This window comes from Pristis pectinata, chromosome 9, assembly GCF_009764475.1.
Source record: "Pristis pectinata isolate sPriPec2 chromosome 9, sPriPec2.1.pri, whole genome shotgun sequence".
In the NCBI taxonomy this organism is placed as follows: Eukaryota; Metazoa; Chordata; class Chondrichthyes; order Rhinopristiformes; family Pristidae; genus Pristis; species Pristis pectinata.
In genome coordinates this window covers 8,834,925-8,979,103 of record NC_067413.1, presented here as the reverse complement: position 1 = coordinate 8,979,103, position 144,179 = coordinate 8,834,925, and the positions used below count along the sequence as shown (strand labels likewise).

At 44.0% G+C, this 144,179-nt stretch overlaps 1 protein-coding gene across 1 annotated transcript; it reads right to left on the bottom strand.

Annotated features, from left to right (window-relative positions):
- Nucleotides 1–24,942: 24,942 nt before the first annotated feature.
- Nucleotides 24,943–89,052, bottom strand: LOC127574124 (cadherin-7-like). The gene is made up of 11 exons (XM_052022836.1): nt 88,784–89,052; nt 79,814–80,108; nt 77,389–77,508; nt 71,256–71,423; nt 62,634–62,821; nt 55,594–55,838; nt 46,418–46,554; nt 38,742–38,863; nt 34,172–34,289; nt 31,557–31,808; nt 24,943–25,430 (listed from the first exon to the last, which is right to left on the bottom strand). The coding sequence occupies exons 1-11, from the start codon at nt 88,982–88,984 to the stop codon at nt 24,943–24,945; spliced, it is 2,334 nt and encodes a 777-aa protein (XP_051878796.1). The 5' UTR covers nt 88,985–89,052.
- Between the last annotated feature and the right edge of the window lie 55,127 nt (nt 89,053–144,179).

Sequence of the window (144,179 nt, the reverse complement as noted above, 5' to 3'; positions counted from 1 at the left end):
TTCATCTGAAAACTGTAACTTCATCACTAACATCAGAATTCAGATAAGGGAATTAAAAATGCATCTTCTGGTCACAATCTAAAATTAGTTAATTGACTTGTCAATTGACTAGTTAGAGACAATATAAAATAGGCAGGGGTTAGCGATTAGTTAATGGGTTGCAAATGAACACAGGAGAATGCAATGATAAATTTATCTACCACTGCTGTGTGAGAAGCTAAATTAAGATGGAAAGAACGTATTTGAATTTTGAACACATCCATTGTCTGCCTTTGAAAAAAGATGGAAATAGTTTTGGTCTTACTGATATAAGACACACAAAGCATTGTGTGTCTTCACAGTAACTCAAAAAAGAGTCATTGCCATGGGCAATATTTTAGTCCATCATGAATACATTTCTCCTCAAAAGGAACATTTGTCAGGTGACATCAGTCTAGAAATTACTGGTGATTTTACTGAAGTAATATGACTTTCTTTTGCCTTTATCTTACTGAATTTAATCATGTGCTTTGATTCCATCTTACAGCAAAATAGAACCAATAGTAACTACTCTAAGATAAGATATCTTTATTAGTCAAATGTACATTGAAACACACAGTGAAATGCATCTTTTGTGAAGGGAGTTCTGGGGGCAGCCCGCAAGTGTCGCTATGCTTCCGTCGCCAACATAGCATGCCCACAACTTCCGAACCCGTACACCTTTGGAATGTGAGAGGAATGCGGGAGTACCCGGAGGAAACCCACACAGACACGGGGAGAACTTACAGACTCCATACAGACAGCAGCCAGAATTGAACCCGGGTTGCTGGCGCTGTAATAGCATTACGCTAACCGCTACACTACCGTGACTGCCTATATTGGATTGGCCAGTTAAGTTGGCCTGTCACCCATGCCTTTCACCAAGGTATTGTAGAGATTCTTCATAGGCATTGATTGGCTTGTGGTCGAGTCAAACTTGTTGTTTATTGATGCAAGTGTCAGATATATCCAGGCATCCACTGGCTGTTCAGCCAAGCACTTGAAACTCCATCAGAATCAAGGAATTTGGCAGTAGGACACCACAGGAAGGATGTGGTGGCATTGGAGTGTGTGCAGACAAGATTGACCAGGGTGTTACTGCGGCTGGAGAATTATTGTCCAACCTGTACTTGTTTCTTTTGGAACAAAGGAAGCTGAGGGGAGATTTAATTGAATTATGAGAAATAGTGCGAAATGAAGGATCCGTTCCCTTTAGCATGGAGCTCAGTAACCAGGGAGCAAAGATTAAAGGTTATTGGGTGGAAGGGAGTGAGGCAAGCATGAATTTACCCAATCAATGGAAAGGACCTGGGCCTCACTGCCTGAAGGTGTGGTGGGGCGAGATACCTTCACCACTTTGAGAAGTACCAGGACGAGGCGCCATGATCTGGAGGGATGTGAAATTAACCTAAAATCCATTGTTATACAGCATAGGCATAATGGGCTGAATGGCCTCATTTTCTGCCATTAATTTCTAGAATGGGCCAAAAGCAGGCAAATGGGAGTAGCTTAGGCTGACACCTTGGGACATAGGGATTTTTTTCCCTACTGTGTTATTCCATGACTTTAACTGGGAGCAGATGGAGACCTGGGCTGTTTGTATTGGTATTGGTATTGGTATTGGTTTATTATTGTCACTTGTACCGAGGTACAGTGAAAAACTTATCTTGCATACCAATTGTACAGGTCAATTCGTTACACAGTGCAGTCACATTGGGTTAGTACAGAGTGCATTGATGTAGTACAGGTAAAAACAATAACAGTACAGAGTAAAGTGTCACAGCTGCAGAGAAAGTGCAGTGCAATAAGGTGCAAGGCCACAACAAGGTAGATTGTGAGGTCATAGTCCATCTCATCATATAAGGGAACCGTTCACTAGTCTTATCACAGTGGGATAGAAGCTGTCTTTAAGTCTGGTGGTACATGCCTTCAGGCTTCTGTATCTTCTATCCAATGGAAGAGAAGAGAAGAGAGAATGACCCGGGTGGGTAGGGTCTTTGATTATGCTGGCTGCTTCACCAAGACAGTGAGAGGTAAAGACAAAGTCCAAGGAGGAGAGGCTGGTGTCCGTAATGCGCTGGGCTGTGTCCACAACTCTCTGCAGTTTCTTGCGGTCCTGGGCAGAGCAGTTGCCATACCAAGCTGTGATGCATCCAGATAGGATGCTTTCTATGGTGCATCTGTAAAAGTTGGTGAGAATCAAAGGGAACAAACTAAATTTTGTTAGCCTCCTGAGGAAGTAGAGGCGCTGGTGAGCTTTCTTGGCTGTGGCTTCCACGTGATTTGACCAGGACAAAAGAGCTAGTGAGAAATGTGTGCCCAGCAACTGAATTACATTGGGTATTGTTTTGTGAAATAACCAATACATAGGCATTGTATTACAAGGGGAAATCAGGGACTGTGACTCTGTGACTCATTTAAGACAATGATGGGGCAAAAATTGTTTTCTCTCAGTGGGTGTGAATCTTTGGATTCTTTTTCTCAAAGGACTATCAGAAAGTTGTTTTTGAATATTTTAATGACTGAGGTAGGCAGGTTCTTGACTCACAAGGGGGCAGGTTACCCAAGGTAGGTAGGAATGGGGAGTTGAGGTCACAATCAATAAGCCAAGATGTCAATGAATGGGCAGGGCAGGATCAAGGGCTAAGTGGCATATTCCTGCTCCTAATTTGTAGTGCCAATGTCCTGTTGTTTGTACATAATGTCCATGTTAGAAAGCTTGTGATCTCAAGGACTACAAACTGAATTAGGGCAACAGAGTTAAGTTAATGTCTGTGGTGAGTTGCAGACAAACCAAGGTTTCATTTGAGGGCCAGATGCTGCAGAATTCAGAGTTCACAGATATTATAGAGTCATAAAGTCAGACAGCATGGAAACAGGCCCTTTGGCCCAACTGGTCCACACCGACTAAAATACCCATCCAAGCTAGTCCCATTTGACTGCATTTGGCCCATATCCCACCAAACCCCCTCTCACCATCTACCTGTCCAATTTTCTTTAAACGTTGTTATTGTACCTGCCTCAAACACTTCCTCCAGCAGCTCATTCCATATATGTAGCATCCACTGTGTACAAGTTCCCACCAAATCTCTCCCCTCTCACCTTAAAGCTCTGCCCACTAGTTCTTGACTCCGCAACCCTGGAAAAAAGACTGAGTGCATTCACCCTATCTCTGCCCCTCATGGTTTTATACACCTCGATAAGATCACCACCTCAGTCTCTTATGCTCTAAGGAAAAAAGTTCTAGCCTGTCCAACCTCTCCCTGTAACTCAGTTCCTCAGGTCCTGCAACATCCTTGTAAGTCTTTTTTGAACTCTTTCCAGTTTAATAACACCTTTTTTTTTAGCAGGGCGACCAAAACTGAATGCAATACTCTAAGTGTGGCCTCACCAACATCTTGTACAACTGCAATGTAACATCCTAACTTCTATACTCAGTGTCCTTACTGATAAAGGCCAGTGTGTGAAAAGTCTTCTTCACCACCCTGTCTACCTGTGACTCCACTTTCAGGGAATCATCTGCCTGAACTCCAAGATTCCTCTGTTCTGCAACACTTCCCAGAACCTTACTTCTCACTGTGAAAGTCCTGCCTTGATATGACTTTCCAAAATGCAACACTTTGCACTTATCTGAATTAAACTTCATTTGCCATTCCTCAGCCCTACTTACTCAGCTGATCAAGATCCCTCTGTAATTTTGATAACCTTCTTCATTGTCCACTATACCACCTATTTTAGTGTCATCTGCAAACTTACTAACCATGCCTTGTACATTCTCATCCAAATCATTGATATAGATGACAAACAACAATGGGCCCAGCACTGAGCCCTGAGGGTGAGCTGTTACTTTTAAACAGTGACCCCAATTCTAGACATTCCCGCAAGTGATCTCGTCCTCTCCACATCCACCTTGTTAATATCTCTCAGGATCTTATATGTTTCAATCAGGTCACCTCTCACTGTTCTAAACTCCAATAAGTACAAGCCAGGCCTGTCATAAGACAACCTGCTCATTCCATGAGCTAGGCTTTTAACATTTCCCTGAATACCTTCCAACATATCAACATATTAACAGGAGCCACGAGGTAATGATGCAGCTCTACAAAACTCTGGTTAGACCACACTTAGAGTACTGTGTCCAGTTCTGGTCGCCTCATTATAAGAAGGATGTGGAAGCGTTGGAAAGGGTGCAGAGGAGATTTATCAGGATGCTGCCTGGTTTGGAGAGTATGCATTATGAGGAGAGACTAAGGGATCTAGGGCTTTACTCTTTGGAGAGAAGGAAGATGAGGGGAGACATGATAGAGGTGTACAAAATATTACGGGGAATAGATAGAGTAGACAGCCAGTGCCTCTTTCCCAGGGCACCAATGCTCAATACAAGAGGGCATGGCTTTAAATTAATGGGTGGGAAGTTCAAGGGAGATATCAGAGGAAAGTTTTTTACCCAGAAAGTGGTTGGGGCATGGAATGCGCTGCCTGGGGTGGTGGTGGAGGCAGGTCCATTGGTCAAATTCAAGAGATTGCTAGATAAGCATCTGGAGGAATTTAAAATAGAAGGATATGGGGGAGGTAGAGGTTAGATAGTCTTAGGTGAAGTTTAAAGCTCGGTACAACATTGTGGACCAAAGAGCCTGTATTGTGCTGTACTGTTCTATGATTCTATGATTGTATCCTTCTTGAAATGAAAAGAGCTCAAACTGTTCACAGTCCTCCAGATGTGGTCTCACTAATGCTCTGTAGAAGTGAAGCATGACCTGCCTATGTCTGTGTTCAGTTTCCATAGCAATAAACAATGGCATTGTGTTAGATTTGATCAATATTTGCTGTAGCTGCATGCTAGCCTTTTGTTAAGTTCATTCAGAACCCTCTGCATCTCAGAATTCTGCAATCTCTCCCCATTTAGATAAAATGAACTGGTGAATGCACTCAATCTTTTTCCCAGGGTTGGGGAATCAAGAAACAGAGGTTTAGGGTGAGATGGGAAAGATTTAATAGGAACCTGGGCAACTTTTTTTACACAAAGGCTGGTATTTATGTGGAATGAGCTGCCAGAGGAAGTGGTTGAGGCAGGTATAATAACAACTTTTAAAAGACAGTCGGACGTGTACATGGATATGAAAGGGTTAGAGGGATATGGGTCAAACGCAGGCAAATGGGACTAGCTTAGATGGGAATCTTGGTCGGTATGGACTAGTTGGGCCGAAGGGCCTGTTTCCGTGCTGTATAACTCCATGACTCTATGTATCTTTATTTTTTTCTGCTAAATGGACAATTCTGTATTTTCCTGTGTGATACTCCATTTATGTACAGAGGCATCTTGTGGTCTAAGTCCATAGCTCACTGAAAGTGGCCATACAAGTAGATAGGCAGGCAAAGAAGAGGTACGGCATGCTTGCCTTCATTGGTTGGGGTGATGAGTATTAGAGTCAGGAAGTCATGTTGCAGCTGTATAAAACTTTGATTAGACTACTCCATATTGTGTACAATTCTGGTCGCCCCATTACAGGAAGGATGTGGAGGCTTTGGAAAGGGTGCACAGGAGGTTTACCAGAATGCTGCCTGGATTATCAGATAGGAGCTGTAAGGAGAGGTTGGACAAACTTGTGTTGTTTTTTCTGGAATGACAGAGGCTGAGGGGAGACCTGATAGAAGTTTATAAAATTATGAGAGGCATAGATAGGGTAGACCGTCAGAATCTTTCCCCCAGGGTAGAAATGTCAAGTAATAGAGAACATGCATTTGAGGTGAGAGGGGGAAAGTTTAAAGGCGATGTGCGGGCAAGTTTTTTTTACACAGAGAGTGGTCAGTGCCTGGAATGGGCTGCCAGGGTAGTGGTGTTTAAGAGGTTGTTAGATAGACACATGAATATGCAGTCTGTAAGTCTCTGTCTACTAGCTTGATCTTTGCCTATTCATTTAATACACCTCTATCCCTCTGTGACTTCTTCAGAAATTACTTTCTTAATAATCATTGTGACGTCAGCAAATTTGGCAACCGTGCCTTCTGTGCCTTTATCCGAGTCATATATCTTTTGTTAAACCTTTACACAATAGCTGGGAGCCAGTTGAAGGATTGTATGCCATTCTTAGGAGCAAAACTTAAGAAGCTGAAAGCTGCGGAGAGGGTGCAGAGGAGATTTCCTGGAATAATTCCAGGTGGGGCAGATTACAGGTATTCATGGAGCTAGAGCTGTATCCTTAGAGCAGAGAGATGAAAAACTAATTTGACAGAAGTGTTTAAAATCGTGAAAGGTTTAGATAAAGAGAGGCCACAGATTTAATCTGATTGATAAACATTCAGAAGGGAAAATAAAATCATCTGTAACCAGTGGTTAGGACTTAAGACTCACTGACTGACAGGGAAGGAAACTCAGATTCGAGAGGCAATAAGTCCCGAAATGTCAACTGTCCATTTCCCTCCACAGATGCTGCCTGGCCCGCTGAGTTCCTCCAGCAGTTTGTTTGTTGCTCCATATTCAATTTTCTGCAGTCTCTGGAGTCTCAAATTCAATAGAAATCTTCAAATGAAACTGGTTTCTTAAAACAAGGGGGGAAACAAAACGTATGAATCTGGACATGGATTTGGGGAGGGGAACTAACTGATTGTCCTGCATAGATTTCATGGGCCAAATGGCGTTTTTCTGTGTTTTTCTGTTCCATGATCGTATGAGGGAATGAAAGTTAGGCTGTAACCTAATGAATGTGCAGAATCATGGAATTGTCATAAAACAGGAGGAGGATATTTGGCCCATCAACTCTATTCCAGCTCATAGCAGAATACTGTGATCATCAATGCTGCTTATTCCCCACAATCCTACAAAATATTGTCCCTCAGATCCTATCCAATCTACAAGATATTGTCCCTCAGATCCTATCCAATTTACAAGATATTCTCCTTCAGATCCTCCTCAATTTGTAAAATACTCTTCCTCAAATCCCACCCAATTTACAAGATATTCTCCCTCAAATGCAATTTCCTTCAGAACACCCTGTTTGATTCTGTTTCCACCACTTCTGAAGGTCGAACTTTCCAGCCCAAAGTTTGGCCACACTTTCCCCTTGTACCTTTAGTCAAAAGTTTTAAATCTGAGCCCCGTAACCCTCAAACTACTGCAATAGTTCATTGTGCATGCATCAAAAACTGAATTGCTCTGCAAGACCTGGCATGGACTTGATGGACCAAAAGGTCTCCATCTGTGCCACAGATTTGTAATTTCATGAATGCAACCATCCTACAGAAATCACTAGCAATCTCCTGGAATGAGTGGCTTGTCTGGTAAGGAAAGTTTGAGCAGGATGGGTCAATACTCCCTGGAGGTTAAGGAGAACAAGAATTAATATGTGCATGATTCTGAAGGAGTTTGAGAGGCCAGATACTGTGAGGTCTTTTGCCCTCTTGCAGAGTAAGAGGCCGGGACTTGAGGGACTAAGTTACGGAGGGAGATTGAGCAGGTTGCGACTTTATTCATTGGAGTGTAGGAGAATGGGGGGTGATCTTATAGAGGTGTATAAAATCACAAGGGGGCATAGATAGGGTGCATGCACACAGTTCTTTATCCCCAGGGTTGGAAATCAAGAAACTAGAAATCAAGAACTAGAAGACACAGGTTTAGGGTGAGAGGGGAGAGATTTCATAAAAGCCTGAGGGGCAACTTTTTCACTCAGAGGGTGGTTAGTATACGAAATGAGCTGCCAGAGGAAGCGGTTGAGGCAGGTACATCAACAACATTTAAAAGGTACTTGGACAGGTACATGGAAAGGAAAGGTTTAGAGGGATATGGGCCAAATGCAAGCAAATAGGACTAGGTTAGATGGGAATCTTGGTCGGCATGGACCAGTTAGGCTGAAGGGCCTGTTTCTACGCTGTATTACTCTTTGACTCTATGACTTAAGATTGAGGAAGATGAGGAAGAACTTCATCTGTCCGGGCCTTGCAAATTTTTGGAATTCTCCACCCACGAGAGCAGTGGAAACTCAGTCATTGAATATATTTAAGGCAGGGATAGATGTTTGGACTGCAGATGTGTTATAGACATTGAGCAGGAAAATGGAGCTGAGGCCAAGATCAGATCAACCAAGGTCTTAATGAATTGTGGAGGGGTTAATTGGCAATTCCTGGTCCAATGTTGCATTGCAGTGAACAGGTAGAACAACACTCAGTGAAGTGTTAGAAAGTTGTCCTTAATCTGTGAAGATTGAAAAACAAAGGAGATAGACGATAAGAATATGTCCCAAATGCAAGGAGTTCTGCTTAGATCCCATCTGGACATTGCTATTAAATCTGGGACTGTTATCTCAAGAATGATATTGGGGAGCAGTACATGTTCATTGTTTTGGGAGTCAGATATGGGAGAAACGAGACCTGTCCAACGAGGCCTATAGTGTGTAATTAGGCTCTCAGTGTCGGCCTGGGAGAGAACGTTCACATTGATTTGTTTAACCTTCCAGTGAATTTGGAAGACTTTGCAGAGTCAGGCACTTTATTCTGAGTTCTGGCTTGAGTCAGGATTGCCAAATGGACAGAGGAAACAATTCCAAGAATGTTCTCAAAATCTCCTTGAAGAAATGCATTCTGCATTCTACTGACTCCTGGGAATCTCTGGCTCATGATTGCTCCAAGTGTAGAAGGAGAATTCAGAACCTTGAGTTCATGCATTGCGAACATATGGTAACCCTGAATAATTGGTGGAAAGAGTTTATCCACCTCTCAAACTACCCAGCCATCCAACCCTCCTGCCCATCTGTGGAAGATCTCCAGTTCCCACACTGGCCTGATCAGCTATCTCAGGGACTTCAAAACTGAAATGAAAGCAAGACATCCTCAGTCCCCAGAGACTGCTGAAGAAGATTCACTTGAATGATACTGAGGTTAAGTTTCTTAATTTGCAATAAATTTTATAGAATTGGAAATCAAAAAAAAACCTGCAAATCCAAAATAAAATCAGAAAATGCTGGAAATATCCAGTAGGTCAGGCAGCATCCATGGAAAGAGTTTGAAGACCCTTCATCAGGTCAGGAAAGATGAGAAATCAGGGCAGGCACAATAGTGTAGCGATTAGCGTAATATTATCACAGCGCCAGCGACCTGTGTTCGATTCCGGCCACTGTCTGTAAAGAATTTGTACGTTCTCCCCTTGTCTGCGTGGGTTTCCTCCGAGTGCTCCGATTTCCTCCCACGTTCCAAAGGCGTATGGGTTAGGAAGTTGTGGGCATGCTATGTTGGTACTAGAATCGTGGCAACACTTGCGGGCTGCCCCCAGAACACTCTATGCAAAAGATGCATTTCACTGCGTGTTTCGATGTACATATGACTAATAAAGATATCTTATCTTAAAATAAGTTAACTTTAAGCTGCAGAGAGGGTGTGGGAGGAATGTTCTGGATAAAGGGAAATGAGATGAGGAGAAACTGCTTTTCAGAGAAAGGAGTAAATCTGTGGAATTCTCTGCCCAGGGAAGCAGTAGAGGCTACCTCATTAAATATATTTAAGACACAGTTGGATAGATTTTTGCATAGTAAGGGAATTAAGGATTATTGGGAAAAGGCAGGTAGGTGGATCTGAGTCCACGGCCAGATCAGCCATGATCTTAGTGAATGGCGGAGCAGGCTCGACGGGCCAAATGGGCCTATTTCTTATGATCTTATGTTCTTATCTCCGATAAGGTGAGACCAGCTAACCCCACTTGCCTGTGTTTGGCCCAGGGCGGCATCTGTGGAGGGAGAAGACGAAGTTAACATTACAGATGCATACTGTTACATCTGGCTAGTTCTGACACAGCCGGGAAAAATGAGGTATCCGAAATTACAAACAATCTGCTGGAGGAACTCAACAGGTCAAGCAGCATCTGTGGAAGGAAAGGAATTGTTGATGTTTCGGGTCAAAACCCTACATCAGGACCCACTGAGTTCCTCCAGCAGATTGTTTGTTGCGCCAGATTCCAGCATCAGTGGTCTCTTGTGTCTCCAGCTATCTGGAATTGTTGGGTTTAACATTGAGTCCCGAAGTCCACAAAGTCACGTTTCTTACATTTCCATTGGGCCTCATTGGAACAGTGCAGGTTGCCAAAAACTGAGAGGTCAGAGTGAGAACTGAAGGAGAGACAAGAGACTGCAGATGCTGTCAACCAAATTCCTGGGGGAGCATCTTTGGAGGGAAATGGACAGAGGACATTTCAGGTCAAGACCCTTCATCTGAGGATTAAAGTGACAGGCAACAGGGTCAACGCTGCAGACTGAATGGAAGTGTCCTACAAAGTGGCCATCTGTTTGGTCACTGAGTATGTTGAAAGTTAAGGTTGAATCATTTTGCTACTCAAAGAATGTGGGTATCAGATGCAAAATATTCAATATATTAGCCTTGATCTTATTGAAGAATAATATGAAAGCGATTCATGGCATCCTCCTGCTCCTATCTCCCATACTTGTGTTCTTCACGTGAAGGATAGTGAGTTCTTCGAGGTCAATCGAAAACTGTGATTGGCAGGGTTTGGTTGGGGAAAGATGAGAAATCAGGGCAGGCACAATAGTGTAGCGATTAGCGTAATGTTATCACAGCGCCAGCGACCTGGGTTCGATTCCGGCCACTGTCTGTAAAGAATTTGTACATTCTCCCCATGCCTGCATGGGTTTCCTCCGAGTGCTCCGATCTCCTCCCACGTTCCAAATGGAGTTAAGATGCACATCGGCACAGTCTAATTGAATGAGGAGCCAGTCTTGTGATTTTGCATCTGTTCCAAAGGTTAACTTGAGAACCATCGGATCACTAACCCTCGTAAAATCTCCAACAAATCATTAGAAATAAAGGGAAGAAAGGATATGAGTGTTAATCCCATTTTAATTGCTTTAAATGTAAATGGGATTATGTATCATTGGTGATCCCTCTTTGCAGTCACTTTAGGAATTCAGTTGGTTTCTGGTATCACAGCTGAAATGCAGGGCTCTGGACTGTTTGAGAAAGTAAAAATGACCATTTTCATCTGCATTTATGACTTACTAACAATCTCTTGGTCATGGACAGTTTTAAACTCATCATTTCAAAGAATGCAATTTGTTTAAGGGAATGGGAGGGAGAAGCAAATCCAATGATAACACATCCGCCGTAATAATCCTTTGGTATTTTTCATGTCACTAAAGATCCTCCAAGGCAGCATAAATTTACATGGGGTAAGGAAGGTATTAAAGTATTAAGAGCATAGATTCCAATTAAGTGCACACAGAGCAGAGCAGCTTAGAAAATGTACAACGAGGAAGAAATTCAGAGGGTCAAAGCAGCTTCTTTGTAAATCTCCAATCATAATTGGGGATTATGTGTCTTGGTCATATTCAGTCAGCTGCATTCTTGGTTCTGACTCAGAGTTGGGGGGTTCAACTCCCAGCAGAGGAACTTGCGCACAAAATATCTATGTTAAAGTTCAAGTGAAGGTGGTATTGTCTTCTGTAATTAATGTCTGCCCTCTCGGGTGACTGTAAAGGCAATGAAGAGAAGGAGTCCTCTGGTGCAAAAAAAGCAGGCTGCTGGAGGAACATCTACAGAGGGAAATGGACAGTCAGTGCCAACTCAAGACCCTTCATCTGGATTGAAAGAGTAGAAGGGAGATAGCTGGTATGAAGAGGTGAGAGGGAGGTGTGGGGCCAGAGCTGGCAAGTGATGGGTTTAAGGTGAGAGGGGATAGATTTAATAGGAACCTGAGGGGCAACTTTATCACAGAGAGGGTGGTCAGTATTTGGAATGAGCTGCTAGAGGAAGTGGTTGAGGCAGTTAGCGTAACGCTATTACAGCAACAGAGACCCCGGTTCAATTCCGGCCACTGTCTGTAAGCAGTTTGTACGTTCTCCCCGTGTCTGTGTGGGTTTCCTCCGGGTGCTCCAGTTTCCTCCCACATTCCAAAGACGTATGGGTCAGGAAGTTGTAGGTGTGCTATGTTGGCACCAGAAGAGTGGTGACACTTGTGGGCTGCCCCCAGAGCACTCTACTCAAAAGATGCATTTCACTGTGTGTTTCGATGTACATGTGACCAATAAAGGTATCTTATCTTATCTTATCTTATCTTAACAACATTTAAAAGGTACTTGGACAGGTACATGGATGGGAAAGGTTTAGAGGAACATAGGCCAAACATGGGCAAATGGGACAAGCTTAGATGGGAATCTTAGTTGGCATGGACCAGTTGGGCTGAAGGGTCTGTTTCCATGCAAAATGACTCTATGACACTGTAACTCTATGACTCCAGGGGATTCGAACAACATACACTTTACATTCAGTGGTGTTGCCGTTATCAAGTTCTGCATCAAAATCCTGGAGGGTCATCATCGACCAGAAGCCTAACCGTACCAGCCACCGATACTATGGCAACAAGATTAGGTTCAACACTGTATCCTTTAATGACTGTATCTTGTTTCTTCAAATATGTTAGAAGCAAAAGGTTAATGCAATTGTGTGAGTCCCCTAGAATCAGAAATCTAATAATTCATAATGGGAGCAGGGGAATGGCAGGACGATTAAACAAATACTTAGAGTACTGTGTCCAGTTCTGGTCGCCTCATTATAGGAAGGATGTGGAAGCGTTGGAAAAGGTGCAGAGGAGATTTACCAGGATGCTGCCTGGTTTAGAGAGTATGCATTATGAGGAGAGACTAAGGGAGCTAGGGTTTTACTCTTTCGAGAGAAGGAGGCTGAGAGGAGACATGATAGAGGTGTACAAAATATTAAGAGGATTAGATAGAATGGACAGCCAGCGCCTCTTTCCCTGGGCACCAATGCTCAATACAAGAGGGCATGGCTTTAAAGTAATGAGTAGGAAGTTCAAGGGAGATATCAGAGGAAGGTTTTTTTTTGACCCAGAGAGTGGTTGGGGCATGGAATGCGCTGCCTGGGGTGGTGGTGGAGGCAGGTACATTGGTCAAATTCAAGAGATTACTAAATAAGCATACGGAGGAATTTAAAATAGGGGGATATGTGGGAGGAAGTGGTTAGATAGTCTTAGACGAGGTTTAAAGGTTGGCACAACATTGTGGGCCGAAGGGCCTGATTTGTGCTGTACTGTTCTATGTTCTATGTTCAGTTTTCACAGAGAAGAACACAAATAACTTCACAAAAGTGATAAAGAACCAAGAATCTAATGAAGGTGAGGTAAAGGAAATTAGCATTATTGAGAAAATAAGAATTAAGCCAGTCATTTACTGGCCTTGATCGTCTGCATCCCAGAGCAATAAAGTAGGCCTCCGTGGAAATAATGGATGCATTTATACTCAAGTTCTAGAATTTTACAGATCATGAAGTTCCCAGAAATTGAAGAGTGGCAAGAAAAATACAGGCAACTACAGATTTATTCGCCTAAAATCAATAAAAGGGAAAAACCAGAGGCTACTATGAAGCACACCTTCAAAATATCAGTGGGATGACTCAAAGTCAACATGGACTTGTGGAAAGGAAATCACTTTTGACAAACCTACTGGAATCTTTTGAGGATGTAACTGGTAGAATAGATAAGAGAAACCCAGCGATGTGCCCTTGTATTTTCAGAGACCCTTTGATAAAATCCTGCATAAAGGAGATAAAAGAGACTGCAGATGCTGGAACCAGGAACAACAAACAAACTGCTGGAGGAACTCAGCGGGTCAGGCACCATCAGTGAAGTGAAATGGTCAGTCAATGTTTCGGATCGAGACCTTTCATCTGAACTGAAAGATAGAGGGGAGGTAGCTGGTATTAAGAGGTGAGGGGAAGGGGAGGAGCAAGAGCTGGTGGATTGGTGGAGCCAGGTGAGGAGGGGTGATAGGCAAATGGACGAGGGAAGGGTGGAGATAGCGACAGAGGCTGGGAGGTGATAGGTGGAGGCGACAGAGGGCTGCAGATGATGGAATCGAACAGGAAAGGAAGGTAGAGTGTGGAACTAAAGAAAGGAGGTGGGGAGGGCAGATGGGAACTGTGGGGGTTGGTGGGGGGACCCAGTGGAAAGTGTGTGTGGCTGATGGGCAGACAGAGTGGGTAGAGGAGGGGAAAGAAGCAGAGTGATGGGGAGTTGGGGGAAGGTGGTGTGTGTGTAGGAGGAGAGCGAAAATGGACAGAAGGGGAGCAGTTAACCTGAAATAGTAGAATTCAATGTTCACGCCATTGGGTTGTAGATCACCCAGGCAGAATACGGTGTGCTGTTCCTCTAGTTTGCATTTGGTGGTGGACTGTTTCAAGTTCAAGTTATACATTATTGTCATCCACCCATATGCTATAAAAACACACAGAGGAACGAAATGTCGTTTCCCCCAGACTCTCACAACAGAGGACATACATAGAACAGGGGACATACAATAAACGCAGACAAAAGAATTGTGCAAGTACAAGTAGTGTAAAAAACGGTATATACAGAATACAAATTTAGTGCAGGGCTAGTTCAAAACAGAGTTGGACGAAAAAAATCCAGAACTCAGTGTGTTGCACTAATTGTATAAACATGTTCGGCAGCAGCCAAAGTTCTTATACACCGTTGTGCAAACCAGGGCTTTTGACGCAGCTTTTGTCTGAAACTGCCTCCAGGATATTCAGGAGCCTGACAGCCTGGGGAAAAAAGACTGTTGTACAGTCTAGTAGTTCTGGCCCGGATGCTCCGGTACTGCTTGCCAGATGGCAGTGGGACAAATAGGTTGTGAGAGGGATGAGAAGGCTGTGACATGGATCAATAAATCACTGCTCAGTTATTCAGCAAGTGGACCAAGTTATTGGAGACAAACTATTTTATTTTATACTCATACATAAATAGATATATAAATATGAAAAAGAAATTTATATTTCAAATTTAAAACAGAAAAAAGTTTCATACACAACCAAGTATGTTATTGATATTCAGAAGCTAACAAAATCTAAAGCATAAACACAAATGTTCTAAAACATATAAGAAATATGTTAAATAATGGAATATGTTTTTAAGATTCCCTGGTGATGAAAATTGCCGATTGTTCTAGTAACAATTTACATCGCCTCACTTTTACTGTTGGTTCTAAGGATGGGGTAATGGCCTGGGGTATAAATGCCTTCCTCTCCACCCCAAGGATCCAAACCTCACCCTGCTGAATGCATACAGAACATTCTGTTTTCATTATTGATTATAGATATTTGGTTATAGCTTTAATTAATTTAAAAATCAAATTGTCTAAGAATGGGATTGAAACATCTTGGCCTGGTTGATAACCATTCAGAATCGACATTCAAATTATGTTCATCTTTCATCAGATTTATAGGTCGAGTATGAACAACAGATTTCGTTGCGCTGTCTGTATATTCTAAACAAACACCAAACTAGATAGTTAATTATAAAGCATTTGAATTTATCCATAAATCATCAAACTCTTGATCAAAATAAACCTTTTCACCTTTTCCCTACTATTTTCTCCTTTCAACTCCTCCCCTCTGAGGGTTTAGTCACGTGTTCTTGTACTTCTTTGCCAAGGCAGAGAAGTCTGCAGACCTAACGCAGGCAAATGGAATTAGTAGAGGTGGGCATAATGGCCAGCATGGATGTGGTGGGCTGAAGGGCCTGTTTCTGTGCCGTACAACTCTATGACTCTAAGAATAAGTCCCATATTTAAACAGTGTCTTGCTGAATGTTCTAAATCCCACAAAGAGCTAGCAAGTCAGACCACGATGAACACCATCAAGAACACCAAGTCAGACCATCATGGACACGATGGACCGAACAGCCTCCTGCTCTGCTGTAAGTAGTTATGACCCCATGATTATATGGTTAATATCTATTGACAACTTAAAGACATATTGAGAAGGAGCACCAAAGATGTATAAAGGCAAACAATGTTTCTGTTTCAGGCAAAATGGAGAAATAGTAAAATGGATTACAATCTTCTGATCTAGTGGGTTGAAGGACCTGTTTACGTGCTGTGTAGCTCTATTCCATGAAAGTGGCCTCACAGGTAGACAGGGTGGTGAAGAAGGCTTTTGGCATGCTGGCCTTCATCAGTCAGGACATTGAATATAGAAGTTGGGATGCTATGTTATACTTGTACAAGATGTTGGTGAGGTCACATTTGGAGTACTGTGTTCAGTTTTAGAACATAGAACATAGAACAGTACAGCACAGAACAGGCCCTTCAGCCCACAATGTTGTGCCGACATAGCTAATCCCTTCTACCTACAGAATGCCCATATCCCTCTATTTTCCTCTCATTCATGTGCCCATCCAAGCCCCTCTTAAGAGCCCCCAATGAATTTGCCTCCACCACCCTATCAGGCAACACATTCCAGGCATCCACCATTCTCTGGACTGTTCTGAACCTCTCACCTTAAATGCATGCTCTCTGGTATTGGATCGCTCAATAATGGGAAAAAGATATTACTTGTCCACCCTATCTTTGCCCCTCATAATTTTATACACTTTCAACAGATCACCCCTCAGCCTCCACTGCTCCAGAGAAAAGAGGACAAGTTTGTCTGGCCTCCCCTGATAACACATGCCCTCTGATCCAGGCAGCATCCTAGTAAACCTCCTCTGCACCCTCCCTGAAGTCTTGACATCCTTCCTGTAGTGAGGTGACCAGAATTGCACACAATACTCTAAATGCGGCCTAACCAGAGTTTTATAGAGATGTATCATAACCCTGCTATAGGAAAGATGCCATTAAGCTGGAAAGAGTGCAGAGGAGATTTACTAGGAGATTTACTCGAGGGACTGAGTTATGGAGAGAGGTTGAGCAAGTTGGGACTTTATTCATTGAAGCGTAGGAGAATGAGGGGTGATCTTATAGAGGTGTATAAAATCACGAGTGGCATAGATAGGGTGAATGCCCCCAGTCCTCTTCCCCAGAGTAGGGGAATCAAGAACAAGAGAGCATAGGTTTAAGGTGAGAGGGGAGAGATCTAATAGGAACCCAAGGGGCAATTTTTTCACCTAGAAGGTGGTCAGTATATGGAATGAGCTGCCAGAGGAAGTGGTTGAGGCAGGTATATTAACTTTTAAAAGCTACTTGGAGGGGTACATGGATAGGAAAGGTTTAGAGGGATATGGGTCAAATGAAACTAGCTTAGATGGGAATCTTGGTCAGCATGGAACAGTGGGCCGAAGGGCCTGTTTCCGTTCTCCATGACTCTATGATTACAATCCAACTGTCATCTGCTGATGGGGAGTAAGTTATTTAAATAATAGCACTTATCAGGGCTGCACACAGAAAATAAATCTATAGTCTGCAAATACCTTCTTGTAATGTCGGGGTTAAATTCATAGAAATGATTCTCAGTATAAACAGGTGCCTGATAAATCTCAAAATGGGACGCAAAATGTGGTTCTAGATAATGTTATAATCGGATAAGCTGTGTACAATCTGGCAGAAGAAGATCTTTTCTGGCTTATCCCCAAACACCGCATATAGCAAGTTCTGACTGTATGCAAAATGCCTCCTTGAAACTGTGCAAAGACAGAAATAGCTGCACAGTTTTCTTTCTATTCATCTATTAGTTCCATTTCTGCAGATATTGGAGCGATTGTTGAAAATATTTCCACTGACAGCATTTATAAATGTCGGTTTAGGGATTTCTTGCCCAGTGGCTCTCTCAATGAATATAACTGCTCTAAAGCGACAGCTTAATAAAATCTTAAATGGAATGTGCAAGTTCACAGTGATTCACAGCAACCCTGCTTTGCGATATGGATAAAGAGAAGAAGATTCAACACTATTTTTATACTTAGGTGGTTTTCATCGGCTGGTGGGGAGTAATTTATTTAAACAATAACACCTACCAGGGTGACACACAGAAAAAAAACCCATAGTTTGCAAATACCTTTTTGTAATATCTGTATCCAGATGTTGAACAAGCTATTCAAACTGAGAGGGTAATCCACTTTCTAAAATGGGTTAATTCCATTAAAACAGAATCAGGGAGAATGTCGTGGCAGTGCACCAAACATTTCACTGTTCATATCACTAATCTCCTCCTTCCCAAGCTAACCAGAGATAAAGAGTTGCATTTATATAGCGCCTTTCACAACCTCAGGTTGTTCTGAAGTGCTCTATTGCCACTCCTTTTGAAGGGTTACCACTGATATATTGAAGGAAACAAGGAACAGAGGCATCTGCCTATCCCTCATCTGGATCCACCTATCACCTGCCAGCTCTTGCTCCACCCCTTCCATCCACATTTTTTTTATATATTGGCTACCTCTCCTCAATCTTCCAGTCCAGATGAAGGACCTTGACCCAAACTGTCGAATGTAGATGCTGCCTGACCTGCTGCGTTCCTCCAGCGTTTTGTGTGTTGCTCCAGATTCCAGTGTCTGCAGTCTCTTGTGTCTCCATTAGGCTCTACGTGTCTGCTATATCATTTAATAAGATCACAGCTGATAGAGTCATAGAGTCATACAGCATGGAAACAGGCCATTTGGCCCATTTGCTGATTCTTTCCTTCATTGTCACATTCTTGCACTCAGCTCATATCACTTGATTCCCTTTATATCTATTCATTTCTGCTTTGAATATACCCACTGACTGATCCTCCGCAGCCCTCTTGGGTATTTGCTATTCCCTAGGTGAAGAAATGTCACTTCATCTCTGTCCTGAATGGCGAGACCGTTGTTCTAGACACCCCCAAGTTAACGAAAAGGTTCACCCCACAGTTCCCTGTTGGAGACCGCAAGAATTTTTTGCACTTCAATGCAATCACCTCTCATTCTTCTAAACTCTGAGAGTACGAGGGAAGCTATCCACACTCCCCGCACCCCCCCACCCCCATCCACCTCCTCCACGCCCAACCCCAATTCCTGTTCTACCATTCTGTGGGATCAGGGCTGATCTGCAAATTGACTCCATATACCTAAAAAAGTATCTATCGCAAGACCAAAGTTCACAGCATCAATTTCCATTTACAGAAGTGTCTTTTTTCCCAGGGAAAGGGAATCAAAAATTAGAGGGCATACATTTAAAGTGAGAAGGGAAAGATTAAAAAACGATCTGAGGGGCAACTTCTTCACACAGAGGGTGGTACCTATATGGAATGAACTGCCAGTGGAAGTGATTGAGACAGGTACATTAACAACATTTAAAAGACACCTGGACAGGTACACGGATAGGAAAGGTTTCAAGTGATATGGGTCAAACACAGACAAATGGGCATCTTGGTTAGCATGGGCCAGTTGGGCCGAAGGGCCTGTTTCCGTGCTCTAGGACTCTAAGTAAGTTCCAAATTTCTACCATCCTGTATGTGCGGAAATATTTCCTGATTTCAGTCCTGAAATCAAACCAGGGAATGCTGGAAATATTCAGCAGGTCAGGCAGCATCTGTGGAGAGAGGATTAGAATCAATATTACCTCAGATTACCATCAACCTGGAACGTTGGCCTAGATTCTCTCTCCACAGATGCTGCCTGACTTGTTGAGTGTTTCCAGCACCCCCTGATTTGATTTCAGGTTTCCAGCACCTGCAGTTTTTTTTTGCTTTTGTTTCATTAAACTCTGAGCTCCAGTATTATACTCCCTTGCAGAATAGTTTCTCTCTCAGTTCCCCAAGAATTCAGGCTTTGACAGACAATTTAAAAATAAATGCAATTTTGAGGCCAATATTTCCATGCTTAATGAGTGAGAAGTGAAGTGAATGGACATGTTATCACAATGCTGAGTTCAAAGTTTTACATCATCCAACTTTGATGCAATGAATGTTTTGCCTTTAGCAAACAGAATACTTCTCAGAGTGGATGGCGGGGGAGACTGCATGATGGGAGTGGGGAAATGGGTTCCTGTGCAATGAGTTTGGTCTGGTGACGTCTATACTGAGCTATCAGTGCAGAGCCTTTCACCTGTACCCCCATCTAGTTAACCCTGCATCAATATAGTCAGCAACTGTAATAGAATAGAAATTGACCATCTAACCAATCAAAAGGCTAGTATGAAGATAGAGGAAGAAATTAGGAAAGCTAATAGAATGTTAGCATCAATTGCCAGGGAAATTGAATGCAAAGGTAAGAAGGTTATGCTTATTATATAAAGGACTGGTCAGATCAGTTCTGCGGACAACACTGCGTCTTAAGGAATGCATTGGAAACAATTCAGAGATGTTTACTGGACTAATACTAGAAACAGATGGGTTGGCCTGTGAGAACGATTAGGTAGGCAAGACCTAGCTGTAGGAGCAAGAAGAGTGAGGGGAAACTTGAGTGAAACATAAGATCCTGAGGGGTTTTGACAATGTGGATCCATATTTCCCAACAATCTAGAAGAAGTCCTTTTGCCCATCCAATCTGTGCTAGCTCACAGAGCAATCCAATTGACCCACTACATTCCTCTGTAAGGTTCCTCTCCCAGGTCCATATCCGCAGCACTGAGGTCCTCAACCATCAACCATCTCCTTTGGATAGGCCATGTCATTTCTATGCCCAACTTGTCTCCTTGCACTTTCTCGGTAACTGCAACACAATGTTCTGCATTCTATTTTCTTTTTTACTACCTCGATGTAATTATGCATGGAACATTTTGCCTGGATAGCATGCAAAACAAATGCTTTTCCCTGTGTCTTGGTACATGTGACAATAATAAACCAATCTAATCCAATCCATACTCTGAAAACAAACAAATAAAAAATAGAAAATGCAGGAAACACTCTTTCTTTCAGATTTCCAACACCTGCAGTTTCTTTGTTTTGATTCCCAAAACAGACACTCGAAGTCACAGAGTCACAGAGCACAGAAACAGGCCCTTTGGCCCACCAAGTCCATGCTAACCTACCTGCCCATCTACATCAATCCCATTTGCCCACATTAGGACAGAATCCTTCTCTGCCTTGCCTATGTCAAATGCTTATCAAATTGTTTCTTAAATGGAATAGTTGTAGCTGATTCCATCACCTCCTCCGAGCTTTGTCATGGGAAAAGCTTACCAAGCGGACAGAAGGAAAGGTTTAAGGCTGTGCTCAAATCCTCCTTTTAAAAAAAACGCAGTGTTCCCACTGATACTTGGGAATCTCTGTCCACACGACCACTCCAAGTTGAGGAGGAGCATTCGGAGTGGTAATGAGAATCTAAAGGTCCCGTGTTGGTAGCATATGCGTCAGCGGTGGAAGGAGCACGCCACCTCACAAACCACCCTCTCACCCCATCGGCCCCCTTGTGCCCCATCTCTGGAGGGGGCTGCAGTTCTCGCACTGGCCTCGCCAGTCACCTCAGAACCCAGAGAACCCCGAGTGGAAACAACAAGCAATCTGCTGGAGGAACTCAGCGGGTCGAGCAGCATCTGTGGAAGGAAAGGAACTGTCGACATTTCGGGTCGAAACCCTGCATCAGGACTGAGTGGAGAGTGGAGATGGCTGGTATATAAAGGAGAAGGGGAGTGGTGAGACAGCGGCCCGAGGTGATTGGTGGACTGAGGAGGGGTGAAAGATGACAGACAGGTAGGACAAAATGGCAGGTGGATGATAAACAGAGGCAGACAAATGGAGAGAAAAAGAAAAGGGAGGCAGATGGAGCAAGGTGGAGGGAGGGGAGGTGAAGATTGGGGACGGCTGCTGGAGGGAGATAAGCAGGAACACGAAGGGCTCCCAGTGCTGGATTCTGATAACCAAAGGAGGTGAGAATTGGAACCATTAGGGGAGAGGTGCATGACAGGTGGAACTAGAACGAGATAAGGGAGGGGGTGGAGGTGGGGGGGTGGAGGTGAAACTATGATGAACTGTGTGTGCTGTGGATGGATGGAACTTGGAGTGGGTGGGGGATGGAGATGGATGACAGGGGGCCAGAGGAAGATTGGAAGGGCGAGCAGGGGGTATGTCTACTTCCATATTTCCTTACAACATAGAAAGAGGCCATTCAACCCATTAAATCTTTGCAGCTCACAGGGCAATCCCATTCCCCTACTAACATCCACTATAACCCATTCCCCCCCCACATTGGAAGCAACTCTCCTGTCTCATTCTACCTCTCACCTGCACACTTGGAGTAATTAACCAATTAACCAACCAACCCAATGCCTTTGGCAAGTGGGAGGAAACCAGAGCCACCAGGAGGAAACCCACGCTGGAGAACACGCAAACTCCGCGCAGACAGCACCGGAGGTCTCTGGAGCTATGAGGGAGGTGCCCTTACCAACTGCCCCACTGTGCCACTCGCAGGATGGGGTCGGGATGTTGGACTCTAGGGTGAGGCTGAGGCGAAAATAATGGGAGAATTTGTGGAAACGCTGGACCAAGGCAGGAGGGAGGAAAACGAGGCAGTGAGAGTGGGCCGGAAGTTGACTGAATAAAATAAAGGGAAACAAAAACAGAAGTTGCTGGAAATACGCAGCAGGTCAGGCAGCAGCTGTGGGGAGAGAAACAGAGTCAACGTTTCAGGCCGAAGGCACTTTATCAGCACTGGGAAAGAGACAAGACCTTGTTAAACAGCAGGGAGGGTGGAGGGGTGGGGCGGGGGTGGGGGGAATGTCTCTCATGAGGTGACTGTGGAGATAAGGTGTAAACAAGGTTACACTGAAGCGGTGGAGGCTGAGGGGAGACCCGATAGAAGTTTATAAGATTAAGAGAGGCATAGATAGAGTAGACAGTTGGTATCTTCACACCTCCCCTCCCCCCAACACCCCGGGTCACAATTCTAATACTAGAGGGCATGCACTGAAGGTGAGAGGTGGTAAGTTCAAAGGAGATGTGCGGGGCAAGTTTTTTTATATATACACAGAGTGGTGGGTGCCTGGAATATGCTGCCGGGTGTGGTGGTGGAGGCAGATACGACAGAGACGTTTATGTTGAATATGCAGAGAATGGAGGGATATGGATCATGTGCAGGTAGAACGGACCAGGTGTCATTAGCTTAATTAGTTTGGCACAACGTTGTGGGCTGAAGGGCCTGTTCCTGTGCTGTACTGTTCTATGTTCTAAAGTTATCTGGTCCATGAGTGAATGGGGCCAGTCAAAGAGTTAGAACATAGATCAAAGAAACGAGACAAAAGAATGTAGGAGAATGCAGAGTAGGAAGACGTGACCGGCAGATCAGGCTGGGATTGTCCTCCACTTCCAGAGAGAGAGAAAAAAGGAAAATATAATTCAAGCGATCTGAGCCAATATCACAGATGCACGGATGCAGAAAGTGGCTTGTATTTTGTGCTGCTTATCGCCAAGAATTCTGTAATAAGCAGTGAGAGTTTGTTTCCATTGGTTGGATAGACTGTAACAAGAGAGCAATAAATTAAAACAGTAACCAAAAAAAAGACCATTTTGATCATTAGAGCTATGGGATGAACAAGCTTTCCCTGTTAACCCTGAGGGCTGTTTATAAAGTGAGCTTGTTCCATATCAGTGTTATTTCCTGCCTAGACATTGATAGGTCACATAAGCATCCCTAATAGGGTCCTAATCACTATTAAATTGCTACTGTCACAATGGCGCAGTCAGGAGTGCTCTTCTGAGATTGGTTTGGTGCTGAGCAAGTTTTGCTTTAGACCGTGCAACGGAGACTTGGTAATGCATGAGACAGGTGCTGCGTGACTGAAATGGAAAGTATCCTGTCCTGCTGAATAAGCAAAAAACTTCTCCAGAAAAGCTTCAAGAAAACATAACAAAAGCAGGGTGATTAAGAAACTCTATGGCTTAGTTAGTAAGACTCCTGCCTCGCAATCAGAAGGTTAAGGATTCAAATCCCACTCCAGGGAATGCAGAACAGAAAGTGTAGGCTGGGACTGTGGAGTAGTGTTATTATGTTGGGGTTGTTGCCTTTCAGAAGGATTGCTAAAGCAAAACCAGTCTGCTCTTTCAGGTGGATCTCATGATGCTATTTTAAAGCAGAGAAGGGTAATTCTGCCTGGTCTCCTGGTTAATATTGATCCCACAGCTAGAATAATAAAAATGATTAACTGGTTATTTTCACATTGCTGTTTCCAGGAGCTTGCTGTATGTGCAAATTGGCCATTATAGTTCCTACATTACAACAGTGGCTTACAACTCAAAGATATCTTGCTGACTGTAAAGTGCTTCAGGACATCTGTAGTGAAGGGCGCTATAAAAGTGCAGGGCTGCCTTTCTTAGAATTTGAAATACACTGTTATTGACCCACTGGGTGCACAAACCTACCGCACTTCCATCAGAATTCACACTGAAATATTTTGTTGTGAATGGGTTAGTGTCTTTGTTAGAACAGTTTGGAAGATCTGGGTAACAATTTGTGGCAAGACCACATATTAAGTGTTGCATCTTCTGGAATGTCGGTCATCTACACAACTCAAGATCCTCTCAATGTGTGCTCTTCATCACCCTCCGATGTCACACACAACAATGTTCTCAAGGATGGTACAGCTTTCACTGGTGAAAAGAAGACCTTCCTCGTGAACTTCTAGGTGGGCAGCATCTCTGTTTAGTGTTGTGTTTGAAAGAAACTGCACTGAGAGTGTCAGCCTAGTTCATGTATTCATGACTTAAAAGAGAACCCACAATCTTCTGAGAAAAGTCGGGAATGCCCTCAGACAGCCACATGAAGCTGACTTCTAACCCTTGAGCTTAAAGAAATGGAACGTCTTTGAGAAATGTTGTAATTCAAATCCTATTGGTGCTCAAGACTTTATGTCAACAAATTCCATCTTGGTCAGAATATTAAACAAATCACTTCATTTTGTCTTTAGTCTGCGATGTCCCAAGTCTATATCGGGTGAGAACTGACATGGAAGGGACTTTACCAGAGTCACGTTCTCCACAGATTCCCACTGAAGCCCACTTGTTATCCCAGCTGACAGTGATGAATTTTCCATTGCTTTCTGGATTCATGCCAAGAATTTCAGGTTCAAAACATCCAAGGTGAAGTAAATTTCTGATAGCAGAAGGGTTTAGAATGATTTCTTTTTGTCCTTAGAGTGAATGCCCGGGTGTGGAGCATGGCCGAGAATTCCAACAGGCACTGTAGGTGAGTGAGATGACGTTGGGAGAACAAGGATGAGCTGAGATATTTCTGATCCATCTCCCACCTCATGAAGCTAGCTCACAATTCCCGTACAATTCTGCCAGCTTACTGAAGCGGGGTCCCCAGTCTTGGAGGTAATCGTAAGGTGGGTCTGAACCAGAGGCTATTGAGGACATGGAACTTAGGGATCCGGCAAGGGAGCCAGTCCCCTCAAATGCATACGTCTGCAGGGAATCATACGGGAGAGCAGAGGGATCTGCGTCAGCTTCCTTCAGCCTGTCTCTGATAAATTCTCGGAAGACAGCAGTGTCTGGCCCTAACCCGAGTGAACGCCTGCACACTGACCGAACTTCCGGTGTTATGTCTTCACGGAGCTTGGCCGCTCGCCTGACATGAGACCCTCTCAGAGTGGCCATGTTGAAAGCTTGAGTGTCCTCCTCGCCACCTCCTTCATCGTCGTACCTGATGATGTTCTCGCGGATATCGTCACCTTCGTCAGCCGACTGAGGCTCCTTCTTGTGTTGTCTGAGCGTTAGAAGGAGGAGAACAATTGCTAGGGAGGAAACCAAAAGAAAGTTACATCACAGGTAGACAGGGTGGTGAAGATTACTTCATCAGTCAGGACAACGAGTACAGGAGTGAGGATGTTATGTTGCAGTTGTATGAGATGTTGGTGAGGCCGCATTTAGAGTAATGTGTTCAGTTTTGGTCACCCTGCTGTAGGAAAGATGCCATTAAGTTGGAAAGAGTGCAGAGGAGATTTATGAGGATGTTGCCAGGGACTGAGTTATGGAGAGACGTTGAGCAGGTTGGGACTTTATTCATTGGAGCTGAGGAGAATGAGGTGTGAGAGGTGTATAAGACCATGAGGGGCACAGATAGGGTGAATCAATGCTGTCTTTTTCCCCAGGGTTGGGGAATCAAGAACTAGAGAGCATAAGTTTAAAGAGAGAAGGGAGAGATTTAATAGGAACCTGAAGGGCAATTTTTTTCACCCTGAGGGTGGTCCGTATATGGAACGAGCTGCCAGAGGAAGTGGTTGAGGCAGGTACATTAACAACATAGAACATAAAACATTACAGCACAGTACAGGCCCTTCAGCTCATGATGTTGTGCCAACTTTTTAACCTGCTCTAAGATCAATCTATCTATTCCCTCCCACATTCTCCTCCATTTTTCTATACTCCATGTGCATCTGTAAGAGTCTCTTAAATGTCCCTAATATATTTGCCTCTACCAGCACCCCTGGCAGTATGATCCACGCACCCACCAGTCTTTGTGTAAAAACCTTACCTCTGATATATCCCCCCCAGTCAGCTTAAAATTATGCCCCCTCGTGTTAGCCATTTTTGACCTGGGAAAAAGTCGCTGGCTGCCCTTTAGAAGGTACATGGATAGGAAAGGTTTAGAGGGATATGGGCCAAAAGAAACTAGCCTAGATGGGAACTTTTTCAGCCAAAGGTTGGTCCGTTTGTGGACTGAGATGCCAGAGGAAGTGGTTGAAGCATTTAAAAGACACTTGGACAGGTACATGGATAGAAAAGGTTTAAAGTTATCTGGGCCAAATGGAATTAACTTAGATGGGCATCTTGGTTGTCATGATCAGTCATGACTCTAAAAGACTGAGGTGGCTGGTCACAGTCTGATGATAACTTGATGCAAGATACAGGAGCCCACATTATAGATAGACTTTAACCACTCTGAACATGTCACACAGCATCTTGCAATAAACAAGGTGCTGGAGGAACTCAGCGGGTCAGGCAGCATCTGTGGAGGGAAGTAGACGGTCGATGCTTTGGGTCAAGACCCTTCATCTGGACTGACAGAGTAGAAGGGAGATAACAAGTATAAAGAGGCGAGGGGGGAGGGAGAGGTAAGCAATCGGTGGATCCAGGTGAGGAGGGGTGATAGGCAGATGGAGGAGGGAAGAGTGGAGATAGCGACAGAGGCTGGGAGGTGACAGGTGGAGGCGACAAAGGGCCGCAGATGATGGAATCTGATAGGTGGAGCATGGAACCAAATAAGGGAGGTGGGGAGGGCAGGTGGGAACAGTGGGGGGAGGGACCCCAGTGGGAGGAGTGGTGATTTGCAAATAACAAATTGCAATCTATTTTTCTTTACACATGCCTAATCAATCTGTTAATTCACTGGGAGAGAAACTGGCCTTTCATTGCAAGCAGTATTGTCTACTGCTTGCACTCATCTCCTCTCCACGGACTTCGACAATCAAGTGTGTGCACAGCTGTTGTAAGACTATTAAACGGTTCCCTTATATGAAGAGATGGACTCTTGACCTCACAATCTACCTTGTGACCTTGCACCTTATTGTCTACCTGCACCACACTTCCTCTGTAGTTGTGACACTTTACTCTGTGTTCTGTTATTGTTTTTACCCTGTCTCACCTCAATGCCCTGTGTAAGGAATTGATCTGCAGCTTTTAGATTCTACGACTGTGACCATTTACTCTTCCCAACCTTCAGCAGCTGTACCCGAGGACTTGGGCTGAAGTTGGCACTAGAAGGGTAATGTTGTCACCCGGTGTAAGTACCACACAGCGTGCCTTTAATGGTCCCTGCCTATAATTTACAGCCATTGTTCATGTGGGTGGACCTGGCCCCAAATTAATCACCATGGTTAATTACGTATATCTGAGGCCTTTTATTGTATTCATTCAAGCGACGTGGACTTCACAGGCTGAGCCAGTATTTAATTGCCCATCCCTAGTTTCCCTCGGAGACACAAGAGTCTATAGATGCTGGGATCTGGAGTAACACACAAAGCGCTGGAGGAACTCAGCAGCTCAGGCAGATCTCGACTGGTCAGGTCAGGCACTCGTTCCCCATGAGAAGGTGGTGGTGAGCTGCCTTCTTGAACCACTGCAGTCCTTGAGGTGTGAACATACCCACAATGATGTTAGTGAGAGAGCTCCAGGATCTTGACCCAGTGACAGTGAAGGAACTGCGATATACCTTGGAGGGCAACTTCCAGGTGGAGGCTGCTCTCTTCTCCCCCCTGCCATCGGTCAGAAGATTCAAAACCCTGAAAGCATGTACCACCAGGCTTAAGGACAGCATCTATGACTCTGTCATAAGACTATTGACAGACGTCTCGTACGATAAGATGGACTCTTGACCTCACAATCTACCTCGTCATGGCCTTGCACCTTATTGTCTGCCTGCACTTTCTCTGTAACTAACACGGTATTGTCCATTCTCTTATTGCTTTTCCCTTGTACTATCTTGATGTACTGATGTGTTGAAATGATCTGCATGGATGGCTTGCAAGACAAAGCTTTCCACTGTACTTTGGTACATGTGACAATAATAGACCAATTTCCCTTCTGCTCCTTCTTTCAGTCACTCTGGGAACATTTCCTAATTGCTGGAAGTAACTGGATTAAATATAGCTTGGGGAAAAGGTGTGAGACCCGGGGAAAGCACTGTTTCTTTACTTACAGTGCCTTATGGTGATGTGTGCTATGCCACAAAGTTCATTGCTAAGGAAAAGGATTGGGCAGAATCGACCTGCAGTGTTCCAAGTATTACACCTGAACAATCAGAAGTTTGTAGCATGGAATGAGGTCATTTGTATTGGTGCCAACCCAAAACCAGGCTATTTACATTACTTTTATTAGCCAGTTCTCAGTCCACAGGTGCTCACTCTATGGCTCTTCAAGATCTCAGCCAAATGGTCAAATGTAATGAGGGTTTCTACCTCCACTGCACTTTGAAGCAGTGAGTCCCACACCACACCACTCTCCGGGTGAAAGCTGTTTCGTTCTCAAACCCCAGCGCCAATTAGCTGATTGCCCCCGAGCTACTAACTCCTCTGCCATGAATAAACAAGTGCTTCCTGTTCACGATACAGCACAGAAACAGGTTCTTCAGCAACCTCCTACAAGTCCCTGCCAACCATCAAGCATCCTTACCCCAATTTTTTATTCTCTCCGTATTCCCATCAGTTCCCCCCAGATTCTGCATTAACCTTCCAACCCGCATGTCTTTGGGATGTTGGAGGAGGTCAAAGTGCCTGGAAGAAACCCACATGGTCACAGGGAGAACGTGCAAACTCCACATGGACAGTGCCGGAGGTCAGGATTGAACCCCCATCACTGGAACGGTGAGGCTTCATTCCTTGTCCAAGCCTTGCATAATTTTGTACCTCAGTTACGTCTCCCCTACCTCCTTACAATCTGTTTTTGCACCACCTTCAGCATCGTGAAATGCCCCAACGAGTGTTATCGCACAAAATTTGACACCAAAGGAGAGATTTAGTCAGGCGACTGAAAGTTTGGTAAATTAGGTAGATTTTTAGAGGCATGTTAAAGAAAATGCTTTCGATTACGTGGGAAGAAATGGCAGGAAAATAGGGCAATCAACCCAGCCAGTCCATGAGTACAAGAACATAAGGAAATAGGAGCCAGAGTAGGCCACTCAATCCTGCCCTGTCATTCAATATTATTCAGGCTGATCTGTCCCAGGCCTCATCTCCTCCTGTGTCAGTTCCCCCTAGCCCTTAATCTTTCCAAAAATATGTATTTACTGTTCCCAATGATCTGGTCTCCACAGCCTTGACAATCACCAACTTTTATTGATGCACCATAGAAAGCATCCTATCTGGATGCATCACAGTATGGCAGTATGGCAACTGCTCTGCCCGGGACCACAAGAAACTGCAGAGAGTAGTGGACACAGCCCAGCGCATCATGGAAACCAGTCTTCCCTCCATGGACTCTGTCTATACCTCCTGCTGCCTTGGTGAAGCGGCCAGGATAGTCAAACACCCCACCCACCCGGGTCATTCTCTCTTCTCCCCTCTCCCATCAGGTAAAAGATACAGGAGCCTGAGGGCACAAACCACCAGGCTCAAGGACAGCTTCTATCCCACTGTGATAAGACTATTGAACAGTTCCCTTATAGAACATAGAACACTACAACACAGTACAGGCCCTTCGGCCCACAATGTTGTGCCAACATTTTATCCTGGTCTAACATCTATCTTATCCTTCCCTTCCACATAGCCCCTTATTTTTATATCATTCATGTGTCTATCTAAGAGTGTCTTAAATGTCCTAATGTATCTACCCCCATAACCTCTGCCGGCAGTGCGTTCCACACACCCACTGTGTAAAAATTTTACTCTGTGTAAAAATCTTACCCCTGACATCCCCCTTATACCTTCCTCCAATCACCTTAAAATTATGCCCCTCATGTTAGCCATTGTTGCCCTGGAAAAAGTCTCTGACTGTCCACTCGATCTATGCCTCTTATCATCTTGTACACCTCTATCAAGTCACTTCTCATCCTCCTTCTCTCCAAAGAGAAAAGCCCGAGCTCACTCAACCTATCCTCATAAGACGTGCTTTCTAATCCAGGCAACATCCTGGTAAATCTCCTCTGCACCCTCTCAAAAGCTTCCACATCCTTTCTATAATGAGGCGATCAGAACTGAACACAATACTCCAAGTGTGGTCTAACCAGAGTTCTACAGAGCTGCAACATCACCTTGTGGTTCTTGAACTCAATCCCCTGACTAATGAAGGCCAACACTCCATACGCCTTCTTAGCAACCCTATCGACCTGCATGGTAAAGTTGAGGGATCTATGGACGTGGACCCCAAGATCCCTCTATTCCTCCTCTATACAATGTTCCTTCATTATACGATGAGATGGACTCTTGACCTCACAATCTACTTTGTTATGCCCTTGCACCTTATTGTCTACCTGCACTACACTTCCTCTGTAGCTGTGACACTTTACTCTGTGTTCTGTTATTGTTTTTACCCTGTACTACGTCAATGCACTGTGTAATGAATTGATCTGTACGAATGGTATGCAAGACAAGTTTTGGTTTTGGTATTGGTTTATTATTGTCACTTGTACCAAGGTACAGTGAAAAACCTGTCTTGCAAACCGATCGTACAGGTCAATTCGTTACACAGTGCAGTTACATTGAGTTGGTACAGAGTGCATTGATGTTGTACAGGTAAAAACAATAACAGTACAGAGAAAAGTGTCACAGCTGCAGAGAAAGTGCAGTGCAATAAGGTACAAGGTCACAACAAGGTAGATCATGAGGTCATAGTCCATCTCATTGTATAAGGGAACCATTCATAGTCTTATCACAGTGGGGTAGAAGCTGTCCTTGAGTCTGGTGGTATGTGCCCTCAGGCTCCTGTATTTTCTACCCGATGGGAGAGGAGAGAAGAGTGAATATCCTGGGTGGGTGAGGTCTTTGATCATGCTGACTGCTTCACCATGGCAACGAGAGGTAAACCAATACCCTCTGGGGTAGAGAATTACAGAGGTTCACCACCCTCCACGAAAAGCTCCTACGTACCCGTTTTAAATGACTGCCCTAATCTGACATTAGTTGTCATTTATTCATTCAAATCTATCAGTGTAACACTCCCTTCTCTCTCATTGCCCAGCCTCCACTGAACTGTGGACTTACTATTGGCCTCAATCACTCCCTGCAGAGCGAGTTCCACATTCTCACCACTCTCTGGATAACGAGGGAATTCATGATTCAGCCATTGGTCTGCGGAAGACATGACTGCTGTTGGCCAGGCGAAACAAAATGAAGAGCACACAAGTCCTGATGTGAAGTCCACCCCTTTTCCTCTCCACCTCCTTGGCTGACACACAGTACAGGTAAGAAGGCAGTAAACTTCCTCACCTAATATCATCAGAATGCAGACTATCACAGCGACGAGGGCTCCGGTGCTAAGGCCAGCAGGTAGCAGGAAGGCCTCAGTGTTGCATAGTTGGCCAACGCCATTGTTACTGCATTTACAAACGAGGACAGTGAGGGTGTTTGTGCTGCTCAGAGGAGGTGTCCCGTTATCCTCAATCAGGATGGGCAGCAAGTAAACGGCCTGTTCTCGTCGATTAAATCCAGCCGTCCGCGTCAGAATGGCAGCAGTGTTATCTGACAGGTCAAGACAAAAATCAAAATCTTTGTTAAGCAAAGTAGTGAAATAAGATTAAACTGGTATGTTGGTTTATTATTGTCACATGTACCGATACAGTGAAAAAACTGCTTTGCATGCCATCCATACAGATCGTTTCATTACATCAGTTCATTGAGGTAGTACAAGGGAAAACAATAGCAGAATGCAGAATAAAGTGTTACAGTTACAGAGAAAGTACAGTGCAAGTAGACAATAAGGTGCAAGGTTATAACAAGGTAGATCATGAGGTCAAGAGTGAATCTTTATCATACAAAAAGTCTGTTCAATATTCTTATAACAGCGGGACAGAAGCTGTCCTTGAGCCTGGTGGTACATGCTTCCAGGCTTTGGTATCTTCTGCCCGATAGGAGGGTGAAGAAGAGAGAATGTCCGGGGTGGGTGGGGTCTTTGGTTACGTTGGCTGCTTTACTGAGGCAGCGAGAAGTGTAGACAGAGTTCGGTTTCCATGCCATGCTGGGCTGTGTCCACAACTCTCTGCAGTTTCTGCGGTCATGGGCAGAGTAGTTGCCATATCAAGCTGTGATGCATCCAAATCAGATGCTTTCTATGGTGCATCTATAAAAATTGGTGAGGGTCGATGGGGACATGCTGAATTTCTTTTGCCTCCTGAGGAAGTAGAGATGCTGGTGAGCTTTCTCGGCTGTGGCGTCTATGTGGTTGGACCAGGACAGACTTCTTGTGATGTTTACATCTCGGAACTTAACCATTTTCACCTCAGCACCACTGAAGTAAACAGGAGTGTGTGCACCACCCCACTTCCAGAAGTCAATGACAGCTGGTATCTTTTTCTCAGGGTAGAAGTTTTAAATATTAGAGGGCATGCATTGTGAGAGGGGGAAAGTTCAAAGGAGATGTGCAGGGCAGTTTTGTTTTAAATACATACAGAGAGTAGTGGGTGCCTGAAAGGCACTACCAATGGTGGTGGTGGTGATGCTGAGGGCAGATATGATAGAGGCATTTAAGAAGCTCTTAGGTAGGCACAAGGATATGCAGAGAATGGACGTGTAGGCAGAAGGGATGAGATATCTTTAGCTTAATTAGTTCAGCACAACATCATGGGCTGAAGGGCCTGTTCCTGTGACCTGAGGTATTGAGTTATAGGGAGAGATTGGACAGGCTAGGACTTTATTCCTTGGAGTGTAGGAGATCGAGAGAGTGACCCTAGAGGTGTATAAAATAGTCATTTACCCCACAGAAAGGAAATCAAAAACTAGAGGGCATAGGTTTAAGGTGAGGGGGAAAGATTTAAAAGGGAGCTGAGGGGCAACTTCTTCATGCAGAAGGTGCTGCATATATGGAACGAGCTGCCAGAGAAAGTGGTTGAGGCAGGTACAATAATATTTAAAATGCATTTGGACAGGTACATGGATAGGAAATGTTTAGAGGGATATGGGCCAAATGGGACTAGCTTCAGTGGGCACCTTGGTCAGCATGGATAAGTTGGGCCGAAAGGCCTGTGTCCGTGCTGTATGACTCTGACTCTCGTGAACTCGCGCTGTAGCTGAGAAAGGAGCAAATGTGAGGGGAAAAGACAGGGAGAGATGGCGAGAGGGCAAAAATTTGGACAAAGTAAAAAGAAAAAATACAGAAGGTGGTAAAAGGCCAAAGGAAAGAAAGTAAAGAGAAAGCAAAGGAAAAAGAAGAAAGAACAAATAGATTAAGATGAGTATTTATCAATCGAGTCCATCTGATTAATTGTAAGTGAGCAGTGGATTCTTCAGGGCAATGATGCATCACACACCTTGAGCAAATTAAACTGTACGAGGTGGCCAAAACAACAGAAGATGCTGGAAGTACTCAGGTCAGTCCGCTTCAGTGGGAAGAGAAACAGAGTCAACATTTTGGGTCGAAGACCCTTTATTCAAATAATGACTGGCCCGACCTGCTGAGCAGTTCCAGTTTTAGATTTCCAGCATCTGCAGGTTTTATGATTTTCATGTGCTAAATAGATTATTGAGTGAATCTGCCACATGTAAAAAGAAAGTCACAAGACTGTTATAGCAAGAAGGGAGCTCAGAGGTTCTTTGGAGCACTCTGACAAGTTACAATGTTCTGGGGGCAGAAACAGTTCATTTCCTCCAATAAAAGCAAAGATCAGACCCAATCACAGTTTCTGTAGTAAAATGGCATTGCTCGTTACTGAATGCCGGAGTTGTTATGCTTGTCACAGTTATTCTCCATCACACAGCAGAGTGCATGTCAATAACATGCAGGAGCCCAGGTGGCTTCCAAAGTTCAATCTCATGCTCAGCAGGGAGTAGCACAGAAAGCCTGGGATGTCAGCCGACCCCGTCATGACAGCAACTCTACGGGAACCTACCTTGATTATCCCTGACAGTGAAATTGGGATTATTGACATCATCTGTAGCCAGAGTGAAGCGGAAATGCTGCCCGTCCAATGGATCGTCCTTGTCCACCGCACTGATGGTCTGAATGAGCTGAAGAGGGAAAGATTCAACTATCAGCCTGGAATGGAACTCAAGAGGTCTCACCTCCCCCTTGACTTCATGTCACTTTATTGGCAGTAAGGAGTTTGGAACATGTTGGTGACACTTGGCTCTGGGAAGGAATTGACCTTTAAATGGTCTCTTTTGAAGTGACTTGGAGTCATAGAACATAGAACATAGAACACTACAGCACAGTACAGGCCCTTTGGCCCATAATGTTGTGCCGACATTTTATCCTGCTCTAGGATCTACCTAACCCTTCCCTCCCACATAGCCGCCTATTTTTCTATCATTCATGTGTCTATCTAAGTGTTTCTTAAATGTCCCTAATGTATCTGCCCCCACAACCTCTGCAGGAAGTGCGTTCCATGCACCCACCACTCTCTGTGTAAAAAACTTACTCCTGACATCCCCCTTATACCTTCCTCCAATCACCTTAAAATTATGTCCCCTCGTGTTAGCCATTGTCGCCCTGGGAAAAAGTCTCTGACTGTCCACTCGATCTATGTCTCTTATCATCTTGTGCACCTCTATCAAGTCCCCTCTCATCCTCCTTCTCTCCAAAGAGAAAAACCCTAGCTCGCTCAACCTATCCTCATAAGACATGCTCTCCAATCCAGGCAACATCCTGGTAAATCTCCTCTGCACCCTCTCGAAAGCTTCCACATCCTTTCCACAATGAGGAAACCAGAACTGAACACAATACTCCAAGTGTGGTCTCACCAGAGTTCTATAGAGCTGCAATATCACCTCGCAGCTCTTGAACTCAATACCCCGACAAATGAAGGCCAGCACTCCATACGCCTTCTTAACAACCCTATCGACCAGCGCTGCAACCTTGAGGGATCTATGAACTTGGACCCCAAGATCCCTCTGTTCCTCCATTGTGTGCAGTTCAGGTCACCTCATTATAGGAAGGATGTGGAGGCTTTGGAGAGGGTGCAGAAGAGGTTCACCTGGATTACAAGGTATCAGGAGAGGTTGGACAAGCTTGGATTGTTTTCTCTGGACCGTCAGAGGCCAAGGGGAGACCTGACAGAAATTTATAAAATCATGAGAGGCGTAGATAGAATCTTTTTCCCAGGGTGGAAATGTTGAATACTAGAGAACATGCCTTTAAAGGTGAGATGGAGGGAAGTTTAAAGGAGATGTGCAGGGCAAGTTTTTATTTTAAAGACACAGAGAGTGATAGGTGCCTGGAACATGCTGCCAGGGGTAGTGGTGGAAGCAGGCACGATAGTGGCATTTAAGAGGCATTTAGACAGACACATGAACATGCAGGGAATGGAGGGATATGGATCACGTGCAGGCAGAAGTGCAGTTTAAATTGCATCATGGTCAGCACAGACAACATGGGCTGAAGGGCCTGTACCTGTGCTGTACTGTTCTATGCTCACTGTTCAGATGAGGGGTGGTGTTAGACTGCACACCCTGAACTCAGTTTGCAGCTCTGGTTGACAAGAAAGGTTATGGGGGACTGGCAGATGTTTGGAAGTCATTGGTTCGTGCCCTGAAAAAAAAATCACAGGATTGTGGAGACTGTGGGGAGATTTAATCTCAGTGTACAGTATCAAATTATCACTGGCCTGGGCAAGGTCAACAGCAAGGACACATTCCCCTGAGCACAGGGAAAGGCAGGGGCCATTAGTTGAAGGATTAGGGTAGGAGTGGGGACGGAGGGGGGTGTCACTTCCTGAGTGGTGGAGCCCACTGCCTTGAAGGGATGGTGGAGGCAGAAAACCCACAGCTGAGGAACAGGAGCTGGGAAGCTGAAGCCCATTGTTTAGCCAGCATGGATATGGTGGGCCAAATGGCCTTCTGCTCTAATTTCTTCGTGACTTGGTTTTTGGTTCTGCGACTGCACTGGAAACATAGAATCTCACAGTACTGGAGAGTGGCTACTTGGTCCCCAGTGTCTGTTCCAGCCTTCTGGGATAATTCCCATTCCCACTCCCTCATTCTGTCCCATGAACCTTCAAAGGCATCTTATCTTGAAGTAGATATACAGTTCCCTTCTGTGCAATGGCTACTGAATTTTAGCCCAATGCATGTTAAATCATAGCATCATGTTGCATACAAAGAACCTTATTTCACTGCTGAATGTTCCACTGAATTTTTGGACCACTTATTTTCACAAAGAGTTGAAAGTGTAGATTCTAGAATGCTCCAGAGATAGACAGGATGGAGAAGCCTTGCAGACGCAACCGTCTTTTCACACTAAATAGTGGAAGCTTGCTTAATTCCTGCTGCTCACTTTTAGTTTTTGAGCTTATTTATTGCCCAACATCACTTGTAGGATTCTCTTCAGCAATTTAGAATGATACATGATAACTAGTGATGGAATTTTGAAGCTTTAACCAATAAAAAAAGTGCCCAGGGGACTTAGTTGGACAAGCATTTATAAAAAAAAACACCGATAAAACTGCTTGCCAGTTTTTAACATCGACCTTGCAACGTTTTATAATTCCCTCCATTTTGCTTTAAGATTGGCACACATGGCTTTTAAATTGCCCAGCTAGACAACAGATAGTTCCCACTTGTCAGTGTGATTGGTGGTCAATGGAATGAGAAAGGCCAGGAGAGGAAAGGGCAGTCAGGAAAGCGGCGAGAAAATGAAAGCGTTTGTGGCTTTTGGGAAAGAAAAATAAGAACTCGAGAAACAGAAACAGGCCATTTTCAGCCCCTCTTCTCTGTTCAGCCTTTCAACGACAGACCTTTAACTCCAGCACCACTTTCTGGCACCAGCCCCATATCTCTTGACTCATTTAGTAGCTAAAAATCCATCGGCCCCCCTGAAGGTTGTCACAGAAGGTACTGAAGTTAAACCTTGAACTATTCTGTGATTGGAGTTGTTACTGATTTCCAATTACTTGATCTTTAAAGAGACTAAAAATGAAGCAGCCCTTAATTCTGGCTCCTCTAGGTGCTTGCAAGACCATAAGATATAGGAGCAGAATTCGACCCATTGAGTCTGCTCTGCCATTTGATCAAGGCTGATATTTTTCCCCCCGCCAACTTCATTCTCCCACCTTGTTCCCCATAACCCTTAACCCTTTTACCCAATCAAGAACCCATCAATCTCGGCCTTAAATACACCCAGTGACATGGCCTCCACAGCCCTCTGTGGCAGCGAGTTCCACAGATTCACCACCATCTGGCTGAAGAAATTCCTCCTCATCTCAGTTTTAAAGGGACGTCCCTTTATCCCTTTATTCTGAGGCTGTGCCCTCGGATCCTGGATTCTCCGACTAATGGAAACACCCTCTCCACGTCCTCTCTATCCAGGTCTTTCAGTATTCTCCAGCTGCAAACAATCCAAGTCTGTAACTCTCCATCTGCAGTGTCCCCTTCCCCTGCCAACTCGGTTTAAGCCGGCTCAGTGCTCGTCCTCTCCCCACAGTCCTGCACATCGTTTTCTGTCAAGTGCTTATCCAGTGTTCTTTTCAACTTGGTTGAATCTGTCTCCAGTACTGCTTCAGCAATGTTACAGAGTCGTACCACACGGAAACAGGCCTTCAGCCTATCACACCTCTGGCGACCATCTACACTCGTTTCATTTCTCCCCCTTGGATCTCCATCAAGAAGACCCCACCCTCCACCCAGATCCTCCTGCTATCTACCTATACTAGGCTATTAACCTACTGGCCGGCACATCTCTGGAAACCAGAGCACTCAGAGGAAGCACAAACGGTCACAGGGAGAACATGCAAACTCCACACAGACAGCACCCGGTCAGGATCGAACCCAGGTCTCTGGAGTTGTAAGGCAGCAGCACTCACCACCGCACTATTGTGTTGCCTCTAAATACCTGCATTTTGGACTCACTCCATAAGTGCAGTTAATTAAGTAATTAAATATTGTGGATTAAAAAAAAATCAACAATGAGGACCCTGAAACGAGCAGATCATAAAAAAATCTTTCCTTGATATCTTTTGTCCTGATCCCTATGTGACTCCTGACCCAAAGTGACATCATTCACTCTCCTCTCAAGCGGACAGTAAAATTTCCCCCAAATCAAGGACTATCTGAATAAAATAGAGGGCTATGGGTAAGCCTAGTAACTTCCAGGGTAGGGACATGTTCGGCACAGCTTTGTGGGTCGAAGGGCCTGAATTGTGCTGTAGTTTTTCTATGTTTCTATAAGACCATACAACAAAAGAGCAGAAGTCAGCCATTCGGCCCATCAAGTCTGCTCCGCCATTCTATCACGAGCTGATCCATTCTCCCATTTAGCCCCATTCCTCTGCCTCCTCACCAATAACCTTTGATGCCCTGGCTACTCAGATACCTATCAATCTCTGCCTTGACAATTAAGGACAGGCTGTGTCGCTGATATCCCCTGAGCGAATACAAAAAGTCCTCAGTCTGATACTTGTGTCTGCCACGAGGCAAGTGAGAAGAGTTAGCATCAGGCACAGCCTCATGTTCCTGGGGAATTCCTACCTGCCCATGCTTTGCATTTTCACACACAAACGTCTCATAGGGAATTGGAAACATCGGAGGGTGGTCATTCTTATCCAGGACTCCAATGTGTACCAAGATGGAGGTAACCTTCTCCGAATCACCTGGTTAAAAGAAGGGATAATGGAAAAGGTGTTTACGAATATTTGTATCTCTTTTTATCAACGTTTTTAACCATTTAATTTGACAACATTGTTCAATGTCTGCCATTTGCTGATGTTGCTTAAAGGAACAATTATTGATTGATATTAATTTATAAAAGCTTTCCCATTTGGTTCAGAGAGCTGACATTCAGTCATACAGCATGAAGACAGGCTTTTCAAGCTGATCATCAGCATCTATTTACATTAATCCTACGCTGATCCTATTTAATTCTCCCCACATCAACTCCCCCACAAATTCTCCCACTAGGGTCAATTAACTTACCAACCGCTGTCTTTGGGATGTGAGAGGAAACCGAAGCATCCAGGGGAAACCAATGCAGTCTCAGGGAGAACGACTTTTTTTTCCCAGGTAGCGAGGGCCGTGACTTGGAGCGAGAAGTGAGATTCACAGTCTCTAGTGCCCAGCTAAAGTAGTGACAATGGATCCAGGGTCAGTGGTGTGTTCTTCCTGCCAGATGTGGGAGATCTGGGAGACCTCAAGTCTCCCTGATAGCTGCATCTGTGGGAGGTGCATCCAGCTGCAGCTCCTTACAGACCGCGTTAGGGAACTGGAGCTGCAGCTGGATGACCTTCGAGAGAATGAGGAGGTGATAGGTAAAAGCTACGGGGAGGTAGCCACACCTAAGTTGCAGGAGGCAGGGAGCTGGGTGACTGTCAGGAGAGGGGAAGGGAATAGGCAGTTAGTGCAGAGTACCCCTGTGGCCGTTCCCCTGAATAACAGGGATACTGTTGGGTGGGACGACCTACCAGGGGAAAGCTGCAGTGGTCAGGTCTCTGGCGCTGAGTCTGGCTCTGTGGTCCAGAAGGGAAGGGGGGAGAAGAGGAGAGCGGTAGTGATAGGTGACTCTATAGTTAGGGGAGCAGACAGGAGATTCTGTGGATGTGAAAGAGACTCCCGGATGGTATGTTGCCTCCCAGGTGCCAGGGTCAGGGACATCTCAGATCGTTCCACAGCATTCTAAAGGAGGAGGGTGAGCAGCCAGAGGTCGTGGTACACATTGGTACCAATGATGCAGGTAGGAAAAAGGATGAGGTCCTGAATAGTGAATATAAGGAACTAGGTAAGAAGCTGAAAAGCAGGACCTCAAGGGTAGTAATCTCCGGATTGCTGCCTGTGCCACGTGCCAGTGAGGGTAAGAATAGGTTGATTTGGTGGATGAATGTGTGGCTGAAAAATTGGTGCAGAGGGCAGGGTTTCAGATTTGTGGATCACTGGGATCTCTTCTGGGGAAGGTATGACCTGTACGAAAGGGATAGGTTACATCTGAACTGGAGGGGGACCAATGTCTTTGCATTCAGGTTTGCTAGAACTGTTGGGGAGGGTTTAAACTAGTTTTGCAAGGGGGATGGGAACCCGAGTGAGAGGTCAGAGGATGGGGCAGTGGGTGTACAGGTTGATGCAGTGTGTAGAGAGACTGTGGGGAAGGATAGGCATTTGATTGGGCAATATTGCAGTCAGTTGGATGGGTTGAAATGTGTCTATTTTAATGCAAGAAGTATCAGGAACAAGGGTGATGAATTTAGAGCATGGGTCAGTACAAGGAACTACAATGTTGTGGCCATTACAGAGACTTGACTGTCACAAGGGCAGGAATGGCTGCTGGTTGTTCTGGGGTTTAGATGTTTCAAAGGGGACAGGGAGGGAGGTAAGCGGTGGGGGAGTGGCTTTGCTAATCAGGGATAGTATCACAGCTGTAGAAAGGGAAGACATCTTTGAGGGATCATCTACTGAGTCAGTGTGGGTGGAGGTCAGAAACAGGAAGGGAGAAATCACTCTATTGGAAGTACTCTCTAGACCCCCAACAGCAACAGAGACGCTGAGGAACAGATCGGGAGGCAGATTTTGGAAAGTTGCAAAAATAGCAGGGTTGTTGTCATGGGTGATTTCAACTTCCCTAATATTGATTGGCACCTCCTTAGTGCAAAAGGTTTGGATGGGGCAGAATTTGTTAGGTATATCTAGGAAGGATTCCTGACACAATACGTAGACAAGCTGACTAGAGGAGAGGCCATTCTGGATCTGGTACCAGGCAATGAACCTGGTCAGGTGTCAGATCTCTCGGTGGGTGAGCATTTCGGAGACAGTGACCACAACTCCCTGACCTTTACCCTTGCCTTGGAGAGGGATAGGAGCAGACAGTATGGGAAAGTATTTAATTGGGGGTGGGAGGGATAATGCTGCTATTTGGCAGGAACTTGAGGATGTAAATTGGGAGCAGATGTCCTCAGGGAAATGCACAATGGAAATGTGGAGGTTGTTCAGAGATCTCTTGCAGGGGGTTCTGGATAGGTTTGTCCCATGGAGGCAGGAAAAGGATGGAAGGGTGAAGGAACCAATGGTTGACAAGAGATGTGGAATATCTAGTGAAGAGGAAGAAAGAAGCTTGTTTAAGGTTCAGGAAGCAAGAATCAGACTAGGTTCTAGAGAGTTACAAGGTCGCAAAGAAGGATCTTAAGAATGGACTTAGGAGAGCTAGAAGGGGGCATGAGAAGGCCTTGGCAAGTAGGATTAAGGAAAACCTCAAGGTGTTCTACTCATATTGAAGAACAGGAGGATGACTAGAGTGAAGGTAGGACCGATTAGGGACAGAGGAGGAAACATGTGCCTGGAGTCGGAGGAGGTAGGGGAGGTCCTTAATGTATACTTTGCTTCAGTTGTCATGTTCCCCTGTGAGAGAGACATTGACGTTTGTAAGGCCATTGTAAAACAGGCTGATAAGCGAGAACATGTCGATGTTAAGAAGAAGGATGTGCTGGAAGTTTTGAAAAACATTAGGATAGATAAGTCATTGGGGAGAGACGGGATATATCCCAGGATACTACAGGAAGCAAGGGAAGAGATTTCTGAGCCCTTTGCGATGATCTTTGAGTCCTCACTGACCACAGGAGTAGTACCAGATGATTGGGAGGGTGGCAAATGTTATTCCTTTGTTAAAAAAAAGGAGTAGGGATAACCCTGGGAATTATGGACAAGTGGGTCTTATGCCAGTAGTGGGCAAATTATTGGGAAAGATTTTTAGGGACAGCATTTATGAGCATTTGGAGAAGCATAGTCTGATTGAGGATAGTCAGCATGGCTTTGTGAGGGGCAGGTCATGTCTCACGAGCCTGATTGAATTCTTTGAGGATGTGACAAACACGTTGATAAGGGTAGAGCAGTGGATGTGGTGTATATGGACTTTAGTAAGGAATTTGATAAGGTTCCCCATGATAGGCTCATTCAGAAGGTCAGGAGCCATGGGATCCAGGGTAACTTGGCTGTGTGGATTCAGAATTGGCTTGCCCATAGAAGACAGAGGGTTGTTGTAGATGGAGCATATTCTGCCTGGAGGTTGGTGACCAGTGGTGTTACACAGGGATCTGTTCTGGGACCCCTGCTCTTTGTGATTTTTAGAAATGACTTCGATGAGGATGTGGAAGGGTGGGTTAGTAAGTTTGCAGATGACACAAAGGTTGGTGGTGTTGTGTATAGTGTAGAAGGTTGTCGAGGGTTACAACGGGACATTGATAGGATGCAAAGCTGGGCTGAGAAGTGACAGATGGAGTTTAACCCAGAAAAGTGTGAAGTGATTCACTTTGGAAGGTCGAATTTGAAAGCAGAATACAAAGTTAATGGCAGGATTTTTAGCAGTGTGGAGGAACAGAGGGATCTTGGGGTTCACGTCCACAGATCCCTCAAAGTTGTTGCATAAGTTGGTAGGGTTGTTAAGAAGGTGTATGGTGTGTTAGCCTTCATTAGTCGGGGTATTGAGGTCAAGACCTATGAGGTAATGTTGAAGTTCTATAAAACCCTGGTTAGACCACACTTAGAGTGTTGTGTTCAGTTCTGGTCACCTCACTATCGGAAGGATGTGGAAGCTTTAGAAAGGGTGCAGAGAAGATTTACCAGGATGCTGCCTGGATTGGAGAGCATGTCTTATGAGGATAGGTTGAGCGAGCTGGGGCTTTTCTGTTTGGAGAGAAGGAGGATGAGAGTTGACTTGATAGAGGTGTACAAGATGATAAGAGGCATAGATCGAGTGGACAACCACAGACTTTTTCCCAGGGCGGAAATGGCTAACATGAGGAGGCATAATTTTAAGGTGATTGGAGAAAAGTACAGGGGGGATATCAGGTGTAAATTTTTTTTTATACAGAGAGTGGTGGGTGCGTGGAACACACTGCCAGGGATGCTGGTAGAGGCAGATACATTAAGAAACTCTTAGATAGGCATATGGATGATAGTAAAATGGAGGAGTATGTTGGAGGGAATGGTTAGATTGATCTTAGAGTAGGCTAAAAGGTCGGCAAAACATCGTGGGCTGAAGGTACTGTATTGCAATGTTCTATGTTCTATGCAGTGTCAGAGATCAGGACTGAACCCCGGTCAGTGAAGTTCTGAGGCAATAGTACTACTCGATGAACCACTGTGTCAGCCTGAATGAGTTGATGTGTTGGCTTGTTTTTTCTCTTTAAATATAAGTGCACAACATAGATTGAAGCGCAATCCAGTTATAACAACCTACTTTGTATATCAATTAACACATGATATGTGGACATCTCAGGTAAGACAGCTCTTATCCTCCCGTAGCTGTCCCTGGGAAGCTAGAAGTGAGCTGCCTTCTTGAACCTCTGTACTGCTTGTGCTGTTGCTGCTTCCACAGTACTACCAGATAAGGGATTCTTGGATTTAGACTCAGAGCAGGGAGATACACCCCAAAACTGTTACCCTTCAAAGTATTTGCATGATCTTTGCACGACAGGGTCTCATTAGCTAAATAGAGGTAAACTACTGCTGGTAGTTTCTGAGTTGTGCTCTCGAGGACACAGTCTATAAATTGGAAGTGAAGTCACAAGATATTTGTATTATAAAATGCAGAGAAACTACGAAATGGAACAAGCAATCAAACTCATCAGCTTGGTTGAAATTTTGGAACTCTTCCGCAAGTGGTATTGTTTTATTGTCACATGTACCAAGATACAGTGAAAAACTGTTTTCTTGCCATCCGTGCAGATCTTGCCACACACAAGTACATTGAGGTAGTAAAAAGAAAAGAGAATGCAGAATATAATGTTGCAGCCACAGAGAAAGCCCAATGCAGGTAGACAGATAAAGTGCAAGGGTCACAATGAGGTAGATTGGTAGATCAAGGATTCATCATTAGTGTACAAGAGATCCGTCCAAGAGACTGACAACAGCAGGACAGAACCTGTCCTTGAGCCTGGTGGTACGTGATTTCAAGTTTTTGTGTCTTCTGCCCGACAGGAGGGGGAAGAAGAGAATGGCCGGGGTGGGAGGAGTCCTCAATTATGTCAGCTGTTTTTCCAAGGCAGCAGGAAGTGTAGACGGAGTCAGTGGAGGGGAGGCTGGTTTGCAGTTTGCAGAGCTGCAAGTTCTTTGGAGTGAACGTCACCAATAGCCTGTCCTGGTCCGACCACGGAGATGTCATGCCAAGAAAGCTCACCAGCATCTCTACTTCCTCAGGAGGCTAAAGAAATTTGGCACGTCCCCTTTGACACTCACCAATTTTTATCGATGCACCATAGAAAGCATCCTATGTTGAGGCATCACGGCTTGGTATGGCAACTGCTCTGCCTGGGACTGCAAGAAACTACAGAGTTATGGACACAGCCCAGCACATCACGAAAACCAGCCTCCCCTCCATGGACTCTGTCTATACTTCTTGCTGCCTTGGTAAAGCAGCCAGTATAATCAAAGACCCCACCTACCCAGGTCATTCTCTCTTCTCTCCTCTCCCATCAGGCAGAAGATACAGGAGCCTGAGGGCACATGCTACTAGGCTCAAAGACAGCATCTATCCCACAGTGATAAGACTATTGAACGGTTTCCTCATACGATGTGATGGACACTTGACCTCACAATCTACCTCGTTATGACCTTGCATCTTATTGTCTACCTGCAATGCACTTCCCTGTAGCTGTGACACTTTACTCTGTATTCTGTTATTGTTATTGTTTTTACCCTGTACTACCTCAATGCTCTGTGTAATGAACTGATCTGTACGATCGGTATGCAAGACAAGTTTTTCCACTGTACCTCGGTACAAATGACAATAACAAACCAATCCCAATACCAGTTGGACTGGGCTAAGTCTTAGAATTGAGATTTAAAAGATATGATGACTGCAATAAATGTCTTGAGAGGATTTGCTGGGTACAGCTTGCAAAGAGTCAGCACGTTCCAGCACCATTGATGATATGGCAATTGTTAATTTTAAATCTAACGACAATAGATTTTTTTTATTAACCAGAGCTATTAAGGAATAAGGAATATTGAGTTAGGTCACAGATTGGACATAATCTTGAATGATGGAACAAGTTGGAGGGCCTGAATTGTGTTCTCTTCTTCAGAAAGGCAGGACGATGGGAGGATCAGATCTTCCTCTCTCATCTACGACTCTTCCTCGTCAATCCTTCACTGTGCCAGCTCTTGCCTTGTTGAATTGTGTGGGGTCAACCTTCTTACCTGCACTCTTTTTCCAAGTGGTTTATGGGTTTAATGAAAAGGTTCAGGACCTCGAAGGATTGGTTTGTATCTGGCATGGAAGAAGACACATCCAATCTGAGTCAATGGGATTAGAATAGATAGGTACAATGGTCAGCAGGGACATGGTGGGTTAAAGGACCCACTGTGCTGTACAACTCTACGACTCGATGACTAATGAAGATGCTGAGAAGTCTTTTACCATCCAACATCAACTAGACTACTTGTACCTGCTCCAGAAGCTAGTGAAACTAACTGCTCTCTCACAAAGAGATAGACTCCTATGTGATGGAGATAGCCCAAATAATAGAATTAGTTAGCTGAAAGGATTAACATTGTATAACCGTTGCCTTCTGCTATGTGCCAAGTGTTGAAGATATTCAAGTTTTGGGTGTTAAAGAGGGGTTAATGGTTCAATTCATTGGACATAGTATACTATAGGCTGCTGCAAGTAAGTTTTTCATTGCACTTGTGCATACATGTACTTGTGCAGATGACAATAAACTCGACTTTGACTTTGGCATGGTAGCATTGTGATTGTATTACTGGGCTGATAATCCAGAACTGTCAAATAACATACTGAGAAATCTCAGTGCAACTGGAAGGATGTTTAAGTGATGGAGGAATAAGCATCTTTGTTATTTAAAAGCAACTCTTCCCTCATAGACTTAGAGTGCAAGACCTGCACCAGAAATGTTATAAAAGAAATTTAATAAGTGACCAAAAAAATAATTATTTGGTGAAATTCAGCCTGATGTGAGAAGTTGCTCAAGACTGCTGTTGAGAATATCAAAGGCCACATGATTAAGAATGGATTTCGAAAATGGAAACAAAACTGCATATACTGGAAATCCAAAATAAAAATAGATATTGCTGTAAACACTCAGCAGCTCAGGCAGCATCAGTGGAGAGAGAACACAAGTCAACATCCAAGTTTGATGATTACTGCAATTCTCCCTGACCTGCTGAGTGTCCGCAGCATTTTCTGGAGTTGTTCAGTGTGGACTTACTTGCTTCCGAAGCCAAGACTGATAAATTGTACCAAGGGATGTCCTCTCGGTCAAGGGATTGAGAAGTTGTTATGGCCCCGCTGTTTTCGTCAATGATGAAGGCGCCACCCATATTGGACTGTCGATCGATGGAATACCTGCACAAAGAAGCAAACCACTTGGTTTTAAAACCTTTGGACATTGTAATGTGAATCCAAAGAGGTGCTACCTACCCTACAAATAAATACACAGACTGTCCAAAATAAATTTGCTGAGCAGCCCCCCAATCCACACAGTTCATCAGATCTCTTCCCTAGGATGAAGTGAACAGCAGGAAAAGCTCCTTTCCAAATGACGCGATCTCCAGACTGTCTGAGCTGAATCATATTTGGCATTCATTCACAAAAGCTTTCAAGCACAAGTTTGGCAAGATTTAAGTGTCCTTTCCCCTACTTACAGTGTACAATTATACTTCCTTCACAGGGCATATGATGTGGTACAATGCACTCTGAATCTCTCAATTCACCAAATGCAAAATGAGAGATTTACATTTAGGTCGGGCTGTTCATCACTTCAATGTGTTCCAGCTTCACAACCAATGATATACATCCAGGATATAATTATTGCTATGATGCTATCCATCTTCTTCACCACCCCATCTACCGTGGCACTTTCAAGGAACTATGTGCTTGTACCCTTTGGTCTCTCTGTTCAACAACACTCCCCAGTGCCCTGCCTTTCACTGTACAAGGTTAATGGCAAGATTCTAAGCAGTGTGGAGGAACAGAGGGATCTTAGGGTCTAAGTCCATAGATCCCTCAAAGTTGCTGCACAAATTGATAGGGTGGTTAAGAAGGCATCTGGTGTGCTGGCCTTCAATAGTCGGAAGATTGAGTTCAAGAGCCACAATGTAATGTTGCAGCTCTGGTTAGACCACACTTGGAGTATTGTGTTCAGTTCTGGTCACCTCATTATAGGAAGGATGTGGAAGCTTTAGAGAGGGTGCAGAGGAGATTTACCAGGATGCTGCCTGGATTAGAGAACATGTCTTATGAGGATAGGTTGAGTGAGCGAGGGCTTTTCTCTTTGGAGCAATGCAGGATGAAAGGCGGCTTGATAGAGGTGTATAAGATTATAAGGGGAATAGATAGAGTGGACAGCCAGCACCTTTTCCCCAGGGTGGCAATGGCCAATACCAGAGGACATCCATTTAAGGTCAGAGGAGGAACGTTCAGGGGAGACGTCAGAGGTAGGTTCTTTGCACAGAGAGTGGTGGGTGCCTGGAACGCACTGCCGGGGGTGGTGGTAGAGGCTGATACAATAGGGACATCTAAAAAGCTCTTAGACAGGCACATGGAAGTAAGGAAAATGAAGGGTTACCGGCTGTGCAGGAGGGAGGGTTAGATTGATCATGGAGGAGGCGTTCACATAGTTTGGCACAACATGGTGGGCCGAAGGGCCTGTACAATGCTGTACTGTTCTATGACAGCTACATTCTCAGCCAAATCATTAACACACATGAAGGTCACAGGCCTTCAATATGAGAAACAAAACTTCTCTTCCACAACCTCAGAGACCTTGATCTCCTTCCAAAATCCACAATTGATTGAATATCTTGAGGAAGCAACAAGAGACAATGAGGACAATGAGTCAGAAACAGGCCCTTCAGCACAACTTGTCCATGCCAACTGTGATGCCCATCTATGCTAATTCTATTTGCCTTCATTGGGCCCAAATCCCTCTCTAATCTCTGTACCGGTCCAAATGCCTTTTAAACACTGTCATTGTCCCCACCTCCACTACCTCCTCTGGCAGCTCATTTCAGACACTGACCACCTTCTGGGTGAAAAAATTGCCCCTCAGGTTCTTTCACTTCAGGAAGGTGAGGGTTGGGGGGGGGGCGGGTGGATGTAGTGCACATGCTTCTGTCTATATCAATGGTGCTGAGGTTGAGAGGGTTGAGAGCAAGTTCCTAGGAGTGAACATCACCAGTAGCCTGTCCTGGTCGAACCACGTAGATACCACGGCCAAGAAAGCTCACCAGCGCCTCTACTTCCTCAGGAGGCTAAAGAAATTTGACATGTCCCCTTTAAACCTCACCAATTTTTAATCCCTGCATCATAGAAAGCACCTTATCCAGATGCATCACGGCTTGGTATGGCAACTGCTCTGCCCGTATCACAAGAAACTGCAGAAAGTTGTGGAGCAACACACACGAAGTGCTGGAGGAACTCAGCAGGTCAGGTAGCATCTATGGAAGGAAATAAACAGTCGACGTTTCAGGCCGAGACCCTTCATCAGGACCAGAAAGGAAGAGGGCAGAAGCCAGAATAAGAAGGTCAGAGGCTGGGCACAGGCTGGCAGCTGATAGGTGAGTCCAGGTGAGAGGGGGGAAGGTATGTGGTGGGGGAGGGTGGGTATAAGAAGCTGAGAGGTGATAGGTAGAAGAGGCAAAGGGCTGAAGTAAAATCCGGTAGGAGAGGGCAGTGGACCATGGAATAAAGGGAAGGAGGTGGGGAATGGATGGGCAGGTCATGAGGATGGGGGAAAGGGAAAGAGATGAGATGAGGGGGCCACAGGTATGAGGGAAGACAAAGGAGGGGGAGGAGGGAGGAAAAAAGGGGGGAAGAAGAGGGGAGGGGTTACTGGAAGTTCGAGAAATCAATGTTAAGGCCATCAGGTTGTGGACACAGCTCAGCACATCATGAAAACAACCTCCGCTCCATGAATTCTGTCTATACTTCTCACTGCCTCGGTAGGCAGCCAACATAATCAAAGACCCCACCTGGTCAAATCACGTAGACACCATGGCCAAGAAAGGTCATCAGCACCTCTGCTTCCTCAGGAGGCTAAAGAAATTTGGTATGTCCCCTTTGACACTCACCAACTTTTATTGATGCACCATAGAAAGCATCCTATCTGGATGCATCATGGCTTGGTACGGCAACTGCTCTGCCCAGGACCACAAGAAACTGCAGAGAGTTGTGGACACAGCCCAGCGCATCACAGAAACCAGCCTCCCCTCCTTGGACTCTGTCTTTACTTCTCGCTGCTTTGGTGAAGCAGCCAGCGTAATCAAAGAACCCACCCATCCAGGTCATTCTCTCTTCTCTCTTCTTCCATCAGGTAGAAGATACAGAAGTCTGAGGGCACGTACCACCAGACTTAAGGACAGCTTCTATTCCACTGTGATAAGACTATTGAACTGCTCCCTTATACGATGAGATGGATTCTGACCTCACGATCTACCTTGTTGTGACCTTGCATCTTATTGCACTGCACTTTCTCTGTAGCTGTGACACTGTACTGTTATTGTTTTTATCTGTACTACCTCAATGCACTCTGTACTAACTCAGTGTAACTGCACTGTGTAATGAATCGACCAGTACAATTGGTATGCAAGACAAGTTTTTCACTGTACCTTGGTACAAGTGACAATAATAAACCAATACCAATACCAATACCAACCCAGACATTCACCCCTCTCCCATTGGGTTGAAGATACAAAAGCCTGAAAGCATGTACCACCAGGCTCAAGGACAGCTTCTATCCCGCTGTAAAGATTATTGAATGGTTTCCTAGTATGATAAAATGGACTCTTGACCTCACAATCTACCTCATTATGGCCTTGCACCTTATTGTCTACCTGCACTGCACTCTCTCTGTTACACTTTATTGTGCATTCTGTTATTGTTTTACCTTGTACTACCTCAATGCACTGTGTAATGAATAGATCTGTATGAACAGTATGCAAGACACGTTTTTCACTGTATCTCAGTACATGTAACAATAATAAACCAATTTATTAACTCTCTCCTTTCTCACTTTAAACCCATGCCCTCTGGATCTTGATTCCCTAACCCTGGGGAAAAAAGGTCTGTGTGCATTCATTCCTTGTCAATGTGTTTGATATAATCAGCAAGGACTTTAGCAAGGCTTTTGACAAGTTCCCACATGGGATGCTGTTCAAAAAACTAAAAGCTCCAGGAGAATGGCACATTGGAGTGGATAAGTGACCTTGGAGAGTGGGTCCAGACAAAGATGCCCACCACCTTATCACTGACATCACCTTTCTTTTCTCCTCTCAACTTAACACACATTGGTGCTTCCTCGCTTTTACCATTTCCGATGAAGGGTCGTTGAACTGAAACATTAACCCCATTTTTCTCTCCACAGTTGCTGCCTAACCTAGTGAGCAATTCTGAGGTTATGCTGGAACTATATACAATAGTTAGACCAGTGAATGCATTTAAGCAATACTTGGATGTGAAATTGAAGATCGATGATCTGGAGGGCTACAGGCCAAGTGGAATTTAGCTTGGTGGCTCGTTTTTGACTAGCATGGAAACAATGGGTCAAATGGCCTCATGACATAAATTTTCTGCGATTCTATCAATTGAAATAAAATACACCAGCTGAGATCCAAACAGTAGTTTATACAAGTTCAGAAATTGTTTTGAAAAAACACGATGGTACCACCCTGAAAGCTTGGAGTCAAGGTTCCTTCAACAGCAAATTCCCCCTATTTTCCCTTTAAGAAAATCATATGCACATCCTCGTTATGGATACCATGTACAGTGAGGCAATGAAGACACCAGTCATTGGTTACATCACACTCAGCTGTGAGTCCACGTGGGCATCCCCCAGGTTCTCTGGGTGTCCTTCCACATTCCAAAGATATGCTGCTTGGTAGGTTAATTGGCGTGGGTGAGAGGAGATCGAGATCAGGGTGGTGTTCATGGGCATTTGGGAGAGAGAATAGGTTACGGGGAATAGGATTGATCTGAAACCCATCATAGACCCGATGGACTGAATGGCCTCCTATGTTGCAGGAAAATGGGAAATATGAAAATATGAATCTATACAATCATTTGCAAATAAGGGTCATAATAAGAGTCACACCAGCACAGGGACAGACCCATTTCCATGCTGACTATCAAGCACGGCAAGGCAGGCACGGTAATGTAATGGTTAACGTAATGCTTTACAGCGCCAGCGACCCGCGTTCAATTCCGGCCACTATCTGTAAGGAGTTTGTACGTTCTCCCCACGACTGCGCGGGTTTCCTCCGGGTGCTCCGGTTTCCTCCCACATTCCAAAGACGTACGGGTTAGGAAGTTGTGGGCATGCTCTGTTGGCACCGGAAGTGTGACGACACTTGCAAGCTGCCCCCAGAACACTCTCCACAAAAGATGCATTTCACTGTGTATTTCGATGTACATGTGACTAATAAAGATATCTTATCTTAAGAACCTTTCTATACTAATCCCATTTACCATCATTTGGTCCATATCACTGACATATGACGTAAAATTTGTTGTTTTACAGCAGCACTACAGTGCAAAGACAAAAATCTATATATTAGGAAAATAAGTAAACAGTGCAAAAAGAAGGAATAATGAGGTAGTTTACATGGGATCATGGATTGTTCAGGAATCTGATGGCTGAGGGGAAGAAGCTATTCCTGACTCATTGAGTGTGGATCTTCAGGCTCCTGTACCTCCTCCCTGATGGTAGTAACGAGAGGGGGGCATGTCCCGGATGGCGAGGGTTCTTAATGATAGATGCCGCCTTCTTGAGGTATCACCTCTTGAAAATGTCCTCGATGGTGGGGAGGGTTGTGCCCGTGATGGAGCTGGCTGAGTCTGCAACCCTCTGCAGCCTCTTGCAATCCTGTACATTGGAGCCTCCATACCAGGCTGTGATGCAACCAGCCACCATGTATTTATGGAAATTTGGAGGAATCTTTGGTGACATATGAATCTCCTCAAACTCCTAATGGAGTAGAGCGACTGGTGTGCCTTCTTCATGACTGCATCAATGGGTTGTGCCCAGGATAGATCCTCAGATATTGATGCACAACAACTTGAAGCCATAGCCTTTGAAATTCTGGAGAGTCAAGTGCTCATAAAAATAGTTCCAAAATGTTGAGGATATTTCTGCCTCCACAACTCTCAGGAAGTGTATTCCAGGATGATTAATGTTTTGTCTTCCATCACCAAAGCAACAGATGCAGGGAGCATTATCACCTTGCAATTTCCCTGCCCATTACAGATAGCCTTGACTTAGACAAGTATCACCTTTTCTTCATGTTCACTGGGTCAAATTCCTGGAACTCTTTGTCAAAATACAATAATGGGAGCACCTTTGGCATACAGATCCAACAGTTCAAGATGTTTTACCTGGAGCGAAGGAGGTTGAGGGGTGGCATGATAAAATCCTACCTCGAGAACATTATGAGAAGCACACACAGGCTAGATGGCTTGTGTCTGTTTCCCATGGTCGGGGTGTCTAAAACTAGAGGGCATAGGTTTAATGTGTGAGGGAAGAGTTTAATAAGGAGATCGAAGGGCAAATTTTTCACACAAAGAGTAACTGGAATGAGTTGTCAGAGGTGGTGGAGACAGGAACAGTAGCAACATTTAAGAGGCACCTTGACAGATACTTATAGAATTAATGCAGGCAAGTGGGATTAGTACAGATTGGCATGATTGTGGGTTGAAGAGCCTGTTTCTATGCTTTACAACTCTATGACCAAAATAGGACCAACTGCTGCCTTGTGAAGGATAAAGAGAAAAGCAACAGAAGCCTATTCAGCCTTGAAGGCATCGTTTCAGAACCAGTGGTTGACCATTGAAGGCAGAGACAGGAAGGAATTTCTTCTCCCAGGGGGTGGTGAATATTTGGAACTCACTGACCCAGAGAGCTGTGGAAGCTGAGTCGTTGAACAGGATCAAAGCTGAAGTGAACCGATTTTTGGATCACAGAAGAGTCAAGAGTTATGGGGGATATGAAGGGAAGTGGAGCAAAGGCCCAAGTCAGATCAGCCGTCGAATGGCAGAGCAGAATCAAGGGGCTAGATGGCAGATTCTTGCTCCTGCTTCTTGTGTGAGGGATGTCCATTTCTTGAGGTCACTGCCTTGATGTACTTGTGTATGGAATGATCTGTCTGGATGGCATGCAAACAAAACTTTCAGAATCAGGTTTATTATCACTGACACATGACGTGAAATTTGTTGTTTTGCGACAGCAGTACAGTGCAAAGTCATAAAAATCGATAAATTACAAAATAAGTAAATAGTGCAACAAAAGAATAATGAGGTGGTGTTCATGGACCATTCATAAATGTGATGGCAGAGGGGAAGAAGTTGTTCCTGAATTGTCGAGTGTGGGTCTTCAGGCTCCTGTACCTCCCCCCTGATGGTAGTAATGAGAAGAGGGCATGTCCCAGATGGTGAGGGTCCTTAGTGATGGATGCTGCCTATTGAGGCACCGCCTCTTGAAGATGTCCTCGATGGTGGGGAGGGTTGTGCCCATGATGGAGCTGGCTGAGTCTACAACCCTCTGTAGCCTCTTGAAATCCTGCACATTGGAGCCTCCATACCAGGTGGTGATGCAACCAGTCAGTATGCTTTCCTCTGTACATCTGCAGAAATTTGTAAAAGTCTTTGGTGACGTACCAAATCTCCTCAACCTCTTAACGATGTAGAGCTGCTGGCGTGCCTTCTTCATGATTGCATCAATGTGGTAAGCTTTTCACTGTATCTCAGTACACGCGACAATAATAGAACAATTAATCTTCGGTTTGCTATGCTAGTGAGATTACAATGCATCCCTTTTCAATTATTGGAAAATGAAATAAACTTGCTTAAACCAAATTAAATTATATACCACACCTTGCTCAAGTGTACGGACTTAGTTTCTTCAAATTATCAACCACCTCAGCTCTTAAAGCTTTATGCTGAGATGACCTCACATCTGAAAGAGGAACAATGCTGTCCTTTTGTTACTGAACAAGTCACCAGTACTGCAGCAATGCACCTTAACCTTCCACAGTAGAACATAAAAGCCTTACGCATTAAATTTCTGACCAAATGAACCCTGAACTTATCCTGATGCAAATGACTCATTTGACCAAGTTGATAGGAAATTGAACTGCCCATGTTTAACCCTGTAAACCTTTCCCCTGAGCACCGGTACTTTGTTATTAATAAAACATCTCCTCATTTTTTTTATTATTCACTTGCTTGTGCAGGTCACTGGTAATGTGCCTCTCAGTCACTCATCTCCCTGTTGATGCTGAAGTTAATTGCTCCGAACCGCAGTCTATTGAGTTTTCGCCAGTGCTTCAGTAAACATTCAACCCTCGTAACAGTGCTGGAAACAAATTCTCTGGTCATTATCACTTTGGCTTTTGTGGGATCTTGCTGTGCACAAATTGGCTACCATGTTTCCTTCACCACTATAATGACTACAACATAATGCATTGTCTACACAGTTATTTGCAACCTCATGAGAATGGTAGTGTAGCGGTTAGCGTAACACTATTGCAGCGCCAGTGACCCCAGTTCAATTCCGGCCACTGTCTGTAAGGAGTTTGTACGTTCTCCCCGTGTGACTGCATGGGTTTCCTCCGGGTGCTCTGGTTTCCTCCCACATTCCAAAGACGTACAGGTTAGGAAGTTGTGGGCATGCTATGTTGGCGCCGGAAGCGTGGCGACACTTGCGGGCTGCCCCCCAGAACACGCTACACAAAAGATGCATCTCACTGTGTGTTTCGATGTACATGTGACTAATAAAGATATCTTATCTTATCTAAATACTAGAGAACATGAATTTAAGGTGAGAGGGGAAATGTTTAAAGGGAATGAACAGTGGAGCTAAACGTGACTTTGGGGTGTGCTGATTCATCGCTACAGAACACACTTGAGTGAAGGAGAAAACAACTAATATTTCTGTCTTGCTGCAGTATTGACAACAGGAGACTGCTGGTTTGGAGAGATGGGTTTGACACATTACTTCTGAATATGCCCACAGAAGCGGCAGATTATGTCAGCAAGTCTGAAGTCGGGGCAGAAACATCAGTGCAATCACGTCAATAATGAACCAGCGATGAGACACTTCAAGTCAATCACTTCCAGTGAAATTTTTGTAAGTTCATTAAGCATAACATGAAAGCATAATGAAAACTAGTAATGGCCGCTTGTTTTAACTGTTCATCTGTTTCTCCCGACCATTTTTATTGTTTTGAATTTCTTTATACTGTTTAAAGAAACGAAATAGCAAGGCTTAAGTGTGCAATTTCCTCTCTGTTGTCAGAGAGACAGCAGGGGCTCTTGTAATCAGGACCGAGTGGAGAGTTTCCACACTGCTTAATAGAATTGGCAATCAGCTGCATAGTTTTAAGCATCACCTACCTGATTGAATTGTTTGCAGCGTCGGGGTCCCTGGCGGTCACCTCTCCTACAAAGGCTCCAGGCTCCCGGTTCTCTTGAACCCTGAAAGTGTAGGTGGGAGAGAGAAAGAGCGGTGCCTCATTGACATCGAGCACATTGACCTTCACGTTGGTCACGTCTTTAAACAGTCCCAGCTGAGGGTCAGCGTACTTGTTGATTGCCTCTACCCTGAGGCTAAACCACCTTTTGCTCTCGTAGTCCAGAGCCTGAAGGAAAGGATAGACAGAGCTCTGTTACCCTCTGATCATTCCAGATTCCAAAAACGTCTGGTTATTGATCAGCTGCACACTTCAAGACAGATCACTTGCCAACCACCTGATTTATCGCATGTTTGTTTCTATAAGTAGCTCCAGTGTTCAGTTTTAATTAACTCTCTGGCTGTGAACAACACTCTCATACATCACCTGGCTTCTGGAATAACTCGGTGGTAGGTGAGGGTGGTGAGGAGTTAGTCACCTGAGAGTAGGGCCTCAAAAATAAGGGAAAGGTGACAGGTGGGGTTTATCATCTGCAAAGAATTCCATAATTCCTGAAGGTTACTTCTAAGGTGAACCCTAAGTCAAAATCACATTTATTGGTGTAATGTAAAACTTACTTGCAGCAGCATCACAGGCACATGGCATTAGAGACACAACATTCACAAGAAAAACATAAATTAAACATAAATTTTACAAAATTATACAAGAACACAATTAGAACAAAAAAGAAGTCCATTGTAGTGCAAAGTGGTCATAATGTTGCTGCACATGTAGTGATTAGGGTTGTGCAGGTTGGTTCAAGAACCAAATGGTTGAAGGGAAGTAGCTGTTCTTGAAGCTGGTGGTGTGGGACTTCAGGCTTCTGTACCTCCTGCCCGATGGTAGCTGCGAGAAGCTGGCATGACCCAGATGGTCATGCTTGTGAGATCAAAAGTCCTAGATGGACTCTTGATCTCACAATCTGCCTCGTTATGACCTTGCACCTTATTGTCTACCTGCACTTCACTTTCTCTGTAGCTGTGACACTTTACTCTGCATTCTGTATTGGTTTACCTTGTACTAGCTCAATGAACTGTGTAATGAATTGATCTGTATGAACGGTATGCAAGACAAGTTTTTCACTGTACCTCGGTACAAGTGACAATAATAAACCAATTCCAATTCCAGTAGTGGTGATCTTTGATGATAGATGTTGCCTTCCAGAGGTAGCGCCTCATGTAAATACTTTCAGTGGTGGGGAGAGACGTGCTTGTGATGTACTGGACTGAGTCCACTACTCTCTGCAGCTTCTTACGTTCCTGCGCATTCGAGCTGCCATACCAGACCATGATGCAACCAGTCAGGATACTTTCAACAGCACATCTGTAGAAGTTTGTTAGAGTGTTTGGTGACAAGCCGAACCTCCTTAACCTCCTAAGAAAGTAAAGACGCTGGCACGCCTTCCCTGTGATTGTATCCATGTGCTGGGCCCAGGACAGGTCACAAACTCTTGGCCATTGTGGTGACTGTAGGATAAATAAACTTAACCTTCATTTAATTTTTTCATTTTTCAGGATGTGGGCCACACCGATCAGATCAGCATTAATGCCCATCCCTAAATGCCCTTCATAACACAGAACACAAGAAAATAGGGGCAGGGGTAGGTTACCGGGCCTTTCATACCTGCTTTGTCATTCAATATGACCACGGCTGATCTGCCCTCAGCCTCATCTCCTCTTCTGTTCTTGTTCTCCACAGCCCTCGATTTCCTAGTCTTTCAAAAATTCCAGCATTAAGGAAAGTTGCTATGCTGGCATCTGGAGGTTTAGACTAGTGATTGGGGGATGTGAGCTCAAATCCCACTACGGCAACTAGGAAAGTTAAATTCAGTGAATTAAATAAATCTTATATGATAAATCTGGTAGTGGGAATGTTTCTTTTACTTCTTTGAAAGCCTGAAAGTTACTGGCACACCTAGCATTTATTGTCATTTCCTTAATTGTTTTTGAATCTAGGAGGTAGTTTTGAACCAACTATGTTAACCATGCATCTACTGGCTATAAAATTCCCATCTGCCGGGAACTAAGTATTCCAGGGTTATCAGCATCCCGTCTGCTCCACTCAGAGAAGAATACTTGTCATCCTTACTTGGTCTGACCGGCACGTAGCTCCAGACTCTTTCCGAACTACTACACTGATGCCAGCCCTTGTTATGCATTTAAGGTGAGACGGGGTAGGTTCAGAACAGACGTGAGGGATACGTTTTTTACTGAGAGAGTGGTGGATGCCTGGAATGCATTGCCTGATAGGGTGCTGGAGGCAAATTCATTGGGGGCTTTTAAGAGGGACTTGGATGGGCACATGAATGAGAGGAAAATAGAGGGATATGGGCATGCTGTAGGTAGGAGGGAATAGCTATGTCAGCACAACATTGTGGGCCGAAGGGCCTGATCTGTGCTGTATGTTCTACGTTCTAATAGCATTAGCCCACCCCTTTTTCCTTTCTTTTCTTGTCTTTGCCGAATTTGGATTCTCCTTAAATATGTAGTTCCCACCTTTGGCGACCCTTTAATTTAAATTCCATGGACTCTGTCTTTACCTCTCGCTGCCTTGGTGAAGCAGCCAGCATAGTTAAAGACCCCACCCACCCGGGTCATTCTCTCTTCTCTCCTCTCCCATCAGGCAGAAGATACAGGAGCCTGAGGGCACGTACCACCAGGCTCAAGGACAGCTTCTATCCCACTGTGATAAGACTATTGAACGGTTCCCTTATACGATGAGATGGACTCTTGACCTCACAACCTACCTTGTTTGATCTTGCACCTTATTGTCTACCTGCACTGCACTTCCCTGTGGCTGTGACGCTTCACTCTGTACTGTGTTATTATTTTTGCCCTGTACTACCTCAATGCACTGTGTAATGAATTGATCTGTACGAACGGTATGCAAGACAAGTTTTTCACTGTACCTCGGTACAAGTGACAATAGTAAACCAATACCAATACCAATAAAACAAAACCAATACTTTCAGCATGTTTCTGTAATGGGAATTAGATCACACTCATTCACATATTTCGTTGTATTAATTCATTCACCATGTTGCAAATGCATTGTGCCTTTTGATATGTTACATACAAATTTTAACATTTTTCCCAGCAAACCTCTTGGTTTAGGGGATAACATGGAAGGCAAAATAAATAGACATTGCAAACACAGGTAGGCAGCAAATAAGGTCAGAGGAGACAAAACTGTTGAATGGGAAAAGTAGTGTAGATGGGTAGAAAGGTCAGCACAGACGTGATGGGCAGAAGGGCCCTTTTCTGTGTTGTACGACTCTATGACTCCAACTTTAAAGGTCCTGGAACGGTTCCAGTACATTGATGGGAAACAAATGTGATCCCACTGCTTAAGAAAAGGAGAGGAAAGGCAGGGAAATACTGACATTGATAACTAGGAAAAAGCTGGAATTTATAATAAAGTACATGACATAAACACGTACCACCAGACTCAAGGACAGCTTCTATCCCATTGTTATCAGACGCTTGAATGGACCATTCATCCGCGAAAGCTGAACTCTTGATCTCCCAGTCTACTTCGTTGTGGCCCTTGCACTTTATTTGTCTCCCTACACTGCACTTTCTCTGCAGCTGCAACATTGTATTCTGTATTGTGCATTCTAGTTTCTTTTTACTATGTCGATGTACTAAGGTACTACTTATTCTGCATTCTGTCATTTTACTCTACATCCTGTTATCCTGTTACTGTTTTCTCTTGTACTACCTCAATACACAGTTGTAATGAAATGATCTATATGGGTGGCATGCAAAACAAAGTCTTTCACTGTACAATAATAAACCAATTTACCAATTGGCACACGAACACGACTTTGTATATTGGTACATGTGACAATAATAAACCAATATCAATCAACATCAATATCAATAAATCCTAGTAAATAACAATATACGATGATGCTGGAGGAACTCAGCAGGCCAGGCAGCATCCGTGGCAGCATCCAGGACTTCACAAAACATTGACCACCTGCTTTTCTCCACAAATGCTGCCTGGCCTGCTGAGTTCCTCCAGCATCGTCATGTTTTTCATCTAGATTCCAGCATCTGCAGTCCTTTGTTTCTCTAAATAACAATATAATTGGATAGAGTCAGTGCAGATTCATGGAAGGGAAAACATATTTAATTAATCAACTGGAATTCTTTGAAAATGTGTCAAGTAGAGTGGATGAAGGAGAAACAACAGATGTGGTGTATTTGGATTTTGAGAAGGGTTTTGATAAATTCCCACATGGAAGACTGGTGAGCGGTGTGCATGTGAAATTTGAGAGGTAATGTGCCAATGTGGATTGAGGGATGGTTAACAGATGGAAGCCAAGGTTGGAGATGAGCTGATCCTTCTCAAGTTGGCAGGGTGTGCCTGGCAGTGTTCCATAAGAATCGATGCTTGTGCCCTGACAATATGCAATCTATATCAATATCGCTGAGGGGACCAAATGTTTTTAAGGTTTGCGGATGACATGAAACTAAGTGAGAATGTGAGTAGTGTTGCAGAGGTTTTGAGGGGATACATAAAAAAGTTGTGTGTGGGCAACAACATAGAGTCATGGAATTATACAGCACGGAAACAGGCCTTTCGGCCCAACTTGTCCGTGCTGACCAAGATGTTTATCCAAGCCAGTCTCATTTGCCTGCGTTTGTCCCACATCCCTCTAAACCTTTTCTATCCATGGACCTGTCTAAATGTCTTTTAAACACTGTAATTGTGCCCATCTCTACAGCTTCCACTGGCACCTTGTTCCATATACCCACCTCCCTCTGTGTGAAAAGGTTTTCCCTCAGGTCCCTTTTAATTCCTTCACCTCTCACCATAAATCTAGGTCCTCAAGTTGTAAACTCCCCTACCCAGGGAACAAAAGTATGACTATCTACTCTATCTCTGCTCCCCCTAATTTTATAAACTTCCATAAGGTCACCCCTCAGCCTCCTTCGTTCCAGGGAAAACAGTCCCAGCCTCTCCTTATAACTCAAGCCACCCAGTCCAGGCAATATTCCTGTGAATCTTCTCTGCACCCTCTCTAGCTTAATCAGGTCCTTCCCATAGCAGGGTGACCAGAATTACGCACAATATTCCAAGTGCTGCCTACCCAACAATTTGTATGGCTGTAACGTAACGTCCTGTTCTTATACTCCATGCCTTGGCTGATGAAGGCAAGCATACCACATGCCCTCTTCGCCACTCTGTCTGTCTGCGTCACCACTTTCAGGGAACTTTGTACTTGTATCCCAAGACCTCGCTGTTCAATAACACTCCCCAGGGCCCTGCCACTAATGTGCATGGTTTACCTTCCCAAAATATATCACTTTGCACTTGCCTGAATTAAGTTCCATCTACCATTCCCTTGCCCACTTTCCCCATTGATCTGGATCTTGTTCTAACCTCAGGCAGCCTTCTTGACTGTCCACTATACCAGTCCTACTCTCATTTCTCATATAAAGAAGGACAGATAGCAAATGCTGACCCAGCTAATTATGTCCACGTCCTTTGAACAAATCTTGAAACTATTTCCAAAGTGAGGAAGGGAACCTGCAGCTGATGGTGTTCCCAGTCATCCTCTACCCTTGTCCTATTTGGTGGTGGAATCATGGGCTTGGGAAGAGGTTTTGAAGAAGCCTTGGAGGATTATAGAAGTATATTGTGCATATCAAAATGCACAATGTATTCACAACAAGGTGAATGAATTAATGCAACAAATATAGGTAAATGGGTGTAAAATGCACTTACTTAAGGTAACCATGTCTCACCAAGAAAGTGACTGTGGATACAGGAGAGGGGTTGGAAATGGAAGCATAGAATAATATAGCACGGAAACAGGCCTTTCAGCCCAACTGGTCCATGCCGACCAAGATGTCCCATCTAAACTAGTCCCTAACAGAGTCCTAGCCTGGCCAACCTCTCCCTATAACTCAGGCCCTCGAGGCTTGGCAACTTTCTCATAAACCATGGATCAAATTCTCAATGGAACATTTGACCATTGAGCACATAAATTGGTTTCCTTGACCAGCTGATGAATAATCAAACTCCAAGATTCAAGATAATGTAGTTCAGGGAGCAAGAGTTCCCTTGTTACTTCTATACACATTGAGTTGTGACCCAGAAAGCATTGACTGAATTGAAGGAGATTTAATAGATATTTTCAAAAGGGAATTTGATAAGTTCTTGATAAGGAAACCACTTACTGCGCAATGAGAAAAGAGAAGGATATGGGATTAATTGATTAGTCCCTGAAAAAGCAGATAGAGGAAGGTGTCAACTTTTGCACAGTGGAAGACCATGATTATCATACTACACTAGGATCGTGCAAATAACTCAAGCTTCAAAAGAACATATAAAGAACTGGGGTAGGTCTCAGGCTGATCAAATAATCTGGAGAATGGACTGGGATTTTTCTCGTACAGAACAGAATACATTACAGAATACATTATTTTATTCTTTGAGAGAGCTGGAAACTTTAATGCAAGCTCAGACCCATTCCTCTCTGTTGGAAATATGATCACATTTTATCTTAAGGCTTATATTTATTTATTTTACACTGCATAGGTTAAAATGCCTAACACTTTGTGTGGAGATGAGCAGGGAAATTGATGTTGTGGAAGCTTGGAAGAGGTGGATGGATTTAATCGGCACATGACTAATTCAACAGTGTGGTACTGATACAGTGAAGTGAGTTCAAATCCCACCAAAACAATCGGGAAATTTTAATTAATGAATTTGAAACAGTTTTAAGAAAAAATAGTTTTAATAATGGTGACTATGAAACCATTGGACTTTTGTGATAGAACCCTTTCTCACAAAAAGAAATCGGCCATCTTTACCAAATCTAGTCTATATGTAACTTCAAACCCAACAAATGTAGTTGCCTCTGAACTGCTAGACTTTCAGCTTCTAAGGATGGATAATAACTGTTTGCAATATGAGCAATCTGTATATGAATTCCAAACCAAAATCATGTAGTAAGCATGTAAGCCAAACCTTCTTCAGAATGATGACACCTTCCTGGGTCTCTCCATCTGTAAATATGCCAAATGAATCTGAACCGTCACTGCCTTTTACAGTGAAGACCATTTCTGCATTTCGTCCAGTGTCGGCATCAGTAGCCATCACTTTCCCGACGGTGGTGTTGATATCGGCCGATTCCGGCACCGTAAGGTGGTACAACTCTGGAAAGGAGAGAGTAACATCAATGCTATCAGTGTCAGAGGTCCATCTACGGCAATGCACGGCAGAAGGAAGTTATCGAAGTCAGAAGTGAATGCACGTAGATTGTGTCAAAACATGTCCTTAAGTGTCTGTTAATAGGCAAAAAACAAATGTGGGCTAATTGTAGTTACAATCTGTTCTGGGGAACTAACGTTAATACAGATTGGATTAGAGATTAGATTAGATTAAGTTTTTTGTCATATACACAAGGGTGCAATGAAATTCTTTGCTTGAGTGAAACCCACAGAGTAAACAGTGCACATATAATAAATACAACAATAAATACAGCAAAGGGCACAAAACAACAGAATGGTGCAAAGATAGTAGTGCAATCTGAAGAAGTGCAAAAAGAAATGCTAGAGTAGAGAGGAAGGAGAGAAAGCATTTCCAGGGACAATCAGAATCGTGTTGCTGGAGGAACTCAGCCAGTCAAGCAGCATCTGTGAGAGGAAAGGAATTGTCAACATTTCAGGTCGAGGTCTTGACGCAGGGTCTCAACCTGAAACATTGACCATCCCTTTGCCTTCATCGATGCTGCTTGACCCACTGAGTTCCTCCAGCAGTTCATCCTTTGTTCCAGGTTCCAGCATCTGCAGTCTTTGTGTTTCCACAACCAGAATCTTTCTCTGTTGGCCAATAGTGAGGAGAGTTTCTACTCTGCGTCTGCACACTGGTGAGATGACATTTCAAATTTCTGCTGAAATTCATTTCCAATGTCACAAATGCAAAATCTTGCAATCAGATGATGGGATGGAAATCAAAAAACTCCATTTGCTCGGAATCTTGGTAATTAGTTTATTATTGTCATATCTACCGAAATGAGATGAGATGAGATATCTTTATTAGTCTCATGTACATCGAAACACACAGTGAAATGCATTTTTTGTGTAGAGTGTCCTGGGGGCAGCCCGCAAGTATTGCCACACTTCCGGCACCAATATAACATGCCCACAATTTCCTAACCCCTACGTCTTTTGAATGTGGGAGGAAACCGGAGCACCCAGAGGAAACCCACGCAGACACAGGGAAAACGTACAGACTCCTTACAGACAGCAACCTGAATTGAACCCGGGTCGCTGGCGCTGTAATAGCGTTACACTAACCGCTACACTACAGCTTTGTATTCATGCCATCCAGACAGATCATTCTTTACATAAGTATATCAAGGTAGTACATCAGGAAAAAAAACTGAATGCAAAATACAGTGTTACAGTTACAGAGAAAGTGCAGTGCAAGTAGACAAATAAAGTTCAAGGTCCACGATGAGGTAGATTGAGAAATCAAGTGTACATCTTTAAGAGGTCCATTCAAGAGTCTGATAACAGCGGGGTAGAAGCTGTCCTTGAGCCTGGTGGTAAAAGAAACAGCTGGGCATATTCAACAGGTCCTACAGCATTAGGGCAGGCACAGTAGTGTAGCGATTAGCACAATGCTATTACAGCACCGGCGACCCGGGTTCAATTCCAGCCACTGTCTGTAAAGAGTCTGTACGTTCTCCCCGTGTCTGCGTGGGTTTCCTCCAGGTGCTCTGGTTTCCTCCCACAATCCAAAGACGTACAGATTAGGAAGTTGTGGGCATGTTATGTTGGCGCCAGAAGCATGACGAAACTTGCGGGTTGCCCCCAGAGCAGTCAATGCAAAAGATGCATTTCACCGTGTGTTTCGATGTACATGTGACTAATAAAGATATCTTATCTTATCTCTTATCTACGGGGACACTAGCAACATTAACACTTCAGGATGAAGACCTTTCATCAGAATTCAGATGGAGTGGTTTAAACTCCTTGGAACCAATGTATTCCTCTGAGAGTGGAAACCAGATGCAGGTTAATTAATCCAGCTGAATTTGGATTTATCACAGAAGTAGGTACTGTTAGTAAGAGTGGTTTAAAATCAGTGAAATTTGTGAGACAATGCTGAACCGCTTAATGATTTCACTGGCAGACACTCCGTTTCTAAGGATGTTGAATAGTTTTTTTAAAGTGAATTAGTATCTTAGAAAGAAAAGACATAAGAGACTGCAATGTTGGACTCTGGAAGAAAACACAGAACGCTGGAAGAACTCTGCGGGTCAAGCAGCATCTGCGGAGGCAAAAGATGTAAGCCGATGTCTTAGATCGAGACCCTGCCTCTCAAGTATCGACTCTCACCTTTTGCCTCCACAAATGCTGCTTGGCCCCCCTGAGTTCTTCCACTGTCCTGTTTTCTTTCCCCAAGAAAATTAGATGCGATTTGAGGAACCTTCCTCAACCAATGCAATCAATGGAATTGCAACATGTCGCCTCGTGAGGGTGTGGCCAATTTGTGGGCAGGTGCTGATCCAGAGGATTCCAGTGGGTTAGCTCTGTCTTGTGAGGGAAGTAGAATCTCAGCGGGTCACCAATAAATCCATTCAAGTAATTGTGTGGTGAGAATGTAGAGTTCAATAAACCACCAGTGATTAAAGTGAACATGACTGAAGCATTTACAGAGAGAATGGATAAACACATGAGGGAGAAAGGAAGAATAAGCGGAGGTACTGGAGTGAGATGATGGAGGGAGGGAAGATGATTGTGTGGGGCATCAGTATTGGTGCAGACTTGTTAGACCAAAGGACTACTTTCTGAGTTCAATATTAGATATCTTTACTGGTTACATGTGCATCGAAACACACAGTGAAATGCACCTTTTTGTGTAGAGTGTTCTGGGGGCAGCGCGCGAGTGTCGCCACGCCTCCGGTGCCAATATAGCGTGCCCACAACTTCCTAACCTGTACGTCTTTGGAATGTGGGAGGAAACCGGAGCACCCGGAGGAAACCCACGCAGACACGGGGAGAACGTACAAACTCCTTACAGACAGCATCCGGAATTGAACCTGGGTCGCTGGTGCTGTAATAGCGTTACGCTAACCGCTACACTACCGTGCCTATGTCACCATCTTCTAACAATGCAAAAGGGTCCAATAGGGACCATATGTTTTGAGTTGTTAATATCTTAAGGTTAAGGTTCTTGGGCTTGAAATAGTCTCACTCTTTTTGTGTCCTGTGCTTTTCATAGCCTTAGAAGCCCAAGGTATCCTCTGGACAACAACAAACTTTCAAAGTGGTGTCACTGTTGTAAATGTAGGAAGGACAATTTCTGCAAAGCAAGCTCCCATAAACAACAATGTTATAATATGCAGATAATTTGCTTTGCTGATGCTGATTGCGGGGTAAATATTGGTCAGGAAACTGGGGAGAACTGCCTTGTTGCTTTTTCCAACACAGTTTTATTTGATTTTTAACACTACAGAGATGAGACAATGTCTTGGTTCACTATCTCATGTCAGAGATGGCACCACTGACCATGTAGCACACTTGAACTAAGGTGTTAATCTAGGTTTTCTTGTGCCATTCCTGAACGAGGACTTGAATCCACAACCACCAGAGTCAGGAGTTCTGGTCTCTGAATGTGAGTGGTATAATTTCCTCTCAGTAATAGATGCATGCTTGGCATCTTATTGATGTGGAAAAAGTCCTCACAGTCAATTGAGTGATTACATACTTAGATGTGCAATGCACTGAACATTTAGCAGATTGATACATGTTTATATTCTCTTTAACTGATGGGTTTTTAGTGTTTTTTGTGGATTGACACTGTTCCTCTCAACCCATCACAGTATCTACTTGACATAATATCTTCACTTGCTGTGGAGTGCCATCTGCTGCAAACTCAGGGGAAAATATAATAGTGAGTTCAGACAGTGGTAACAAGCTGTCACTGGCTGAGTTTTGGATGAAGCCAAGTCATTTGCATTGCACTGGAAGTGAATTGGCCCTCAGGGCAGACATTTTGAGACTGAAACTCCAATTATCCAGATTGTGTTGGGAACCAGTATGCCTGCCACCTACAGTCTGGGGAGTCACTGGTAATGAAAAAAATTGAATGCAACAGAGGGAAATATAAACCATGGGAGAGGCTCAGAAAATCTCAAGCAGATAAAAGCAGTATTGTGTCCAGATTTGGTCATCCCTGTTTTAGGAAGGATGTGATTAAACCGGAAAGAGTACAAAAAACATTTACAAGGACGTTGCCAGGACTCGAGGGACTGAGCTCTAGGGAGAGGTTGGGCAGACTGGGCCTTTACTCCTTGGAGCGTAGGAGACTGAGGGGTGATCTCAGAGAGGTATATAAAATCATGAGGGCCATAGAGAGGGTGAATGGACTTTTTTTTCCAGGGTTAGGGAGTTGAAAACTAGAGGACATAGTTTTCAGGTTAGAGGTGAAAATTTTAATAAGAACCCGAGGGGCAACTTTTTTTACACAGCTGGTAGTAGATCTATGGAACCAGCTGCCAGAGGAAGTGGGTGAGGCAGGTACATGAGATGCATTTAAGAAATATGGACAGGTACATGTTTGACAAGAGTTTAGAGGGATATGGGCCAAGTGTTGCGAAATGCGATTAGCTTGAATGTACACCTTGGTCAGCATGGACACAGATGGGCCGAAGGGCCTTTTTCCATGCTGTGCAACTCTATGACTTAACAAAGGCTAGCGATGGCTACCTATTGCTGAACGAGTGCAATGTTTGATAGCAAATTTCAGAAGGTAATGCAATAATATGATGTTCCTAATTGCATGCATATTTGATTAAAGAGAGACTTGCATTTATATAGTGCCTTTCTGGATGTAGAACAGTGTCTCAGAGCCAATTAAATGCTTTGTAAGGTGTCATCACTATTGTAATGAAAGAAAATCAGCAGCCAATTTACACCCAGGGACCTCCCACATACAGGAGTATGAAAGTGACCAGAAAATGTGTGTTTGTCATACTGGTTGCAGAGTAAGCATCAACTAGGATGCATATGTACACTGCACATTTATTTGTAAAGAATCATGAAAAATATTAAAAAAGAGTGTTTGCACAAATGCAAAATACTGCAGCTGCTGTAAATGTGACACAGAAGCAAAAGAAATGTTAGAAGTACTCAGCAGGTCTGTCAGCTTCTGCAGAGGGAGAAACAGATTTAATGTTTCAGAATGATGAACTTTCATCAGAACTGGGAAAAGTTGGAGATGAAATGAGTTTAAGGGTTCAAGGAAAAGGGAAAGAGAAAGAGGTCCATGATGGGGATTGACCAAGTGACGAAAGGGTGATGGTGCCAGTGAACGAGTGCAAGAATGGAAAAAATAAAGAAACAAATGATGGGCTTAAAGGAGGTGGAAATGGATGAGCAGAATCATTATCTAAAACTGTTGAACTCAAATTGTTGAGTATGGAAGGCTGTTGGGTGCCCAGTAGGAAGATGGGGTGATGTTCCTGAAGCCTATGTTAGAACAATGTATGATTCTGATGGTAGAGAGGAGAATATTGGAGAATTAAAGTGACAGATCATCAGGGCCACACTTGTAGACTGAGAGGGGTGTTTCATAAAATGGCCACCCAATCTGTACTTGACTTTTGACTTGCGGTGGAGACAACATTGAGAGCAGATAATGCTGTACAGGGAACTGATAGGAAAGCAAGTAATTCATCTGGATCGTAGATTTAGCTATGTGCATTAAACAATAAGGAAAAGTTCTCCAGTGAATAAAACATAAATTAAAGTATGAGTAATTGTGTGCTGTCTGGTCGCTTGGAGTGTTGTGTGCAGCTCTGGTCCCCACGCTACAGGAAGTACTGTCCACAAACCTAACCCTACCTTAGCATCAGAACACTATGGACCACCTCTGCACCACCATGGACTTGTCTCTGATTGTAGTTTTTTTTTGTCCTAATGTCTTGCTTTGCACAGTTTTTTCGTCACTGTCTTGTATGATTAATGTATAATTTATGTTCTGTGTGTTGTCTGTAGCTACATGCCTGTGATGCAAGTTTTTCACTGGACCTGTACCTCACCGCACTTGTGCCCATGACAGTAAACTTGACTTGACTTGACATGATCAGGCTAGAGAGGGTGCAGAAAACATTCACAAGGATGTTATCTGGATTGGAGGCTTGAGTTATCAGGAGAGATAAGATAGATGAGGTCTGTTTTCCCTGGAGCGAAAGAGGCTGAGAGATGACATGATAAAGGTATATAACATTATAAGAGGCATAGATAGGGTAGATAGCCAGTGTCTGTTTCCCATGGTAGAAGTGTCTAAAACTAGAAGGCATAGGTTTAAGATGAGAGGGAGGAGAGTTTAAAGGGTTATTTTTTCATACACAGAGTAGTTGGTATCTGGAATGAGCTGCCAGAGGAGGTAGTGGAGGCAGGAACAGTAAAGACATTTGGAATTGGGATTGGTATTGGCTTATTGTTGTCACATGTACCGAGGTACAGTGAAAAACTTGTCTTACATACCGTTCGTACAGATCAATTCATTACATGGTGCATTGAGGTCGTACAAGGTAAAGCAATACATTTAAGAGACATCTTGACAGGTATTTGAATAAGTAGAGCACAGAGGGATATGGAATTAATGCAGGCAAGTGGGATTAGTACGGACAGACATGCTGGTCAGCAGAGATGTGGTGGGCTGAAGGGCCTGTTTCCATGTTGTACAACTCTATGACTATAAAGGAGAATATGTATAAAAAAACTAAATGAGACCAGGTGGGAATAATGAAACTTTCCTGCTCACATTACGAATGTTGCATTACATAAGCAATTTGTCCATAATTTAGAATGTGTGATAACCACAAATTTACAAAATGTTTTTTTAAGAATTTCTAGGATGCTTCCCTTCAGTAACAGACCAACACATCAAACAATTATGGATGGTAGCATACCCCAAGTTACTAGACTGACGGCCTTGTTTCTGGAACATTGATCCATCGACATGAGTTTAAATCCCACCATCACAACTGAGGAATTTAAATTCAAGATATTAAATAAATATGACTTTAAAGAAAAGTATGTTCTCTGTAACTAGTGGATTGCTGTAAAAACTTCTGCTTCATTAATGTTTTTTTGGAGAAAGAAATCTGCCATTCTTACCCTGCCTGCTCTGTTTCCAACATATGGCAGTGCCTAGGTCAACGGGGATACCATGAATAACACATGTACCAATGTACAGTGCAAAACATTGTTTTGTATGCCATCTGTACAGATCACTCCTTTATAGTGCATTGAGGTAGTACAAGGGAAAAGCAATAACAGAATGTGGAATATAGAGTTACAGTTTCAGAGAAAGTGCAGTGCATTGCAAGCAGACAATAAGGTGCAAGGTGAAGACAAGGTCAAGAGTCCATCTTATCATACTAGGAGACCATTCATTAGTCTTATAATGGCAGGAAAGATGCTGTCGAACCTGGTAGTAAATGCTTTCAGGCTTTTGTATCTTCTGCCTGATGGGAAGGGGGAGAAGAGAGAATGTCCAGGGTGGGTAGGGTCTTTAATTTTGGTGGCTGCTTTACTGAGGCAGCAAGAAGTGTAGACAGAGTCCACGGAGGGGAGGCTGGTTTCCGTGATGTGCTGAGCTGTGTCCACAACTCTCTGTAGTTTCTTACAGTCCTGGGCAGAGCAGTTGCCCTACCAAGACATGATGCATCCATGGTGCATTGATAAAAATTGGTAAGAGTGAAAGGGGACGTGCCAAATTTCTTTAGCCTCCTGAGGAAGTAGAGGCGCTGGTGAACTTTCTTGGCCATGCTTATGATAACACCATGATCCAAGCATCTGTTGGGAGGATACCTCCACTTTGAGTCCTGGCTAATTCAACACATCATGACAAAACAAACCAGGAATCTCCAGCACTGGGATTTCTTGATCCATGAGGAACATTTACTTTATCGCACACCTACAAAGGGCTCAGCATTAATTGAGCAACATAACAGAACCAAGAAATGGAAGCTTAGCACCTTTCAAAGAATCCCAAAGCACTTTATAGCCAATTAAGTAATTTATGAAGGCTTGTCACTGCTCTAATGGAGGAAATGTGACAATCAAATCGTACACAGCAAGGTCCCACAACAGCAATATGTTAATGATCAGGGTATATTTCTTGACGGAAGGGTAAAGACTGCTTACAACACCAGGGGCAGTGCTCCTGCTCTTCTTTGAAACAATGGTGTGGGATCTTTTCCATTCATCTGAGAGGGGAGACCGACCCTTAGTCTAACATCTCGTTGGAAGAATGGGACCTCCAACTGTACCACATTCCCAAAATCCCACAATAAAATATAGCCTAAATTTTTCTGTAGGATCAGAAAGTCGGGAATGAAAGGGCTCAACTATGGTCTCCAGATACTGAAACAGTTACCTCTATCTTTATTACGTCGACAGATTTTCACTCCAGGTGGTCTTTGAAAACAAATTTTGCTCTATGTTTGCAAGAAGAGTTCTGGTTATAAATTTATGTTAATGGCGACAGGAAGACATAATGCCGTGTCTTCAATATTTATAACTCGTATGATACTGAGAGATCCCATTGAACTGGGAGCATACTTACTGTGTTGGAATTTTGGTCCATTGTCATTAACATCAGACAAGGTGATGGTCACGGTTGTTGTCCCCGAGAGACCTCCTTTCAGTCCAGCCATATCCTTCGCCTCAACAATAACCAGGTAATGTTCTTTGACCTCCCTGTCCATATTCGGTAAAGCTACCCGAATAATTCCTGTGGAAAACATTTCCCTCTTGATTAAAAAGGAAACAGACCTCCTTGTACAACACATCAGATAACCAAAAACAACAGCACAATTTACAATTGGTTTTATTATCTCCTGCAAGCCATGGTTGCAATTCTAGGGGATTTTCTCATGGGATAAAGTGTGAGAGTTGCAAAATGATCATTTCTGCTGGTGTAAGTAATTTAACGTTCTTTCAATTCCGTGAAATGACATTTCAGCTGGCTAAATCAAGGCAGACCTATTTTGTTGAATGCTTCTATCTAGGACACTTAAGCGTGGAAAGAAAATGTGTGTCAACTCCAACTGAACGACAATCAAACTCTTATTAATTTCTGAGTTAGAGGGTGGGGTGTATCCATTTGCACTTGTGGGACTTGATGGTGTTGGGTCACATTCATGAAATCAGCGTTCCGTAATCACCTGCCTGTCTCTTGTGCACTTGAGTTGAGTACGTGAGTGAGTGAATGCAATTGTCTAGGAGTTCCTTCAGTGATACAAACCTGATGGGGTGGTAGAGGCATAGTATCACAGAGCACAAGAATTATCCAGACGAGCACTTCAATCACCAAGGCATAGAAGGCCACAGAACAAATGCTGATGAATGGTATTACAATAGATAGGTACTTGATGATCGAAGGGTCTGTTTCGGTGCTGTATGATTCTGTATGACTGGTAACACCTCCCTCCTGTTTGCACAAGGTCAGATGGCTCTGGGGCAATGCACAAAAAGCTGGAAGAACTCAGCGGGTCAGGCAGCATCTGTGGAGGGAAATGGATTATCGACGTTTTGGGTCGAGACCCTTCACCTGAACTGAAAGAGCAGAGGGGAGGTAGCCAGTATGGAGGAGGAAGGGGTGGAGCAAGAGCTGGCAGGCGATAGGTGGATCAGGTGAGGAGGGGGGTGATAGGCAGATGGGGGAGGGGAGAGTTGGAATAGCAGACGAAGCTGGCACTATTCCCACTGTGTGTTGCTCCAGATTCTAGTGCCAACAGTCTCTTGTCTCTCCAGATGACTCTGGGATTTAATCCAGTCTTACTTCCTCACTCTCCATTATGGGACATGAAGTGATAAAGTCATACAACACCAAAACGGGCCCTTTGCTATGTGAAAAGTGTAACACTCAGCTCCACTTTAAAACTTCCTCTCACCTTGAAACTATGCACTTTCGTTTTTGATACCCCTGAACGATTTTGACCATCGACCCTATCTAGTAATCTAGTGAATCTTTGCTGCAGTCCCTCTGTGGCAAGGATATTCTGGGAAATATGAAGAGTTGAAACATCTTTAGGGCAGTTTTGCATTCAGGGATGTCTGTTACTGATGGGCAACTGTGAGAGGGCAAACAGATTCAGGCATGTTACAGCAACAAGAACAGCCCACTGTGACAAGACTTCCTCAAGCCTGAGTTACAAGGAGAGGTTGCGTAGACGAGGACTTTATTCCCTGGAATGTAGGAGATTGAGGGGTGACCTGATAGAGGGACATAAGATCATGAGGGACATAGGGTGAAAGCACGTAGTCTTTTTCCCAGGGAGGAGGTGCTAAAAAAACAAGAGGGCAAAGGTTTAAGATCAGAGGCGAGGGATTTAAAAGGGACGTCAGGGGCAGTTTCTTCACACAAAGGGTGGTGCGTATTTGGAATGAGCTGCCAGAAATAGTGGTTGAGGCGAGCACATCAGCAACATTTAAAAGCCATCTGGATAAGTACATGGATAGGAGAGGTTTAGCGGGCTATCGGCCAAATGCGGGCAAATGGGACTAGCTCGCTGGGCAACAATGTCAGCATGGATGAGTTGGGCTGAAGACCCTGTTTCCATGCTGTATGACTTACAGCATGGAAGCAGGCCCTTCGGCCCAACTCATCCATGCCGACCAAGATTCCCATCTAAGCAAGTCCCATTTGCTTGAATTTTGCCCATATCCCTCTAAACCTCTCTTATCTATGTACCTGTCCAAGTACCTTTTTAATGTTGTTAGTGTACCTGCCTCAATCACTTCCTCTGGCAGCTCACTCCGTATACTGATCATTGTCTGGGTGAAAAAGTTGCCCCTCAGGTCCCTATTAAATCTCTCCCCTCTCACCTTAAACCCATGCCCTCTCGGCTTGCTTCCCCAACTCTGGGAAAAAGACTGAGTGCATTCACTTTACCTTTGCCTCTTGTGATTGTCCTTTATATAAGTCCTTTTGGCTGCAAGTTTGCTTTGCCCCTCCACCAGTGATATACACGTTGATAGGGCAGGATACACCAACCATTTGGGCAGAAGAAAAGTCATTTGTGTTAAAGAGCAAACCTTCCTCAAATTCAGCGAACAAACCCTTTCCAGATAAACTGACAACCAGTGGGCATCAAATGAAAAGTGTAAAGTACCTTGGACTGGAGGCTGTACAGATTGCTCAGGGGTGGATTACAGCAGGTTAAAACAAAGAAAAAAAAACCCATGGAGTTTATCACTTTTGAAGGAAAATTAACATTCTAAATTAGCTGAAGAAATTCGTGTCTTTGGAATGTTTGCAGATGCTGCTGTCATTAGTATTCACCACCTTTCTTCCAATTGCACTGTAACAATTCATATTCCCCTGCTGTGATTCCGACTGCAAGTTTGGAAATGGTAAGAAACTATTTAAAGAAAATCACTTTTTTTCTTTTCTTTAGGGAATGCTGCGGAGAAAAGAAAGACTTGTATTTATATCACTTCGAAGAGCCTTAACTGCACTGGCTAGACTGCACCTGGAGTATTATGTGTAGTTCTGGTCACCACAGTGTAGGAAGGACGTGGTTGCGTTGGAGAGAGTGCAGAGGAGATTTACCAGGACGTTGCCTGGATGGAGGACTTTACTTCTGGGGAGGGAATGGATCAGCTGGGCTTGTGTTCCCTGAGGAGGCTGAGGGGTGACCTGGTTTAAAATTATGAGGCATAGATAAGATAGATATTCAGAATGATTTTCCCACAGTAGCGCATAGGCTTAAGAAAGGAGCTTTAAAGAGGGTCTGAGGAAACTATAAAAGGCATAGATAAAGCAGATAGAGTCTTTTTGTATTAAAACAAGAGAAGGTAGGTTTAGGGTGAGAAGAAGGAGTTTTAAGGGGGATTTGAGGGAAACGTTTTTTTTTACACAGAGAGTGGTTGATATCTGGAACTTGCTGCCAGGAGAGGTGGAGGAGTCAAATACAATGACTATGTTAAAGAGACATTTCGACAGGCAGTTAAATAGGCAAGGCACAGAAGGATGCTGTCATGATGTGGGCAAATGGGATTAGTGTGGAAGCACGAAAACATCGGAATGGACACGATGGGCTGAAGGGCCAGTTTCTGTGCTGTATGTCTCCATTACTGTACGACTATAACAACTGCAAGGATAGATTTGGAGTCACCACTGTGATGTACAATCCCACAGATTGCAATAGTCAGATAATATTGAGTGATTACTGAAAGTTGGTGAGGAAAACAGGGAGAGCTCCCCAATTACATATTCTTTGAGACAGTGTCATGAAGCTTGTAACATCCTACTGAACAAATGGAGCCTTTGTTGGTCGTCCCACCTGACAGTGTAGCACCCTCTCGGTGTGGCATTCAGTCTTCAATTCTCATTAGCAGGGAGCAACAAGCGATTTCCACAAAATTCTGAAACGACCACCCCTCTGTGCAGTGTAGTGAAAATGTCCCAGTGTGATGGAACTCCCTCCATTTGTCTGGATGTCTATAGTTCCAACAACACTCAAGAGGCTCAACACACTCCAGGACATAGCAGCCTGCTTGATCGGCACTTCATCCGCCACTCTGAACATCGGAATGTGGAGGCTTTGGAAAGGGGGTGGAAGAGGTTTACCAGGATGCCACCTGGATTAGAGGGTATGAGCTATAAGGAGAGATTTCAACAAACTTGTGTTGTTCACTCTGGAGTGTCAGAAGCTGAAGGGAGACCTGATAAAAGCTTATAAAATTATGAGAGGGTCGACAGTCAGAATCTTTTTCCTAGGGTAGAATGTCAAGTACTAGAGGATGTGCATTTAAGGTGAGAGGGGGAAAGTTAAAAGGAAATGTGCAGGGCAAGTTTTTTACACAGAGAGTGGTGGTGCCTGAAACGGGCTACTGGGGTAGGACAGTGGAAGCAGATATGACAGTGCATTTAACAGGCTGTTAGGTAGACACATGAATATGCAGGGAATGAATAGATATGGATTATGTACAAGCAGAAGAGACTTTGTTTAATTTGGCATCATGTTCGGTGCAGATAATGTGGGCCGAAGGGCCTGTTCCTGTGTTCTGTGTTCTGTGTTTTTCTCCAAATCACAAACCATACTGTTCCCTCATCACTGAACCCCCTCTTGGAGCCAGGACATGTAGACACATTAATATATGAATTTAGAGCATCCAGCCATACCCATGAACCCATGAATTAGAAGCAGGGGGTAGCCCAAGTGTTTCTTGGACCATAACCACTTGTATGTCTCTTGTGCAATTGGGTTGAGGAAATGAGTGATTGGAAGCAATTGGTTAGGAGTTTCCTACAGTGACACAAGCACCTCATAGAGCGGTAGGGAAGAGAAATGGGCCCTGCAGCCCATCATGTCCATGCCAACCTTTCTGTCCATCTACACTAATCCCATTTGCCCATATTAGGACTGTTTCCTTGTCTATCTAAGTGCATGGTTAAATGTCTCTTATACATAGTAGTTCTATCTGCCTCCACCACCTCCTCTGGCAGTGAGTTCCAGATATCAACTAATGCCTTCATTAGTCGGGGTATTGAGTTCAAGAGCCACGACGTAATGTTGCAGCTCTATAGAACTCTGGTTAGGCCACACTTGGAGTATTGTGTTCATTTCTGGTCGCCTCATTATAGGAAAGATGTGGAAGCTTTAGAGAGGGTGCAGAGGAGATTTACCAGGATGCTGCCTGGATTGGAGAGCATGTCTTATGAGGATAGGTTGAGTGGGTTAGGATTTTTCTCTTTGGAGAGAAGGAGGATGAGAGGTGATTTGATAGAGGTGTACAAGATGATAAGAGGCATAGATGGAGTGGACAGTCAGAGACTTTTTCCCAGGGCAAAAATAGCTAACACAAGGTGACATCATTTTAAGGTGATTGGAGGAAGATATAAGAGGGATGTCAGAGGTAAGTTTTTTTACACAGAGAGTGGTAGGTGCGTGGAACGCACTGCCGGCAGAGGTTGTGGGGGCAGATACATTAGGGATATTTAAGAGACTCTTAGATCGCCACATGAATGATAGAGAAATGGGAGGAAATGGTTAACATTTGGGAAGGATCTTAGAGCAGGATAAAATGTCGGCACAACATTGTGGGCCGAAGGGCCTGCACTGTGCTGTAGTGTTCTGTGTTCTCTGTTCTATGTTCTCTCTGTATAAAAAAACACACCTCTCAGATCCTCTTCATAGCTACTTGCTTTCACCTTAATCCTATGCCCTCCTATTTTGATTCCTTATCATGAAAAAAAGATTCTATCTATACCATTTATAATTTCATATCCTTCTATCATCCCTCAGCCTCCTTCACTCCAGGGAAAACAAGCCCAACCAATCCAATCTCTCCCCATAACTAAAGCCCTCCGATCCAAGGAACATCCTGGTGAAGCTCTTCTGCAGTCTCCCCAGTGCAATCATGTCCTTCCTATAGTGTGGTGACCAGAACTGCACACTGTGCTCCAAATGCAGTCTAAGCAGTGTTCTGTAAAGCTGCAACATGATGTCCCAACATTTTATATTCTGTACCTCCTGAAAACTCTGGGCATGATCCAGTTGAATGGCTCAAGTTACTGAAAGGACAACCAGTTCTTATGTTTTTATCCTGCTCCTGTTACAAAGTATGCCATTCCTTTTCATTTTAATGCAAATTTGAAACATTTCACACCTTGGTTGTTCATTACCCCTCATTTCTCAAACACATTTGGGAAGACTATCACATGATGAGGTGCAAGACTCTAATTTTACCTGTTGTTGGCTCTATCAGGAAGTATGGTTGTCCTTGAAGTATACGGTACACAATCCTGGCATGGCTCCCATATGAGGGGTCATCAGCATCTGTAGCTGTTACTTGGGTAACTGAGGTTCCTGCACAGAGTTCAGGGAACATGTTTATTAAACACCTCTTGCACACTCTTTTCTGTTCAAACTTCTTTCTGTTAAGATGGATATACTGCATCAAACACATACTGCAGTAACAATTTCTTCCATTTATCTAACATCTTACTTTATTTAGTAAAACATTTCAAGGCCTTTTGGATGCAGGGTTAGATACAGGGAGGATGTTTCCCCGGTTCAGGAGGCGAGAAGGGAGGGCCACGGTCTCAGAGCAAGGAGTCGACTATTTTGGTGATCAGGAGGTACCTCTTCATTCTGCAAGTGGTGAATCTTTGTAATTTTCTACCATGGTAAACTGTCATTTAGATCTTTTAAAATAGGATGATATATTTCTGGATACTAAGTGAATGAACCAATATTGGGTTAGTACAGGACAATGGAGCGAAGGTTAGCCATAATCTTGACAGATAGTGCAGCAAGATCAAAGGGCCAAATCGCCTATTCTGGCTCCTATCACTTATGCTTCTGTCAACTACATTGAAGCACAATTAGTAGAATTGTGTCCTCTATTATATGCAAGAAACGCACAATGTAGTGTTGGACAAGTCCTCCCCAGGATTCTCTCTCCTCCCTCCTCCCATCGGGCAGAAGATACAAAAGCCCGAAAGCACGTACCACCAGGCTCAAGGACAGCTTCTATCTCACTGTGAGAAGACTATTGAATGGTCCCCTTGTACGATAAGATGGACTCTTGACCTCACAATCTACCTCGTTATGGCCTTGCACCTTATTGTCTACCTGCACTGCACTTTCTCTGTAACTGTAGCACTTTATTTTGCACTCTGTTATTGTTTTCCCTTGTTCTACCTCAATGCACTGTTGTAATGGAATAATCTGTATGGATGGCATGCAAAACAAAGTCTTTCACTGTATCCCAGTACATGTAACAATAATGAATCAATTTACCAATTTAACGTAGATGTATGATTGATGGTCGGCACAGACTCAGATATTGAAGGGCAGCAGCAGCTTGAGGGGATGAATGGCCTGGTCCTACTCTTATTTTTTTATGTTGTTGCAGATTTACAGTGTGATTATGTACAAACAAATCAACCAGCCCCATTTCCCTTGTCTATTGGACCCTATGTCTGGTAGAGTCAATGGTACAATAATAACATCCATTGATATAGCACCTTTAATGTAATAAAGCATTGTATATCTATCAGGCAATTCATAGTGACTACTACATACCCAAAGCTTGGTTAGAGAGGTGAGTCGAGTCATGGAGTAATACAAGCCTTTTAGCTCACCACGTCTCTGCTGACTGTCAAGTACCGAGCTTTTCTCATCCTATTAACCAGCACTTGGTCCTTAGCTTGCTATGTCTTGGTGCTTGTCCAGATGTTTCTTCAATGTTGTGAGAGTACCTGCCTGCACGCCCTTCTCAGGCAGAGTGTTTCATATTTCAACCATCCCCTGGGTGAAAAAAATTCTTCCTCAGATCCCCTCTAAACATTCCTCATCTTAAACCTATAACCTCTAGTCTTCGACACCTCTGCCATGGGGATACGTTTCCTAATATCTACTCTGTCATAATCTTGTGTACCTTATAAGGCCCTCTTTCAGTTTCCTCTGCTCCAAGGAAAACAATCCAGTCTCTTCTCATAACTTAGATGGTCCATCCCAGGCAACATCCTGGTGAATCTCCTCTGCACCCTCTCCAGTGCAGTCATCTTCATCAAGCTTCAAGGGGAAATTTGGTCAGGTGCATAGATAGGAAGGGTTTGGAGGGATATGAGCCAAATACAGGCAGATGGGACTACCTCAAGAAGGCAACTTGGTCAGAATGGACGAGTTGGGTTGAAGGGTCTGTTTCCATGCTGTGTGACTCTATGTAGGTTTAGGCAAGAAATTTAAATGCTGATGTTTTAAGTTCCTCCATATGTAAGATAAGCATATGGAGGAAATTAAAATAGGGGGATATGTGGAAGGAAGGGGTTAGATAGTCTTAGGCGTGGTTTAAAGGTCGGCACAACATGGTGGGCCGAAGGGCCTGTATTGTGCTGTATTATTCTATCGTTCTACGATTCTATGTTATTCTCATGTTTTGAAGGCTGTGTTGGGGAGGAATCTCTTTTCCCAGAGGACTGTCGACCTCAGGAACTCTCCACCTCAGAGAATCATGGATACCCAGTTGCTGAACATATTCAAGAAAAAGATTTATGGGTCTTTGTACAGCGGAGTGATCAGAGAATATGGAGGGCAAGCAGGAGAGGTCCAAGGGCCTGAATGGCCTACTTCTTCTCCTAACTCCCATGATATTTTCCATGCTTACCATCAGGTGACATTTCGGGGACAGTGGCAACATAAGGGCCATCCAGAAACCTGGGTTCATTGTCGTTGATGTCCTGCACTTTGATGTTGAATTCGGACTCTGGTTCAACAAGCTGCTTGGTTGCTTTGTTCATCACTTGTGCCCGCAGTGTGTAGAAGGGCTTTTCTTCTCGGTCCAGCTTCTTCAAAAGATAGATGTCTCCTTCATCTTCATTGATGAAGAATATGGTGCCAGCTCCTTCGCCACTCAGGGTATATCTCAGGGTACCATTGCCATTGTCTGAGTCAGAGTGTAGCTGTGGGTATAAAGTTATCCAAGCTATGAAAGGAGTGGCATTTCAACAGCAAGTTATCTGGTCGTGCAGAGAAACCACCATGACCCCAGCAGTGCCTGTCACAACACTACATTAACAATAGCTCCATCTTACACTGAAATGCCACTGTATTCAAAACTCTGCAGCTTTTGAAAATTTGTACCTGTCCAAAAATTGGGCGCAGTGGGCATAACCGCGGGGATGGCAGGACCAAGAAACTGAATACTGTGTCTTTAGCCACTCCAGTCAAACCTGTGCCACTAACTTACGTTGGCTCCTGTTTATGCAATGCCATCGTCATAGAGGGATATAGCACAGAAAGAGGCCCTTCAGCCCAACAACTCTGTGCTGACCATCAATAGCCCATTTAGATTAAATCTATTTTAATGCCATTTTTAAAATTCTTCCCACATTCTCACCAACTCCCCCCGGATTCTAGTACTCACTTACACAGTATGGGTAATTTTACAGTGGCCAATTAACCTGCTAATTTGTATGTCTTTGGGGAGGTTAGGGAGTAGCCAGGGGACACCCAAGCTGTCACAGGAAGAACATGCAAACTCTGCACAGATAGCACCGGAAGTCAGGATTGAACCCAGGTCTCTGAAGCTGTGAGGCAGCGACTCTACCAGCTGCACCACTCTGTTGCTTGTGTCGCAATGTAAAAAAAAACACCCTGTCTTTATTCTCACTAACCAGTCACTCCCTGACCTGAAATGGTCACAGTCTCTTCAATCTGTTGAGTGTGTGGCTGGAATGAACCGTGGTTCTTTCAGCAGCACCCCCCCAAACCTAAGATCACTGCCACCTCAGGTGGACAAGGCACCAGGCATATGTCACACATGGGCTCACTATTTTGGAGCTCTTTAATTTTCTCCAGTCCTACAATCGTCTGAGACCTCTCTGCCTCTACAATATCATTCTAAGACCTTCAATTCTGGAATTCCCTTCTTAATTCTCCCCTCCTTTCACGGTAATGTAGTGGTTAGCGTAATGTTTCACAGTGCCAGCGACCCAGGTTCAACGTTCTCCCCATGTCTGCATGGGTTTCCTTCAGGTGCTCCGGTTTCCTCCCACATTCCAAAGACATATGGGTTAGGAAGTTGTGGGCATGCTATGTTGGCGCCGGAAGCATGGCGACGCTTGCGGGCTGCCCCCAGAACACTCTACGCAAAAGATGTATTTCACTGTGTGTTTCGATGTACATGTGTGACTAATAAACATATCTTGTCTTATCTTTCCCCTTTAAGTTCCCCTTTTGACTTTGGATATAAATTACCGTTTATAAGCTACCCCAAACTTTGGATAATAGAATCACAAAAAAGATTGGCTTCTCATGTCCGTGGGTGTTAATAAAAGATCTTCCCAACCTGATCCCACCTTCCGACACTGGGTCCATAACCCTGCAGGTTACGGCTCTTCCAGTACACATCCAAGCACTGTTTAAATGGTGCAAGAATTTCTGCCTCCCCCATTCTGTCAGGCGGTGAGCTCCAGACCCTACCACCTTGTGAAGGAAAACATTGTCCTCTTCTCCCCAATTGCTTTTAAGCCTATGTTCCTTGGGTTTTGACTCTTCTACCTGGGGATATAGGTGATTCTCATCTACTCATCAACACCCTTCATCATTTAATACAGTTGAGTGTTCCCTCAGCATTCCCTGGTCTAAATAAAAGGCAACCCTGCCTATCCAGTGCAATTACATCACCTGCCTAATAAGTCCCTGTGCGGTTCCAAGATACAAATGATTGACGTCACTGTCGAGGAAGTGTTGCTGCATAGATGGTACGACACAGATACAGGCGACCCCTGTGTTACAGGTGGGCGTTGTGTACCAAAAAAAATCTGTATCGTGGTTTTCCCTAATGCAAGTGCGAGTTGAAAAACAAATAAATTTTGTGTTTCTGTATTTGTTTTCTTTTACATACATTCTGTGAGGGCAAATTTTTATTCCTTGTCTCAGATTTTTTGATAATGATGTATGAATTCCATAAGGGCAAATTTCTGTTACCTGAACTGCTACAACACAGGGGTCACCTGTACAAGTTACTGATGTTTACCTTGAGCCTGTTACCTACGGATGCCTCCAGGTTGTTCAATATAGAATGGGACACACAGATCTGACCGACATATCACTGGTGGGGTCCGTCAGAGAACCTGCACACTTCTTAATGTAGGAAGTTGTGTGCATCAAACTTCTACAGTGATGTGACAGTGATCGGATAGCCTGCTTTATTACTACAGAGCAAGGGATGAGCTAGAGCTAACTCCCCTCCTTTTTATTTTCAACCAGCTGAGAGGAAAGTAAGACTGGAAAGGTATAGAGTGATCTGAGACAATCGCAGGCAAATGTAACTAGCTCAGGTAGACAACTTGGTTTGCGTGGACGAGTTGGGCTAAAGGGCCTGTTTCCGTGCTATATAACTCCATGGCTCTATGACTAAGACCCTCCTGTTAACTCTTGAAGGACAACACCTTAGACTGTACAGCACTCCCTCAGAATCACATTGATCAGAAGCAAAAAACAAACTGCTGGAGGAAATCAATGGGTCAAGCAGCAGCTGTGGAGGCAAAGACATTTCAGGTCGGGATTCTGCATAAGGGCCTGCTGAGTTCCTCCAGCAGTTTGCTTTTTACTCCATATTCCAACACCTGCAGTCTCTTTTGTCTCCACGTTGGTGTATCAGCCTGGATTTATAGACCCTAGTGGATTTTGATTCATCGTCTGCGTCGGCTCATTCCTGTCTGTATTCGTGCTCTGCTCTGAAGGCTTCCTCATGCCTTTCCTTTACTGAAAGATTTATTGTGAATCTTCAGAAGATGATGTTTCCTGCTTATGAGGGGCCACACCATACTACTGATCTCAGACTCACACTGGAGAGAGCAGGGAAGTTCTGTTATGTGCACTCAGATACTTGCTGAGATGTGCCCACCTGGACCCCTCATATGGTAAAACTTGAATGCTTCTAAAGGGAATGCCTGCGATGTTGCTGCAAATAAGTTTTTCATTGCACCCGTGCATACACGTACTTGCACATATGACTTCAGGAAAGGGGGCAGTATACACCTGTCTACATCAATGGTGCTGAGGTCGAGAGGGTTGAGAGCTTCAAGTTCCTGGGAGTGAGCATCACCAATAGCCTGTCCTGGTCAAATCATGTAGATGCCACGGCCAAGAAAGCTCACCAGCACCTCTACTTCCTCAGGATGCTAAAGAAATTCGGTATATCCCCTTTGACACTCACCAACTTTTATCGATGCACCATAGAAAGCATCCTATCTGGATGCCTCATGGCTTGGTATGGCAACTGCTCTGCCCAAGACCACAAGAAACTGCAGAGAGTTGTGGACACAGCCCAGCACATCACAGAAACCAGCCTCCTCTCCCAGGACTCTGTCTATACCTCTCGCTGCCTTGGTGAAGCAGCCAGAATAATCAAAGACTGCACCCACTTGGGTCATTCTCCCTTCTCTCCTCTTCCATCAGGTAGAAGATACAGGAGCCTGAGGGCACGTACCACCAGGTTTAAGGACAGCTTCTATCCCACTGTGATAAGACTATTAAATGGTTCCTTTATATGATGAGATGGACTTGGACCTCACAATCTACCTTGATGTGACCTTGCACCTTATTGCACTGCACTTTCTCTGCAGCTGTGACACTTTGCTCTGCACTATTATTGTTTTTACCTGTACTACCTCAATGCACTCTGTACTAACTCAATGTAACTGCACTGTGTAATGAATTGACCTGCATGATTGGTATGCAAGACAAGTATTTCACTGTACCTGGGTACAAGTGACAATAATAAACCAATACCAATACCAATATGACAATCAACTTGACTTGACTTGACTTGATATTGCTTGTGCAAAGCTTTGCCCATTTGTCACAGAACAAACAATGTTATGGTGAACATCTTCAAGGTGAAACCATTACATCACAACTCAGTCACTTAAACCTCAACAAAGTGGGACAGAATGACAGGGTTTATCAGTTCCATACCAAGGACCTTTAATGGAGTACAGTGTTCCAAGGTGTGTCATCCAACATGCCTTAACACTAAGCTCTTTTGTAACTCTTCATATCTCTCACCGAAATAGAAATGAGCTGGGGCCATGTTTCTGCTTTCCAGGCATCTAAAGCTAGGACCATATTTCACGGCACAGCAGCACACTGGTGGAATTATTGGACTAGAATCCACAAAGCCTGGACTATTGATTCAAGGTCGAGTTCAAATCCAACCCTGTGATTTGGGGAATTACTACTCAAGCAATCTGAAATAAAAACCTTATCAATGGTGACTGGGAAACTATTGATTTTCATAAAAACCTAACTGGTGCACTGTTGTCCTTCAGGAGACGAAACCTGTCACCTTTACCCAGCCTGGACTATATGTGACTCCAGACCAACCACTGTGGTTGATTCTCAGATGGTCTAGGGGCAATTAAGGATAGACAATAAAGCCTGTGTCGATCACATTCCCTCAACAAACAAACCAGAAAAAAAAAACTCCACAGGGAATTCAGGAACATCTGAGAATAGACAATCTGCTGGAGGAACTCAGTGGGTTGAGTGGCATCTGTGGGGGAGAGGAATTGTTGATGTTTTGGGTCGAAACCCTGTATCAGGACTTGATCTGTTGCTCCAGGTTCTAGCACCTGTAGTCTCTCCTGTGCCAACATCTGAGAATAGGTTAACTATGGAGCTTACTACAGTTTGGAGTATTGGAGTTACACAGGAAGAGCTGGATAAACAAGGACAAACGTAAAGGAGCACATTGACCCAATCATCCTGCTGTCTCACAGCTCCAGCGACCAGGTTCAATCCTGACATCAGGCGCTACCTGTGTGGAGTTTGCACGTTCTCCCCGTGACTGCAAGGGTTTCCTCTGGGTGCTCCTGCTTCCTCCCACATCGCAAAAAGCTATTGATTAATGGGTCTTTGTCCCTAGATGGCAGGAGAGTTAGTGGGGAGTTGATGAGCAGCTGAGAGAAAATAGGTTAGCAGGAAAATAAGTAGGGGTATGGGATTGAGGGGATTACTTTGGTAATTAGTTGATTATTGTCACATGTAACAAGATACAGTGAAAATCTTTTGTGTGTGTGCCATCCAGACAGATCATTCCATACGTAAAGGAACAAAAGCAAGACAAAACAGAATGCAGAATACAGTGTCACAGAGAAAGTGCTGTGCAGGTAGGCAAATAAAGTGCAAGAGCCATGACGAGATAGATTGAGAGATCAGGAGTTCATCTTTACTGTATGAGAGGTCCGTTCAAGAATCATAACAGCAGGATAGAAGCTGTCTTTGAGCCTGGTTGTACATGTTCTCAAGCTTCTGTATCTTCTGCCCAGTGGAAGATGATACAAAAGCTATTTTGTATCAAATACAAGGATGGGGGTGGGAAAGGGTTCTTAATTATGTTGGTTGCTTTCCTGAGGCAGGGGAAAGTGGAGACAGAGTCCGTGGAGAGGAGGCTGGTTTTCATGATGGACTGGGCTGTGTTCACAACTCTCTAAAGTTTCTTGCAGTCTTGGGCAGAGCAGTTGCCGCAGTAATCTGTGATGCATAGGATGCATCTGTAAAAAATTGGTGAGGGTCATCATGGACATGCCAAATTTCCTCAGTTTTCTGAGAAAGTAGAGGTGCTAATGTGCTTTCTTAGCCATAGAGTCTACATGGCTGGACCAGGACAAATTGTTGGTGATATTTACACCTAGGAACTGGAAGCTCTCAACTTTGAGAGCTGGCATATGGCTCATAAGTTGAGTTGTCTACTTCTATGTTGTAAGGAAATATGAAAAATACAATCTGAAAATCTGCTTGTAGAAAAAGATAAATGTGATACTTGTGTAGAAAACCTAGCACGGGATAAACCCAGCATAGGATCTCTTCTTTGGAGAGAAGGAGGATGAGAGGAGACTTGATAGAGGTGTACAAGATGACGAGGCAAAGATCAAGTGGACAGTCAGAGACTTTTTCCCAGGGCAAAAATGGCTAACACGAGGGGGCATAACTTTAAGGTCATTGGGGGAAGGTATAAGGGGGATGTCAGAGGTAAGTTTTTACACAAGGAGTGGTGGGTGTGTGGAACGCACTGCCGGCAGAGGTTGTGGGGGCAGATACATTAGGGACATTTAAGAGACTCGTAGATAGGCACATGAATGATAGAAAAATGGAGGGGTATGTGGGAGGGAAGGGTTAGATAGATCTTAGAGCAGGATAAAATGTCGGCAGAACATTGTGGGCTAAAGGGCATGTACTGTGCTGTGGTGTTCTGTGTTCTATGTTCTCTTGGGATACTGGGCTGAATGGTCTGTTTAGAGTCATAGTGTCATACAACACGGAAACAGGCCCTTCAGCCCAACAACCATGCCAGCCCTGGTCCCCACCTAGGCTAGTCCCATTTACCCATGTTTGGTCCATATCCCTCTAAACCTTTCCTACCCATTTACCTGTCCAAATGACTTTTAAATGTTGTTAATGTACCTGCCTCAACCACTTCCTCTGGCAGCTCATTCCATATACTGACCACTCCTCTGGGTGAAGAAGTTGCCCCTCAGGTTCCTATTAAATCTTTCCCCTCTCACTTTAAACAGAAGCTGCAGTTCCTGTGCTGAAGATTTTGGGCTCTGCCTACACATGATCCATATCCTTCCATTCCCCGCATAAATAGTGCAGATGGTTCAACAAATTAGATGTTAAGGAATATCTGACAGGAGGAGAGAGAAGATTGGAAAGACAAAGACTTTGGGAGATTATGCTCTAAACCAATGAGGTAACTATGTAATATATGAGTGAGATCACAGAAGATGGTGTCTCAGCCCACTCCATCATTCAGGACCTGCTCTGTGGCCTGTCTCCACAGCCCCTCCTTTATCTTTGATTAGCAAAATCTATTGACCTCACATTTAAAATTTACAGTTGATCCGATATCAATTGCCATCTGAGGAATAGAGTTCCAGAAACTGCCATTCTCTGAGTGTGGAAATGATCACTATCTGTGGAGGTTGGCTCTGATTTGAGCTTGTCTCCTTGTCCTAGATTTCCCAGCCAGCAGGGTTCATATTTTCCTACCCACAGCCTCTGATCCACTTCACATCACAAAATCTTCAGTCAATTATCCCTTAACTGGATGTATAACTTTTCTATAAAATTTAACCCCAAGAATTGGAATATCACAGAGCATAGAAGAGTACAGCACAGGAACAGGCCCTTCGGCCCAAAAATCTCCCTGAACACAATGTTGAATTGAACTAAATCTCTTCTGCCTGTACATGATCCATTCCCTGCATATTCATGCATCTATTTAATAGCCTCTTAAATAACAGTACTGCATCCTTCCACCACTGTACCTGGCAGCCTGTTGCAGGCACCTACCACTCTCTGTGTAAAAATCCTGCAGACAATACTCCAAGAGTGGCCGTTTTAAGTAGCTGCAACATGACTTCCTGACTCTTATACTAAAGAAAGCAAGCATGCTGTACACCTTCTTTACCACCCTATCAACTTGTGTGGCCACTTTCAGGGAGCTACGGACTTGGACCCCAAGATCCCTCTGTACATCATTGCTGTTAAGAGTCCTGCCATTAACTGTGTACTTTCCCCTTATATTTGACCTCCCTTATCTTTCTGATACATCTACCCTACACTCTCACCAAGGCCAATATAACCTTCCAAATATCCCAGAAGTACTCATAATGCTCCAGGTCTGATCTAGGCAGGGCTTTGTATCATTCTGGTATGACTTCCCTGCCTTTATCCTCCAGTTCACCAAGTGTAAATGTCAACAATCAATCCGCCTTTATGATTATATTCTATACCCGAACATATGGGTGAGAGGGGTAAAGTTTAGAGGAGATGTTCAGGGTGTTTTTTTCACGGAGAGTAGAGGGTACGTGGAATGGATTGCCAGGGGTGGGGGTGGAAGCAGATACGATAGTGGCATTTAAGAGGCTGTTAGATAGACACATGAATATGTAGGGAATGGAAGGATATGGGTCACGTACAGGCCAAAGAAATTTAGTTTAATTTGGCATCATGTTTGGCACAGACATCATGGGCTAGAGGGCCTGTTCCTGTGTTTACTGCTGTTCTATGTTCTATGGTTTATAAAACCCTTTTTTCATTTTTTCCAGCTCTGGTGTCGATGTGTTCATTGGGGTTAGAGGAAATGTCTCAACCAATCTGACAATCATTGCTTCGTTGGATTGGTACTAACAGATTAGCAGCTTTTGCTCATCTTAAAGCCAATGTTATTGCAAAGTTATTGCAAGATGGCGCCGGAGCGTGGCGACTCGTTGCAAGCTGCTCTCTACAGATATACTCATTACCCTTACTATAATCGTTCTACACTTTTAAACTTAAATTCTATGTCACTTACTGTTACTAATAAATGTACTTTTAAATCTTCTTACAGGGCTAGCGACCTTGCACCTTATTGTCTACCTGCCCTGCACTTTCTCTGTAGCTGTGACACTTTACTCTGTACTGTTATTGTTTTTACCTGTACTACCTCAATGCACTCTGTACTGACTCAATGTAACTGCACTGTGTAATGAATTGACCTGTACGATCGGTTTGCAAGACAAGTTTTTCACTGTCCCTCAGTACAAGTGACAATAATAAACCAATACCAATACCAAAGGCTCACCTTCCCAATGTAGAGTGGATCTGCTGAGATGTGCTCTTCTAAGACAAAGAACTGGTTCCACACCCACTTCCGTTTGACGCGGTGATGAAGGGGAAGATGACTCCCCGCTGCATGGTGCTCTGAGTAAACAGGGGTTATCTGCCAACATTCTGCCAGTGCACATCCCACCAGGATGGTCCACCAATTGCACCACTTTAACATTCCCAGCGAGCAGAGAGTACTTCACATGAAGGAAACAACTGGGGCAGACCTTTGGTAGATAGTTGCTTTGTCTCCAAACAGGCAAGTGCTAAACTCTGATAGGATGCAGATGTTTCTTTCCTTCTGTAGCTGTCTGAAAATCAGTTCAACACTTCTTGTTTCTGGAAATAAAGAATAGGTTGAGTCATAAAGTCACAGTCATTGCATCATCAACACACAAATAGGCCCTTCAGCCCATTGAATCAGCACCGGCCAGTAAGTGCACACTTGCTTTGAGCTCATTAATGTTTGCCTGGATGTGTTAACTGGTACACATTAACCACACTGCTTTCACACTATGTTATTCAGCTTTTAGTCAATATTTCAATGCGCCGAACATTACAGAAGGGATTAGTTTGGATTGACATCATGGCCAGCATAGACATTGTGGGCCGAAGGCCCTGTTCATGTGCTCTGCTGTTCTGTGTTCTACGTTCTAAGTAATTCAGATTTAGGGTTTTAGATTACCTCTTTCCCCATGGCTCCCACAATGGTTTCACTTTTCACATATATACTTAATTCACTTTCAAAGGTTGGATTTGCTTCCTCCAGCATTTCAGCCAGCATATTCCAGACTGCAATAACTTGCTGCGTTAAAATATTGTCTGCTGTCATTTCTCCTATGAATTGTTTCAAGTCTGTGTTTGCTCAATTCCATTCAGTTGCTAGTGTCCACTTGTGCAAGCAGCTATAAAAGGGGATTCTGCCTTGATGGGTAATCCTCTGCAGTTCTCGGACCTGACCACCAGGGATATTCCTCGAATTGAGGGCATTCAATTTACAGATCTTCCATAGAATGCGCTGCCAGGGGTGGTGGTGGAGGCAAATTATGATAGAGGCGCTCAAGAGGCTCTCAGATAGGCACATGGATGTGTAGAGAATGGACGGATATGAACATTGTGTAGGCAGAAGGGATTAATTTAGTTGGGCATTTAGTTAATAGTTTAATTAGTTCTGCACAATGTCACAGGCCAAAGGACGTGTTCCTATGCTGAACTGCTTTATGTTGTATGCTGTATGTTCTACAATGCCACTGACTTCTTGGATTAGGTGTCTTCAGTTTATAAAACTATATTTTGCAGGAAGGAATACAAGCCTCTCATTGCCCTTAGGAACACACTGTGCCAATTTGCCTACTTTGCATTTCACCCACCCTTTTCAATTTACAAACTTTGGGTTAATGAAAACTTTTCCAGGAATACATCTCTGTTATAAATCAAGGAATGGCTGCAGTTCCTTGTTGGACACACGAGTCTCTGAGTTTGGAGCAAAGACTTGAGCCAAGCTGTCACTGGGCTCCTCTTGGCCACAAGCCATTACCTACAAGCTCATTGGAAGCTTTCCTTTTAGACTTGGACATCAATGTATTAGCTGCTGCTCCAGTGCACTAGTAATGGACTGCTGCACTGTTAGAAGTGCCACCATGTGGGACGGCACATTGGCACAACTAGTAGAGCCACTGCCTCACTGCTCCAGTGACCCAGGTTCAATCCCGACCTCTGGTGCTCTCTGTGTGGAGTCTGCACACTCTCTCTTTGACCATGCGGATTTTCCCTGGGAGTTCCAATTTCTTCCCACATCCCAAAGACATGCGGGTAGGTAAGTTATTTTGCCCTCATGAGTGGTAGAATCTGGGGGGTGGTTGATGGGAATGTGGGGAGAATAACATGGGATCAGTGCAGGATTAGTGTAAATGGGTGCTTTATGGTTGTAGTGAACTCCTGGACTATTTTTGTGCTGTATGACTCTATGATTCTGTGTTAAATCACCTGCCCAGTTTCTTTTACTAGTCAAGTACTGCCCCATCTCGAGTAAGAGTATCAATGTATTATCTCAAAAAGCTTTCCTGGAGTTACTTAACAAATTCCACCCCATCTAAGCCCCTTGCGCTAAGGCAATCCCAGTCAATATTGGAAAAGTTAAATTCCCCTCTAACATAACCCTACTGTTCTTACATTCTTTTGCTTACAAATCTGTTTCTCTAATCCCTACTGATTATCATAACCCCAGCAAAGTGATAGCACCTCTCTCATTCCTAAATTCTGTTCATGTGGCCTTGTTGGACGATCTCTCCAGGATATCCACTGAGGTTATATTCCCCTTAGTCACTGGTGTGACTTGAATTCTCCTCTGTCATGCCTGAAACTTCTCTACCCTGGAACAATGAGCTGCCGGTCCTGCCCTTCCCTCAGTCACGTTTCTGTGACTGCAGTAACACCATGATTCCAAATGTTGATCCATTCATAGAGTGAAGTCTGTTCTATCCACTTAAATTGAGTGCAGCCTAGTATAAGACGAGATACCATGAGGAGAACTGATCAAAGCAATAGCTCAGCTGTAAACCTTTTCACAAGGATTAAATATTATCTTCCAGACAGAATATAATCAATATTCAGAATATGAAACCGCATTAGGGTTACATTAGCTTCTCATAGGCTGTGTTTTGTTTTGCATTTGAGATCACATGGATATGTGAATTGCTCTTGTGGTCATTTTGTTATTGATAGCTTGGGACTCAATTTCAATGGATTTTTCTAATAAGTTACACAAAATATATCATATTGACTGTAATGTCAGTCAGTTCCGTGCTTTCTGTGACCACTGGAACATCTTAGCTTCTGCATCATTGTGCCCCAGGGTGCTGTCCCGAGAAGGGTTGGAGGTCAGTTACAGAGGTGTTGTCAGGGACGAGGACCTTTGACTATGAGGAAACACTAGAGAAGGTGGGGTTGTTTTTGTAGGAACAGAGAAGGCTGAGCGGAGGTTTAATTAACATGAGATAGAGTGGGCAGGATTTACCTGAGCAGAGAGGACAATGACATAGAAGGTAGTTGATGGGTTATTGTAGGATTAGTGTTAAAATGGGTGCTTGGTGGTCAGCACAGACTTAGAATCATCATAGAATCATACAGCACGGAAACAGGCCATTTAACCTAACCAGTCCAGACGAATAAGTGGATCCCTTCTGTATTAATCCCATCTCCCAGCACTTAGTCCACAGCCTTCAATGCCTAAACAATTCAAGTGTTCATCTAGACACTTGTTAAATGCTGTCAGTGACCCAGCTTCAACCCCTCTCTCAGACAGTGAATTCCAGGTACTTGCCACTCTCTGGGTGAAGAAGGTCCCCCATAGATCCCCTCTAAATCTCTTCCCCCTTACCCTAAATCAGTGTCCTCTAGTTTTTTTTCTACCTCTGATATGGGGAAAGGTTTCCTGCAGTCCATCAGAATCAGAATCAGGTTTATTATCACTGACATACGTCATGAAATTTGTTGGTTTTCAGCAGCAGCAGCTTTGCCAGGTTCAAGAACACTCCCTTCAACCATTCATTTCTTGAACCAACCTAATCACTACAGTAGAACAAGACTGTGACCACTTTGATCGCTATGTACTAAAATGGACTTTGTTTTATTGTTCTAATTGTCGTCTTTCTTGTAAAAATTGTGTATAAATGATGTTCAATTTATGTGAATGCTGCTTATCTGATGCGATGTGCCTGTGATGCTGCTGCAAGTAAGTTTTTCATTGCACCTGTGCACACATGTACTTCTGCATGTGACAGTAAACTCGACTTTGACACCTCATAATTTTACCTACCTCAATAACCCTCTTAACCTCCTCCACTCCAGGGAGAGCAGAACTAGCTTCTCCAGTCTCCATCCCAGGCAACATCCTGGTGAATTTCCTCTGCATCCTCTCCAGTGTTACTCCATTCTTGGTTGGGTACAGGGCCTGTTTCTCTGCTATATCTCTCTATGACTCAAAAAGGAGCAGAGGGGAGTTGAAGAAAGAAAATATTTCCTGCTGAAGGGTGAGAGTATTTAGAATCCAATGCCTGAAAGATGGTTGGGACAGAAACCGCCAACCCACTTAAAAGAGACTCAATGTATCATAACCTAAAAGATTACAAAGCCAAGACACAGAATTAGAATGAACCAGGACACCATTCTCTGGCTAGTATAGTCCAGATAGGCCAAATAACCTCAAACAACAAACAATCTGCTGGAGGAACTCAGCAGGTCAAGAAGCATCTGCAGGGAGGGAAAGAATTGTCAACGTTTTGGATCAAAACCCCACATCAGGACAAATAGCCACCTTTTCTTCTTAGTTTTCTTCAACCATTTCTTGTTTCAAAAGGCCACACTTAGAGTATTGTGTATGGTTTTGGTCACCCTGTTATAGGAAAGACGTTATTAAACTAGGAAGAGTGCGGAAAAGATTTACCAAGATGTTGCATTGATGTGGGGGCCTGAATTACGAGGAGAGGTTGTGTCGACTAGGACTTTATTCCCTGGAAAACAGGAGATTGGGGGGTGACCTGATAGAGGTACATAAGATCATGAGGGGCATCGATAGGGAGAAAGCACAATCTTTTTCCCAGAGAGGGGGTGCTAAAAACAAGAGGGCATAGGTTTAAGATCAGAGGCAAGAGATTTAAAAGGGACATCAGGGGCAGCTTCTTCACGCAAAGGGTAGTGTGTACTTGGAATGAGCTGGTTGAGGTGGGCACATTAGCAACATTTAAAAGCCATCTAGATAAGTACATGGAGAGGAGAGGTTTAGAGGGCTCTGGGCCAAATGCGGGCAGATGGGACTAGCTCACTGGGCAACACAGTCGGCATGGACTAGTTGGGCCGAGGGGCCTGTTTCCGTGCTGCACAACTCCACGACTCTAAGTCATTCCAGATAAAACAAATTAGAGCTTACAAGAAATAGCAAGTCATTTATTTTGTGACGTGTCTGCTGTGCACTTTCCGAATCAGGTTTATTATCATTGTCTTATATGAGGTGAGATCTGTTGTTTTGCGGCAACAGTACAGTGTAAAGAGACAAAGTTACTATAAATTACAAAATAAATAAATAGTGCAAAAAAAAAAGGAATAATGAGGTTCATGGACCGTTCAGAAGTCTGATGACAGAGGGTCATTAGATAATGACTGGATCTAAATTTTGTTCAACATAGCAGGTAGCACCTTGCTACCTGACGACTGCCCCTTTTTAAAATTGCCTGTTACCTACCTCTGCCATGAGTGTCACAGAGTTGTATAGCACAGAAACAGTGGGGAAGAATTCAACACACAGGTGGGAACACATTCCTCAGGCAGAAATGAGGCAAATTGGTTCTTGTTCTGCAGCAGATAAATATTTCTCCTGTAAATGAGACAGTTGTGGTTTGAATGCATTAAACCTAAAAAAAAATGATAACTTGGGTAAGTGGAATTTGTAAGTGGTTTGAATGTGTAATGAGTCCGTGGTGGAGGGGCTTGTTGGTTGGTCCTATTGAACCTGAGCGAAGGTTGAGTGCTGAATACATTTTCTCCTCCATTTGCTAGCGTTCCCAATAGGACTGATTTCATAAAGCAGGGCCGTAGAAAAAGGCAGCAAAGGAAGTAAGTCTGTGGAACAGCTGCACTGCTCTGCTTTTGAATCAGTCGGAATTAACTGGCTCATCTCATTCTGTGCCTTCCGTGAGTCAATGTTTTTAAAATAGACGGGGAAAAATGCAGCTGGAGAAGCTTGCTCCTCTGTCTGTCAGTTTAATTGATGGCGCAAGTTGTCCTTTTGTGAACAGAGCTTTTCAGAGGATTTGAATGTATTATCTTTGGTGGTGAGTGACTTCTATATTGTTGCAATCAATACACTGTCAATCTGACATAAACCAGTTTAGCTCAGACTTATTCTTTGGTCTGAAATAAAATTATGTTCCCATTGGCCCCATAGCACCCTGCTACCTGACCACTGCCCCTTTTTTAACTTTGCCTGTTACCTACCTATGCCACGAGTGTCATAGAGTTGTATAGTACAGAAACAGGCCCTTCAGCCCACTGTGTCCATGCTGACCATTACACTTATCTCTACAAGTCCCATTTACATGCATTTGGTTTTCTATGCCTTAGTGATTCAAGTACTTGTCCCAGATGCTTCTTAAATCTTGCAGCCTAACGGCATGAACATTGAATTCTCCCACTTTAAGTAATCCCCACCCCCCTTCCCCTTTCCCCACCTCCCCCCCAATCACGCTTCTTGTTCCCCTTCCTAGCCTATCTCTCTCTCTCTTTTTCTCACTTTCTCTCCTTACCTTTGACCCATCCCCCGGGGGATCTGCTCTCCCCTCCTCCCCCGCACCTGCCTATCACTATCTCTTACCTGCATCTACCTATCACCACCTTGTGCCCACCCCACCTCCCCTCTTTTGTCCACCTATCACTCCTCTACTTTTCCCTACTATATATCGGGCTTCCCCTTTTCCTATCTTCAGTCCTGAAGAAGGGTCCTGACCCGAAACGTTGACCGCCTGCTTTTCTCCACAGATGCTGCCTGGCCTGCTGAGTTCCTCCAGCATTATCATGTTTCTCACGCATCTTAAATGTTGTGAGAGAATCTGCCTCCACCAGCCCCTCAGACAGTATGTTCCAACCAGCCATTGGCTGAACAAATTCTTCCTCAGATCCTCTCTAAACCTTTAACATCTCAACTTAAATCTGTGCCATCTTATTTTAGACACCCCAGCGATGGAAAAAGGTTTCCTTCTATCTGTCCTATCTATGCCTCTCATAATGTAGAGCTCAAACATGTCCCTCCCCCTGCCTCCTCTGCTCCAAGGAAAGCAAATCCAGTTTATTCTATCACAGGTATAACAGGGAGGTGGAGGAGGCACCTAACACAGTTAGAATGCTGAGTACAGGAGATGGGACATCACGTTACAGCTGTACAAGACATTGGTGAGGCCACATGTGGAGAACTGTGCACAGTTCTGGTCGCCCTGCTGTAGGAAGGATGTCATTAAACTGGAGAGGATGCAAAAAAGATTTATGATCATGTTACCTGGACTGGAGGGCTTGGGTTATAAGGAGAGACTGAAGAGGCTGGGACTTTTTTTTACCCTGGAGTGTAGGAGGCTGTGGGGTGACCTTATGGAGGCTTATAAAATCATGAGGGGCAGAGATAAGGTGAATAGCCAAAGTCTTTTCCCCAGGGTAGGGGAGTCCAAACTAGAGGGCAGAGGTTTAAAGTGAGAGCAGAAAGATTTAAAAGGAACCTGAGGGGAAACTTTTTCATTCAAAACGTGGTGCGTATATGGTTAACACGATCATGTCCAAAGACTCTGCTTTTGCAATGTTGAAGAAGGAATAAATATTAGCAGGACTCCTTACCTCTTCTTTATAAGTCTGCCCTGGGTCATGTACAGCTGCCCTAGAGTGTCGACAGACCTTGCTTCTACACCTCATCTGAAACACAGCACCTCCAACAGTGTGGCGCTCACTCACTCCCTCAGTGACAGCCCGGGACTTTTGTGTGCGAGGTTCTGGAGTGGGACTTGAACCTACAAGTATTTGATTCAGAGGTATGAGGGTATCACTTACTGAGTCAGACCTGGCTGTATTACTGGAAATGTTAAAATACTGGAATCTGGAACAAAACACAAAACGCGAGAGGAACTCAACTCGTCAGGCAGCATCCATAGAGGGAAATGGACAGTCAATGTTTCGGGTCGAGAACCTTCATCTGCTGAGTTCCTCCAGTGTTTTGTGTGTTTCTGGCTCTATTACTGTTTAAAGGGCAGCTTTTCCAGATTAGATCATGAACAGCCAGCAACGACATTAGTGCTATTAAATGACATATTGAAAATATTTTTCTTTAGCCATGCTGGTAGAAAAAGCATCTCATGGACTTAAGTGGTGAGATCACTGGAGCCCACTCAGGGTAAACAGGTATGAACTGATTTATACCTGTTTCTAAACAACCTCATACCTTCAGAATGCAAATTGCTTGGCTTTCGACAGAGGCACTCAAGGTGATCGGTTAAAACACTACGAGCTGTGTTCGTGTCATCAGACTCACTGGTGGGGAACGGTTAGAATTCAGAGCACTTTTTACTGGCCCATGTGTAAATCTGCATTGAAGGAATGTTTATTCCCCTTCCTCTACTGCAAATAACATCAGCAATAGGCAACATTGAAGAATGTAGCTTATATATTATCTCTTCCTCTTTCCCCAACCCTCCCTGGGAAAAGATCGGTGTTGTACACAATCACATTGCAAATGAAAGGACTGAGTGAACGCTGGGCTGCTTCTGAAAGGAAGAAAAAGAAATAGAGAGACAAAAGGAGGGAAGGTGAAGGGAAGGAAGGAGGCGAGGAGTTGAAGGAGGGAGTGAGGGAAGGAAGGAAGGAGGGAGAAAAAGTGTAGAGAAAGGAGAAAATGAGGATGGAAGAGAGATGGAGGAAGGGAATAAAGCAAAGAAGGGGGAAAAGAGGGAGGGAGGGAGGGAGAGGAGGGAGAAAATGAAAGAGGGATGTAGAGAGAGAAAGAAAGGAAGTGAGGCTGGAAGGGAGAGGAGGAAGGGAAGGAAGCAAAGGAGGGAGGGGGAAGGAGGGGGAGAGGGAGGGAGGGAATTATTATTATTGAGTCCATTGGGAAGCATGAAGTTTCGGGGTACCGGAAGCACATGATAATAGGCTGAAGTCAACATGGTTTCCTTAAGGGAAGATCTTGCCCGACAAATCTGTTGGAATTCTTTGAGGAAGAGTCGGTGGATGTTGTTTACTTGGATTTTCAAAAGGCCTTTGACAAGGTGCCGCACATGAGGCTGCTAAACAAGATAGGAGCCCATGGTATTACAGGAAAGGTACTAGCACGGATAGAAGATTGGCTGACTGGCAGAAGGCAAAGGGTGGGAATAAAAGGGGGCCTTTCCTGGTTGGCTGCCGGTGACTAGTGGTGATCCGCAGGGGTCTGTGTTGGGTCCGCTACTTTTCATGTTATATGTTAATGATCTGGATGACAGAATTGATGGCTTTGTGGCCAAGTTTGTGGATGATACAAAGATAGGTGGAGGGGCAGGTCGTGTTGAGGAAGCAGGGAGTCTGCAGAAGGACTTGGACAGGTTGGGAGAATGGACGAAGAAGCGGCAGATGGAATATTGTGTAGGGAAGTGTGCGGTCATGCACTTTGGTAGAAGGAATAAAAAGACAGACTATTTTCTAATTGACGAGAGAATTCAGAAATCGGCGTGCAAAGGGACCTGGGAGTCCTATTGCACGATTCCCTAAAGGTTAATTTGTAGGTTGAGTCAGTAGTGAGAAAGGCAAATGCAATGTTGGCATTCATTTCAAGAGGACGAGAATATAAAAGCAAGGATGTAATGCTGAGGCTTTATAAGGTGTTGTTCAGACCACATTTGAAGTATTGTGAGCAGTTTTGGGCCCCATGTCCAAGGAAGGATGTGCTGACATTGGAGAGGGACCAGAGGAGGTTTACAAGAATGATCTTGAGAATGAAAGGGTTAACATACGAGGAGCGTTTAATGGCTCTGAGCCTGTACTCGCTGGAGTTTATAAGGGTGAGAGGGGATCTCATTGAAACCTACAAATATTGAAAGGGCTGGATAGAATGGACGTGGGGAGGATGTTTCCGGCAGTGGGAGAGTCTTGGACCAGAGGGCACAGCCTCAGAATAGAAGAACGTCCCTTTAGAACAGAGGTGAGGAGGAATTTCTTTAGCCAGAGCGTAGTGAATCTGTGGAATTCATTGCCACAGACGGCTGTGGAGGTCAAGTCATTGGGTATATTTAAAGCAGAGGTTGATAGTTTCTTGGTTAGCAAGGGTGTCGAGGGTTACGGGGAGAAGGCAGGAGAATGGGGTTGAGAGGGAAAAATAAGTCAGCTATGATTGAATGGTACAGCAGACTCGATGGGCAAAATGGCCTAATTCTGCTCCTATGTCTTATGGTCTATGGTCTAATGGAAGGAGGGAGGGAAGGGGAATGGAGGGAGCGAGGCAAGGAGTAAGGAAGAGAAGGAGGGAGGGAGGGGGAGGAAGGGAAGGGGGAGCAGTAAAGTGGAGACACAGGAGACTGCAGATGCTGGAATCTGGAGCAGAAAATAAACTGCTGGAGGAACTCAGTCGGTCAGGCAGCATCGGTACGTCCTGATGCAGGCTCCTAACCCAAAAAGTCAACCATCCCTTTGCCTCCACAGATGCTGCTCGACCTGCTGAGTTCTTCCAGCAGTTTGATCTTTACTGTTTTGTATTTCTTGATTTTTTTTGATGAATTAATGTTAATTTTGAAATTATGTGTGCGGCTATAGCAAGGCTTTGTGGGGAAGGAACATAGTCTAAGGTTCTGCAACTATTAAACAGTGAGAGTCTGGCTCCTATGTAACAACTTCTCAAACATCTCATCAGCTTATTATTAAGTAGCACTGATGCATTATCGTGAAATATTTTAGTTGGATGGTACAATGAATCTAGAGAAAGATATGTACAGATTGTATTTCTTGTACATGTAATTTTGAATAAAGTATGTTTTTGAAATTAAAAAAAAGTAGTGTTAAAGGCTTCATCAGAAGGACATTCTGACAAAGGGTCTCCAACCTGAAACATTAACCCTGTTTCTCTCTCCACAGATGCTGCCTGATCTTCTGAGTGCTTCTGGCAATTTCTGCTCTTACTGTGACTGCTCCAACAAGAGACCTGCAGTGCTTCATGCAGGCATGGCTCATGTCAATTCTTAGACCCCACCCACCCCGGACATTCTCTCTTCTCCCCTCTCCCGTCGGGCAGAAGATACAAAAGCCTGAAAGCACGTACCACCAGGCTTAAGGACAGCTTCTATCCCACTGTTATAAGACTATTGAATGGTCCCCTAGTACGATAAGATGGACTCTTGACCTCACAATCTACTTCATTATGACCTTGCACTGTCTGCCTGCACTGCACTTTCTCTGTAACTGTTACACTTTATTCTGCATTCTGCTACTGTTTTACCTCAGTGCACTGTGTAATGAGTTGATCTGTATGAACAGTATGCAAGACAAGTTTCTCACTGTATTTCGGTATATGTGACAATAATAAACTAATTCCAGTTTCAATTTCTTACATCCATTTCTGGTGATGGATATATTTAGGCAGGCTATTTTTAACCATTGGACTAAATGACATGACGTTTTGACTTCTCACAGGCACAGTTCTGATGCAGTTCTCTCCAACTTCTGCTTCCTCACTACACAATAGTACCACTGTAAATCCCTGATAGGGATTTTCGACACAGATTTGGACACCTGGGAATTTTGACAGAGCAACTTGTATGCTACAGCCTTTGTGGACAGTTATAAGGTCAGTTATTATTAACTAAGGCCAGGTATAATGGGTAGGTAACTGTAAAATGATCCGTAGAGGTTCTGTATTGAGTTAACTGGATATCAAACTCCACTGCTGACAGATTCCAATCCTTTCATTCTCATGGAGAGAGAGTTGCCCATTTGGTTTGAGAAACCAAATTTGTTTTTGAAGCACTAGACTCTCAGAAATGAAAGGAACCACTTTGGGTGGAACTTTTCCTTTGACCTCCAACTATATGTGTTGGAGATGAATCCCCTCCCACTTTTGTTCTGCGGGCTGCCCCCAGAACACTCTATGCAAAAGATGTATTTCACTGTGTGTTTCGATGTACATGTGACTAATAAAGGAATCTTATCTTACCTTAAAAGCAACAGTGGAGGGCTTTCGCAATGGGAGAAAGGTAGAAACAAGATGGTGGAAGCTACCATTTTGCTTACTCATGTAATAAGATATAGGAGCAGAATTAGGCCATTGAGTCTGCTCCGCCATTCAAACATGGCTGATTTTCTTTTCAAACCCCATTCTCTCGCCTTCTCCCCGTAACCCTTAACCACCTTATCCATCAAGAACCAAGAACCTATCAATCTCTGCACTTTGTCAGACCCCACTTGGAGTACTGTGCTCAGTTCTGGTCACCTCACTACAGGAAGGATGTGGAAGCCATAGAAAGGGTGCAGAGGAGATTTACTAGGATGCTGCCTGGATTGCAGAGCATGCCTTATGAGAGTAGGTTGAGGGAACTCGGCCTTTTCTCCTTGGAGCGACGGAGGATGAGGGGGGACCTGATAGAGGTATATAAGATGATGAGAGGTATTGATCGGGTAGATTGTCAGAGGCTTTTCCCCAGGGCTGAAATGGTGGCCACAAGAGGACATAGGTTTAAGGTGCTGGGGTGTAGGTATAGAGGAGATGTCAGGGGTAAGTTTTTTACTCAGAGTGGTGAGTGCGTGGAACGGGCTGCCGGCAATGGTGGTGGAGGCGGATACGATAGGGTCTTTTAATAGACTGTTGGATAGGTACATGGAGCTGAGTAAAATAGAGGGTTATGGGTAAGCCTTGTAATTTCTAGGGTAGGGACATGTTTGGCACAGCTTTGTGGGCCGAAGGGCCTGAATTGTGCTGTAGGTTTTTCAGTGTTCTATGCTTACACTTTGGTGTTCTATCTCTGCCTGGGGTCCAAGTCCACACCCCACTGAAAGTGGTGACACAAGTAGATAGAATGGTAAAGAAGCATAGCATGCTTGCCTTCATCAGTTGGAGCATTGAGTCTAAGGGTCAGGAAGTCATGTTGCAGCTGTATAAAACTTTGGTTAGGCTGCACTCAGAGTATTGCATGCATTTCTGGTTAACCCATTACAGGAAGGATGTGGCGGCTTTGGAGAGGGTTCAGTAGATATTTACCATGACATCGACTGGCTTAGAGGGTATGAGCTATAAGGAGAGGTTGGACAAACTTGGGTTGTTTTCTCTAGAGCGCTGGAGGCTGAGGGGAGACCTGATAGAAGTTTACAAAATTATGAGCAGCATAGATAGGGGAAGCTAGAATCTGTTTCCCAAGCTAGAAATATTGAATACAGGAGGGGATAACTCTATGATGGGAGGGTGGGGAGTTTAAGGGGGATGTGCGGGGCAAGTATTTTACACAGAGAATAGTATGTGCCTGCAACACCCTGCCAGGGATAGTGGTGGAAGCAGATACAATAGTGGTGTTCAAGAGGCTTTTAGATAGACACATGAACATGCAGGGAATGGAAGCTATGGACCAAATGCAGGCAGAAGGGATTAGTTTACGTTGGTGTTCATGCTCAGCACAGATGTTGTGGGCTGAAGGGTCTGTTCTTGTGCTGTACTGTTCTATATTCTGCCTCTCTACCACAATGCCCAGGTTCTGAAAACTGGGATACCCACTCTCTGTCTTGGCTTCCAACAAGTGTTCAATGGAATTCAGAGAGTCATAGAGTCATACAGCACAGAAACAGGCCCTTCGGCTCAACTGGTCCACACTGACCAAAATTCCCATCCAAGCTAGTCTCATTTGCCCACATTTGGCCTACATCCCTCTAAACCTTTCCTATCCAAGTACCTGTCCAAGTACCTTTTCAATGTTGTTAATGTACCTGCCTCAACCACTTCCGCTGGCAGCTCATCCCTCTGGGTGAACAACTTGCCCCTCAGGTTCCTATTAAATCTCTCCCCTTTCACCTTAAATCTATGCCCTCCCATTCTTGATTACCCAACCCTGGGAAAAAGACTCTGCGCATTCTCCATATCTATGCCCTTCATAACTTTATACACCTCAATGAAGGTGGAATAACTCCCAATAAGCACCTACCCATTAAAGCCATGAGGTTGGGTTAAATCAGCACCAACTTGTCTCAACTGCCTCCACTCGCTCCCAAAACTACACCACATGGGCATGCATCAGTGAAGCACACAGAACAGTTGGCAGTGGCTAGAATCCATAATCCAGTAATGACTGGAATACCTGCTCCAGGGTAGAAGTGTGCTGAGTACTGGTCTTGGGGGCCCTGTCTCATGAGAGGCGTTGAGGTTAGTAGAATGAAGGGAGGCTTTATTGATACGTAAGGTCTTGAGGGCGGTTGACAATGAAGGATGTTTTCCCCCAGTGACAGTATCTTTAATCTGGGTCATAGTTTCAGAATTAAGGTTGTCCATTTAGGCCAAGGATAAGAAGGAATTTTGGAGACACAACAGAGACTTAAGATGCTAGCAATCTGGAGCAACATGCGCAAAATACTAGAAGAACTCAGCAGGTCAGGCAGCATCTATGGAGGGAAATGTCCTGATGAAGGGTTTCGACTCAAATAGGGTGGTGGAGGCAAATTCATTGGGGGCTTTTAAGAGAGGCTTGGATGAGAGGAAAATGGAGGGATGTGGGCAATCTGTAGGTAGGAGGGATTAGCTATGTCATCACAACATTGTGGGGCCAAGGGCCTGTTCTGTGCTGTAGTGTTCTATGTTCTATAAAACGTCAACTGTTCTTTTCTCTCCGCAGATGCTGCCTGACCTGCTGAGTTCCTCCACCATTTTGTGTGTGTGTGTTGCTAAGGAGGAATTTTTCTTTCATTGGACTGTTATTCTCTGAAACTCTCTATCCTATAGAGCTGTGGAGGCTAAGTCACTGAGTAAATTGAAGGTGAAAATAGAATTTTAGACTACAGAGGAATTAAGGTTAATGGGGTTTTGGACAGGAAATTGGAGTTAAGGCCAGCAATCAGTCTAGCCTTGATGGCTTCTCAAACGACTGGTTCTTATGTCCTTATCAGGCATTTTCCAGCAGAATTCATTCCTCCCTGCAGCTGTTTCCGGTCCTAATGATTTTTCACCCCCACCTTCCCCATCACTTACTCTTCCCTTTCTCAATCCTGTATCCAGCAAGAGATTACTGTTTCAGTAATCCAATTTTGCAGAATGATATATAGATTGGCGAAGCTGCCACCAGAGTGATGCAAGATGGTTTCAGCTCTGATAAAGGCACATTTTTCTTCACTAATCCTTGGTTGTTGATTCCTTGCCTGATCTGCTACTAATTTTCCGATGATAGGTTGGTCTCTCATTCTTGTTGCCAAAGACACTTTCAGTTTATAGATCCACTGTTCCGACCTGCAGGAAAGATTTAAGGCTTTCTTTGAAAGGACCCGATGCAGAATAATGAGAGTAATCGCACTATACCATTTTTATCTCCTGTGATGATTGGTTGCAATGTGTCTTCCATTTTAGACAATGGTTTTATTGATTGTGAGGAAGAACAGTCTTTTAAAGTGCCTCCAGCAAGAACTGGTTGGGAACTCGGAAGCAGAGCGTATGGATAATGAGTATTTACTCAAACTGTCAAGATGAGACCTGCTGTGTCCCCAGGGATTTGCGGGGTTTCTCGCATCATTTATCAGTGGCTTAGATGAAAGAATGGAGATCCATATATCCAGGTTTGCTGATGTCACCCAGTTAAAAGGAACAGTGCCGACGGTGGGAGAAGGTTTCAAAGAGGTGTCGAGAGAATAAATGAGTGGGCAAGTGTGGGGCAGATGGAGGTCAATGTGGAAAAGTTGGTCATTGGCTCTGGACCTGAAAAAGATGGATAGAGTCTCTTGCAGATGAGGAAGTCCAAGGAACTGTGAAGAAGAAGAGAGGTTTTAGTGTCCTTGCACAGGACTCACTAAAAGCTGCTGGATATGTACAAGTGTCATTTAAAAAGGGCGGCATTAGGCCACTTAGGACGGAAATGAAGAGAAATTTCTTCAAAGTGAATTTTTCTGGATATTAGAGGAATCAAGGAATATGGGAATATTCCCATAATTGGTGGTGAGTTAGGAAATCTGCCATGATCTTGATCAATGGCGGAGCAGACTTGATCGGATGAATGCTTACTGCTGTTGAGACAAGCATTTTGTTTTAACTTCCGCACTTATTTAGTTACTTGAATGTAAATTCCTCAGATCACATGGTGGGATTCAAACATTTTTCTGGATCAATGATACAAGAATGTGAGGAAGAACTCACATAACTGTGTCCAGTTCTGGTCACCACATTGTAGAAAGAATGTGATTACACTGCAGAGGGTGCAGATGAGACTCACCAAGATGTTGCCTGGAGTGTTTCAGTTATGAGGAGAGACTCGATAGACTGAGTTTGTTTCCCTTGGAGCAGAGGAGGCTGAGGGAGGAGCTGATAGAGGTGTACAAAATGTTGAAATATACGTATGGATAGGAGGAATGGGGTAGATAGTAAGAAACATTGCCCCATGGCAGAGGTGTTTAAGAACAGAGGGCATAGGTTTAAGGTGAGAAGTAATAGGTTTAGAGGGGCTTTGAGGAAGAATTTTTTCAACCAGAGGATAAAGTTGAGCTTATTGTCGTCGAGTTCTGTCAAATCCACAAGTACATGCGTGCACAGGTATAATGAAAAACTTACTTGCAACGGCATCACAGGCACATAGCATCAGAAAAGCAGCATTCACAAGAAAAACATAAATTAAGCATAAATTATACACATTTTTTACAAGAAAGAACACAATTAATACAAAAAAAACAAAGTCTATTTTAGTGCAAGGTGGTCATTCTGTTGTTAAACTGTAGTGATTAGGGTTGTGCCGGTTGGTTCAAGAACTGAATGGTTGAAGGGAAGTAGCTGTTCCTGAACCTGGTGGTGTGGGACTTCAGGCTTCTGTACCTCCTGCCCGATGGTAGCTGCAAGAAGATGGCATGGCCCGGATGGTGGGGATCTTTGATGATGGAAGTTGCTTTCTTGAGGTAGTACCTCCTGTAGATACTACCAATGGTGGGGAGGGATGTGTTCGTGATATATTGGGCTGAGTCCACTGCTCTCTGCAGCTTCTTACATTCCTGTGCATTCGAATTGTCGTACCAGACCGTGATGCAACCAGTCAGGATATTTTCAACAGTACATCTGTAGAAGTTTGTTAGAGTGTTCGTTGACAAGCTGAACCCCCTTAACCTCTTAAGAAAGTAAAGACACTGGCACGCCTTCCTACCGTGGGGCAGCACGATAGCGTAGCGGTTAGCGCGACGCTATTACAGCGCCAGCGATCGAGGTTCAATTCCCGTCACTGTCTGTAAGGAGTTTGTACTGCTTGGGTTTCTTCCGGGTGCTCCAGTTCCCTCCCACATTCCAAAGACGTACGGGTAGGTTAATTTGGGTTTAAAAAATGGGCGGCGCGGACTCGTTGGGCCAGAAGGGCCTGTTACCACGCTGTAAATAAAATTTAATTTAATTTAATTTAAAATTCCTTATGATTGCATCTCTGTGCTGGGCCCAGGACAGGTCATCCGATACGTTAACACCTAGGAATCTAAAGTTGCTGACTCTCTCCATTACTGATCCCCCAGTGTAGACTGAAGCACGTTCGTTCTCCTTCACCTTCCTGAAGTCAACAATCAGCTCTTTGGTTTTGCTGACATTGAGCGAGAGGTTAATGTTATGGCACCACTTAACCAGGTGTCCTATCTCGCTCTGGTAAGCCGACTCATCACCACCTGTGATTCGACCAACAACAGTGGTGTCATTGGCGAATTTGAAGATGGCATTGGACCTGTGCCTAGCTACAAAGTCATGTGCGTATTGGGAGTAGAGCAGTGGGCTAAACCCACAGCCTTGAGGTGCATCTGTGTCGTCTGCAACTGGATACTCGACTTCCTTATTGACAGACCTCAATCAGCGAGGAGGAGGTGTTGTTACCAGTCCTCATTGATTGAGGTCTGTCAATGAGGAAGTCGAGTATCCAGTTGCAGAGGGAGGTACAGAAGCCCGGGTCTTGAAGCTCGATGATGAGTTTGGATGGGATGATCGTGTTGAACGCCGAGCTGTAGTCGATGAACAGCAGCCTGACGTACAAGTTGTCCAGATGATCCAGAGGAGAATGAAGAGCCAGAAAAATCACATCTGCTGTTGACCTGTTGTGGCGGTGGGCAAATTAGAGCAGATCCATGCCTTCTCTGAGGCAGGAGTTGATTCGCACCATAACCATTGGGTGGTCGCAATGTGGAGCACACTGCCTGAGAATGCAGTGGAGGCAGCTACTCTCACAACATATCAGAAGCATCTGGACCGAATATTTGGATCACAAAGCAAAGTAGGCTACACACCAAGTGCTGGGAAATGGGATTAATATAGATAGGTACTTGATGGTTGGCACAGACATGTTGGGCCAAAGGGCTAGTTTCTGTGTTGTATGACTCTATGATTATAACTTATTCAGGCGGCATGTGGTAATGACCTGGAACTTGCTACCTATAATGGTGGTGGAAGTAAAGGCGACCAATGATTTCAAAAATAAATTGCCTTGGCATTGTGACCTTGTGACCTTGCACCTTAATGTCTGCCTGCACTGCACTTTCTCTGTAGCTGTGACACTTTACTCTGTACTGTTATTGTTTTTACCTGTACTACCTCAATGCACTCTGTACTAACTCAAGGTAACTGCACTGTGTAATGAATTAACCTGTATGATCAGTATGCAAGACAAGTTTTTCACTGTACCTCGGTACAAGTGACAATAATAAACCAATACCAATACAATTTGAAGGAACTACTGTAAGCTTGCAGAGCTGGCAGATGTTTCTTATTGAGACTTTGTGCCAAAAATTAGGCCTGTGAGCAGCCTTCGACATGGTAATGTGTCTCAAAATGTTGCTCAAAAGTTGGAAAAGTGAGCAGATTTTATAGGATGTCTTGGAGGAAGCAATAGAGGCAGAGCAGATGGTTAGGAGAGAAATCCAGATTTTCAAGGACAATGGATCCAGAGGATGGAATTTGTGGATTGCAAATTGCTGCATTTGCCACAGGGATAGGAAGAGGTGAGGCCACGGGGTAACGTTGAGAAATTTAAAATCTGTATGTTCACGGACCGGGTCAGCAAACACGGGACTGACGGGTGCACAGGAACAGCTGCAAGCCTGGATCTAGGATACTACAAGTAACTTTGAAAGAATAAAGTAAATTTGAATGTTCATGACTTCAGCAGATCCATGCAGATCAGCAAAGATCAGCAAAGACACCAAACACAGGATGGAATATAATGTTCTCAGCAGCACCATTAATATGTTTACCCAGCAAGTAACAAACAAAAACTCATCCCAATATATTAATTTTATGTGTCAGTTAGTAGCAGAACTAAAGAACTGCAGAAGCAAAAATGTGATTTTATTAATTCTGGTCGAGTCCTTAAATTGCCTGTGTAACAAAATTGCAATTCCAGTTTTTACTAAAGTGATTATGTCCTAAATTTATTCGAACATAGCACTTGATGGCAATGTTGTGAGTTAATGGCACTAATTATTTTTGTCCAACATTAAGGCATTTTATTATTAAAGACTTTATTTAAGAGTAGTTGATCTTCATGATGTTACCCCACGGACACCTAAACATAATTTTAAAGTATTATATAGTGCTATTACAAAATAATCTGACATTACCCAGTTCCTTGCAGTTTCTGAATCAAATTGTTTTTGATTTTGTTTCCCTTGTCCTTATTGGCTTCATTATTCACAGCTTAAACTTCTGTTATATGTAATCATCTTCCTTTTGTAAGCTTCTGTCTTCCTTTTAATAAGATTTTACTTTGGTATTTAATAATCTGCTCCTACTTTAAACAATATCTACACAAAGAGCAAAAATCTCACTAACTAGTTACCTGAGCAACAGGCACTTCTAACACAGTTATTTTGTTTACACACTCACCTAGAATTTCACTTTTAGTGAGTATATTAGCTATTATAAAAACACAGGAACTAGAAGCAGGAATAGCTGATCCTTTACCTCAGTTCCACTCTTCTGCACTTACCCCATATTCCTGAATATCCAAAAATCTTTTATTTTTTTTAATACACACAGTTTTTTTGCCTCCTTCCCAGTTTTGACAAAGGGTCTTTGATGCGAACCATTGACTGTTTCTCTTGCCATAGGTACGGCCTGACTTGCTGAGTATTTCCAGAATTTTCTGTTCCTGTGTTCGACCTCCACCTCGCCTGACTTGGGTGCAGCAGAGGGGTGGGGGGAGGATATAAATGATGTTGGGGATGACCCTGAAGGTGGCCAATGATGGTTGGTGGAGTTGGAGCATGTGGACGGGGACTGAACTATTATCAAAGACTTGTGTGTTGGTCGGTTAATTGGCCACCGTAAGTTGCCCCTAGTGTGTAGGTGAGGGGTAGAAGCTGAGGGAGAGTTAGTGTAGGATTAGTGTACATGGGTGCTTGATGGTTTACAAAGACTTCATGGGCTGAAGGGCCTGTGCTATTTGCCTCTTTGACTGTTCAATGAAATGGAGTTTGATACATAACACACAGAGACAAAGACATGAATGTAATGTTTTATTAGAACTCATTCCATCATGCTTTCTTTCCTTTTCTCGTGGGGTGTGTGCATTGTTGACAAGGCATTTATTGCCTATTTCACCTTCTTGAATTGCTAAATTACTTCTGATGAAGATATTCCAACAGTTTCTCCAGTTTCCAATTTCCAGTTCTCCAAATTCAGGTAACCTGCTCCCCCTCACCCCCCACCCCCTGACCCCCGTCCCATTCCTCTCTCCTTTTGATCTACCCAATTCTCCCCACACCCACCCCAGCTCCCCAGAATCCCCCCCCCATCACCCTGTTCTTTTTCCTTCCTCCACACATGCCATCTGCCCATCACCCACACACTCCTCCCACTGGGACCCCTCCCCCCACTGTTCCCACCTGCCCTCCCCACCTCCCTTATTTAGTTCCATGCTCCACCCATCAAATTCCATCATCTGCAGCCCTTTGTCGCCTCCACCTGTCACCTCCCAGCCTCTGTCACGATTTCCACTCCTCCACTTGCCTATCATCCCTCCTCACCTGGATCCACCGACGACTTAGAAACATAGAAACATAGAAAACCTGCAGCACAGTGCAGGCCCTTCAGCCCACAGAGCTGTGCCGAACATGTCCCTACCTTAGAAATTACTAGGCTTACCCATAGCCCTCTATTTTACTAAGTTCCATGTACCTATCCAAAAGTCTCTTAAAAGACCCAATCGTATCCGCCTCCACCACCGTTTCCGGCAGCCCGTTCCACGCACTCAAAATTTACCCCTGACATTTCCTCTGTACCTGCTCCCCAGCACCTTAAACCTATGTCCTCTTGTGGCAACCAGTGCAGCCCTGGGGAAAAGCCTCTGACTATCCACACGATCAATGCCTCTCATAATCTTATATTGTCAGCTCTTGCCCCTTCTTTTCTCCCCTCACCTCTTTATACCGGCTATCTCCCCTCTATATTTCAGTCCAGATGAAGGGTCTTGACCTGAAACATCGACTGTCCATTTCCCTCCACAGATGCTGCCTGGCCTGCTGATTTCCTCCAGCAGTTTTAATGTTCCTACAGTGCTGTTGGGAAGGGAGTTCCAATATTTAGACCCAGCAACAACGAAGGATGGGCAATAAAGTTCCAAGTCAGGATGGTGTGCAACTTGGAGGTGGTGGTATTCCTGTGTTCCCAGTGGTCTTGTCCTTCTTGGTTATCGAGATGCTGCTGTCAGAGCAACTGCAGCGTATTTTGCAGATGATACACACTGCACCCACTGTGCGTCGGTGATGGAGAGAGTGAATGTTCAAAGTGATGATAGGGGTGTCAATCAAAAAGGCTGCTTTGTCCCGGATCCTGTCAAAATCTTGAGTTTTGCTGGAACTGTGCTCATCCAGGCAAACTGGGATAAAAGTTGCAGTGAAGGGTTTGAACATTGAGATTTTGATGTTCTTAGTTCTGCAGCTCAATGTCAAGTGCATGATTTTAAAGCTTTCATAAAGCCACTTAGATAAAAAGATACATGTATCCTTCAGACTTTAATAAGAAGTGAATCATACGCAACTCAGATTAAATGCAACACTTAAACGAAATATAACCTTCTGACAAGACGCTTCCTTAACAATCTGCCTGCTGTGGCTGAGTGAATACCCATTCAAGGTTCATTCCTGAGACCTGACTGTAAATATCTGGGCTGAGAATGCTGGACTGCAGGAAGACGTAGGCTGCAACCTGTGCCTCAGATGCTAATTCAAGTGCCTGCCTTCCCCCCAACACCTCCCCCCTCCCCCCCCCCCCCCCCCCCCCCCCCCCGTGATACAGAGAGCACCTGACATGTTCTTCAAGAACAGCAGGGGAGTTCCTCCACGTCCAGTATTTATTCCTCAGTCGACATTACATGAAGAAACTCTGATCATTCTCACATGACGGGTCGTGGGAGTTTGCTGAGAGCAAATTGGCTGTCATGTTCCCTGTTGTAGAACAGTGAAAACACTTCAAAAAGGACTTCACTTTCTATCGAGCATTTGAGACACTCGAGGTTTGTGAAAGGAGCTGTAGAAATGCAAGTCTTCTTTCACAGAGTCTTAGAGCATGAAAATAGGAGCCTCGGCGTACTGAGTCTGCACTGACCAAGCCACCCATTTACACCAATCCTATGCAGACCCATTTTTATCCACCCAACATTCCCGTCAACTACCCCTGAACTCTATCACTCACCATAGATTTCCAATTGTACGTGTACCTGAGCCATAATCTGCAAAGGTACAGACCTGGTGCTGGAGATCTGTACCCTTGCAGTCACAGCTCTGCAAGTACATGTACAAATGGAAAATTTATGTTAATAAATTTATGATGAACAAATGTATAATTTATGTTTAATTTATGTTTTTCTTGTCAATGCTACTTATATGATGCTGTGTGCCTGTGATGCTGCTGCAAGTAAGTTTTTCATTGCAGCTGTGTATACATGTACTTGTGCATATGACAATAAACTTAACTTAGAGTCATTTACACAGCTGGGGCAATTTACAGTCACCAATTAACCTACCAGACTGCATGTGTGACGAAACTAGAGCACCCGGAGGAAACCCATGCAGTCAAAGGGAAAAAGTGCAAACTCCATACAGACAGCGCCAGAGGTCAGAATTGAACCCAGGTCACAGGAGCTGTGAGGTTGCACCCCTACTAGCTGCACCACTGTGCTGCCCATTTCTTTGACTGTGTCACAAGTATCAGCATCCAGAGAAAGATGTTGCCAGCAAACGCAAACATAAATGTAGACAGACAAGAACTCAGAAATATTCAGAACATACAACATAGAACAGTAGAGCACAGGAACAGGCCCTTCGGTCCACAATATCTGTGCCAACCATGCTGTCAGTTTAAACTAATCCCATCTGCTTGCATATCCCTCCATTCCCTGCCTGTTCACGTACCTGTCTAAATGCCTCTTATACGTTGTTATCATATCTGCTTCCACCACTTCCCCTAGCAGCCTGCTCCAGGCACCAGCCACTCTCTGTGTTAATAATCCTGTCTTGTAAACCTCCTTTAAACTCTTTCCCTCTCATCTGAGAGCTATGCCCTCTAGTATTTGCATTTCCACCTCAGGAAAAACGTACCGACTGTCTACCCTATCTATGCCTCTCATAGTTTTATGAATTTCTATCAGGCCTACCCACAGCTGCTGTTGCTCCAGAGAAAATAACCCAAGTTTGTCCAACCTCTCCTTAGGGCTAATACTCTCCAATCCAGGCAACTTCCTGATAACCTCTTCTGCACCCTCTCCACATCCTTCCCGTCATGCAGTGACCAGAACTGCACACATTTGCCTTGTGTGACCAAATGACCAGCAGAACCACATCATGAGCTCACTGGTATTGATTTCCTGCTCTGTTCTATCTGTCATATTGTGGTGTATTGAGGTACGATATGTAAGTAATCCAGCAGCCATAAGGGGCTGCAGATGCTGGAAACTGGAGCAACGAACAATCGGGAGGAGGAACTCAGCGAGTCAAACAGCATCTGTGGAAGGAAACGAATTGTCGACATTTCTGGTTAGGATTGATACAGGGTTTCGACCTGAGACGTCGACAATTCCTTTTCCCCCACAGATGCTGCTCATCCCATTGAGTTCCTCCTCCAGATTGTTTGCTGTTGCATGTAAATAAGTCATGTGGGTAGAGCACATAATGAATTCACCTTGTGCATAACCGGCATAAGTACTACATGTTCTGTAGTTACTGTTCATAACAAAGTACAAATACTTGTTCCAAGTTTCTGGTGTCCTTCCATTATAATTGTTGCTAGTGCAAACTAACAGTTCTAGAGTTGATGCAGTTCCTCTCCCACCTTATAAAACATAGAATCGCAACACAAAAATTACAACACAGAAAGAGATCTATCATTGTGCTTGTCAAAGAAAGAACTATCCCAATCTATCCCACTTCCCAGCACCAGGTCTGTGTCCTTGCAGGCTTTTCAAATACATAGAGAAATGGAAAGCATTCTGACTGATTATATTATGGTCTGGTTCGGAAACTCCAATTTACAGGAATGCAAGAGGCTACAGAGAGTGGTGGGGCTCAGCCAGTTCCATCACGGGTACAGCTCTCCCCACCATTGAGGACACCTACAAGAGGTGATGTCTCAAGAAGATGACATCCATCATCAGGGACACCCACCATCTGGACCATGCCCTCTTCTCGATGCTGCCATCAGGCAGGAGGTACAGGAGCCTGAAGACCCACACCTCAAGGTTCACAACAGCTTCTTCCCCACTGCCATCAGGTTCTTGAACCAACCTGAAGAAACCTTAGCACTACCTCAGATTATATTTCCCTGAACTTTCACTAATGTTGTTATGTCTATGTTTATTTATTTTGTTGTGTAAGCTAAGTATAATTTATGTTAATTTAAGTTTATGTAATTTATGTCTGTCATCTTGGTAATGCACTGTGCTGTTGATGCAACAAGCTAATTTTCATGACGTTTATACCCTGGGTATGTCTGCCCATGACAATAAACTTGAACTTGAATTTGAACATGAGATACTGTTTAAATGTGATGAGTGTTTCTGCTTCTCCCATCCTTTAAGGCAGTGGGTTCCAGACCACCAGCACCTCTGGGATGAAAATACTTTTCCTTCATCTCCCCTCTGATCCTTCATCTAATTACTTTAAGTCTATGGCCTTGGCTTTTGACTTCCCTGCTGAAGGAAATTAATTTTTCTGATTCACTCTGACAAGGCCCCTTGTAATTTTATACACCTCAATTAAATCTCCCTCATTCTCCTCTGTCCCAAAGGAACAACCACATCTATCCTCAGAGCTGCAACGTTCCAGTCTTGGTAACCTCTTCATAAATCACCTCTGCGCCAGTGCAATCACATCCTTCCTGTAACATGGTGACCCAAGCTGTATGCTCACAGAATCACAGCGACGTACAGCACGGAAACAGGCCTTTCGGCCCTCTGAGTGTGTGCTGGCCATCAAGAACCTGTTTACATTAATTTTAATTCCCATTGTATTTTCCCCACATTCCCATCTACCACTCACCTACATAACTCAGGGTAATTTTACAACAGACAATTAACCAATCAACCCACACGTCTTTAGGATACGGAACAGCCGAAGGAAGCTCACACAGTCACAGGGAGAACTCCGCATGGACAGCACCAGAGGTCAGGATTGAACCTGGATCGCTGGAGCTGTGAGATGGCAGCTCTACTCTACTAGCTGCATCACCATGCTGTGGTCCAACTAGTGTCATACACAGTTCTAGCGTAACTTTATATTCTGCAGTAAAGGAAAATCTAAAATTAAACAGAAAATGCTGGAAACACTCAGCAGGTCAGGCAGCATCTGTGGGGAAGGAAACACAGGTGATGTGTCGGGTCTACAATCCTTTGTCATTCTGGTTGCATGTTCTCTTTTTGCTTTGTATCTTGCACCATGCTTAATGAAGGAAAGTATCCGATATGTCTTTTTAACTATGTTCCAACCTGTTCAACTCCTTCTTTGGATCTGTACCTATGCATTCCAAGGTCCCTCTGCCCGTCCATTCCATGACCTTTTTAGTACATTCTCCTTCCTTGTTGCACCTCATGAGTGCACTCTCTGAGTTAAATTCCACTCCTGCTCTCAGCTCAGCTAACCGGACCATTGATATCTTTCTACAGTCCTTTTCTCCATTGTTCTTCTCACCGCCGATTATTGTATCTGCTGCAAAGTTAATTATTATGTTCTCTACATTTAGATCTAACACTATATGAGAGGGACCAAATTATGAGCTCTGAGGAACCTCGCTGATAACAACCTTCCAGTCACAAAAATACCTTTCAACCATCGCCTTTGTTTCCTGCCTGTAAGCCAACTTTATATCCAATTTGGAGCAAAAAAATGAACTGCTGGAAGAACTCAGCAGGTCAGGCTGCATCTGTGGACGCAAAGGGATGGTCGACATTTCAGGTCAAGACCCTGCATCAGGGAGACGCAAGAAACTGCAGATGCTGGAATCTGGAGCAAAAATTCAAACTGCTGGAAGAACATAGTAGGTCAAGCAGCATCTGTGGTGGCAGAGGGATGGTTGATGTTTCGGATTTAGATCCAGTTTCCTACTCTCCCTTGCATCCCCGAGAGATTTTACTTGCTTGACCAGCTTTCCATGTAGCACTTTGTCAAAACCCTTACTGAATTCCATGTAGATCACATCAAACTGACTGCCTTCATTGACACTCCTTGTTATCTCCTCAAAAAATTCAATCATGACTCAAATCCACGCTAACTTTCCCTGACTAATATGTGCCTTTCCAAATGTAAGTTTATACTGTCCCTTAGAATGGATTCCAATAATTTGATCACCATTGAAGTTAAATCAACTGGTCTACAATCACATGGTTCAACCCTTCCTCCCTTCTTAAATCAAGGTACAATGCTAACATTTCAGGCTTTTGAAATGTTTGGTGTCTTTTGCTGAAAGTCTTTGTACCTTGTGTTTTCTGCCTTCTTTTACACTGCTTCGAGATGCCCACCCTCAGCCAGACCCCATCAATTGCCCTGGTTGGCTACAGTCTCTTCCAACTATGCTCATTTCATGGTGCACCTGTGCTGTCGGGTGCATCTTATATCTTCCCCAAAAATGAGTATGCTAGGAAACCTTCAAGTGTACAGCAGTGAAAATATTAAACGGCTCGGTATAGTTGGTCATTTCAGTGCGGATAGAGACAGGTAGCGGATTGGATACGTTAGTTGACAATTTTTTTTTGCTGATAAATCCATTTTCAATTGGATTAATGAAGCTGTACTGAACCCCTGTTCTTAGACACATTAAGTAAGACCTTTTACCTAATGGTTTTATTTAATTCACTGCCTGATTTCGCCATTGATCTTACATTGGGCATAATGCACACACTTGAAAAGTGATCTAACCAATTCAATTTCAAGAAGAATTTGGACATAATTTCCTTATTGTGCTCAAAGATTGTCTCATTTTCACACATTAGTTAATAACACATCAGCTCTATATTCTATGTATTGTTAAATTTAAAACATTTAGAGGACAAACTCAGATTTCAGTATTGTGGCCAAACATTACAGGTTAGCAACGAAGATATTAATCAAATACAAATCAAATTTCTGCATTATCAGCTGCAATTCCTGTATAAACACTTAAAAACACTCAAATATTTCAGCTTAAGTCATATATCGCTAATGCATTTGGAAAATTAGATTTGTGTCACTTCGAAAGTTAACTGTCTTAACAAACAATTCACAATACATTATTGAACTTACAAAGATCCCACGGTATAAACACGATGAGTAAAATGCAGCAAGTGTTCGAAAAGACTGAAGGGTGGTTTACCTTGGATAGTATGTGCAGCACTCTGTTCCTGTCCACAAATAAAGGAGTACAACCACAGGCAGAATCGGTCTGAACTTTATTCCGTTCTGTGTGTGTTTCTGTGGAGAACTCTCTGCTCTTGAAAATCAGCCAGATGAAAAGTCCAGTTCTCCCAAAAAGCATCCGGATAGCATACCTATCTAAAAAATTGTTCTTGGTAGTTTTTCTGGCTGTCAGTTCTTGTGCCTTGTGAGAAGTACTTGACAGTCAGAAAAAGAACTTCTGTCGTGCATGAGTCAGCCACTGCTGATTGTGCTGCAGACTGCCCAAGCCAAGTGAGTGCAAATGGCATTTCTCTGAGAAAAATCAGAGCTCATCAGGGGAAAAAAAACAAGCTAGTCTGGAAAGGAGGCAATTCATCTTGTGCTGAAGTATTTGCAAGTGCAAGGAATGTGCCTTTCACTTGGTGATTAGTCAGAGAGCAAGCAATCACTTCAAGAACTGGGAGGAGGACCTTCAAAGAAAACGGCGGCAAACTTTGCCTTTCCTCTTCCAACACTCTTACCATTATTTCTTTCAGTAATGTAACCGGCAATTGCTCTGCATAGCTCATGAATTCCTGACCACAAGCTGCCGTGTTTTCATTCAACTCCTATTTACACACGTTTTTTAAGGCCTGTACACTCGTGTCAGTATTCAAATTCATGGACACACTTGGAATGTAAACGCACGTGGTTAGTAGGTATGTCCGCCTAGTTATACATAGCAGCAACTATGAATTCTATGATTAAGTGGGATCAAAGAAATGTTTGTATTCTTTCTTGCATTATTTTTAAAGGCGGGATTTGCTAATCTGATGGTTTTTGCTCTCAAAGAAACATAGAAAGACAGAGCATGTATGGAAGCCATTTGGTCCACCAGGGCTGGGCTAATTCTTTGCAAGAGCAATCCGATTAAACTAGTAAAAACATTGGAAGATTTAGTAAGTCAGGCAGCATCTGTGGAGGGAGAAACAGAATTAACAATTCAGGCTGAAGGATATATGTTGAATAACCATTTTGGATTTCCAATATTTGCAATTTTTTAATTTCCAGTCATTTCTCTGACCTTTTCCCTAATCTCAGCAAACCTTTCACATACATTTCCACTCCATTTTTGAAGCGTGCTATTGAACCTGCTTCCTTCAGTGCTGACCAGTGTGGTCCAGACCACAACAGCTCACTGCTTCAGATAAAAACATGGTCTCTCGTCATCTCCCTTCAGATTCTTGAGCCAATTACCATAAGTCAGTCTCCTCTTAACACCCACCCTCCCACCACTGTTTCTCCTGGCACAGACATAATGGGCTGAATGGCCTCCCTTTGTACTGCAGCTATTGTATGAGATTACTGTGGTTATGCATCTTGGTCGGCATTGATGAGAATCAGAATCAGATTTACTATCACTGACTTATATGACGTGAAACTTGTTGTTTTGCGGCAGCAGTACAATGTGGGGTCAAAGAGTCTGTTTTGTGCTGTACAACTCTGTGACATATGCTATTTTGAACAGTTTTATTAAATTGCCTCCCCCATTATAAAAGACTTAAGAAAGTTGTCTGCATGTATAGCATAAAATGAGACAGACTCTGTAACTATAACATTTTATTCTGCATTCTGTTATTGTTTTACCCTGTACCTCAATGCACTGAGTAATGAATTGATCTGTATGAACGGTATGCAAGGCAAGTTTTTCACTGTACCTCGGTACATCTGACAATAAAAAAAAATTACCAAATGTTTTCCCTTTTTGTTCCAGGGTTGGAGAATCAAGAACAAGAAGGCACAGGTTTAAAGTGAGAGGGGAAAGATTTAATAGGAACCTGAAGGTCAACCTTTTTATGCAGAGTGTGGTCAGTGTATGGAATGAGCTGCCAGAGGAAGTGGTTGAGGCAGGTACATTAACAACATTTAAAAGAAAGTTGGACAGGTACATGGATAGGAAAGGTTTAGAGGGGTATGGGCCAAACGTGGGCAAATGGGACTAGTTTGGATGGGGATCTTGGTCGGCATGGACCAGATGGGCTGAAGGGCCTGTTTCCATGCTGAATGACTCTATGACTCCATGAAACGATAAGGATTAGAAAGCAGAGTCTAAAATAAAAAAGGGAAGATCTTTCAGGAGTGAAGCTTCTAAACATAGAGGGTGGTTAAATCTTGGAACGGTCCCACTGTAAACCACAGTTGATACTGGACCAATAGTTAATCTTAAACCTTGACAGGTAGATTTTTAAGTTTATGGGTGAAAGGTGAGTGTATGGTCACGGATTGGTGGAGTTTAAGTGGCTTTTAGATAGACCCATGAATATGGAGGAATGGAAGGATATGGATGATACACAGGAAGAGGACATATTTTGTAAGTTGGCATCAAGATCAGCACAACCTCATGGGCCGAATGGCCTGCCCAGTGCTGTACTGTTCTACGTTCCATGTTCTATGTTCATTAACAGGAGAGTGAGGCTCCGCCCCCAGCCCACCCACCTATCAGAGGCCTTCAGTGTGTGCAGGGGGCAGGCATCAGGAAGCTGCTCCTGAGAACCACCAAGTTCTCACTACGCCTTGTTGAAGCCTCACTGAGGCGTGGGAGGTCAGCTCATTCAGTCCTCCTGTCCGAACCAGGTTCAGGGTGGGTGGAGATAATGGGCAGGTTGGGGCGGATGGACCAATTCCACCTTGGTTCAAAGAAAATCAAAAACAACTGCAGATGCTGGAAATCTGAAAGAAAAAACCAGTAAAGACTCAGCAGGTCAAGCAGCATCTGTGGAGAGAGAAACAGTTGATTGATACTCTTTCCAGAGATACTACCTGGCCTGATGAGTTTTTGCAGCCAGTTTTGTTTCACCTTGAGTCAATGTTTTGCTCCTAAGAATTCTGACATAACTGAACTGCCAGGTGGGGTCTCAAAGTTTTCAGTTCTTGATTATTTTTGTGTGATCATTGTCTTTGGACTTTAGATGATCTCAGAAGATCACCAGCACAAGTGCTACAGTTCCCTCAACCCTTGGGTAGGGAGTAAAGTCACTCTCGATTGACACCTCCTATAGCTGACCATCACCCCTCAGGATAGTGCTCTGAAATGAGGGGACGAATGTGTTCAGTGGCTGGTGGAGAACCTACACATTATCATTGTGGACGAAGGTGCACAAGGCTCGATGCTCCATTGGCACTGTGCTGAGCCTGGATGGCCGGAGTGTGTTCCAGTGAGGTCTCCGGTCTTAAGGTGGAGAGCGAGGAGTCACAGTCAGAACGAAACCTTCCATCACTGCGGCAAATCATGACAAGAAACTTTGCAGGTGAGTCACAGAACAATACAGACATTCCTCCTCAAGGGTGCGTTCTGGAAAATGGGTTGTTTCATGAAATTTTGTAAACCTGGGTGAATAACGTCATGGAAAGTCAGAGAGCACGGAAACAGGCCCTTCCGCCCAACTGGTCCATGCCGACCAAGATGCCCATTCGAGCTAATCCCAATTGTCAACCTTCTGAACCTTTCCTATCCCCACCCTTCCCTTCCCTACCTGCCAATCAACCCCTTCCTCACCTGAATCCACATATCACCTGCCAGCTTTTGCACCACCTCATTCACCTCACCTCTTTATACCGGCCATCTCCCCTCTGCTCTTTTAGTCCAAATGAAGGGTCTCAACCCAAAACGTCGACTGTCCATCTCCCTCCACAGATGCTGCCTGACCCGCTGAGTTCCTCCCACAGCTCAGTTTTGTTTTACTCCAGATTCCAGCACAGCAGTCCCTTGTGCCTCTTTTCTACCTTAATTCAGATTCAGATTTGTTGCATTGTCCTCAATGACCTGTGGATCTTCATATTAAATTCCACCGATATTGGAAAATGGGAGCAGCTCTGAAACCATTTCCCAGCGTTAGTTTGTGTGTTCCAGAGAAGGGGAAAAAAGAAGCACATCTAAACTGATAATTCATTTTGCAGGAGCTCCCTCCTGTGCTGTTAAAATAAGCAGACTTCTTAGCAATTCACAGCAATAAATAACTGCAAGACATCCAGGTTGCTCTTCATCTGCCCTGGCGATATTTTCCAGGAAGATATCACTTTCATCCTGTCATGTTTCCATCAGATGATGTCAAGGGAGTCTTGAAAACCTTTGGGATCCCACATGTATTTCCTCTGGTAAAGTAACAAAACAAACCTCCAATGTCAAAAACAAATTGAAGAGGTTTTCATCGTGAAATGAAATCAAACTTCTTGTGAAATGAGGATCTGTGAGAACAATCACCAGTGTCTGCATAAAGAACTTACTCATGGCCCAAGGGCAAGACTCCAGGGGTTTCATCTGCCTCGAAGAGCATGGTAGTTACAAACAGGGTTCTGTCTCAGTTTCTCACTCTCTCAGGGGCAGAAAATGAGCTGTTGGAGGAACTCAGCGGGTCAGGCAGCATCTGTGGAGAGGAACAGACAGTCGATTTTTCGAGTTGAGATCCTTCATTTGGAGTGTCTCCAGCTGCTTGTTTTTTTGCTTCAGGTTCCAGCATCTGCAGTCTCTTGTGTGTGCATCTCTCTCTCTCTCTCTCTCTTCATGCACTGGAGGATAACCAGTAATTTAAACTAACAAAGAAATGTACTTGATAAAAATAACTTATATAAGATATAAGATATCTTTATTAGTCACATGTACATCAAAACACACAGTGAAATACATCTTTTGCGTAAAGTGTTCTGTGGGCAGCCCGCAAGTGTCGCCATGCTTTTGGCGCCAACATGGCATGCCCACAACTTCCTAACCCGTACTTCTTTGGAATGTGGGAGGAAACCAGAGCACCCGGAGGAAACCCATACAAACACAGGAAGAATGGACAAACTCCTTACAGACAGCGGCCGGAATTGAACCTTGGTCATTGGCACGCACACAGACACACACAGAGACACATGCACACAGACACACACACACACACACACACACACACACACACACGCACATGCACACGCACACACACACGTACCCGTCAAGCATGTCCTATGAGGATAGGTTGAGCGAGCTAGGACTTTTCTCTTTGGAGAGAAGGAGGATGAGAGGTAATTTGTTAGAGGGGTAAAAGATGATAAGAGGCATAGATCAAGTGGACAGTCATAGACTTTTTCCCAGGACAACAATGGCTAACATGAGGAGCCATAATTTTAAGGTGATTGGAGGAAGATATAAGGGCAATGTCAGGGGTAAGTTTTTTACACAGAGAGCGGTGGGTGTGTGAAACGCACTGCCGGCAGAGGTTGTGGGGGCAGATACATTAGGGACATTTAAGAGATTCTTAGATAGCCACGTGAATGATAGAGAAATGGGAGGAAATGGTTAACATTTGGGAAGCAAGGGTTAGGTAGATCTTAGAGCATGATAAAATGTTGGCACAACATTGTGGGCCGAAGGGCCTGTACTGTGCTGTAATGTTCTATGTTCTATGTTCTAACTCCACTTTGATTCTTTTCTGGCACATGGCCACACTGGGGATAATTTACAGCAGCCAGACAGAATGTCTTTGCTATGTGGGAAGGAACCAGAGCATTCGGAGGAAACCCACACGGTCACAGGGAGAACGTGCAAACTCCACACAGACAGCACCCGAAGTCAGGATCGAACCTGGGCCAATAGAGCTATGAGATTTTCATCTTGTTCCAACATATCCTCATATGACACTGTCGTATTTTGTTTGATAATGCTCCTTGGAACATGTTGCAACAATAATATGCATGTTGGTGTGAATGTTATCATAATTAATAGGAGTCCATTATTACCCTAATGTGCCGATAGAACTTCAGCTTATTAAATGAAAGCTTTTAGAATATGTTGGTCCAAATGGATAAATCACTAGGTGCATCAGATGTTGCACGTTAATAAGACGTTACAGCACTGTTGAAAGGCAGCATCATTTCAGCAAAGAAAGAATACTGGACAGCAAACTATTTCATTGCAAACTGCCTTCACACTGTTTTGTGAGCATTATTTCCCGATAATCTATACCTTGGAGATGACAACTTGTTTCTGATTCTGGCAGGCTACGATCAACCCTGCACATGTCGAGAACTATGAGTTAGTCAAATTGAAGGTATGTCCCCAACTTAGCAAAAACTGAATTCATAGCACATAATTCATAACATCCCTTGAGAATAGCAGTTTGAGGCGAGGTGGTCTCCTGTTCCTTCCACATTACTATGTATGGCATGTCTCCAGGGGAGACCTGATGGAAGTTTATAAGATTATGAGGGGCATAGATAGAGTAGAGAGCTGGTATCTTTTTCCCAGGGACGAAATGTCTTTTTAAGGCGTAAGGAGTAAGTTCAAGGAGATGTGTGGGGCAAGTTTCTTACACGGAGAGTGGTGGGTGCCTGGAATGTGCTGCCAGGGGTGGTGGTGGAGGCAGATACAATAGAGGTATACAAGAGGCTCTTAGATAGGCCCATGAATGTGCAGAGAATGGAGGGTTATAGACATTGTGTAGGCAGAAGTGACTGGTTAAGTTAGGCTTTTAATTACTAGTTTAATTAGTTTGGCACAACATTGTGGACTGAAGGGCCTGTTCCTATGCTGTACTGTTCTATGTTCTATGTTCCATCGATACAGTAAAGCTCCACATTCTGGAACTTTCAGGACTTGGGTGGTGTTGGACGAGCAAATTTTCCAGACTATTGGATGCTATTCCTTTAAGTACTCCAACACACTTTTAAGACACTTCTTTTGAGATGCAACACAGTAGAATAATAAACTTTCTAGTGAACATGGTGAGCTTCACAGGAGCAAGGGAAACAGAAGCAGTTGAGATTCAAGGGAGTGCAAGCACCAGGGCCCCAGTGTGTTGGAGGGAACTTGGGAACTGGGGCCCCAGTGTGTTGGAGGAAACTCAGGAACTGGGGCCCCTGTGTGTTGGAGGAAATTCGGGAACTGAGGTCCTGGTGTGCTGGGAACTTGGGAACTGGAGCCCCAGTGTTTTGGAGGAAATGCAGGAACTAACGTCCTGGTGTGTTGGAGGGAATTCGGGAACCAGGTCCCCAGTGTGTTGGAGGGAACTTGGGAACTGGGGCCCCAGTGTGTTGGAGGAAACTCGGGAACTGGGGCCCTGGTGTTTTGGAGGGAACTCGGTTACTGAGGTCCTGATGTGTTGGAGGGAATTCGGGAACTGGGGTCCCAGTGTGTTGGAGGGAACTCAGGAACTGAGGTCCTGATGTGTTGGAGAGAATTCAGGAACTGGGGTCCTGGTGTGTTGGAGGGAAATCAGGAACTGAGGTCCTGATGTGTTGGAGGGAATTCGGGAACTGGGGCCCCGGTGTATTGGAGGAAGTTTGGGAACTAGGGCCCTGGTATGTCAGAGGGAGCTCCGGAATCAGGGCGTTGGTGTGAATGTGGGAATTGTCAACATTTCAGGTCGAGACTTTGCATCAAGACTGAGAACAGGGTTTCAACCCAAAACATCGACAATTCCTCTCCTCCCACAGATGCTGCTCGACCCACTAAGTTCCTCCAGCAGATTGTTTGCTAATATAATCCATTGCTTCAGTTACCACGTATTACACCCTGAACTTCTATGATCTCTTGAAGTTTCTCATCTCTAGATTACTGTTTTGTGCACTGAGTTACTATGACTGTTGAGGAGCTTCTCAGAATGTCTAGCTTCTGAAGAAGTGTCGACGTGATACATCAGAATGAAGAAAGTGGAGGGGAAACGGAGTAAGGAATCACTCAGTCCTGTATTTACTGGTACTATTGATCTCCTTAGTATTGCTTATGGCAAAGAAATCTGCTGCTGTTTTCCACCATCTCAGCCAATCTTGACAGAAATCAAGTTGAACACTATTTTTAATGAGTGTTGTTCTGAAACACTTTTGGTTTGTGGAGTGAATTCCACCAGACAACTCATTATTCTGAATTTTTAGATGCTGTTTTGTTGGTATGTTATCAAGAAGATGTAGCTTTGCACAGTGACTGATTGTAATGTCCATGCAACAGACTCTGGTCCCAACTTACATTGGACCATCTTGCCATTGGACCAAGACCTTACTCTGTCCAATCCATCACACACCAGAATTCTCCACTCCTTTATATGGAGTTTGGCACCTGGAAAATCAGGATCCTCATGGACAACTCTGACAGCGACAGATCCATATATCACACCCCTATCATAGCCCAGGAACTCAGCGGAAGGAACGTATTAAGATAAGATAAGGTAAACTAAGATTTCTTTATTAGTCACATGTACATCGAAACACACAGTGAAATGCATCTTTTGCGTAGAGTGTTCTGGGGCAGCCCGCAAGTGTCGCCACGTTTCCGGCGCCAACATAGCATGCCCACAACTTCCTAACCTGTACGTCTTTGGAATGTGGGAGGAAACCAGAGCACCCAGAGGAAATCAACACAGTCACGGGAAGAACGTACAAACTCCTTACAGACAGCGGCGGGAATTGAACCCGGGTCGCTGGTGCTATCATAGCGCTACGCTAACTGCTACGCTACCGTTACCGCTTGTGTCACCAACCCCTCACCCCCACCCATCCCCAGGTGAAGCTCCTCCTGCCCCATCTGTGTAGAGTGTGAGGATCTCATATTAGCCTCATCATCCACCTCAGAGCCCGGAGAAATGATGTGGATGTCAGCCACTCTGCTGATTGTGGTGTTCAAGAGGCTTTTACATAGGCACATGAATATGCAGGGAATGGAAGGATATGGATCATTGGTATCGTGTTCAGCACCCGCATTGTGGAGTGAAGGGCCTTTTCCTGTGCTTACCTGTTCTACGTTCTTTGTTCTAATCCATCCTCAACCCTGAGGAACTGCCTAAAACGTGGGTGAGAATGGGGATATGGACAAGGTGGCTTCACCCCGCTCCAGTCTGCCTGAATTATACAGTATCAAATACCTTGTCATTGTGGATTCGGGAGGGATGACTTTAATCATCCTGGGCAGCACACACCTGTTTGCCTAAGGGCCTGAGGAAGGTAGAAGGGATCGTAGATAGTCTCAGGGGCGAATCCTGCTTTGGTACGCTGCTTAACAGAACTCCTTTCAAACTCAAAATTGGTTGCTGATAAGCAGAACGAGTGAGAGTGACTGAAACCAACATCAAGGTAGTCTGGCAATCTCCAGTCACACAGGACAATAAAAAAAAATTGGTTATTTATTTTCCTCCAGGAACAGAGTAATCAACAATTCGATGTAGAAATAGATTTAGCTGCACTTATTCATCAAACACATCCCCAACACACAAACGCACTCAAAAACCTCAAGTAATATGTGTATAAAGTGCTTCAGAGCTTTGATGTATGAATAGACATTATTAAGTTGATGCTTTCCCACTTCGTATTCACAAAATGCAGAGGTGAGCACATATGAAGCACAGAATCATCTAAAAGCCATTTTACTGGCAGAAACCATAAAACAAATGAGTGGAACAATGGTGCGGCTGGTAGAGCCACTGTCTCACAGCTACAGTGACCCAGGTTCAATCCTGGCCTCAGCTGCTGTCTGTGTGCAGTTTGCATGCTCTCCCTGTGACCGCAGGATTTCCTCCAGTTGCTCTAGCTTCCTCCCACATAGAACATTACAGCACAGTACAGGCCCTTCGACCCACAATGTTGTGCCAACATTTTATCCTGCTCTAAGGTCTATCTAACCCTTACCTCCCACATAGCCCTCCATTTCTCTATCATTCATGTGGCTATCTAAGAGTCTCTTAAATGTCCCTAATGTACAGAACATAGAACACTACAGCACAGTACAGGCCCTTTGGCCCACAATGTTGTGCCGACATTTTATCCTGCTCTAATATCTATTTAACCCTTCCCTCCCACATAGCTCCCCATCTCTCTATCATTCATGTGGTTATCTAAGAGTCTCTTAAATATCCCTAATGTATCTGCCCCCACAAACTCTGCCAGCAGTGCATTCCAAGCACCCACCATACCTTGTGTAAAAAACTTACCTCTGACATCCCCCTTATACCTTCCTCCAATCACCTCAAAATTATGTCCCCTCGTGTTAGCCATTTTCGCCCTGGGAAAAAGTCTCTGACTGTCCACTCGATCTGTGCCTCTTTATCATCTTGTACACCTCTATCAAGTCACCTCTCATCCTCCTTCTCTCCAAAGAGAAAAGCCCTAGCTCGCTCAACCTATCCTCATAAGACATGCTCTCCAATCCAGGCAGCATTCTGGTAAATCTCCTCTGCACCCTCTCTAAAGCTTCCACACCCTTCCTATAATGAGGTGACCAGAACTAAACACAAGTGGAGACAAAAGAGACATTAGATGCTGGAATCTGGAGCAATGAACAATCTGCTGGAGGAACTCAGTGGGTCAAGCAGCATCTGTGCAGGTGGAAGGAATTGTCGACGATTCGGGTCTAAACCCTACATCAGTCCTGGCCCAAAGATATGCAGGTTGATCAGTTGGTTTAGTGGCCACTGTGAATTGCTCCTGATGTGTAGGTGAGTGGGAGAATCTGGGGGACGGTTGATTGGAATGTTGGGAGAATAAAATAGGATCAGTATAGGATTAAATTAACTTGGTAGTTGTTGGTCAGCGAGAACTTGCTGGGTTGTGGGACATGTTTCCGTGCTGTATGGCTCTATGACCCTATGAAGGTCACATGCTACTGATTTAGGTCTAGTGAAGGAAGCACATAAGTAGCTCACGCATTCGTCAGATTTGGCCCGATGACTGGGTCTGGTGCTGGTCTGAGAAACTACAGCCAGGCAATCTCCAATCCCAGTGGAGCAAGTGGTACAATTGCCTCACAGCTCCAGAGACCAGGGTTCAGTCCTGACCTCGGGCGCTGTCTGTGTGGAGTATGTACATTCTCCCTGTGACCGCGTGGGTTTCCTCCAGGTGCTCCAGTTTCTTCCCACGTCCCAAAGATGTGCCACTGCGAATTGTCCCTAGCTGATGGGTGAGTGATAGAACCTGGGGGGAGTTGATGGGATGAGACAGAACAGAAATAAGTGAAGAACTGGGATTGATGGAATTGGTCTGGGAGCCATCTTGGTCCTGGTGGGCTGAATGGCTTCCTTCTGTGTCACAAGGGAAAAACAACCTTTCACTCTAACTTTCTGTTTCAATCAGATAGTTTCATCTCCAGCTTTCACTACACTTTGTGGTATCAAGTTTGCTGACTAGCTTATTGTTTGCCACTTTATTCATCCCATTGCATTGTTCCCCCAAATTCTACACTCTCCTACACACAAGGGGCTTATTTTTGCACATGTTTAAGTTATGTATAAATTATGCTGATTTGTTTATGTTAACCCATGTTTGTCCTTGCCTTGTAATGTACTGTGCTGCTGCTGCAAAATGCTGATCTTCATGGCGTTTATACCCTGGATTTCTCTGCCCATGACAACAATAAACTTGAAACTTGAAACACTCACAGTTGGCAGCACCCTTTGGAACAGCTGACCATGGCCAACTGATTTCAGCCCACAGTCACAGGAGGAGACCATTCAGCCCTTCAAACTTGTCCCAGCAGCCAATGAGATTAGAACATAGAAAGTACATCACAGGAACAGGCCCTTCGGACCACTATATAAGATAAGATATCTTTATTAGTCACATGTGCGTCAAAACACACAGTGAAATGCTCTTTTGTGTAGAGTGTTCTGGGGGCAGCCCGCAAGTGTCGCCACGCTTCCGGCGCCAACATAGCATGTCCACAACTGCCTAACCCGTACGTCTTCGGAATGTGGGAGGAAAACGGAGCACCTGGAGGAAACCCACGCAGACATGGGGAGAAGGTAAAAACTCCTTAAAGACAGCGGCTGGAATTGAACCCGGGTCGCTAGCGCTGTAATAACGTTACGCTAACTGCTACACTACCGTCCCTGTCCAATATCTGCATTGACCATGATGCCAATTTAAACTAATCTGTTCTGCTTGCACAAGGTCCATATCCCTCCAGTCCCTGACTGTTCACGTGCCTGTCTAAATGTCTCTTAAACATAGCTGCCTCCACCACCACCCCTGACAGTGCGTTCCAGGCACCCACCACCCTCTGTGTAAAAATTTTACCTCAGACATCTTACTTAAATTTTCTCCCTCTCACCTTAAAGTCATGCCCTCTAGTATTTGACATTTTCACCCTAGGAAAAATACTCTATCTACCTGATCTCTTTTTTACATTTCTATTAGGTCTCCCCTCAGCCTCCGACATTAAGAGAAAACAATCCAAATTTATCCAAACTCTCCTTATAGCTAATGCTCTCCAATTCAATAACATCCTATTGAGCCTCTTCCACACCGTCTCCAAAGCCTCCATATCCCTCCTGTAATGTGGCACCCAGAATTGTACACAATACTTCCAAATAGCGCCTAACCAAAGCTTTATACAGCTGCAACATGATGTGGCAACTTTTATACTCAGTGCCCCGACCAATGAAGTCAAGCATGCTGTACGCCTTCTCTTCCACCTTACCCACTTGTGCTGTCATTTTCAGGGAGCTACGGACTTGCTCCTCAAGATCCCTCTGTACACCAATGGTCCTAAGGACTCTGCCATTTACTGTGTACTTTCCTCTTGCGTTTGATCTCCCAAAATGCACTACCTTACACTTGTCCAGATTAAACTCCATCTTCCATATCTCTGCCCAAATTCTCAATCTATATCCTGCTGTATCCTTTGACAACCTTCCTTACTATTGGCAATTCCTCCAATTTTTGTGTCATTCATAAATTTGCTGATCAGACCAACTACATTTTTGTCCAAATCATCTGTATATCGGTAGTGTAGCAGTTAGCATAATGTTATTACAGCGCCAGTGACCTGGGTTCAATTCTGGCAGCTGTCTGTAACGAGTTTGTACGTTGTCCCCGTGTCTGCGTGGGTTTCCCATGGGTGCTCCAGTTTCCTCCTACTTTCTAAAGATGTACGGGTTAGGAAGTTGTGGGCATACTATGTTGGCGCCGGAAGCGTGGCGACACGTGTGGGCTGCCCCCAGAACACTCTACTCAAAAGATGCATTTCACTGTGTGTTTCGATGTACATGTGACTAATAAAGATAATTTATATATTCCAAACAAATTACAATGGCCAATTAACCGACCAATTCACACATCTTTGGGATGTGGAAGGAAACTAGAGCACTCAGAAGGAGAAACCCACACAGCCACATGTGCAGACTCCACACAGACAGTACCAGAGACCTCACAATCTACCTTGTTGTGACCTTGCACCTTATTACACTGCACTTTCTCTGTAGCTGTGACACTTTACACTGTACTGTTATTGTTTTTACCTGTACTACCTCAATGCACTCTGTACTAACCCAATGTAACTGCACTGTGTAATGAATTGATCTGTACGAACGGTATGCAAGACAAGTTTTTCATTGTACCTCGGTACAAGTGACAATAATAAACCAATACCAATACCGATTAAATATCAATTGTACCCGAGTTGATGGTGTTGTGTGGCAGTGGCTCTGCTAGCTACATCAGTGTGCCAGAACTTGGTCCTCCCCCTTGTATGCCTTGACAATTCATGTTCTGGTCATTGTGAGAGTACCTCCCTCCACTGTCCCTTCTGGCCTGGACCAATCACAACTCCACCCCCCCCTCCCTACCGAAATTGTTTGAATGTAAACAAACAAGTCAATGGAAATACAGACAACATCACAGACATAGAATGGCTGTCATGACAATTTGAAAAATAACAATAAAATATCCAAGTTACACCTTGTTGACTTTGGCAAGGTTCACAATCTCTCGAATGTCTCTAAAGGGAGCTGGTCTCATGCATTTAAATTGCTAGCTTGCTGCAGGGTGGGTGATATTCACTTCCTGCCTGAGGTGTTATGGTTTTAAAATTATCGCACACAAAATAAGATTGGAACTCAAAATATCTTCCACAGTTGGGTCCTTTGAAATGTGGGCATATAGTCTGACCCTCTTATTTCTCCCTATGAATCATTATCTTTGTTTCTTTTAGGTTTTGGAAGAAATATTTAATTTTCTGGAAGGGCATTTATTGTTACAGATAGGGAGAGATGAATACCTTTCAATGGCACGTCTAATTTCTCCAGTCTAACTAACCTAATCCCTTCTGCCTACACAATGCCCCTATCCCTCCATTCTCTGCACATTCATGTGCCTATCTAAGAGCCTCTTAAACACCTCTATTGTATTTGCCTTCACTACCACCCCTGGCAGTGCATTCCAGGCACCCATTAGTCTCTGTGTAAAATACTTCGCTTTGAACTTTCTCCCTCTCATCTTAAATGCATGCCCTTAGTGTTAGATAGTTCAACCCTGCGATAAAGATACCAGCTGTCTATCTATGCCTCTCATCATCTTATAAACCTCTATCAGGTCTCCCCTCAGCCTCTGCCACACCAGAGAAAACAACCCTTGTTTGTCCAACCTCTCCTTATAGCACCTGCCCTCTAATCCAAGCAGCATCCTGGTAAACCTCTTCTGCACCCTCTCCAAAGCCTCCACATCCTTTCTGTAATGGGGTGATCAGAATTGAATGCAATACTCCAGATGCGGCTAACTAGAGTTTTATAAAGCTGCAACATAACTTGCTGACTCTTACAGCATCCACTAGTTTCAAGTCAAGTCAAGTTTATTGTCATGTGCACAAGACGGTGAGATACAATGAAAATCTTGCTTGCAGCAGCATCACAGGCATGTCGGTACAGACAACACACAGAATATAAATTATACAAGTGAAGAGAGAGAGAAAAAAACGTGCAAAAGCAAGATTTCAGTGCAAAATAAGATACACAATCAGAGTCCATGGTCGTGCAAGAGGTGGTCCGCAGTGTTCCGTTGCTGAGGTAGGGTGAGTGCTGTGCAGGCTGATTGTTGTAGGAAAGTAGCTGTTCCTGAACCTGGTGGTGTGGGACTTCAGGCTTCTGTACCTCCTGCCCGACAGTAACAGTGAGAAGAAGGCATGACCCGGATGGTGGGGATAGATGGCGCCTTCTTGAGGCAGCACCTCTTATAGATGCCGTCGATGGTGGGGAGGGCTGTGCCCGTGATGGACGTGGCTGTGCCCCCTTCTTGCAGCCTCTTGCATTCCTGTGTGTTGGAATTGCCATACCAGACTGTGGTGCAACCAGTCAGAATACTTTCATAGTGCATTTGTAAAAGTTTGTTGAGTTTTTGGTGACATGCCAAATCTCCTTGAGCTTCTAGGAAAGTAGAATCATGGTCATGATTGCCAATATTAGCTTTTTAATTGCAGATTTATTTAATTACTTGAATCTAAATTCTTCAGCTACAATGGTGGGTTTTGAACTCATGCCTCTGAGTCAATGTATCTCCAAATACTATTCCAGTCATTTAATCACCATGCTCCCATATGCATTGACTGTTCAGAATAAAAGTCCTGACAGTTAATTCCTGAAGCTCTCTCCCCAACACTGCTGTGAGAGTACCTTCTCCAAACAGACTGCAGCTGTTCAAGGTGACTCACCACCACCTTCTTGAGGAGAGTTAGGAATGGGCTGTAAATACTGGCCTTGCCACTGACGGCCACATCCAGGGAGTGAAGAAAATAAAACTCTCTCCCTCCACTAGTCATTTGTTGTTGCCAACCTTCCAGGATTGCCTGGAAAATTAATGATCCATCACCGTCAAACAGCCAGACTTACACCGCTGTAACACCAGTCACATTCCTTCTGTGACATGGTGTGTTAAGGGCAATGTTTTCAGTACATTCTGTCTCCTAGATTGGTGGAGATTAAGGGTTGATCTATCTGGGGTGTTGAAGTAATTAAATGACTTAACGAGGGTAGCTGGACAGAAAATTCTTCCTCTATTGGAAGAGGTTAGAAGCTTAAGAACTGAGACAGCCTGTTTAGTGGTGATGTCAGGAAGAGCGTCTTTCTGCAGAGAAGTTTGGAAATCAAGGTCAGGGTCTTACTGCTCAAAAATCTGGGAGAAGAGTCAGGCTGGTCAAATAAAAATCTCAAATCTTTCAAATGCCAAATTTTGAAATTCCAAAATTTCCAATTTATATCCATAAAAGATGAACTCTTGATCTCTCAGTCTACTTCATTGTGGCCCTTGCACTTTATTTGTCTACCTGCACTACACATTCTCTGTAACTGCAGTACTATATTTTGCATTGTTTTTTTCCCTCTCTCCTTTTGTACTACCTCGATGTACTTATGTACGGAATGATCCGTCTGGATGGCACGCAAACAAAAGCTTTTCACTGTATCTTGGTACATGTGACAATAATAAACCAATTACCAATTACCGATTACCAAATCTGCAATTGGCATATTTTTTTGGACAAGGGAAGTCAGAACTATAGAAGAAATGGTAGAGGGCATAGTGGCTAGTTCTGCTCGCTCAGCTCCAGGGACCCAGGTTCAATCTTCACCTTGGGTGCAGTTTACATTCTCTCCCTGTGATTGTGTGAGTGCTCTCGTTCCCTCCTGCTGATCGATTAGCTGATGTTACCCCCTAGTTAATGTCCAAAAAGTCAAAGTTGAGTGTATTGTCATCTGCACATGTACATGTGTGCACAGGTGCAATGAAAAACTTACTTGCAGCAACATCACAGGCACAGAGCATCAGATAAACAGCATTCACAATAAAAGCATAAATGAAACATAAATTATACAAGAAAGAACACAAGTAGAACAAAAGAAAAACAAAGTCCATTTTAGTGCAAATGATCAAAGTGGTCGGAGTGTTGCTATACTGAGGTAGTGATTAGGGTTCTGCCAGTTGGTTCAAGAACCGAATGGTTGAAGGGAAGTAACTGTTCTTGAACCTGGTGGTTTGGGACTTCAGGCTTCTGTAGCTCCTGCCTGATGGTAGCTGTGAGAAAATTGCGTGGCCCGGATGGTGGGGATCTTTGATGATGGATGTTGCCTTCTTGAGGCATCACCTCCTGTAGACACTACCAATGGTGGGGAAGGATGTGCCCGTGAGGTATTGGGCTGAGTCCATCACTCCCTGCAGCTTCCTGTGCATTCGAAGTGCCGTACCAGACCATGATGCAACCAATCAGGATACTTTCAACAGTACATCTGTAGAAAACAAACCTTAGTGAAGCTGATAGGTAGGTGGGAGAGGATCACGCTGAAGGCAACAGGGAATGGAACTGATGAGGTTATTCCACTGAGAACTAGAATGGACTGACTGGCCTCCTTCTGTGTTGTAAGTAGGTAGTTGGAGTTAAAATTTCAATGAGCCATAATCCAATCCAATAATAAAACATTTTATTATTCAAAATTGTCAAAATTTTATTATTCAAAGCTGTCAAAGTTTGTCAGTGAACCACGAAAGTAGGTGTTGGGGGAGTTAACGTAAAACATAGAACAGTACAGCACAGAACAGGCCCTTCGGCCCACAATGTTGTGCCAACATAGCTATTCCCTCCTACCTACAGAATGCCCATATCCCTCTATTTTGCTCTCATTCATGTGCCCATCCAAGCCCCTCTTAAAAGCCCCCAATGAATTTGCCTCCACCATCCTATCAGGCAATGCATTCCAGGCATCCATCACTCTCTGAGTGAAAAACAAAAGCTTGATTATAAGATCGGTCTTAAAGACCAGGTGGTGCTGCTGACTCAGGTCCAGAGACCCGGGGTTCATCCCAATCTGGGTGCTGTCTGTGTAGAGTTTGCACGTTTCCCTGTGACTGGGTGCAGGTTTTGTCCATGCCCCAGTTTCCTCCCACATCCTAATGATGTGCTGATGTGTTAATTGGCAGCTGTAAGTTAACCTTTCGTGTAGTTACATGGCAAAAAATGAATCAAAGGTGTGTTGATGTGCATACTGGAGGGAATAAGTTGAAGATGTCAGGGAAATTAAGGAGAGGGAACTGATATAGCTCCTCTTGGAGCTGGCATCGAATTGTGGGTTGAATGGCCTCCTTCTGTGTCATAATTAGTTAAATGGGGAAATAGGGAAACTGCAAACACACTATCTCACTGAGGGAACAGAGCACCGCACCCTGCAGGAGGACTGTGTGTATAGTCTGTGAGAAGCTGAGGGCATCTCTCAAGGATGCTGAGGGCATGCGATGGATTCCTGCACAGGCCATGTGCTCAAAGTGTTTCCCCAACTCCCACAGAGTTAAAGCTCCCTCCTCAGAGAGTTGGCACAGAAAGAAGAGATATATAGACAGATATAGACAGGAAGGGAGAGAGAGAGAGAGGGAGAGAAAGAGAGAGATAGAAACAGAAGGAGAGAGAAACAGAGAGAGAGTGAGAGACATAGAACATAGAACATGGAACCGTAAAGGACAATACAGGCCCTTTGGCCCACAATGTTGTGTCGACCTTTAAACCTCTCCTAATACTATCTAACGCCTTCCTCCCACATATCCCTCTATTTTAAATTCCTCCATATACTTATCTAGCAATCTCTTGAATTTGACCAATGTACCCGCCTCCACCACCGCCCCAGGCAGCGCATTCCATGCCCCAACCACTCTCTGGGTAAAAAACCTTCCTCTGATATCTCCCTTGAACTTCCCACCCATTACTTTAAAGCCATGCCCTCTTGTATTGAGCATTGGTGCCCTGGGAAAGAGGTGCTGGCTGTCCACCCTATTTATTCCTCTTAATATTTTGTATACCTCGATCAACAGAGAGAGAAAAAAAACACTGAGAGAGAGAAACAGCGAGAGAGAAAGCGAAACAGACAAGGAGAGGAGAGAGAGAGAGAGAGAGAAACAGAGAGAGACAGAGAGAGAAAAACAGAGAGCAAGACAGACAGAGAGAGAGATCAAGAAAGAGAGAGACAGAGAGAGGCAGAGAGAAAGAGAGAGACAGTCACAAAAAGTGACAGAGAGAAAGCACAACCACAGCTAGTTTCTATTCAGTCATTGTAAATGATTCAAATCTGTAAACCATTAGAGTCAGTTCATAATACATCAACTTGTCAAATCTTCCCCAAAAAAGTAAAATGTAAATTTTGAGACTTCAGATACACAAAGGGAGAAAGCTGAAGAGAAGGAGACCAGCAGAGAAAAGAGCCTACACATGGCTCTGACAAAAGATCTTTCTTTCTCTTTCCACTGATGCTGCCAGACCTACTGCGTCTTTCCAGTATTTTCTAGTTCTATTTCAGTTTCTGCGTATCTCTTTCTTTTAACACATGTGCTCAGTACTGTGGTATCTTGATATCTCATGGGAGCTTCCTCAGGTCAAGGGATCAGGCAAAGCTGCTGTGACCACCTGTGGAGATGTGGCTGGTGGAACTTATGAATCTCAGTGGTGGAGCTCAACACAGTGACCAGAGCGACTGGACAGCTTTCTGTGGGGGTTGTGGTGCAACACATCCCTCCCCAAGTTGTCGGGTCAATAGTTCACATGGTGTGGTGGGGTACACACTATCTGACCCCTGGCAGAGAGGAGACCATGCAACACCTTTCAGTCTGGCCACTGCTCGGAATCATTCCATGCACAGTTCGAGGTGACGAGGTGGAGTCAAGAGTATTTCTTTGTACCCTGTGTTCAAAGACTTTGGTGGATGGACAGGGAAAGTCATACATTTTTGAAACATCATCCTTATATCCTAGTTTGTAAGATCACCCATGTGCTTCAAGACTCTTGCAAATTTCTACAGATGTACGATGGAGAGCATTCTGACTGGTTGCATCATCACCTGGTATGCACAGGATCGCAAGAGACCGCAGAGGATTGTAGACTCAGCCAGCCCCATCATGGGCACAACCCTCCCCACCATCAAGGACATCTTCAAGAGGTAGTGCCTCAAGAAGGTGGCATCCATCACTAAGGACCCTCACCATCCAGGACATGCCCCTTCTCGTTACTACCATCAGGGAGGAGGTACAGGAGCCTGAAGACACACACTCAACGATTCAGGAACAGCTTCTTCCCCTCCGCCATCAGATTTCTGAATGGTCCATGAACCCATGAACACTATCTTGTTATTTCTCTTTTGCACTATTTATTTATTTTTGTAACTTATAGTCATTTTCATGTCTTGTACTGTACTGCTGCCACAAAACAACAAATTTCACAACACGTATCAGTGATAATAAACCTGATTCCGACTCTGATTCAAGGTCCTTGCACCTTATTGCACTGCACTTTCTCTGTAGCTGTGACACTTTACTCTGTACAGTTTTTTTTTACCTGTACTACATCAATGCACTCTGGACTAACTTGAAGTAACTGCACTGTGTAATGAATTGACCTGTAAGATCGGTTTGTAAGACAAGTTTTTCACTGTACCTTGGTACAAGTGACAATAATAAACCAATACCAATACCAATATTTCTAAATTTGTGGATAAGAATGTGGAACACAACACAGTACAATACAGGAACAGGCCCTTCGGCCCACACTCTCTGTGCTGACCATGATGTCAAGCTAACTAATCCCATCTACTTGCGTATGGTCTATATCCCTCCATTCCCTGCCTGTTCACGTACCTGTCTAAATGCCTCCTAAACATTGCTATCTTATCTGCTTCTACACCTTCCCTGACAACATGTTCTAGGCACCCACCACTCTCTGAGTACAAAACTTGCCTCACTCATCTCCTTCAAACTTTCCTCCCTCACCTTAAACCTATGCCCTCTAGTATTTGACATTTTCACCCTGGGAAAAGAACTATTTACCCTATTTATGCTTCTTATAATTTTATATACTTCTACAATATACTTATATTGTGCTATCAGGAGAGGCTGGACAAACTTGGGCTCTTTTCTCTGGAGCAGCAGAGGCTGAGGGGTGATCTGTTGGAAGTGTATAAAATTATGAGGGGCATAGATAGGGTGGACAAGCAACATCTTTTTTCCCATTATTGAGCGATCCAATACCAGAAGGCATGCATTTAAGGTGAGAGGGAGTAGGTTCAGAAAAGACCTGAGGGGTACATTTTTGTACTGAGAGAGTGGTGGATGCCTGGAATGCGTTGCCTGATAGGGTGGTGGAGGCAAATTCATTGGGGGCTTTTAAGAGGGGCTTGGGTGGGCACATGAATGAGAGGAAAATAGAGGGATATGGGCATTCTGTAGGTAGGAGGGAATAGCTATGTCGGCACAACATTGTGGGCCGAAGGGCCTGTTCTGCCTGTACTGTTCTATGTTCTATGAGGTCGCCCCTCAGCCTCCAAGCTCCTGAGAAAGCAAAGTTTAACAGACATTTGGACAGGTGTATTGATAGGAAAGGTTTCAAAGGATATGGGCCAAATGCAGGTCAATGGGATGAGCTCAGGTAGGCGAGTTGGTCAGCATGGATGAGTTGAGTCAAAGGGCCTGCTTCTCTGCTGTATATCTTTATGCCCCTATGACTCTAATACAATCCAGCTCTGTCCAATCTCTCTTTATAGAGAATACACTCAAATCCAGGCAATATCCTGGTGAACCTCTTCTGCATCCTCTCCAAACTGTCCACACCCTTCCTCTTGTAAGGTGACCAGAACTGAATACAATACTCCAAATGTGCTCTCACCAAAGTTTTATACTGCTGCAACAATACTTGCCAACTTTTAAACACAATGCCCCGACTGATGAAGGCAAGCACACCAAATGCCTTCTTTACCATCATACCTACTTGTGTTGCCACTTTCAGAGAGCTATTGACTTGCACCCCTAGATCTCTGTGTACGTCAATGCTCCCAAGGGTCCTGCCATTTACTGTATCCTTTACTCTTGCATTTGACCTTCCAAAGTGTATCACCTAATGCTTGTCTGGATTAAATTCCTCCCTAAAGTGCATCTGTTATTTCTAAAAGCAAATGGACTTTCTTTATGCTGCGTTTGACCTTGGCAAACTGTTCAAAGTCAAAGTCAAAGTCAAGTTTATTGTCATATGCACAAGTACATGTATGTACAGGTGCAATGAAAAATTTACTTGCAGCAACATCACAAGCACATAGCATCAGATAAGCTGCATTCACAAGAAAAACGTAAATTAAACATAAATTATACACAATTTTTACAAGGAAAAAGCACAATTAGAACAAAAAAACTCCATTTTAATGCAAAGTGGAGTTTAAAATAAAAGATGTTGGAAACACTCAGCAAATCAGGCAACACCTGAAACTTTTAGTTTTTTCTTCTCTTTCCACAGAAGCTGCCTGACCTGCTGAGTGTTTCCAGAATGTTTTGGTACATTGGTTTCTTTCCTTTCCTTTTCTTTTTCAATCTTTTTATTAATTTTCAAATTAGTACGGATTACTACATATAACATCGGTAATTATACACATAATACAAAGAGATCAGGAGGACAATCATGGCATATATAGTTATAAAGAATAAAAAATATATTCTAGGCCCCACAGTTTCTTAGTAAACGAATATATTACAAAAAAAGATCAAAAAGAGAAAGAAAAAGATTTATTGTATAAAAAAAACAAATCGAAAAAAATCTTAAGTAATAAAACCAAACAAACTAAAAAAAAATTTCAAAAGAAAAAAAAATGGACTGATATTTCTCAATGAACAAAGAGCATCATTATGTCGTCAATTCCACTCCTCCAAATTCAGAGATTATTAAAAAAGGTACATTGGTTTATTATTGTCGTGTACAGAGATACAGTGAAAAACTTTGTTCTGCATGCAATTCATACAGATCATTCCAAAACATAAGTACATCAAGGTAGAACAAAGGGAAACACAACAACAGAATGCAGAATATAGTGTTACAGTTACAGAGAGAGTGGATAAATAAGGTGCATGGGTCACGGTGAGATAGACAGAGTTCAGGAGTTCTTTATCGCACCACAGGTCCATTCAAGAGTCTCATAATAGCAAGATAGAAGCTGTCCTTGAACCTGGTGGTATGTGCTCTCAGGCTTTTGTAGCTTCTGCCTTTTTTGCTTTTGTTTCAGATGAAGACAGAAAATGCTGGAGAAACACTGCAGGTCAGGCGGCGTCTGTGGAAAGTGAAACAGTCCATGTTTCAGGTTGACGACCCTTCAGCAGAAGTGAGAAAGAGAGAAAGCAAGTTAGCCTGGGTAACAGAGGTGGTGGGGAGGGAAATGGGTGGATGTCTGTAATGGGTTCATTTTTTGATTCTCATTTCTTTACAACATAAAAGGAAGCCATTTGACCCATTGGGTCTATGCCAGCTCACAGATCAATCCCATTGATCCCAATTCCCCCACATTTCCCTGCAATCTGTGTCGTTAGCACTCCCTTGATTCTTCTGTCAGTCACCTACACTAGCAGTAATTTACAGCAGGCGAATTAACCCAACTTGAATATGTGGAAGGGAACCAGCACAAGGTCACAGTGAGAGCTAGTGCACAGACAACATCAGAGGTCAGGATCGAACCTGGGTTACTCTGACGCATCTGCACTCCCTGCTGTAACCCCTCCTCAAACTCTGACCTCTCGAGCATCCTGGAATTTAGTCTCTTCCCTCTTCTCCTTCTGACAGCAATGCCTTGACCAACCGTGATCCTTAACTCTGGAATTTCCTCTTCATCCTCTTCCACCACCCCCCTCTTGGGGTATTTTCTCTTACTGGCCTTTCTGACTGAGCTGCTCTCCACCTGATCTTCTCACACTGCTGTGTCAAGCTCAGTTGACCATTCTCCTCTGTTACCTTGGAACATTTTGCCGTGTTAAAAGCACCGTGTAAATGGAAGTGGTTGCCATAATCTCTGTGAATGCCTTTCTGCTCTATGCCAAAAGTTAATGACTTTTGGGCAAAGCAGTCTAATAGTTCTGAAATGCCTTCCGCACTCTGGATCCAGTCTCACAGCAGCCTCCTGGCATCATCACTGAAGCTAAAATGTCAGCGTACAATGGAAACTTTATTTGACCATTTATTTTCTGGCAGCATTGGGTGTTTGGAGCTCAATTAATGTCAGGTTTTGGAGCACAATAAGTCGTATGTCACGTACTCTGGGTGACCAGATCCAGATGTCAAAATGAGCAAAACAATCCAGCCTTTTCAAGTAAGTGGCAACTTTCCCTGATGATGGCGTAGTTAGAGGCGATTAGCTCGAAAGCAACTTTTTTCTTTTAAGAGTCCTCAAAAGCGTAACATTATCAAGTGGGGACACAAGAGACTGCAGATGCTGGAACCTGGAGCAAGAAACAATCTGCTGGAGGAACTCAGCAGGTTGAGCAGCATCTGCGGGGGTGGGGAGTGGGGGGTGGGGGAGAATGGAAGGAATTGCCGACACTTTCCTGCATTAGGACTGAGAGTGGAGAGAGGAGATGACCCGCAGGATTTTGACCTGAAATGTCAACAATTCCTTTCCCCTCCACAGCTGCTGCTCGACCTGATGACTTCCTCCTAGCAGATTGCTTGTTACATTATCAAATGGAGTGGGAATGAAGAAACAGGGCAGTGGTTGGTTGAGTTATTGTCTCTGAAGAAACACTACAGTGCAGCTGGGAATAAAACAAAGACTTACCTTCAATTATGACTTGTTGAATAGTAGAAATTTAAAGCACCAGGGACCATTTGGCCATTGATGACAATGTCTTCCGAGCAAGTGCTCACCAGTCTCATTCTGCAGTTGTGCTCTGCAGCCTCTAAGGTTATACCACATCAAATACTCAACCGTTGTGAGGATTGACAGCAGAGGCGTCGAGATGGAAATCTTGGCTCTTCGTGCATGGATATAGACCACTGATTTCCAGACAAAAGCCTCCCAGCCTCTCTTGATGATGCTTTCAGCTCTGTGTCAGTGCTTTATCCATCTCCTAAGCCCCTGTAGAATCTCACCCATGCATAGCACAAATATAATTATGCTACAGAGCCCTGACTCTTGAAATCCATGCATAATTCTTGGGACCAGACAGATTTAATGTAGGCATTGAAATCACCAATTTGTACAGTGATCTATGTGTAAGACAGAAACATATATGCTGAGGCTATAACAACATTAAATCTAATTTCCATCAGTTGTGAGTATATTGGATTTTAAATCCTTACCGAATTTGGTAAAAAAAGGTCTTGTCAGAAGAAATGAAGAGAGTGTAATGGAAAATGTTAATCCCTCTTCCTATTTAACCTTCTGAAAACCGTAGTATTGTTTCAAACTGAAATAGGAAAACAAGACAGTAGGATTTTGATTTATCCAGAGAATGTACAGGAGGTACTGAGTGGATCCACCCTCTCTTATTCTGCATTAATACTGTTCTTTACTCATAGAAGGCTCTTTGAAATCTTTTTTCTTTTGGATGTTTCACCAATAAAAAGGGCAGTGGTTTAAAAAGGCTGTGAGCACAATGCCTTTCACAGAGATATTCTGTAAGAAGGAATGGCTCTTGTCCAGATACTTCCATTCACAGTGTAAAATCAGAGATGCAAATATGTTCAGTTTTGGTCACCCTGCAATTGGAGAGATGTTATAAACTGGAAAGAGTGTAGAAGAGATTTACAACATGTTGCCAGGACTCAAGGGCCTGACTTACAGGGAGAGGTTGGCCAGGCTAGGTCTTTATACCTTGGACCGTAGGAGAATGAAGGATGATCTTATAGAGGTTTATAAAATCATGAGCGGCACAATTAAGGTGGATGGTAACAGTCTTTTCCCCAGAGTAGGGTAGTCCAAAGCTAGGGGGCATAGGTTAAGGTGAGAGGGGAAGATTTAAAAGGGACTTGAGGGGTAACTTTCTCACACACAGAGGAAGTGGTTGAGGCAGATACAATATTATCATTTAAGAAGCACTTGGATAGGTACATGGAGGGGCAGGGCTTAGAGGGATATGGACCAAATGCAGGAAATTGGGACTAGCTGGGTGGGCACCATAGTTGGCATTGACTGGTTGGGCTGAAGAGCCTGTATCCATGCTGCATTGGTCTTTGACTCTATGACTCCATGAGGTTGGACAGGCTGGGGACTTTTATCTTTGGAACATAAGACACTGAAATGTGACCAAATAGAGGTGTATAAAATTATGAGGGGCATAGATAGGGTGAATGTGCACAGTCTTTTCCCCAGGGTTGGGGAATCAAGAACTAGAGAGCAAAGGTTTAAGGTGAGAGAGGAGAGATTTAATAGGAACCTGAGGGTTTTTACACAGAGGGTGATGCATAGGCGGAATGAGCTGCCAGAGGAAGTGGTTGAGGCAGGTACAAGAACATAGAACAGTACAGCACAATACAGGCCCTTCAGCCCACAATGTTGTGCTGACCTTTAAACCTCACCTAAGACTATCTAACTTGTAAACTTGTAAATATAACAACTTGTAAAAGACAGTTGGACAGGTACATAGATAGGAAACGTTTAGAAGGTTATGGGACAAATGCTGGCAAATGGGACTAGCTTGGATGGGCATCTTGGTTGGCATGGACTAGTTGTGTTGAAGGGCCTGTTTCTGTGCTGTAGGACTCTGTGACTGTAAAGGAATAGATAAGATGGATGGGGTGGGGGCTCGTGTGGGTAACAAATAGTATTTCCCGCCATGCTGTTGGTGATTAGGTATAAGAGTGCTATTATGTTACTGGCTGTTATTTCAGAGACCGAGATTGAGAATTTGTGTTCCAGTTTGAATGTAGTTAATTCAATAATTCTATCACCTGACAGAAGTTTGTGAATTATGAGAGGCTTGGTTCAGGTAGACAGCCAGAATCTTTTCTCCCCAAAGTAGAAATGTCAAATACTAGAGGACATGCAGTTAAGGTGGGTGGAGGGGGTGGCGGGGGGGGGGGGGGGGTGGAGGGGAGTTTTTAACGAAGATGTGCGGGGAAAGCTTTTTTTTTATGCAGAGAGTGGTGGGTGCCTGGAACTCACTGTTAGGGGAGGTTATAGAAGCATATACAATAGTGGCATTTAAGAGGCTTTTAGACAGTTGCATTGATATGCAGGAATGGAGAGTCATGGACATTGCGTCGGCAGAAGGGACTTAGTTTAATTCGGGATGGTGTTCGGTACAGACATTGTAGGCTGAAGGGCCTGTTCCTGTGCTGTACTGTTCCATGTAATAAACTCCGGAATAATAAAGCTAATATTAGAAATGGTGGCTACAAAACAATGGATCAGTGTGGAAAATCCATCTGGTTCACTAATGCATCTTCAAGGAAGGAATCTACTATCCTTATCGGAGCTAGTTTATATGTAACTCCAGCCTCACGCCAATGAGAACAACCCTTGCACACTGTGTGAAGTGACCCAACCAGCCGACATTTCAAGGGTAATTACAAGTGGGAAATGGATACCGGTCTACCAGCAACATGCCTGTCCTATTAGAACATAAGAACGTAAAAAATAGGAGCAGGAGTAGGCCATCTAGCCCATCGAGCCTGCTCCACCATTCAATAAGACTCAGATCCATCTACCTCCCTTTTCCCCATAACTCTTAATTCCCAGGGACAGTCGTGTAGAGGTTAGCGTAACACTATTACAGCGCGAGTGACTCAGGCTCAATTCCGGCCGCTGTCTGTAAGAAGTTTGTACGTTCTCCCCGTGTCTGTATGGGTTTCCTCTGGGTGCTCCGGTTTCCTCCCACATTCCAAAGATCTACAGGTTAGGAAGTTGTGGACATGCTATGTTGGCGCCGGAAGCGTGGCGACACTTGCGGGCTGCCCCAGAACACTCTACACAAAGATGCATTTCACTGTGTGTTTCGATGTACATGCAACTAATAAAGATATCTTATCTTGTCTCATTCATTATTCAAGTCCAAATTCTTCCTGCTGCAGTTTAAAGTTCCAACCTTCATCCCAGTACCCTGTATTCCAACTTCCACAATTCAAGCAGGTTCTGCAACTCCCACTTGCCAACAGATATCCATCCCTCTTGAAGATAAGATAAGATAAAAAGCTGTCCTTGAGCCTGGCAGTACATGCTGTCAGGTTTTTTTATCTTCTGCCCGATGAGAGAGGGGAGAAGAGAGAATGTCCCGGGTAGGTGGGGTCTTCGATTATGCTGGCTGCTTTACCAAGGCAGCGAGAAGTGTAGACAGAGACCATGGAGGGGAGGCTGGTTTCC

Bases quoted from the DNA above. Each gene is read 5' to 3' on its own strand.
- LOC127574124 (XM_052022836.1), bottom strand. From the start codon at position 88,984: ATGTTAAAGTGGTGCAATTGGTGGACCATCCTGGTGGGATGTGCACTG. The intron at 71,424-77,388 runs GTAAAATTAGAG...TGTTTTCCACAG, and splicing joins CCTGATAGAGCCAACAACAG to GAATTATTCGGGTAGCTTTA. The intron at 31,809-34,171 runs GTAGGTTCCCGT...TTGACCTGTCAG, and splicing joins CACTGTCAGGGATAATCAAG to ATAACACTGCTGCCATTCTG.